This window comes from Vanellus vanellus, assembly GCF_965231255.1.
Source record: "Vanellus vanellus genome assembly, chromosome: 14".
In the NCBI taxonomy this organism is placed as follows: Eukaryota; Metazoa; Chordata; class Aves; order Charadriiformes; family Charadriidae; genus Vanellus; species Vanellus vanellus.
Window position 1 is genome coordinate 10,476,101 of NC_138919.1, and position 144,179 is coordinate 10,620,279.

Sequence of the window (144,179 nt, forward strand, 5' to 3'; positions counted from 1 at the left end):
GGAAACTCTTACAGCAGGCTGACAAAGATCCCAACCGTTCTCTGCCCCATGCAGGCACCATTTTTTTTGCCTGTTGTCTTTTGAGCACAGTATAACTTTAGATTCTTTATTGATGCAAGACTGCCATGAGAAACGCTTTCAAATGTTTTACTGCTGTTTTTATTAATGCAAAAACAGCTCGACAGGCAGAAAGCTCTGGTTAGTTATCAGGAGCAAACTCTAAACATCTAGCTTAGAAGCTAACATAACCGCTCTAATAAACTGCTTCTGGCTTACTTCCATGTGTCCTGGTTTGAGAGACACAGGACTAATTTCTCTTCTAATGCTTGGGAAAACTGCACTTTCAGAAGACTCCAGTGTCTGAATTTGTGAAAATATTTACTTTACAGCCAGCTATGGTGTGTGGGTCTCAAGGTCTCAGTGTTTTTGAGCTAGCCAGGTGCAGGGATGAGGAGGAGCGAGACCCGGGCACTTGACCCAAGCTGGCCAACAGGATTATTTCATACCATCAACGTCACACTCATTATAAATTAGAAAGTTTGCTGCGAAGTCTCTCTCTCCCTTGATGGCTGCCATCCTGAGAACTTCGTGCCCTGGTGCCGGAGCCCTGAGGCCTTCCCTTCCTCCTGAAGCTGTAGCGCTCGCAGTGTCCGACATTTGCTGTCCACTGCTGGGAGTGCACAGCTTCCTACTGATATAACTGGCTGAGTATAATCTTTGCATATTCCGTATTGGTGTCGGGATCAATATCAGTTCTTTAGTGCTGTTAATGTTAATTATCTAATCTTATTTTATTAAATCTGTTTATACTTCAGCTCTCGGGTTTTCTTGTTTTTCCCGATTTCCCTTTCCCAGGTGGGGAGGGGTCATCGGGTGATAGAATGATTGTCTAAATGACAACAAATTGTTATGGGTCTCTCAAACCATAACAAATTTGGCGCCCAACGTGGTATTGTAACAAGTTTGGCACTCAGTGTGATATTTTGTGCTTAATTTAAATAGTGCTGTGAGAACCAAAAGTTTTAATTGGAGAGTTCTGAAGGGTTGAAGTTTTAAACAGATTTGATTGGATTTGTTAAGAAGTCACTATGACTCTGTTGGAATGGTTTCAAGGGAGGAATCTGGTCCGAGTTCTCTGCTATCTTTGTGTAAACTTAGGTCAGGAGCTATGGGAGCTGTGGGGGAGGTCATTGCTGTTTGTCTCTCCTTTAAGGCAGCTTATCGTTTCTCAGTTTGGATTCCAAAACATTGCCTTGTTATTTTGTGTGGCATTATTTTGCTATGTTATCGGGTCGTTTGTAATTTTTCCGTTATTTGTCACCTATGTAATGACATCTCGAGAATCACAGCGGTCAGACCCACCTCGGGACGGTGGGAGTCCTTTGCTGACCATCGTGCATAATTATACCTTGGGTTATGTTACGGGCCATTTAGCAAAGGAGGGGATGTCTCTTGAGAATTTGTATGTACTGATGTCATCAATAGTAACGGGTTTTGAGAGTTTGGAATACCCTTGGAATATTTTGATTGTTGTGCTTGGGTTGTTAAGTTTTGAGGGTTTGATCTGTTTTGTTGTCTGGACCTGCAGTAGAGGGAAACGTCCGGCAGCAACCCCGCCGGCTCCTACCGCATACAGACGCCGCCGGCCTCTAGGGCAGGCGTTGATCCGATCCAGACTCCGCAGGCTGAGATCCTGCCGGCTCCTACGACAGTCCCCACCGGCCCCCCCTGCTGTACACCGTACCGGCACGGCCCCCGCCAGCCCCCCCGACGGACATCGTGCCTGCACAGTCCCCGTCAGCCCCCCCGACGGACATCGCGCCTGCACAGCCCCCGCAAGCCCCCCCGACGGACATCGCGCCTGCACATTCCCGGCCAGCCCCCCCGACGGGCATCCTGCCTGCACAGCCCCTGCCGGCCCCCCCGACGGACATCGCGCCTGTACAGCCCCCGCCAGCCCCCCCGACGGACATCGCGCCTGTACAGCCCCCGCCAGCCCCCCCGACGGACATCGCGCCTGTACAGCCCCCGCCAGCCCCCCCGACGGACATCGAGCCTGCACAGCCCCCGCAAGCCCCCCCGACGGACCTCGCGCCTGCACATTCCCGGCCAGCCCCCCCGACGGGCATCCTGCCTGCACAGCCCCTGCCGGCCCCCCCGACGGGCATCCTGCCTGCACAGCCCCCGCCAGCCCCCCCGACGGACATCGAGCCTGCACAGCCCCTGCCAGCCCCCCCGACGGGCATCCTGCCTGCACAGCCCCCGCCAGCCCCCCCGACGGACATCGAGCCTGTACAGCCCCCGCCAGCCCCTGCGACATACATCATACCTGTGCAGACCCTGTTGGCCCTGTGAAAGGCACTGATCCTATCCAGACCCCACCGCCTCCCACAAAAGGACCCGCAGCTGCAACAAGTACTAGACCTACTCTGACCTTGGTGATGGCTGATGCAGCTGACCTACAGACACAACCAGTGCCAGTATTAGTTAACCCTGTACATAAGAGGAAACGTGCAATAGGGCTAGATAGCACTGGTCAACCAGGGACATCATACAACGACGTAACAGAGGAGACTACTCGATCATTAACCCTTAGTGAGGTGCGTGACATACGTAAGGATTACGGCCGTCAGGAAGGCGAGCAAGTGATTCCTTGGCTACTCCGATGCTGGGATACTGGAGCTGATAGTTTGGACTTAGATGGTAGAGAAGCCAAGCGGTTGGGACCATTAGCTAGAGATTCGGGTATTGACAGGGCTCTTGGAGGACCACCACAGTCCCTCACCCTCTGGAGGCGACTCCTGTTAGGTGTGAGGAGCAGGTATCCCTATAGGGACGATATCCCATACCGCCCATCCAAGTGGACAACTATTGAGAGAGGTGTTCAGAATCTGAGGGAAATAGCTGTGAGAGAGATGATTTTTACTGATTTGGACAACCTGGAGGCATCATTAAATCCAGATGGACTCAAAATTACTGGACCCATTTGGCGCAAGTGGGTACTGAGTGCACCTGCAGCGTACGCTCATGTATTGGCATTCTTTCGTTGGAAAGAGGATGAGGCACCGACAGTGGGTGATGTGGATACTGACATGCAGCATTATGCACATAATCTTTTTTCTACCCCACGGGACGGTGTCTCAGCATTGGACAGGTTACGTGACTGGGCCGGTGTTTCAGCGTTGGACAGGTCATGTGACCAGGCTGGTGTCTCAGTTAAGGAAAAACGCTTTCCTAAAAGAACTGTTCAAGAGAAACGATGCACACCGCGACGTGTTCTGTGGGCTACTTTGCGTGATTGGGGGGAAAACATGAAGCAGTGGGATGGAAAACCTACTTCAGCATTACAGACACGCGTACGTGACTTGCGGAGTAAAACACCCCAAAGGAGGGGTTCTTTCAGAAGACATGCTGCTCCAGTTTCCAGTGGACAGTCCCCCAGACAGCACAGATGGGCTTCGGAACCTGATTTACGACATGTGGCTGTCAGGGATGGCACTGAGGGACCCTCTAGTCGAAAGTAGAGGTGCCCTGCCTCCAGCCAGGAGGAGGAGAGGGATAATCGAGTTTATTGGACTGTGTGGATTCGATGGCCTGGCGCATCAGAACCACAAAAGTATAGGGCCTTGGTGGACACTGGTGCACAGTGCACCATAATGCCGTCAAATCATAGAGGGGCAGAACCCATCACGATTGTTGGAGTGACAGGGGGTTCTCAAGAGCTGACTGTATTGGAGGCCGAAGTGAGCCTAACTGGGAATAAATGGGATAAGTTCCCCATTGTGACTGGTCCAGATGCTCCATGCATTCTTGGCATTGATTACCTCAGGAGAGGGTATTTTAAGGACCCGAGGGGCTACCGGTGGGCGTTTGGTGTAGCGGCGGTGGAGATGGAGGAAGTTATCCAACTGTCTACTTTGCCTGGGCTGTCAGAGGACCCTTCTATTGTGGGGTTATTGAGGGTTGAGGAACAAAAGGTGCCCATTGCTATTACAACGGTGCATAGGCGACAATATCGCACTAATCGAGATTCTTTGCTCCCTATACAGAAGTTGATCCGTCAGCTGGAAAGCCAAGGGGTGATCAGTAGGACTCGTTCACCCTTTAACAGTCCCATATGGCCAGTGCGAAAGCCTAATGGGGAATGGAGACTGACAGTAGACTATCGTGGCCTGAATGAAGTCACACCACCATTGAGTGCTGCCGTCCCAGATATGTTAGAACTTCATTATGAACTGGAGTCAAAGGAAGCTAAGTGGTATGCTACAATTGACATTGCTAATGCCTTTTTCTCTATTCCTTTAGCAGCAGAGTGCAGGCCACAGTTTGCTTTCACCTGGAGGGGCGTACAGTACACCTGGAATCGACTGCCCCAGGGGTGGAAACACAGCCCTACTATTTGCCATGGACTGATCCAGACTGCACTGGAGAAGGGTGGAGCTCCAGAACACCTGCAATACATTGACGACATCATTGTATGGGGTAATACGGCAGAAGAAGTTTTTGAGAAAGGGGAGAAGGTAATCCAAATCCTTCTGGAAGCTGGTTTTGCCATCAAACGAGGTAAGGTCAAGGGGCCTGCGAGAGAAATCCAGTTTTTAGGAATTAAGTGGCAAGACGGGCGTCGTCAGATCCCAATGGACGTGATTAATAAAATAACAGCTATGTCACCACCTACTAACAAAAAGGAAACACAAACCTTCTTAGGCGTTGTGGGTTTCTGGAGAATGCATATTCCTGGTTACAGTCAGATTGTGAGCCCTCTCTATGAAGTGACTAGGAAGAAGAATGATTTTAAATGGGGCCCTGAGCAGCAATCAGCCTTTGAACAAATTAAACGGGAAATTGTCCATGCAGTAGCCCTTGGGCCAGTTCGGACTGGACCAGATGTAAAAAATGTGCTCTACACTGCAGCAGGGGAGAACGGCCCTACCTGGAGTCTCTGGCAAAGAGCACCTGGAGAGACTCGAGGCCGACCCCTAGGGTTTTGGAGTCGAGCATATAGAGGATCCGAGGCTCGGTATACTACTACTGAGAAAGAGATATTGGCAGCATATGAAGGAGTCCGAGCTGCTTCGGAGGTAATTGGTACTGAAGCACAGCTCCTCCTGGCGCCTCGGTTGCCAGTGTTGAACTGGATGTTTAAAGGGAAGGCTCCTTCCACACATCACGCCACTGATGCGACGTGGAGTAAATGGATATCACTAATTACTCAGCGAGCTCGAATAGGGAATCCTAATCGTCCAGGAATTTTGGAGGTGATCACGGATTGGCCGCAAGGCACAGATTTTGGCGGGTCCCCAGAGGAGAGGGTGGTGCGTGCTGAGGAAGCCCCACCATATAATCAATTATCAGCAAATGAAAGGCAATATGCGCTATTCACAGATGGATCTTGTCGTATTGTAGGAAACCAGAGAAGGTGGAAAGCTGCTGTATGGAGTCCCACTCGACGAGTCGCAGAAGCGGCTGAGGGAGTGGGTGAGTCAAGTCAGTTTGCAGAAGTGAAAGCCATCCAGTTGGCTTTAAATATTGCCGAGCGAGAAAAGTGGCCGGTGCTTTATCTTTATACTGACTCATGGATGGTGGCACATGCCTTGTGGGGATGGTTAAAGGAGTGGAAAAAGAGTAACTGGCAGCGCAGAGGTAAACCCATTTGGGCTGCTGATTTGTGGCAAGATATTGCTGCCCGATTAGAAAAGTTGTCTGTTAAGGTACGCCATGTAGATGCCCATGTACCCAAGAGTCGGGCCACTGAGGAACAACAAAACAACCAGCAGGTGGATCAGGCTGCTAAAATTAAAGTGTCCCAAGTAGACTTGGACTGGCAACGTAAGAGTGAATTGTTTTTAGCTCGGTGGGCCCATGACACTTCAGGTCATCAAGGAAGAGATGCAACATATAGATGGGCCCGTGACCGAGGGGTGGATTTGACTATGGATAATATATCACAGGTCATTCATGAATGTGAAACATGTGCTGAAATTAAGCAAGCTAAACGGTCAAAACCTTTATGGTACGGAGAACGGTGGCTGAAATATAAGTATGGAGAGGCCTGGCAAATTGACTATATTTCCCTTCCACGAACCCACCAGGGCAAGTGCTATGTGCTTACAATGGTGGAAGCAACCACCGGATGGCTGGAAACGTATGCTGTGTCTCATGCCACTGCCCGTAACACTATTTTAGGCCTGGAAAGACAAGTGTTGTGGCGACATGGTACTCCAGAGAGAATTGAGTCAGACAATGGGACTCACTTCCGAAATAATCTCATAGATGCCTGGGCTAAAGAACATGGTATTGAATGGATATATCATATCCCCTACCACGCACCAGCTGCTGGGAAGGTCGAACGATGCAATGGATTACTGAAGACTACCTTGAAAGCAATGACTGCTGGAACATTTAAAAAGTGGGATGAGCATTTACCGAAAGCCACCTGGTTAGTCAACACCAGGGGAACTGTCAGCCGAGCTGGTCCGGCTCAGTCAGAGCTTTTACCTACTGTAGAAGGGGACAAGGTCCCTGTGGTGCATGTAAAGAATATGTTGGGGAAAACAGTCTGGGTTACCCCGGCCTCAGGTAAAGGCAGGCCCACTCGTGGGGTTGCTTTTGCTGAGGGACCAGGGCATACCTGGTGGGTGATGCAGGAAAATGGAGAAGTTCGATGTATACCGTTAGGAGATTTGATTTGGGGCGAGAATCCTTAATTTTAAAATGTGTGGTGTTAATTGTCTTATAACACTAACAGTGTTCAATAAGTGTTTTTCAGGATAACATGGTGGTAATGAAACCGGAGCTAACTCCATCGAATGGCGTCCAGCGACAGGGAACATGCTAGCCGTGAGCACAACACGTTATATTGCTGCGCCCAACTCTACACGTCTGTTGTCCTGTATGGAGGCCTGGTCCCGCTCTGACAACTAAGGAAATGCCACATCACTGGTTCCTACCCTAAAAGACTATTATGATAGATGGAACTCCTAGTTTTCAACTAAAAAACTCAACAGACCTTTTAGAGGAATAGTTTATAGGTTTAGAGGATTATATATTTGTGTGTATATATATGAGAGGACTAATACAACAGTAATTTGAGTGTGTCATATATATGGTATGAAATAAGGGGTGGAATGTCCTGGTTTGAGAGACACAGGACTAATTTCTCTTCTAATGCTTGGGAAAACTGCACTTTCAGAAGACTCCAGTGTCTGAATTTGTGAAAATATTTACTTTACAGCCAGCTATGGTGTGTGGGTCTCAAGGTCTCAGTGTTTTTGAGCTAGCCAGGTGCAGGGATGAGGAGGAGCGAGACCCGGGCACTTGACCCAAGCTGGCCAACAGGATTATTTCATACCATCAACGTCACACTCATTATAAATTAGAAAGTTTGCTGCGAAGTCTCTCTCTCCCTTGATGGCTGCCATCCTGAGAACTTCGTGCCCTGGTGCCGGAGCCCTGAGGCCTTCCCTTCCTCCTGAAGCTGTAGCGCTCGCAGTGTCCGACATTTGCTGTCCACTGCTGGGAGTGCACAGCTTCCTACTGATATAACTGGCTGAGTATAATCTTTGCATATTCCGTATTGGTGTCGGGATCAATATCAGTTCTTTAGTGCTGTTAATGTTAATTATCTAATCTTATTTTATTAAATCTGTTTATACTTCAGCTCTCGGGTTTTCTTGTTTTTCCCGATTTCCCTTTCCCAGGTGGGGAGGGGTCATCGGGTGATAGAATGATTGTCTAAATGACAACAAATTGTTATGGGTCTCTCAAACCATAACACCATGTTAGAGCAAAATTAATTTTAGTTAAAGCACTCTACTTATTATAGACCTCTTCTTTCTTCTCTATATAGCAACTATACAGGCCAGACCAAGTTTGACTGCTTGAAAAAAGCTGACAGTTTTTCCCCCAGGTCTGTGTCTTGTTTTTCAAACTACAACATGCACAATATTATCAAGAGCAAGGTGCCAAGCCATCCACAAAGCTATAGTGAAGCAACACACTGGTGTACATTATGCAATTCTATAAGGGGGGAAGGGGGGAAGAGTCCTTTATCCAAAGGCAAGGCTAGGACCGGTATCACCTTCAGCATCTTTGACAGTGGCAGTGCAAGACCAGTCACTACCCATCCAAGACTGTCTCTGCAGCAAAAAGCTGTACATGCTGTCCTTCTCCCTACCTGTTCCTTTAACACTTTTTTTTTTTTTTTTTTTTTTTTTGCCAGGCAAGTAGCTGAGGGCCTGTATTCAGCCTTTGTCTTACATCAGAAAACAGAACCTCCACTACCCAAATTTAAGTAAAGCTACAGTTGAAGCCAGTCACTGAGATTTGAGAGCACTGGTGCAAAACACACCCTGAGGTAGTGATGGCTTTAAATGACACTTCAAAGAGACAGTTTCCTCAAAGACAAGTTCAGACTCTGCAGGAGGTGGTTCAGCATCCCCTCTTCCCAGGTATGGGAATGGATTCGTGGCAACCCCTTAAGCTGGAGCCTCTGCATAATTTTCGCTTCCCCTCAGGAGTTGTCCAAAATGCATTGGAACCAACTGCTGTTTTCTTAAGTGTATTTTCTGTGGGAGGCAGCTGTTTTCAGGTAGAGCAGTCCACTGGAAAAGACTTGTGGAAAGCGAGGTTGCCTTAAAAGAGCAAGAAACGCAGTAGATCAGTTGGCATGAGCTTATCATAGGATAGGTAATTTGGCAGAAAAACAATAAGCTGGGTAAGTAGAGATACTAACCTAATTCTGGGGGGTGGGGTTCTTTGCAAGTCAGCCACTGTTACACTCCAGCAGGCATGGACATAAGAGATGGTCACCTTGTTCTGCTTACCCCACAAACACGTTATTAAGACTGCCTTGTTTTCTATAATTTAGGAAGTCTAGATCCACGTATTTGGTGCTGCTATCCAGAAAGCACTTACCTTCTTTTACAGGTAACAACTGCTGCTTGAAAATCCAACTGCCAGAGCTTAGTTAAAATACAGAGGATGTTCAATGCTATTTATTATTATAATGAAGATGCTAATATTTAAGAAACTACTGAGTTAAGCCTCCCCCACTAAAATTTGTAGGCATACCAGTAGTGTTTCTTCAAAGTAAAATGCCATCACTTTGTACCACTCGCCAAGTGTAAAAATGTGAACATTTTACAGAACACTAAAATCCTTTTGAATCACTAAGATGTAGGTAAACATAAATTAATGAAATCAGCATTTAAAAAATTACTAAGTTTCAACTCGTTGCAGGCATTGCCCACATATGTTCAGCCTTTGAAGGAGGCTGTCTCTTGCCTTGTAGAAAACATGGTAAAGGTTTCAAAAACTTACTGTTTAGCTGAAGTGGGGGCCCAGCTCCACATAATCTGGTGTATACAGTTGAAAACCTGTACTAAGAGTGCCTCATAAATCAAATTTTCTTAAACATTTTGTATTTTATTTCAAGTAAAAAGATGTGGAAAGTGAAAAGAAATTTGCCTGTTGAATTTTCATTCTTTTTATTACTTCAGAGTTTTAATCTTCAAATTTTATAGATCTAGTTGTATATTTGTCTATATATACTTTTTTGTTGGCAGCAGGTTGAAATCCAAGACCAATTCCTCTATGTTGCTTCAAGTCCATTGCTTTATCGAATTCCATTTTCAGAGCCTGCTGTAACTTCTCCTGCCCTTCCCTGTTCAGAGCCATGTTTGGTTTGTTTGTAGTCGCTGAGAGATTCTGGATAGGCACAGAGCCCTTTTTAAAGCCACCCATCAATCTAAAAAACTTCATTTCTTCCTCAGAACTTCGAAAAGCAGCTGTGCTCCACTGGCCGAACTTCGTATCCTGTGAAGCAAAATGTGGTTAACACTAAAATGAAGTAATACCAGGACCAAGGAAGACAATTTCTAGCTGTGTACTGTGAGAACAGAACCAGCTACAAAAACCTGGCAGGGCTGACAAAGCTGGGAAGCAGTCATTCCATGGGCTGTATCTCAAAGGACATGAGAAAAGAACGGCATAACCCTGCACAAGTGCATCTTCATTAGCATTTCAATTCATTTAACCTGGAGAGAGGGTTTAACGTGCTTTCAGAATCTCCTTTCCCTCTGTCTTTAGGAATCTTGACTTTTCTGCTCTCTGGATAATATTTACCTAGCTCAAAGAGCCAGACAGTGCCCAATCGTTTCTCTTATTCTAAGACAACTGTCAGACTTAATCCTCTTTCACTCTGTCACTTTGTACCGTTACCATTTTCATTTTCCTACTGCCTAGTTAAATAGCTGTTGTTTTCAGCAGTGTTTTGTTACGTTCGTTTTGGAGACAGTGTTCAATCTGGCTCACATGCTTTAAGTAATACTTGCATTCTCATCCCACTAATTACCACTAATACTGCAAGGGTGCAAAAACTGAGGGCATACCCTTATCCAACAGGTCTAAATATAGTACTTAAAGCCTCCCTCCCTCGCAGTTTGCCATTCCTTAACTCTGCCTTTCACTGTATTCTTTGAACTAGTTCACTCCAGGATTTTTGTCTGCAGATACTGGCTCCTTTCTGAGAACATAAGTAACGTCCAAGTAAAATCAGACTTCATCTGTTTGCGGATAAACCAAGATACATCATATGCTTCACAAAGTTTATGAACTTTTGGCTTACCTAAGAACAGGCTTCATTATCTATGGATCTTACTTGATTCCTGAGCTATAGCTAGGATCTGTGCAGTCATTTGTAACTATTTTTGGCAGGACTTTTACTCCCAATTTTTTCTTTAAAATGGGGGGTGATATTAAATGGAATAATGTTTGATCATTAATTAAATACGCTGAGCTGGCTACATCAAAGGAAAAAACATGAATTTAGTGGTGTTTTATGTAAGCCTGAAATCCTTCCAACTGAACAGCTGTAGCTTGCATGAAACATTCATTCTCCACTAGACAGCCAACATGACACACAGCATGCTATGCAATATTGTGGGCAAGCTGTAGCAGTTTTTCTAAGTTAAAAAAAATGCAAGGCTGGAGTATCATTTACTATCACAGGCCAGAATACCTGCCATTAAAGGAAAGTTATCCATAGTACTTTAGTATTTTTACCTTGCTCCAAGACAAGTTGCTGTATAAACCCAGCTCTGTGACACAGATGCATGCACACATACACACATATGTATGTCCCCCCTTTGGAATGGGAGACATCTGCACAGATGCAAAAATAATTATGGCTTGTCAAAACCTGTAATTTTTTTAAGTGAATTGCTGGCAGGCACTACACATAACTTTTGGTGCAGTATTTCCAGCTCAGTCTTTGTGAAGTTGATGTATTAGTTTTCATAGCTTCTGTTCTTCTGCATACGATTAAACAGAGACAGATCAGCACCAAAGAACAGATATCCCCTGCCAAGGATGTCATCTTTCTAAAGGACTCCAGAGACTATTAGATAGTTGCAGTTCCAGAGCTACTGAAGTCTGCCTCCTGCTATGTAAAAACCTACAGGATTTAATTCTGGCATTTGTTTGCAGTATATTCCAACTTTCTAGGCATCCGGCAGTCTTGCGAAACAACTAAGAATCCTGAATTACTAGCAAAATTTTCTCTCCTCCTCAGTCTTATTAACCCCGCTAAACACTACTGCAGCAGTCTCCACTATCTCACTGTAAACCTGTCAGGAGGCAGGCTGAGAAGGATGCAAAAACAAAGAATAAAGAATCATCTTTCGAAGAGGTGGAGGAAAGATGTAGAAGTTAGGAGAGGACTGACTGTAAATATCACACACATGCATTATCAGTTGTCATCCCCCTCCTACCTTCCCATGTGCGTCCCTCTTTCTGAATGTCTGCAGTCTTCCAGATAACAATTCAGATACAATTCAGTGACTGCTATATCCGTAGCCTAGAATTATTTACAGTAAGCTGAAAATGTTTCTGCAGCAATTGGTCATGGCTCATTCTCCAGAGGAACCAGAGAAAAGGTTGCTTTTGAGGACTGATGGTGGGAATTAGAGCTCTGTAAAATACCAACTGCTGTTGGAGTTTACTGGTCAGCTCCCAGACTCTTTTGGGATTGTACTAACTCGTTCTATGGCATGACCTTAAATTTACAGCCAGAAGGAAGACTCTTCTGCCAAGCCATGTACCTGAGCCACATACAAAAGGGAGTGCAGTGCTTTTTTCAGGGACTTGCTCTGGGACACAATGTTTCCATCAGATCAAGGTCTGAGTTCATACGTACCCGTTCCACTTTGGGACCGAAAACCTTAGTTTTGCCGGATGCTCTATCAATTTCTTCTTGCAGAGCCTGCCTCCTCACCTAGCACGCAGAAAAAACAGCAGTGTTAAATGACAGTTAATTTAATTCATAATGAAAAGATAAGAATAAAATAGTTATCTTCAGAATTTTGCAAGGATAATTAAAAAGTTGCATGCGATCCTTTTACACACTCAACACGAGAACTGTGATTTTTCTAGTGTTATTTTAAATCAACATTTTGCTGTATCAGATATGTTGAATCTTCTAACTGCAGGGAACAGCAACACTGAAACTGCCAACATTGACGAGAGGCAAAGAAACCTGCATTTAACCTAATAAGCTACTTCGAAGCTTCTGACATCAACTGGAACTGTACATTTGGGACTTAATCCATGGAAGGTAAAGCATGTTTTAATCACAGCGCTCTTCAGGGAAATCTTGGCATAGACAAGCAACAAAGCAGGTTTTTTGTCAAAAATTCTATGCATGCATTAAATGCTGACTTGCTTTAAATCTTACACAATAAGACAAAGCATACCTTGTCTATGTTAATTTCATCACAGTTTCCTTTTTTTTCCTGCACAATAGTTACATCATCCACATCTTCCTGTAAAACAGGAAAAAGCTTCTATGAATATTTTTATCCATTCTGGTTAATTAGAGTTTACACAGCTCTGACCATGAAAGTAGTAAAAACACTAAACAATACAGTAGTACTATTCTGGGGCAAGAAGAAATAGTCAGATCTAAGCTGGAAATGCCAATTAAACCTGTGTATTTCTATGGAGAGTCTTCCTCCCCAAGGAAGAGATCCTTTTTTAACAAAGAGGATAAGAGATTTTTTTAAATTCACACATTAAAATGGACCTACCAACATCACTGGCACATATAGTAATGTTTGCAGACAGGGTCATTTCCAATTAAACTGTTTTATAGAAGTTTAAATTTATATTTGAAATAAGGGTCAGAAAGAGTGAAACTTAAAATTAAAAAAATATTGGTAAGATAATAGCCCCTCTGAAGGCACAGGACAAGCTGGAGGCATGTTGATCCCACTAGCCACTTGAAAAACCTAAACAATTGAGAGGCAGCTGCATCATGCTCTGTCTTGTACAAATGTAGAGTAGATGATGGTCCCCAAGGAGCTTCCAGTCTGGAAAGAGCACAGGGAGAGGTGTGACACATACGTAACTCTTCCACAAAGTGCAGCCCTTCAGCAGCTTGTGCTCCCATTGACTGGTGTTTCTAGATCATTGCCCTCAGCCTTTCTTTTACAAATTTGTAATAAGGATAAGATTTTTGGCCATCCAGTGTAACAGGATAAGTAATAAGTCTGGGATAGTGGTAAATTACAGCCATAAGCTTTAGACCAGTCTGGAAAAGGTGGCCCAAGTGAAGATCTATGGATACAGCTAACATAACACTCCGAGCGTGAAATGGCCAGGGAACACTAAGACAAGGAAAAGATTTGTAACAAACTTCTGTCAGCAGAAGCTGCTGTTACTTTTTTGAGGGTTTAGTTTTATTTAAGGCCATGAATAATTTACCTCGTTTTCCGAAGATACCTTTTATACATTGATTTCACACACACAAGTACATGCACCATTAAAAATGTGAGAACACTCTGCAATAAGGACAGTTCATTCTCTTGGATGATAAGAAAAAAACAAAAACTAAAACCAAACCCCAATTTACTTCTAGATGGCCTGGTACTGTCTTTTCAGATCTCTTAAAACACGCAGGAGAACTGTTGTGACAGGATTCTGCAAACAGCTGCAACATTTATTTTTTTTTTTTTAGCTGGAAGGTCAAGTGGCAGACAAGGAAGGAGGAAGGGGGTGCACCCCCATCTCTGCTGGTTCACAACATGTCGCTGACCTGCCGACGGCTACTGTGTGGCAAAAATTACCCCTCTCTGGAGGTGTGCTAATCTTCCACCAGCTTCATGGAAGGGGAGCACATTCACACACGGCAGGAGTATGCTATCCGCAGGCAAACAACTTCAAAGAAGTAAACAGAGTCCTCGCTCCACTCGCGTTGACTGCAGTGGCATCCAATGGGAAAAATACCAATTGTCGATATCAAGTGGGTATCACTCCATATTGTCTTTAAAAACTTACTCTTTTGCTTGCTGCACAAGCCCAACAGAGAATTTTTCAAGGCATGCATCAGTGCGTGTGACACACTATAGACTAGAAAATAGTTCAGGATGATGGCACAGTAAAATGCAAGAGCAACATTATCAGCCATTTATTACAGTGGTGTCTTTTGGCCTGGCAGGAACTAGATTTCTCTAGAACTGCTTTACCCAAACTTCTCAGTCTTCAGGAGAATTTCTCTGAAGTAGTTTTTATTATTAAAGGACAGAACTGAATATGGGGAAGAAAAACAAAACATGCGTCATCCTACACCCTTCTCTTCAACTGTTTGCAAGGTATTTGCTGGGTTTTCCATTGTAATTGGTCACCACCATCATGCAAGTTTACTTGTCATTGTTAGGCTTATCTTGTCTCCACAGAATGTGAGCAGCTGTGAGAATCCAAATAATGCCTAACCGTCTCAAAAAGACAATGTCAATTTAATTAGAAAATATATCCCAGCAACAAAACCACTTTGTCCTTTGAAAGGTCAAAAGGAGAAACCTAAGTAAAAAGCCCCAAACATCTGCTCACCTAGTAAACACACACGCTCCCAGCACAAACCTTTGTGGAAAAAGCCTGTATCTGGATCTCCATGATGGCTGAAGAACTTGCTTGTATAAATCTGTATTTAATTTATTAGTACTAGACGCCAGAAAGCTGCCAGATTTCCACAGAATGGGAAGAAACCACGTATGTGAGTGCATAACAAAGCAAAATATGCCACAAAGTGTGCTTGAGAGGCAACTAGTGCTACGGCCCGCTCTGTCCCTAGTTTACAAAAATCTCCAATGATGCTTTATTAACTAGTGCTTGACTTTGAAACAAGCCAAGTATTCAAAGCTCTTGATAAAAAACAACTGGAGTGCAATTTCCCATTACCTATGAAAATAAACACAAGCTCCTAATGACTTGCAATGAGCTGTTTTCAAAGTTGCTTAAGCACCTAAAAGTAGATACCTATAGAATTCCTGAGCATCTCGCAGCTTAATTCCCAATGACAACAGAGGTTAGGCATATAGGTACTAACTTCAGGGACTTAAATAGCTTTAAAATTTGACCCTAATCAGATTAAAAAAGAAGAAAATTTAAAAAAATGTTAATAAAACCAGATCTTAATAGTCTAATTAAAAAAAAAAAAAAAATCAAAGGAGAAACCTCTGTATTTCAAATCTTTCATCAGTTCCTCTCCATGTTTGTTTCACCTCAGAAACGGCCGTCCTGCACAACTCTGGGACGGGATTTCCTTTAACAGCCAGTCTGGATCCAATTCCAGTTACCTTCAGTTATAATTTACGCAGCTCATATCATTTTATTTTCTTGCATGGATTTATTTTTTTTAATTAAGAATTTGTGTTTAGGTTATTCTCTAGTATTTTTCTATCAGAATGTATACATCAGTGCTCAAGGCCTAATCTACATTTAAGATTCTTAGGATTTTCTCTAAGGTTTTATCCAAGTTAGACAATAGGACTTGGCTAAATTTCCCCCTTGTTTCTAACACTATGCAATTTCAGGAGCAAAATCTTGAGGAAAAGTCTAACAAACACAATTAGGTGGGCTCGTGCTGCCAATGTTACCAACCTGCTCAGGTTAAATGACATGGGATTAAAATCCTATTTTATAGGAGTGTTGCCACTTTGCTAAGAGCAAGTTAGAGAGGGATAGAAGGACATTTATGACTGTACATTTCTTTTTGTGCCAATACTTGCTGTTAGTTCTAAAATGTGATTTAGACATTTTACATCTTCACAATTGAAACAGTAGATGACTATAGAAATAGGCATTACAAAATTTCCCTGTGTTTCACAACTATTTTGTGCTGAAATCAGCAGATCAGCTGATCCTGCTTCACAAAACCCAGCAGAGGCCCCTGTTGACCTAAACGTAACCTGAGGGCCTGGACAGGCAGAACAGCCTGCAAAATAGGAAACTGCCTACCTAAAAAGCTTTCAGGTCCTTAGCAGGAGGGCGCAAAGATACACTCTCCTTTGCCACTTACCAGTGCCTTATTCCCTGTGTCTTCTCTTTTGATCTTTTTCTTTTTTGTACTTGCTTTTGAATCTGGTTCTTCAGCAGAGTCCTGTGGTACTTCTTTTTTTCTTTTTTTCCTTTTTTTCTCACAGAGCATATGATTACTTGTGCATAATACCCTATCTACAACTTCCCCTGTGACACACTCAGCTTGCTTCATTTCACTCTCTTTGTTCTTTTTATTGCTTTCTAGTAGCATTATTTTTTGGCTTTTAGATGCACTGTCATTGCTTAAAGAAAATTCTGGATGTGTTGTTTCCTCCTCCTCTTTCTGAATGTTCTTTTTCTTTTTCTTCTCAATTACTGCATTATTATCCATGACATTCTTCCTGCATTTTTTTCCATAAAGCTCTTTATCTACAGACTCACCTTCTTGCTCTGCAGGCAGATGCTTATCAGGAGCTCTGTGGCTGGAGTCTTGATCAAGTGTTAAGGAAGAAACATCTTTGCATCTCTTCTTCTTCCTCTTGGTCTCTCTGATGTTTCCGGAGTTCTCAGTAGTGTCCTCTTCCTCTCTATTTGTGAATGCAGTTTCCTGGACATTTTTTCTTTGCCTTTTTCTGAAGTCAGTCAATGGAATGGGGCTCACAGGAACTCCACAGATATTGTCCTGAGTATCTGCTAGTGGTAGAAAGGAGATGGACTTATCTTTCTTTTTCTTCCTCTTCTTTCTTCTCACATAACTCTCCCCATCATTCTGGATAATATCTGTTCTATGGTTTTCACCAGTAAAAACTTTTTCTTGTGAAATATATTTGTGTTGTTTTTTATGAACTTTTTCAAACTTTTTATGTTCACTGTCCTGGATGTCCTCTAATGAAAAAGAAAAATTGTCTTTCTTCTTTTTTTTCTTATTTACTTCCTTCTTTTTTTTAGTTACTTCATCATTCAGTTCCAAATTCAAAGCAGTATTTTTTCTGCTTTTTTTAAAAGCAAATTCATTTTCTTTAGTACCATCTGCACGATGATTTGAAAGCCCTGCATCACCACTCTCATTATTCTCCAATAATGAGGAGGAATGACATTGAGCTTTTTTCTTCTTCTTCTTTTTGAAAATTTTAATTTCTTCCTCTGATTCTTCTTGAGGTTCTGAATCCAGATGGCCACCTACATTTGCAAAGTTTTCTGAATGGGCTTCTTCCAGTAATTCAGAGTCAACTTTCTTTTTCTTGTTTTTCTTCTTCTTCTTCAGTTCTAATTGCTCTAAACAGGCATCATCTTCTTTTAAATTTTCCTTTTTCTTTATCTTTGTTTTTGTCTCAAGCTGTCCGTCATCCTCAGTTTTAATAACAGTTTGAACATCTTCCTCAATTTCAATGATAGTATGGCTCCTACCACTTCTCACCTTTTTCTTTTCCTGTACACGTTCTGCATGAACTTCTTTTCTCTTTTTCATTATCATCATTCTAAAAAACAAAATGAAGATGTTAGTGCACTGTTTCAACAAGATGACGTAAGTCCTAGTCTATTTGGTCTTTCTTTATTCTGAAACCATTCTATATCTCTTATTGTCCCCGGCACTCTTTTTCCCATTTCACAATCTGCTTTCTGCGATGGGAGGGACCCAGAACTGCACTGGGAGGGAACCAGAACTGCATTCAGCACTGAAAATGTCATCTACTGGCGTGGTGAAGGGGTGATTTTTTTGTCTTGTTCTTTATTGCTGTCCTAGTTAGTAACTTTGTCTTTTTGACAGCTGCTGAGCATGACATTTTCACAGAAATAGCTACCCTCTTTCCTAAATGACAAGACACACACATCTATATACATTGGTACATACACTTAAGGTGGTCTTCCATGTATGTATGACTTTTCACTTATTTAACACTGAACTTTACTGCCCACTTAGCATTACAAGATCCTTTTAAAGCATCTGAGTCATTACCTTAAATTTTCTTCTGTTGCCATTTTGCGCCCTCGCGATCCCTTTCCTTTCTGGGGATGTTGTGCCTACGAGCAGGTGACAGCGGAGGAGCCTCTGGGACCCGCCTGGTGACACTCCCTGCCTTTGCCCAGAAACCGACTTATTCCTACTTGGTTTCCCATCTTTTTATCCATAACTAATCCACAGGATTTCCTTAAGTGCCTCTTGTGAGGTACCCTGTTAAAACCCTTTAAAAAAAGTCCGAGTGTGCCATAGCGTACGTGTATCCGTTACCCGCCGGCACGTCGAGGGTTCGAGTACCGCCAGCAGCCGTGTGCGGGCCGCCGACCGCTCCCCCCGCCCTCGCTGCCGGCCGGGGCCGGGGCCCGGGCCCGGGCCCGGGCGGCCCAGGGCCGCCCAGGCCTGCGAAGGAGCCGCACCCCCACCGTCCGATACCGATTTCGGGGCACCCACCCGGCGGGGCGAGGCGGGGGAGGGACGGCGGGCAGCGGGCCCCCGTCACCGCCTCGCACAGAGGCCGCCCGGCTGGCCTCCCCCTCCCGGGAGCGCCAAGGCCGGGCGGGCCGCGACCCGAGGCCGCCCGTCCCCGCCGCCGCTTACCTGCCGCGGCCCACGTGCAGCGCCCGCCGCCCCGCGCCGACCCGGAAGGGGATCGCGGCCGCGCCCGCCCCGCGCCGGGGACTGGCGGAGCGGTTGCCGCGGCAACGCGGCCTGGCATGGCGGCGGGCGGGAGGGCGGCGAGCCTGTGGGAGCGGGTGTGCGCAGGTGGGAGCGCCTCCCCGGCCGGGATGCTGGGGCTGCCGGCCTCCGGGGGAAGGGGGCGGCCCGGCCCGGCCCGGCCCGGCCCCGGCTCTGCACCCCCGGGGAGGGCCGCCGGAGCCGCCGCCTCGGTCACTCGGGGTTGTTGAAGGCCGCTGCTCGCTGCCGGTCCCTTGTCAGTGCTGTGAGGCCCTACGGAGGCGTCGCCTGTACCGGCCTGGAGGAGAGCACTAAAACCCGCCCTCCCCGCTGAGAGCAAGCCCAAAAGCCTCTCAGCGCCTGAGCTTTACCGTGCTTTTCATTGTTGTCACCTGCTGACAGAAACATACCTTTGAGAGTGTTTCTGCTGCCAACAGGGCCGAAAGCGTCCGTCTCATGGCCACAGTGTCACGGCCTCTAATTCATCACGCGGTAGTCTGAATCCCGCTTTGGGGTTGTCCTGGTAATGGAGATAGATTATCCTTGGGCAGGCAGAGAGGTGACAATATTATCGCTATTATGCAAATTCAATGAATACAAAATTTCTGTCATCAGAGTCAGTTTCTAATGGCAAAAGTCTCGGTCTTTTCCTAAAATCAGGAAGCTGAGAGACCAGCACCATAGGCCTGCGGTGCCCAAATAGGGTTCTCTTCATTTAGCAGTTTATGATGCCTAATAGTAGGTATTTGTGTTAAAATGGCCATGTAGAAATAAATTTGCTTCTTCTAATACAACTCAGCTGAGGCACCTGTACTACACATGGAAGTAGTGATGCCAGTAAATCTTATAATTATAATGGTAGAATGGTAAACCTGCTGAGTTTGGCTGTAGGAATATTCTGTATTGTGTAATCTGTAAGGTCTTTTTGTATCAGGTTCGCTGTCCTCCTCCTTTATTTTTCTTACTCTGGTTCACTTGGTATTCTCTGTGGGTCATGTACTGCTTTTGCTATTTTATTTTTTTTTTAAGTGGAGAGAGTAATACTTAGCAATGCCCTGGGGATTTAATTGCTTACAGGGGAGTTCAAGTTGAAAAGCACTATTATAATACTAGTAAAAACAATGGTTAATACCGTGCAGGCATCTGCATTTTACTTACGTTAAAGTATTTTAAATTATTACTTTGGTTAAAAATCCTGTTCCCAATAAAGGGTTCTTTTATCACTGAGAACCTTGAACTTGACTTAAAGCCAAGACAAGAGGCTCTAAAGTTCTCACTTGTTTCAAAATATTAGATTTCATGTTAAACAAATATTTGTTATATACTTATTTTTATTGTTTCAAGCCAGAATAAGTACCTTTAGAAAGTAATATTTGTTTAGGAGAAAAATAAATATGGTTTTAAAGTCTTCTGGATAAATAATGTACTATTTTTTGCTTTTAGAGTATGAAGCAGAGCAGCCTCAATTTCCAGATGTTCCTGAATCAAAACGTAGATCTGTAAGTATAGTTCAAGTAAAAAAAAATAAAAATCCGCATGGGGTGGTTTTAAAAGACTTTAAATAACTAAATGGGAAAATTAGGTACCCGCAGAATAGACTCATCCATAAAGTGAAAACAAAACTACATTTTGCAAACAACTTTTGTGAATCAACAAATGTAATATTCCAAATCATTGCTTTTATTTAAAGCAACTTGGGTAGTGCTATACTAAAATTAGATTACCAGCTGTGTTTGGTTTGTACGTCTCGTTGCCTTTTTGCTGCGACTGTCTCTTGTGTGTGCAAGGATCTCCCTTTGGTGGTGTTGCAAGCAGACGGAGTACTGAAATATGCAGGAGAGGGGAGCAAGCGCAGCGAGGGAGTTATGCCTCAATTTCACATATGTGACCGGTCACTTAGATGTGACTGTTGAAATTTGTGGAATTAAACCTGATCAAAGTTGTTTGAAGTCTAATATTGACCAAATAAATTCAGCCTAGGGAGATTTTGTTTTGGCAAACATAACAACTTAAGAAGGACAAACCACTTTAAATCTTTGTCCCCAGCAGTTCTAGGAGCAGTAAAATTAATTATTTTGGGCATCACATACACAGTTAACTTTCATTTAAATTAGCCATTTTTGTAGATGTTTTATCTTACAATTCTGTATTTAGGTTGTTTTGTTATTTTAAAACTATTTTAAGACATTGTAGTTTAAATTGTCTGACAGTTGGTCGGTTTAGACCTATCCTGTTTCCCAAATGAAACTGGCTTCATTACAGGCGGTTGTTAAATTTGATAGTGAACTCTGGTTGGGGCATTAGTCTGAACATAATATATTGATATATTTGAGCATCAAAATGAAATAATATAGCTTTTTATATTGATGCACTTTTTTTTTTATTTCCAAAGGATCATTTTTTGAATCTTGCATATGTTAAAAAGGAGTCTATCTGCAGTCATTGACATGCAGTGTGTTGTAAGTGTTGTGGCCTGATCCCACCACCTGCTTTTCAGTAGCTCATAAATCCAACTAAATTTTAAAGTGAAACTGTTCAGATAACAGAGTTTTCATAACATGTTTTCATAGCAAACTGTAATGGTAGTGCATTCTTGGGGATAATAGGGGGTATATGCCTTTCTATAACAGGTGTAGCTCAGTGTGTTAGGAGTATTCTGCTGGCTCACTGTAACAGTTCATGCACTCCTAAAAACCATCTGTTAAATTGCAAACTCTCTTTTTTCCTGGTATCCATTAATTGTTTCTGTATGGGGAACCTTAAGACTTGGGTTTGTATCTGCTCTGAATTTGTCTGTTTGTACTTTGTTTAGAAGGAAAGTTTATTTTCTTGAAAAGGTGAGTGTCAGGACTTCTGAACAATACAAAAAAATATTGAGTGGAAAAATACTTATTCAGAAAATGTTGCTAATTTTACTTTTCAAATAATTACTGTTTCTTACAATGGCTAGAATATTTTTTAAATTGTGATATCATAGTATCTTAAAAGAAGATATATGTATTCTGTTAGGTTTGGATGTTTTTATAGTGCTGGAAACTGCAGAATTTTTTCAATTGTAATTCTTCTGTTTAAAGTACTCAGAAAATACTGAAATAATATTTAAATTAGAAATTATAGTTCCATATTTTTTAAACTGACCTTATAATTTTTCCTGTTGAATTGGCTTCTATGTTTTTTTACAGTCTGATTGGGATATTTATATAGGGTACATTTATCTTGAACAGGTGTCTTTGGAAGCAGGAATATTGCAGCCATTACGTAGGGAACAATTTTATTCAGCCCCTGCAGCTGATACTGCTGTCCAACAGTTGCTTCCCATAGCTGAGGCAGCCCCCTTTCCAGAACCACCTGATCCAAAAACATGTAAGTAGGAGTATATTATCTTGAACCCTGCTGTGATTATTTTTCTTGCATTTGGCAAGGGTTTGTCACGTGTTGAATTTGAAGTGTTAACAGGTACAACACCTTTTCTTAAGTGGAATTTGCATGATTAGTCCCCTGGTCTGTATACAGGGAACCAGCTTGGCTGCTTGGTCAGTGGCAGAAAGCTCAAATAGTGCATTACAAATCAGTAGCATTTTCTAGCTGTTAAGGTAGTTCTGTTCTCTTCTGAATAAGTGACTTTTTATTTAGCCACTTAAATCAGAGAAAAGCAAGCGTTTCTTCCTCTAACTCAATAATGCAAAAATAGGATCAATAGACTAAATAGACAATTGAGTTTGAAAGCTGCTTTCAAGATATTATCTTTGCCCATCTGATTACAAATTAAATGGAAACAGCTCTAATTTTTTTCTTCTGGTTTTATAAATTTCTATACTTTATAAAATTTACCAAGTAGCAATGTATTTTTATTACGCTTTTTAGGCCTCCTTTGTGTCTTTTCTTCTCTTCCATTTGTTTTTGCTCATTAGGAATTCCTGTTGCTAGTCAGAAGCAGTGTTACCCTTGGCTTTTATATATATAATGTCCTTCCAATTATGAATGTTTTTTGGCAGTATATGAATCAGTTAAAGGTATAAAGCAGAGAATAAATTCAGTGTTTGAGCTGTGTTGTCAGAAGAGTATGCTTCTGTGACTTCATCTTTACTGACTACACCAAAACCTGAATATTTGCTGAATAGCAGGCAGTCTGGGTTTAAATCGAGGCCAGCACTTCAGCCGATAAGCCACCCCTGCTTGTCTAGGATCCTAACAGGTTTTGTTTTGCTCACCTTTCTGTAGGAAGTGCTCTTACAGCTTCACACAGGGTCATGCTCCCTGTTCTCTCTGGCCCAGTGAACCTGAGTTCCTCCATGTGCAGTCCCTTCATTGGAGGAGTAGAAGGCTCCTCCACATAATCCAGTTTATAAGTTGATGGTGAAAGGTCCCATTAGGGAAGGTGGAGATGTGAGGAAAAGCTGGGAAGGAGACAGAGCTTGTGTGTCTCAGTTGAGGAAGTGTGTAAATTATGTAGAGCATGGGGAATAGCACTGCTGGTTTTTGGCGATGCTGACTGCAGCTGCTTTCTTCTGCATGGAACTTGGTGATGCCAATGTGTGTGAGCACATGGAAAGTATGGTAAGTAGACCTCATGTAAAGGCAGTGCAGTCAAACATAAAAGAGAGATGCCAACCCAGACAGCTGTCTTAAGGTGGAAAAATTGGGTATATGCAGTCACGTTCAAATTTCTGAAGGATCTGGCAAGTAGGAAGTAATTACGAGGAAGAAATCACACCACGACTGAAATGTAACCTTTGTTTTTTCCTGTGTCTAGAAATTCAATTTTATGACCAACTCCATTACTGCAGATTGTAAAGGGCATGAGGATAGATACCAAAAGTGGTCTAGCTGTAACAGCACGGAGTTCAGCACAGGCTAATTTACTTTTCTTTCCGTCAGGGTAAATTAGTTCACATATTGCTTTTCATTTCCATGGCTAAACTGTTTCTGGTGTCTGAGTTTACTTGTTTAAAACTAAGTCTGACATCTCTGAGGCACACTATAGTTTGTAGTGTTGATGCACCTTTAGTTTGAAATTTACTCAAGTTTATGTTATCTTGGCTGAAGAGAAGCAAAGACAGGTCCTTGGCTGTACCTGAACTGAATGAATCTGTTCACTTCAGGCTGTGATGGTATTGATAAAAAGACTGATACTTAGTTTATGATGTCTAATGTTTGTCTTTTTGTGTAATCTGTGGTACCTGTAAGTAAAGGCTGTACTGTTTTGCTCAGGTTCTCCTCGAGAATACTTAGAGTATTACATATTTCCAGTACTCTTACCTGGAATGGCTGAACTTCTGCACCAAGCGAAGAAGGAAAAGTGTTTTGAGGTTAGTTCTTAGTTTGCAGTTCAAATAATTGGCAGGAAGTTGCAGCCTTTTATTTCACGGGCAGTATTTCTTTATTTGGTCTTTTGCAAGAAAACCAACCACAATAATATGAAATAACATATCATGAGTTGTTTTGGATCTGATCTTGAGTGTTGTGTTCTCCAGTAATTCAGAGCAGATTGCACACTACACACAGTCGATCATTATGACAATGTCTAACTGACAATAAGTCCTGAAATATCCAGTTGTATCTAGCCTAAATAGCGTTGTATTTTAAAGAAACAGGCTTCCTTTCAGATTAATACACATCACTCATTTGAGGGTGACATAAAGAACTTGAATTTTACATCATTGCTCAATTATTTTTGCTGGTCTGGTATCCTAATAGAGGTACATTTTGTATTTTAGCTTTTTAACATTCCATGTAAATTCCATTTAATTGGAAAGTGGGGTATTCAGCATAAATGAGCTTATAAAATTTGTACATTTTTAAAATCATTGTTTGCTACATATATTTTTATAAATTTGTTTTCAGTGTATGCGTACATATCTAGAGACACACTCCTCATTGTATATAGAGAATGCTTAAAAAAGCATTAGAAGTGATGCAAATTAAAGCTCACCACAGTCTAACTCACAGACCCCCAGCAATAGGTACTGGGACTTGTGGTGTCTTCCATCATTTCTGCTATTTTCTCCAACCATGGAAGTAATTTTTTTTCTATTTCTTTCCAGCTTTTTGCCTGTCATCCATACTTTCCAATGTAAAACTTCTCTGTATTTTTATGCCTGTAACTGATCCTCCTCTTACTTGCAGCTTCATAATATAAAGAGCAATTAATATAAATGACAATGAAAATATAACCCTTTTTCTACATCATACACATCTGAAGAATACTGTCTGCACTTTTGGAGTTATGGATTAAAATGATAGTGAAGTGAGGAGGACTTTGTGTTACTAGTGGGTTATTAATCAACTTAGGGCTTGATCTACCTCCTCTCCGACTACTGACATTGACTTCCTCTTATAGGCGTGTGTCTATATGATAACAGACATTGTGGAACAATGTAAAAATCACATTTACTATTTGCCACTGCCCTATACATGCCTGGCACAGCTAAAAATACACAAAGCTTACCGTGCTTAAAGGGCACCCCAAACTTGCATTTCAAATCCAAATCTGTACATTTAATAACAGTAAGTTACTTCAGTTTTTGCTGTCTTCACAAGATTTGTGTGTGCGTCTATAAACTGATTGATTTATAGATGTGTGTATATGTATTTATAATTTGTGATTAATACAGGTGGAATAGGAAAATGGTTCATTTACATGTCGTTATGGCATGACATCTTTGTACATCATTCCTGCCATCACATTTACATTACCTAGCCAAGAACAGATTGAACATATATATTATTCATCATACTTTTAATGAAATCTGTATTGATTCATTTTTTTTTTAAAGGAAGCACATATCCTTTAACAGGAAAAAGGCATATATTACAGCTAGCTTAAAATACAGTCCTTGATAGATGTTACATATTTCTGAAGGCAATAAAACAGCACTTAATACAAAAATATGAGAATTTTCAGAAATACTTAAGTTTCAAACTCAGGACAAAGCTAAGGTTACTTTGTCTTTTTAATTTGAGAAATTCTGCAGAGCTTCAATAGTATCTAGGTTAGAAAGTGTCTGTTCTGAAAATGGATTTTGCATGGGCCTGTGTGTTGCTTTATAGTAAACTTACTTACAAAAACAATTATTTTCTGATGTATAGAAGCTTCATGAAAATAAGCACATCTTATGAAAAAGACACAAAGTGATTTTTGTTGTTATGTGAAGAGATGTCCTGCTATGGGGGAACCAAGTTTAGGAAAGCAAGTTTATGTCAGATGATCGTTTACCACTGTGACATCATTTCTTCCTCCTTTTTGAACAATAACTAGTAAAACAATAGCTCTTTATGCTTGCCATATAACTGAATATTTGTGTTCTTTTCCATTGCTGTCCAGGTGCTTGTACTTGGAAATTCTGTTTCCGTATTTGACTTAAATACGTAATTTCTAATTATGCTTTTGTTTCATAAGAAGTATGTTGTTCCATATGGATTTGGAGAAAAAAAAAACATGCTACAATTTGTATTAGAATGGTTAGCGCAATAACTGGAACTGATATTTAGGATCAAGAAGACCAGAGCCCTTAGAAATCCAGAGGAAATTAGGGACAGGGAGAAAGCAGGGAGAAAGGCTCTTGTGATAAACACACCAGAAGATAACTTCAAAAAATAGAAGGAGAACAAAGAGTAGAAACATTTGTGGAATTCGTGAGAGAACAGGAGAGGAACATGATTGATTGTGATTAAGCTAACTGAAATCATGAAGGATGAGAACAGAATATTGGGTTTGAATTTTGGCTAGACATGAGTCATTAAAGCCTGTAAAGGGCAGCTGTATAGAATAAACCAGTGGAAGATAAATGGAAGAAGTGCTGGAAGAAAGGGAGGAATAATCAAACTGACTGCAGTCAACGTTGAATGAGCCTGGGAAAAGAGAGAGGGAATTGTGAGGGAGAATGAAGAGTGGTTTTTTTGACGAGAGGGACTAAAGGTTTTCATGTTTTGAAGGGGAATAAAAATGAATGAGAAGGTAATGAAAAATTAAGTAGGAGAGTTGTTTAGCAATTGAAATTGTGGTGAGGGAAAGCAGATCATGGGACCAACAGACGAATTCAAGGAAGAGATAGAAAAGACACATCCATGTCTGGAACAGAAGAACTGTAGAATCAGATAGGAAAGTCAGGAAGGGGAGACGGTTATGCTGAAAGTAGACATTTGTTTAGGAAATAAATTTGCAAGATCTTATTTGTGAAGTGATATAGAAACATAACAACTTAAACATTTCATTTAAAGTAGGCTCTCTTGCATTATGTAGCAAGTATTAAAAATCCGAAAAGCAAAAACCTAGAAAACCCACCAGACTTCAAACTCACATAAATATAACAGTCTGCAGAAGCTTCGTTTTTAAATTAGAGATGAAAGAAACCTATTAGGTTGCCCAGTGTATTCCCTTGTTGATTCTTTTTTTTCCCTACCATAAGTTCTCCTGTGCTTTATCCTATCTGCTGTCAAATGTCTCCAGAGGAAAGACTGTTTTCTTAAATCTTTTCTCTCTTGAGCACTGACTAATGCATTCATTTTTCAGCATTAAAACTGAGCAATGTTTAAATGTATTTATTAGCATAAGTCTGATTTTTTCTTTCTGGTTAGCAATTACAGAAAGAGGATGCTGTGTCAGACTCTGTAATGGGATATATTATATTTAAAAGTATGATAGATCAGGGAAAGTGAATAGAAGAATGTTTCCTAATGACTTTGCCATCTCCTGATCACCAGTATTTTTGCATTATTACCAAGCACATCACACTTAAACTAAAAAATGGAAAATAAATTGTGAGTATTACTAGTTTATAAACACATCTGCAGGTTAACAATGCACATTGTGCAGATATTTCCTGTGTTTTTCCTGATTCACGTAGCATAGGAGGAATGTGTCAAAGGCAGGTCAATTTACGTAATTTTTTCCCTTCTATAAATGTTGACTGCTGTGCAACTAATGATTTAATTCCCTAGTAAAGGGAACTGTTTCCTGGCAAAAAAATGACAAAATAAAAAAATATTCAGCTTGACTGAATTCCTCCCTACATTCACTGGATCTAACAAGGATAAAGCGAGATAAATTTGATTCTTTTGGTGATGACTGTTTTGACAACACTGTTCTGATCATTTTTTCCCATTGCAAAGAAAAAGCAATTTACTTAACCAGATTAAATTACAACTGCTACATTAAATTGAATTTTGTTGTCAAAGTATAGAATTTATTCTCTGAAACAATTCACTAAGTAATGGAACCCAGTTTCATACTCTGATTGAGAATAGCTGTACAAAGATGATCAGACTCTGCTCTTTGTTTTCAGATTCTGTTCAAGTAAAAATTTGTCCATTTAACATTTAACATGACCTGTAGAGAGCTCTCCAGTGAAGGTGTTGTTTTATTAAAGCTTAGGTGTTTGGCTTCTCGGAACAGTATCTGGTATTAGCATGACAAGTGTGAAAATTCCTTAAGGAGATGTGGTTCTTGCCAGCCAAGCACTCTAATGGAGCTCTACATGAACCCCAAAGCTTTTGTTGTCATTACCTGGATCATAAAGGCACATGGGGTTCAGCACCGATAATTGTTTTGTGATGTTCTCTTTTTCTGTTCTGCTTTTTTAAAAAAAAGTTCTCTTTCTTTTCTGTGGAAGTCAGACAGGCTGTCTACCAAGGATAAGATTCACTTAGAAAAGTAAAAGCTTTCATGGCTATCATCTAGGAATTCCATGCAGCCTAGCTCTAAACTTCACATTTGTCGTCCCCTAGCTACATGACTACCCAGTATTCTTCACTGTGCAGTCAGCACCTCACATAATGTTCCTCTTCCGCTTCACCTGTGGCCAAAGTAATACACTGACCCCCAAATTATGCCGTGTGCTAATACCCCATACTGAAAGAATTATGCCGTGTAGGGCACTTTTTTTTCTGCCTCTCTGTTCACATCCCCCAGTCCTTTTTGCATCATATTCTTGTAGCACAAGGAGAAACACACATCATGAAGATAATGCATAGACTAAGGTCATTCGTCGTGCATTAGATTTCCAGCTAAATGGCTGCTATTTTGATAAAGCACTCTGTGTCTCTGGTCTGCAGGGGCTTAATGGCTTTTAGTGTTCGTTCTCTGGCTGTGTACATCCATAACACGTCTCATGTAAGAGTGGTTCAGAAGATACTAGTCAAGCTCTCCTGTTATTTTGACCAGAAGTCTACGTTATATTCTCCACATCATGGTTACTCTGGTTTGTGATAAGCAGAATTAGCACCTGTACTCATTTATACATTCAGTCTGCAAAGATGTAATGTGGAGAGGAAATCTCTAAGAAAGGGATGGCCCTAATCAATTCTGTATTGATCAAAATTCATGCTTTTAATTTTGAACTCAAAATGTATTTTACGGCATGCAGTGCTGTCCAGCAAAACAGGTACTGGCAGCATGAGTCACTAATGATAAGCTGCGGCAAAGTATTTTGCAAAATTCTCTTTGGTGGTAAAGAAGTCTTAGAACTGGGAGCAAAGGGCACAAATATTTTGCTCCAAAGCTCCAGGTTTTGAACTTTTCAATTGATTCTCTGTAATGTCCATGGTATCTGTGTTTGTGGGTACACATATACCTTGTTTCTGCCTTCCTTTCTGGACTACCAAACAGACAATTTTGTCTGAGCAGCTGTACAATACTCTGCTGTATGTGTGTGTCTTAAGTATTCATGCCTTCAAGCTGGTCCCATGCAGGAGGAAGCAATATTCCATCAATGTTCCTTCTGTGCCTTGGCAGCAATGAAGTATTTTAAGTATGATAATAGAACTTTGAACAAAATAGCAAGTAATTTACAACATATTTTCATAAATGAGTTCTGTTAATTTCTTTGCAATGAGATTCCCACTTACAACATCATTCAGAAGTATTTGTTATAGCTATACTGCAGCAAATATCGATAGCATATGTAGAATTTTCTCACTCATTTTTTTACTTGAAAGCATTCCACAAAATTTCTAAAATTTTGGCTGAGCCACTGACTGTTGCAATAGCAATATTAAAGTAGACAGATTAATGTAGTGTATATTTTATTTAATAAAAGCAGTCAATTTAGCTTCTGTTCCTCTCCAGTAGTAAAAACATGTAACCAATCCAAAGATAATAAATAATTTGAACCTATCTTCTATCTTTAGAGAAAAAGGACCAAATTTATTGCCTGTGATTTCCTAACTGAGTGGTTATACAAGTAAGTTAATCGTGGCTTTTACTATTAATTATGCTCAATGATTCAAAGGCATTAATTTGCAAATAGAATAGCTGCAATTTAAATTAATATGAGTTGTTTTCTTTTTTTTTTTTTGTTATCAGCAAGAACCCAAAGAGGAAAGATGAGTCATTCACAGAATTCTTTTCCATTCCTTTTGTTAACGACTGGCTAAAGGACCAGTAAGTTATTGCAGTACTCAGAGTAACCTTTTCATCTTTTATTCTTTTTCCCCTCCTATTCCAAAAAAGTAATAGAGCTTCGATGCTTTACAATTGTGCCCTCTAAATGCCCTTTACTGCCTACAACCAAGAACCGTGTGATGCTTTCTAACTTGGTAGTGTATTAGTTACAAGGTATTTTATACCAGAATTGTTCACAGAGAAATTTGTTTAGAATTCTGAAACATTTTAATTGTAGAGTGCAGTGCATTCAAATAGTCTGGTGGTATTATGAGTATCTTTGTACTAAGGAGCTTAGTACAAACCTTAGTACTAAGGTGTTTTCAGTGCTGCTTCCTACTATGGAAATCTTTGAGGATATGTATACAATCTAGAAATACTTCCTCTAACTGTAAGCAGCTGTTTTAAGAATACCTGTGATAATCCTTGGCATCAGGATGCATTTCTGCAGACATGTATGACTTTGCATCTGAGAAATGAACACTTGCTTTTGCAGCCTCAATCATATATTCTTCATTATTCCTGTAGAACCAAGCTACACAGTAGTTTTGAAAGAAATGTTACTGTTCTTGAGGCTGCATTTTGTTTTAAAATACAGCTGTTGTACGAGAAAAGAAGAAAAGTCAAGTAATAGTCCACAGTGAGAGAATAAGAAAATTACAGAGGTCAGATTTTGAAGAAAATTTTCAATTTGAAAACTTAATTGGAGTCTAGGTTGGTGGTCTGTGAAAACTTAGAGATTAATATCTTTGTAGATATGTTTATTTCATTACATTATGTAAGTGGAAATGGAGCTTTCTTTAACTCTTGTCATGTGAAACTTAGAACCTTGAGTCACTGATCCAGCAAGAGGAAAGCTCCTTGACATTTGCAGGTCTTTGGAGACAAGCTGGTGATTGTGGCATGAACAGCTTACTTTGACTATCTGAGTAGTCATGTGGTCAGAGTTCTGTAGGAAGTTTCTACAGTAAAAGATGGACATCTTTGGAGAGTGACCCTTTTCATCTCACCTCCGATATCTTCAGGTACCTGCTACTGCATCATACTGTCCAGTCACTGTTGTTCAAACCTGCCACTGGTGGGATACTTCTAACAGTTTCCTTCTGTAGATCACTAGGTCTTGACAACAAGATTCCTGTTTAAGGCAGTGAACTTTGTAGTTTGGAAACTGATTATGAACTGCAGTGAGGTTGTCGTACTCATTTCTTAAGCATACTGAATAGCCATTGTTTGGTAAGGCAGTTTTGATACCACTGAATTGTAAGGGTGGATATTTGTACCTAGAGGTAAATATTTAAGATCACAGTTTTACAAACGTTTCTCTTGGAAGTAAAGCTGACTTAAATGGTTCCCTGCTCTCTCCCGTTCTTCATTCCAGCCTGCCTGTGGGCACTCTAACATCACCCTGTCTGGTAGGATGCTTGGTCATTCTGATCAGGGACATACTCTGAGTTAGAAATCTCTCTACCAAAATGTGTGAGGAGGGTTTGTATACCTAGTTAAAATATAGATAATTTCTCCAACCTGGTTTACCTGGGAGCCTGACAAACCTTTGTACTGGCAGAAACGAAGGATTATAATGAAGGGCTCAGGGCAAGGTGAAGAAAACAAATGAGCTGGTAAGATATAGAGGTGGTGGCAGGAACTGCTTAAGTCAGCTTTGCCAACAAGAGAAATACACTGTGGAATCACAGCCTGAATGACTCATAGCTTCTGTTAGTACTTGTGCTCCTAAATAATGTAGTGACAGCTCCACAAGGACACTGAAGTGTCAAAGTCCTACTTAAATTGATACACGCTTGATCTTAAATCCTCTAAACAAGTAGGCCTTTAAAAATAATAATTACTAGAATTATTATTAAACACCAACTTTTTGTGAGCTTATCTTAAAATGACAGATTTCTTAACAAATAATGCTTTTGAAGTAAGCATTATTAGAGCAAAGTGAAAGACTGCAATATTAAATAAGAATGAAAATGAGAGAATGTATTATTATGTCTGTCTGGATATGTCATAAAGAGTTTATTATTATATCCTTCCAGGTATCACATTTACATTGTAATTGATTCTATACTTTTAATTGTCATTTCCATTTTTTAATATGTAAGAGGCAATATGCTAAAAGGCGCTGGTCAGATTTTGATGGCAAACATCCTTATCCCAACTGTTTAGGTGGTATAATAAAGAAAAAGAAGTTGCTGCAAATTTAAGGGGTAAACTCTTGTGTTGTTTTTTAAGTTACTGGTCTAAATTTGGAAAGCATTCCGAAAGGTCTGTTAAATAGAAATACATTTCTATGCTGTGTTAAAATGGGGTTTATCAGTGCAAAGCAGTCTTTAGGCTTAAAAAAAAAAAAAGCCAAAACCAAAAAAACCCCATAGGGATAAATTTTTGTTCTATCAGAGATCCAGCTTGTTTTAATATATTCCATACCTGAGTATGACTTCTTTGGCTCTCCTCCAGTGCCTCGTTTTTCCTTTGAAGCTCAATTTTTTTTTAAGAATAGTCAAGGCCACAGTCTTATGAGCCTCACGCTGTGTATGATGTGTTTCTAAATGAGATCTTGCAGCCTACTTTTCCTTTATAAGGAGACCCAAATGCTGCATTGGTTTCCAGAATTTTAAATGCAAACATTGTACCTTCAAAAGCTGGTTACTGTAGGTGAAGGAGCTTGTAAAATTTGAATTTGTCTCCAGCTTTAGTATTTATAGTAATTGCTATGACATCAGTAAATAAAAGCCTCAGTATAGTTACCTTATATATTAACAGTAGCACTGTCAAAATATTATATCCCTTGGGAATCCTTGATTCCTGATGCAGATTTCAAAAGCAATAGAAGAAGCAGCCCCAGCACTGACTGGTAATCTACATTTCACCTCCAGAAGAACACAAAACGTTTCTGTTGTCTTAAAGGACAGCTGTACCTTTCAGAGGACAGGAAACTGGAATTTTATCAAGAAACTAACAAAAGTTTTTTGAAACTTGATGAGATACATACTGATGTCCCTATTCCTACATTCAAGACTGCTGATATAGCCAAGTAAATAGAATTAGAGTCTTGAATGTTTTGTACGCCTATAAATATGCTAATGAGCAACACAGTTGCCTTTTGTCAGCATTTTCCAGTGGTGTTTCTGGTTGAATAGCAGTGAAGCTCAATCCCAAGTAGCCAAGCTCCATGTACTGAATCAGGGACAGGGGAAGAGAGCGATCTGTGTTTATGCCCTGATCCCCCTTAAATTTTACTTTTCTGGCATAGGTAGGCTGAGTCTTTATTCTGAGTATTGTGGGAGTATCATTATCCAACTTCCTGTAGCATATTAATGAAAGAAATACGAAGATAAAAATAAAAAACAGTTCCACTGCTCTGAAAATACTTATGTCCTAAAAGTCTACTGTCACATGAATTTAACAATATGACAGCATTGCTCAAGTTCACCTTCAACCCTTACATTCAGTGAAAGAGGATGGTATATGGATCATGGTTAGGAATAAGCATAAGTATTTTCCTGGCTGTTGAAGATCCATCTTTGTATGTGTATTTCACAGGGAGTACAGGAACTGAATGTGTATTTCATAAATAAACCTTTCATTCACAATATTTATCTGCATTTTCTTATTTTCTATAGAGGTGTTTACTTGATACTCAATTCAGAAGGACACATTTCCTGGTTTAATCTATCACTGTGTACCAAAACAAATGTGCAGATACAAAGAAAATAAATTTATCATGGCTTTAATGAAGTGGATAGCTAAGATGAATATATATGTATGTCTATAAATGATTACTAAATCTGAAGTAGTGGCTTTTTGCCAAATGTCTGTATATGAATATATATACACATTGATTTTTTTTTTCTCCCTCCCCCCAATATTTTAATTAGGGAAAGTCTGCTGGTCTCAGCTGCCTTTACAGTTGACTTCATTGTCAGTTCTCAGATGGCCAATAGGGGTAATTTTGCATGGCTGACTGATTTCTTTCCTTCCATAATGCATCCAGTTCTACAGGCTTTGCTTTTTGCACACTGCTGTATTTCACTGGTTTGTCTCTAAACCAGCCATGTTTAGTGTATATTTGATCTGCATTATGTTTTTTCTTTCATTTTCTTTAGTAATTTGAGCTTTACATCTTTTGAAGGGGGTATGATGAAGAGCACATTTAATTAGAATAACAGAAAATTCCAACAAATATGTCTGTCTGGATGTTACTCTATGTGGATCCAAGTCAAGAATTGCCATTCCAGTAATGTGGCAGAATTCAAGTTAATGAAGGAGAAAATACTGGCTTAAAAATCTACAACTGTGTGTTGGAAAATTGCATAAAGTTTCTGTACAAAGTATTTATATTGTGTAATGGTGTTTTATGAGGTTGAGGTTTCATGGCTACAAATCCTGATGCAAGTGTCAAAACTTGCCTTAATTTACGTAAAGATTGTCAAAATGGCAATAAGAAAATGGAAAACGTATTAGTGGCTTGTGGCATCTTCCTAATGTTGCTGTTAAAGCCCTAATTGGAAATCGGTTTTGCTGCTGTTAGTTTTTCATGTTTACAGGATATCGTCTGATGTAAAGTACACAAACATAGATGGAAATTTCCTCCTTGACATGAGTGGACTTTGGAATAGGTCTGTGTTTGGTTTCCTTCAGTCCAGGACCACAAACACTCTTACAGACTACATAAATATTGGTCTGAGGCAACACATTGTGACTTGCAAAATATGTAGCAAGGATGCAAGCACAGGAGGAGGACTGAGTTTTATCATTGAAATGGTTATGTCCTCCCCAGGTAGAGAGCATACTAGGGGGAAGGTAGCCACAATATTTTTTCAGACAGAACTTCGGACAAAAGATAGTTGGTCTTTTATTGTTTTGGCAGGCTCTCACTACTAGGACTTCTTGCTGTTCTTCCTCTAATTCCTCTCACATTCTTGTTTCCATTCACCTGTTCTGCCTCGTTCTCCTGGCCGTTACATGACTCTGCCTCCCCACTGACCAACTTCATCATATTAGTTCCACACTATCTTTTTTTTTTTACCATGTTTTTTCTTCATTATAAATAGGTAAATAAGTATATAAATAGTTTGTATGTGTTAGCAGTTGTATGCATATTATGACTATAACCACTTTGATAATACTTCCGAGTGTATTTTCAGTTTTATTACACTGTAATTTTTTGCATTTGTGTGTGTGTGTGTGTGTGTGTGTTTTATTGGAATTGTGGCTGAGACAGAAATGAAACAGGAAATTTAAAAATGAATTATTTTTTGTTTGTTCGCAACCTATAGCCTTTACATTCGAGGATGTTCAAAATAAAAAAGTGTATTCAAGAGACCAGCAAAGCAGTGGAAGATGCAGAGAAGGGAGGGGGCGAAAGGGGTCAAAGTACATTTTTTTTATTCTTTATTTAGCTGTTGACAGCATCAAGGAGCTTTTATTTGGAGAAGGTGATAGAGAAGAAGAGTTCAGACAGTTAGCAGGAGTCACACTTCAAAATGTCTGCTCGTTTGCACTTCCTTTCTTCAGAAGATTAAATCCGGTTATTCCCACATTCACAGTCCTTGAAAAATGTACCCTCCATATAACGCACAAAAATATTTTCTTATGTATTTTTTCTCCAAATACTTTTCTCTTATTCTAGTGCATTTAGATTACTGCAAAAGAAAACCAGTAGTTAGTAATTTCTTTTTGACTGTGAAATAGTTGTATTAATATTTACAATGTTACAAAGAAAGGTCTCAGTTCACACTCAGTTTGACCTGTGAAAAAGTTCCAGGCTATTTTTGTCAAGTGTCTGTGGGAATAGTTCCCTCTAAACCCGTGAGGCTCATGCAGTGATAGTGTAGTATGTGATTAATCTATATCTAATTGGTTTTAATACCAGGTCAGATAAATCAGGACTTGAATGTCTGATTTTTGGGTAAATGATCTTAATAATATCTACAAGCAAAGATATTTGAGAAGTTTATTTTGAATCAAAACAATACTTTTTAGTTGTTGCACACTTTTGCAACTCTGAATAGGCACGTAAGAAGAAGGACTTAATGAATGCAGGTGCTGCTACCATTTCTAGATTCTCTGAGCAGGAATAAGAAATACTGAAAATATAAAAGAAAGCTACTTTGAAAAATTTCCAGAACAATTTTTTTGGTTGTTCAGACCAGCATTTGAATTTTTGGAGTACTTTCCAGACCAAAGACTTTCTCAGAATCCTTTTTTTAAGATCACCGTGGTCATTTGCTTGCATGTCTTGTATTTATCCCTGTTCTTTGCTCTGTTCTTTTGTCTTTTAGATTATGAATTTTGTAGTAACTCGCTCGTTGCCTGTGTTCATACATGATATAAATATCCAAGAACAATAATCATCCCAGTCAAATTAAAGGTGAAGTGGTTGTGGCTGTTTAATATGGCAGTGGCTGTTGTGTTGAACTTTACAGGCCTCCAGAAGACCTGACTCTTGTTGTTCGGGTTGCTTCAATATTTCTAGAGATGAGCTTTCTAAAACCAGAGAGAAACCCTGACCACACGTGGATATTCCACTGTCACCTGCAGACCATCCGCCCCAAGCACTGATGCTCGCTGTAGCTTGCACGGTGGTCCTGCAGGAAGCCAGCTGCAAGGCTGGTGGTTAAATTTGATGGTTGTGTGTTACTGTTAGGAAACAGATTTGAATAAAAAAAGCAATTAAAAATCCTGGATTATACATAGTGAAAATTTTGCTTGATTAATTTTTTTCTTGTATTTCTTTTTCAAGGAAGGAATCAGATCTTCTGTTTGTAGGACAGATTGGGAACTTAATGACTGTTGGGGTTTCTAGACATTACTGTGTAAAAACTCTGACTGTATACAGCGTCCATCAGCATGACTACGAACCCCTATAGGTTAGCTTATCTATTTTGGTGACAGGATAACAGAGGGCCTTTTCCCCCCATTCTTGAGATTTCATTGAGAAACCCAGCTTCTGTCCATGAGGAAATGAGATACACATCTTCAACACCTCATACATTTATTTAATGTAAGTCTGGTTTATATCTTCTGGGTGCCAAATTCCACCTGCATAATGTAATATAATTAGTAAGTATCTCACATAATCAGGATCTGTACAAGTTTGCTCAGAAAGCAAGAAACGCGTTTCTGGAATTTAACTTTCCTCTCGTCAGTATCTGCTTTACGCAGCCTTGGTAAAATACAATACTTAAGAAAAATCATTTTACTGATGCACTTTTACAGGTGCAACTTACGTTAATATATCTGACAAATATATCAAAATAGATATCAATATGTTTAATGCATGTGCTTTTAAGATTGTGTATAGTCAAAGACTAAATAAGCAGAATATAGTTAGTTTACATTTTACTGTCAGTTTTAATCTTCTTGGAGGCATACAGCTGTCTCCTGCCACAAATGACATATTCCCTCTTTCCCTAGCTCACTGCGGAGCGGTGATTGCCTCTGCTCAGATTCTATTTTTATTTGACCTGAAGCCAAATGCATATATTCTCTTAGACCAAACCGGACCTGGCATGGCTTCTGTTCTTTATAGCTGCCCTGCTGTAATGACTGATATTTGCCAGTGACTATCGTGCTGAAAATTAAGTCCCATTTCTTGCTTCATTTTATATTGGTTTCTCACATTTAGTGTTGGATTGCAAACTAGACATTTTTATCATTTGAAAATGAAAGCAAATTAATGCTAGAGTCAGCCTTGCAGTTTAGGAGAAATCTGTTTGTTCTTTGGAGAAAGTTCAATGTCTTTGATATCACTGCTGTAAAATATGTAGGTCTTTCTGTGATTTTCCCGCTCTAAGTTTTGGTTTTCAAAAAGATCAAAAATAGAACAGTGGATGAAACCCTATCAGCCAAACCAGCACAGTCCAACTTCAGATTTTTAAATCTGATGATAAGAAGCAGTTAGCTCAGGAAGCCTTGCTTGTCCAGCACTTATGATTTCCCTTGAGCAGTACAAATGCTAATTAACGTTCACAGCGCTAAAACTGTTTAGCTTAATGGAGAGCCTTCTTTTTCTTTTTGTGTTATTTCTACTCCTCCAAACAGACCAAGGTTTTCTTTCACATTAAAATAAATGTAGGCCAAAACGCAGCTGACATGACGATGAGACCAATTTAGTTGAATACACAGACTCAAATGGTGTAGGCAGTGTAGCATTAGATAATAGTAAAGATTAACTTGAAATGCTCCTCCAGACAAGCCCTAAGAGAAGGACGTCAGAGAGCATAGGAAGCTCACTAGGGCAGAGACTAATATGAATGAAATTAAGTGAAAGGAAAATGTAACCTGTCAAGCCTGTAATATACTGTAAAATAAATTTGCAAAAGAAATGGCAGAAGTAATGTTTTAGCCCAAAAATCTAAGACTGCATAAATAGTTTGTTAATTGATGGTCTTTGCTTTATATGTGTCTTTATAGTATAAATACTCTAAACAACGTTCCTGCAGGGGTTGCATGTGTCTGTAGATGATTGCTGCATCCAAATTCATGGCGCTGTGGTCTTCCAAGTCAAAGCTGTGTTCAGTCCATGTCCCATGCAGGGAGAGGGGCTCTTAGCAGCCATTCTACCACTGTGCCAAGTCTACTGTTTATAACTGGTATTTGCATGAGTTGCAACATTATTGCCCGTAGTTCATGAGCTTTAAATTACATTTATTATAAAAGAAACTATATAAATTAATTTTGTCTTGTCTTTTCCAATGGATGCTTTCTGATCTTGTGTGTGAGAAATAAATCAACATCCACGGAAAACTGCTTTTGGGAGGCAAGATTTGATATAGGGATTTGAATTTTTGTTAGCGATGGCTGAATTGTAATTATAGTTTAGAGTGTTTCCCATTAAAATTGCTAGCAACAGAATCACCGAACATGCTTTCAAATTACTGTATATTTTGGCTGAAAATGACAATTTTGGCTGACTTGACATATGTATTACTTTTGTTTATCACCAAACATAATGTTTGATACATATATGTATATGCTATCGAAAGTAAAATTTTGGTGGTTTAAGAACTTGTTTAGACATTCTAAACATGGATCTATGCTTATGCAGATATGATAATCATTACTTTTTTCAGTACAATTTAATTTTAAGTGAAATCATAATGTAAATTAATGTACTAAAATATTTTTACATGCTATGTATTTAATGATTGTTATAAACATTTAGGTCATAAGTCTGTTCATTGTTGCATGCACACTAAAAGCTCCTCTGCTTTACAAATGGCATACCCACTTCTCTTACCCCTCTCCCACCTCAAAACTTACCATAATAGTAATTTGAAATCTGTGTAGAAAAATCAGAAAGATTAGTGCGCTTGATGAGCCATTTGTATATTATTGCTTAAAGAAGAAATGATTGTACTGTACATAACAGAATGTATTTTTAAAGGAGATACTCTTTGCACGTTTTATCCTTGGAGCAATAAGAAATTGTATCTTTCAAGCTCCTGAACAACCTTTCTCTTTTTTATAGAATATATGAAGTATGTTAGGGAATAAAGTATTTTACATTTATAGGCTGTCTGTTTACAAAACTTTTTTTTTTTTTAAGTCCTAGGCCACCAATTCCTCTCTCTCTCCTTCTGTCAGAAGAAGAAGCAAGCATAGTAATTCAGTCCTTCTGGAGAGGTTATCGGGTAAGAGTAATCTATAATTATTTCCCTTGATGTTGAAAACCGTAGGACTGTGAAGGCCTCGGGGAAAATCCTTACATAAATTTTAAGTAGGAGATACTATAAATAGCTGCTGAGACCTCCATGGTTCATTGGGTTTGGATGTTGCTCTGCCTTATGCCTAGTGACTACAATTATTTCACGGGCATTTACACTGATGTAATCTCACTGTTTTGCTCAACAACAGAAAATCTGCAGAAATGTTATCTTCTAAAGTACAATTAACACTGAACAATTTTATTTTTTTACTTGTTCTTTGGCTAGTTGCTAAAGGATGAAGTTTTATTTTGCTTCATGCAGGGATATGTCAGTGAGTGTGGAGGTGCACAAGGAGGACTGGTGAGGTCTGTTAAAGAATAAATGCATACAGAAACAAAATAAAAACTGAGACCAAGATTGAGAAAGGAGATGTAGGAGAGGCATGAAGGCTGTTATCAAGGAAAGGGGAAAAAAATGGCAGGCAGATGTTGCAAGCCACCCTAGTAATACAACAGTAATACAATCCCCAATTTAATGGGGAAAAGCCAGGTGCATAAAATAAATACAAAGAAAATTGGCTTATACTATTATTTTGGAGCGTAACAGCCATGCTAAGCTTAGGGTATGAAATAAATTATTTTGAAAATCCCAAATAGATTCTGTGAAATATTTCTTTGAAAGTCTCTAACACCTTCACGCCTTGGAAAGAAACGGACTTGAAATTCAGGTGACTTTGGTGAAAAAGAAATGTCTTTGACTGACAGAGCACTGGCAGAGGCTGCCCAGGGAGGTTGTGGAGTCCCCTTCTCTGGAGATTTTCAAGACCCGCCTGGATGCAGTCCTGAGTAATGTGCTCTAGGCAGTCCTGCTTTGGCAGGGGAGTTGGGCTGGGTGATCTCTAGAGGTCCCTTCCAACTCTGAAAACTCCGTGATTCCGTGACTGCCTTTATCAAAATTCAAGCTCGTAAATAGCCTCCAGGTATAGCAGTAATTTCATTGTGATGGACAGTGAGACATCTCTGTCTGTACGTCAGGTGTTTAAATAACAATCAGCATAAAACACTCTCTGTTAAGTTCTTCTTTACTACTTTTAACAAGTGTGAATATATGAGTGGCTACTATAATGTGCAGTGCAAAGATTATGAAATACCTTGAAATTATCTTCCTGCCTGATAGATTTTTATGACACTTTCTGCTTGTTTGTTTTTCTTTTTCTTTTTTTTAAAGAGAGATGGCATTGACACTAACATTAATTAGCACTGACAGTATCACTGCAGGCATCCTTACAGTAGAGCACTGCAAAGACAACCGTTATCGAATAACAGTTTGCCAAACAGTGCAAGATTGCTCAGATACCTTGTGCTTCCACCAAACCTTCCGAAGGGCACTATCCTTCCTTGCTATATATATTAACTTTAAAAATTTCCCAGTAGTATTTATCATTCTAAACCAGTTCCCAGAAATGCGAGAGAAACTGTAGCTATAAAAAATAGGAGACATCAGAAATAATTCAGTCTATAAAATTAGCTGTTAGATGTTTTAGTTTACTTTGAGGGTGGCAGCGCACTGGCACAGGCTGCCCAGAGAGGTGGGGGAGTCTCCCACTCTGGAGACATTTAAAACCCGCCTGGACGCCGTCCTGTGCAACTGCTGTAGGTGACACTGCACTGGCAGGGGGGTTGGACTAGATGATCTCCAGAGGTCCCTTCCAACCCTCACCATTCTGTGATTAGAGCTGAAAGAACTTGGGTTTTTAAAAATTAAAATTTAAATTAAAATGAGAATATAAAGTAAAATCATTAGTAACAAGTTACTCTGTAGGGCAATGTGTTACCCTTGGGCTTGCAAATTAAGAGAACTCTAAGCTTAAGTGGGATTTCATCACATTAATGATAAAGTATGTTATAAAAATTTACCAAAGAACTCAGATATTTTGCTTTTAAAATAAATAGCTCCGTCAGCTAACACTGATTTATTGTGGCAATAACTGAACACTTACAAATAATGCCCTTTTGCATTCTAAGGATATTATTGTGTCAGTATTTTAAAATCTTTTCTGATGTTTTCATTAAACCTTGTTTTATAATTCACAGAATTTGGAACACTATTATTGATATAAAAATTTACACATTGTGATAACACTGAATAACTAAACACAAGCGCACATACATATTTTACATGGCACTGTGATAACGGAACAGTGTACTTCATCATTGGTCTTCTCAAGATACACTTTAAAGGACATAAAATCACGTGCCATAGTTACTTGTTTGAAAGATGGATGGAGGAGGATTCTGGACACACTGTTGAATTTCGGAAAAATTAAAAGGCTCAGAAATCTGGGCAGGATAGTTTTAACAACGCTATCCAAAATGTGAACCTTGTAAGTTTTTTACTCACAAACAACGTCATATAAAGTGTAAGAAACCACAGCAAATTATTTTTCTCAGACACGTCTTCTATGGACTCAGAGCATGTTTGAGATGGTTTGTTAACCATATTGATCTAGGCAGTAGAGTTTATCTAGTCATATAACTGACTGAGCATCGTGTCTTCTCATGATACGTCACTTGTTTTCTGCCACATCTAGCTGTCCAAGTGTGCCAGTATCAAAAACACATGGCAATCAGCAAAAACAGATCAGGCAGTAAAGGTTTTTCTATGTAAAGGGGAAAAAAACAGCTATAGGTACAGAATATTGAGAACTTTTTGACAATAAAGCATGATCAAAGCAGTACGTTATCTGAAGCAAATTTCAGGAAAATACTTGTTTTGGTAGTAATAATTAACTGCTGCCATCAACAAAGTCCTTACTACGATCTTTCATACAAAGACATTGATGAGTACTCTGAAAATTATTTCAAGTTTAATCAAGAATTAATTTCCAGAACAAACAGCAGTGGAAGCTACAACTGGTGAGTACTCTAAGGAGATTGGAAAGGAAGATGTCCTCTTGAGGGGTCTCTTTGAGGGCAAGGAGGAGCATCCAAGTAAAGTTCGAGACCATTCTGCCATCAGAATTCTTTCTCTTCACTTCTTACCTTCCTCATTTATTGATGTTCCATTCATCTGTCGTGGTCCGAGGCAGTATTCAGTATCAGATGAAAACCCTTGATTGGTAGGCATTAATTTTCCAGGCACTTTTCCAATAAAAGAAGATATGTTTCTTCACCCCTCTGCTGCAAAATCTGTGCTTAGTGCCATTTGTTTTATGTTGTTTTTTTTTTTTAACGTTTACAGTTTGCATTACTTTTCTAGACTGAAGGGATTTTTCATTACTGCAATTTCCTCTAATGTCTCTGGTCAGAGTTTTAGTGTGGTCCTCCCGCTGTTGTGCAACACGTTCTCACCTAGCATTGAAAGCAGTTTATTTTGTCTGGACCTTGTAGTATCATGGAGTTTAAATTGGACAGCATTATGGAAATATTCAGTGCTATTTTATACATAAATATTGTTTGAGCAAAAGTTAAATCAGAATTGAATCAGGTTTATCTTTATCTCTCACAAAGTGTTCTGGTTTTGCTATCACAATTTATATTCCTTTTCAGCAAGTTGTGGCTACTAGGAAAGGCTCAAACCCAGAAGGTCACACAAATATTCACTGTTCTTTACAGCAAGTGGAGATTCAATCCAAGTGACTTGGGTAGTAGTGGGCTCTCGCGACAAAGTTAAGGCTCCTTCAGTGCTTCATGCATTGCTAGTCTGCAGGAGACACACATCAGTTGTTTGGACGAGAATCTTGACCCGTTGATTATTTGCCTGGAGATCTTCCTGCTGAGTCATGGCTTTTTAATCATGGTAGAATTGTACTCTGATTACAAAATACAGACTACTTTCTGAGAAATTATCACGGCTATGCTAAATTATAATCTTTTAAGCATATTTAGAATATGTTGATAGTATTTTGTTAGGTTCCTGTTACCTGTTTTACTGCAGGCGATGTATCTGTGTTCCTTTTTCTTTAATTTCACTTCTCTAAAACATCACTTTGTTCTAGGAGCTCATTTTCACTGCTTGGATTTAATGTTGGACTTCGGAGTATTTGAGTTGATCTGACTATGCCTTTATCTCACAGCCCTGTATTTTGATATGTCCTGCCCTGTCACTGGGCACCACCGAATATATGTATTTCACTATACTTTCACTGTTTTATCTAGGGAGAGTAAACAGAATCTACTATACTTGCCTTTTATCTTTTAACTATGAGGAGTTATTGCCTTCATTTTCAGTATATAGTGATCACTATGTCCTTGTCATGGGCCAAAATACAGGTCTTGCATAGCTGCAGTTATAAATGGACACATTTTTTCTCAAAAATTTTATAGTTAGAAATAGAGGTGGTAATTTCTCTATCTTCCTGCCTCTTTTTTTGCTACTGTCATTTAAATGTCCCATAACCATTCCCTTAACCCTTTCCTGTGCAGTTAAACTGACTTCATGTGATAGAGAATTATGGATTCTATAGAAGCATACATGACTGTATAAAAGAAATAATGTCTTTTGCAAGCCTAAAGAAGCTATCCCATGTTTGGAATTATATTGTATTTTTGGAAATACTATTTGATGGATTTTATAGAAAATGGTTTTGATTTTTTTCTTTTATATAGCTGAAAAGAAGATCACTAGTAACAGTAATTTCATTTTTTTTTCATTTTAAAAATTTCATATTAACCTTGTAAGGACTTAATATAACTTGTATATAAGATAACACAGAACTATATTAATGTAATGGGGTATTGTTAGAGGCCTAAGAGGTATCTGATGTCAAGTCACTGAGTAAAAGTCTTGCCTGTCTTTATTGATCAGGTAACCTTGTATTGTATTTCTGCTTTGCCAGAATATTTGAAACATAGCAAGTTATCTTCTCCTAAGTGGACTGAGATGTGCTGTGGGAGTTCAGCTCCTGTCTATTGTATTCTTGGCTGAACCACAAAGGAGAAATTCTGGGTGGAAAGGATACTCTTGATAAATAATTTATTTTGTTTTCTTTAAGTTGTTGGGCTTTTTTTGTTTGTTTGTTTTGTTTTGTTTTGTTTTGTTTTTAATTATTATTATTTTTTAACTAGTGGAAAACTAAGTCCTGCTCTTTTGCTCTGTATGTATCTCAGGAAAGTGGGAGAAAACCAGAGTGTAATGGAGTAGAGTATTAGAGTTCAAATCACAGAGCAAACTCACTACCATATCATGTAAGAATAAAATAAATATAAGAAATTTTCTAGAAAACTAAGTAGTCAGCTTCCTGAAAGAAAAAATGTGCCAGGAGAAAACAAGCTTATTGCTGCTTGATTCTACCATGTTATTCAACTTCAGCCTGAATTATGAGGACGTTAAGTCCTAAAACATAATGGCATTTTATATACGTAACATTGAGAAAAAACAGAAACTGCATTTTTAATAATTCTATTATAAATTGATTATGACTCTAAGAGAACAATCACTTACCAATGTCTAAGCTGATACGAGCATGTCCCCTTGCCAATATTGTCAGGACAGTATCTATTCTGGATTTTTGCTTTAGCATTGGAGGTAGTAATTGTGTGAATATCGAGGTAGACAACTGGCAACGCACTGCTAATTCATCCAGTCCTGCTCAGAACAAGTTTAAGCAGCAGAGTGGTAAAAGCTATTGATGCAAAGCTAGCTCTTTCTTATATTAGTAGGATGTACACCAGTACCAAAGCAATAACAGAAGAATTCAACTTAAATCTTAACAGAGTCAAGGCCTGCGACGACTGTTGTTTCATGTGGAAGCAGAATTACGCCTTTCATAGGGGTGAATGACTGACAAAGAATAGATATCATGTAATGCATTTGAATTACTTTAAATAACAGATTAATGGCTCTTCTGTTTGTGAAAATTGTATGGCTGGGATTGTCAGTAAGCCTATTTGTAGCTGGTAGCAGGTGTGAATCAGTTTGCTGGAATAAATTTCCTGCTGTATGACCCTTCATGCTCTCTTCTGCTCTATTATGTTGGTGAATAGGTTGGTTTTGTAGTGTTGTGGTTTTCTAAAGGCACTAATACCCTTCAGCGTAAAGCTTTAAATTTTAATTAACTCAAAGACTAAGTGTCTCACTGCAATCACATCCTCAGGAGTCCTTGGTAATCAAAATGATCCCCTAATTGGCATATTTATGTTTTCAATTGGGTTTGTCAATTATGTGAGTTTTATTTCTGTATAAGTGGAAAACTGTAAACCTCTGGGATTGGGCTTTTATATCAGGCCCTGCAAAAAGGATGGATGTCGCCTCTTTGCACAGCCACGGCCCCACAAAAAAAATTGTGTCATCGTCTTGGGTAACATGGATGTATATAATTTTAGTTGCATTTTCTGTTTTCCCTTTCCCAGGTCCGCTGCGATAGTGAAATACAAGAGCTACGTCAGTGGCAAAAGCAGTTGAGAGAGGAGAAAAACATTATTAAAAGAGTGAAAGAATTCTGGACTAAGCAGGAAGCCAAAGGTAGGTGAATTAAATTGTATATTTTAATTATTTTTCTTTTACATTAAGTGTTTAATTTTTATATTTCAACTTGTATTAAGAAATAGGACACACAGTAAGACACGAATCACGAGTGAGAAGGCAATGGCTGCTGGAAATGCCTGGCTGTTTCTTTACAGTTTCTTTACAGTCACTACTTACTCTCAGTCAAGTGGCAATAAAAATACAGTACAGGGCCAAAGTTCAATAATTTTGCGGGACTATGATAATATGCTGGCACAGTATTTCTTAGGGCAGGATCGGACCGCTACCAGCTACACCACATGACAGACTGATTTTTACCAGACGGGTTGTTGTACAGTTTTTTTGAACTGTGGGATTTCTTTCTGGTAAATGTTCTACTGGCATTTTCCTGCAGTTATTTATAGCAGAAGTTGGCCTGTACAGTTCTAAAAAAAGAAAACAAACCCAAACGACCCAATATAATTGCCAAGGGAAATGAGGCCAGATTGCTTTAAGAACCGACACTGTAATACATTTCCTTTTTGCCCTGGTTGTGGACAAGGCTTTACTGACAGGGCCAAAGTTATCATTCACTTACTCAGACACAGTGGTATAATTATGATTATTCGCCCAGCCCCTTTGTCTGCTAACACAGGAGGATTCACTAGCTCCTCAACCAGGCCCCATTTTGTCAGTCTCCATGGGCTGGACTTAAATGCGATACACATAGAGATGTGAACTAAACGCTGATAGATGGAGGTGAGAAGAGGTCGTTCAGCTATGTTGTTCAGGTGTTGAAGGAAGGAAAATTCTGTTGTACCAGCACCATTGTGTGCTCCTTCAGTCTGATGGCACCGTCACAGATGTGTTCTCAGATGGATGATCTTTGCCCTGAACTACGTAAGAGCATTCAGGGTGAGGTTTCACACAGTCAATTGGATCAAACTTAGGCAGAACATGAGATGGTATTCTCATACCTGGTTACTATACACTGCTAAGGAAGTGCCAGTCTCCAGGTGACTGGCAGGAGTTAAAAGCCAGGGGCAAGTCATGGCTTAGACCTCTTCAGCTCAGTACACAAAAGCACATCTGTCGATGCCCTTATTCTGAGCCTGGTTTTTGTGGAACTTTGCTGGGAAAGGAAAGACTTACATTTGAATCCCTGCAGGATGAGGGAGTTTAGAATCAGGTTGCTGTGAAAGGTTTTAAAATGCTGAGTCCTGGTCAGTTAGATACCTACTATCCAGAAAAACCTACAACTCTGGATCTCAAGTGACAGAAAATTGCTGCTGTGCAATCTGGAATTAGGCAGCTTCATCATAATGGGAGGCCTCTGTCCTGCATTGCCTATTGACCTAGGCAGCTTTTCACTCAGTAGCGAATATTTGTGGGTCACCATTTGGAGCTGTTTTTCTTTGTTGCCTCTATAGACCATGTCATTGTTTCATTAGTTCACCTTCAGGTGCCAAATTTCTACACAATTAAAGTCTAAGCTGACACATTGAATATGTCCTGCTGTGTCTTCACTCAAATGTTTTTTTCCTACCTTATTCTCTATGCAAATTAACCATTCTTTTTAATTAAATGGAGTTACTGCACTCATGCATGGACATGAAATAGAGTATTTGGAATTAAGTGTTTGACATCCTCACAGGATGCTTTATTTTAGAAACTACAGTAAGAACATCCATATATAAATAGTACTTACTAGCATCAGAGCAATCGGAGCTTTTTGTAAGTGACTAGAGCCTTACAATTCTTCAGTAACGCTAGTCATCAAATCTGTTGTGGCTATTGTTAGTTTCCAAACTGTCCTGCTTTTTAATAGATGATACAACTGAAACTTCCCTATGAAGCATTTTAATTATAAAATAGCCCATGCTCTGTAAATGCCAAAGGAATTAACAGCAGTCAGGTCATTAACCTGATGCGCTGCAATTTTTTTTTCACTTTTTATTGTGCGTCCATTCTGTCTATCATTAGTTACAAGTAGATCGGGCTTAAAGGTTGGCATGAAAGTTCCACACATTTCCCTTTCTGCTTGCAATCATCTTTTGAAAATTTTCCCTAAAGATGAAAGGAGTTTCTCCTTTCACATATGTGAAAGGAGAAATCTGTTAGTAGTAACGATCATTATAACAACTGGGATTACAAAATAGCCCCTTGTTTTCAGTTTTCCTTACTTTGATGTTTTTTCCTTCACACAAAATAAATGTAATAGGCACTTGGGGCTAATAATAACATTTTAAACAAATGCTAGACTCTTTCTTGTGTGAAATCGCAGCACTTCCAGACGGGCTACTTTTTATAATACCAGCAAATACCAAGTTATATATTGGTAAGTTCCCCGTGTTTTCAAGCTCCCCCTCTGGCAAACCTTTGGCTCCCTAAACTTCTTTTCTTTTATTTCCTATTTGTACTTGCATATCTGTTGGATAGCATTAGTTTTTAGGACATCTAGTCAGGGTAGTGTTGCAGTTATACTGTGATAAGTTTCCTGTCAAATCTTCTGAAGTATATGCAGACACCAACTAATTCTGCAGTCAGAATTGGATAAGTAGGTATTTCCACTGGGTATTTTCTAATGAACACAGGGTTCGGAAGTCATAGTATAAATCTTTCCAATAAATAGCTTAATCCATGGTGCTATTGTAACACAATTTCTCCTCTGTTGTGTGAACTGGACCAGTATTTAAAGCCACTGTCACACAACAGCTGTGCAGTAAACTGCAGGCAGCACTGGGAGCGAACGTTCTAAATTGTTGCTCTGGATTTCTGAAGTAATCTATATTTTGTCACATAACATGAAGTGAATCAGTGGCAACTCTCATCCTCTCGAACAGGGTACAGTGTTAAAAAGCTGCCTCTGCGTGCCTCCTCCTTTAATGCTCTGCAGTGCTCACCTCCCAGTCACATGCGCAAGCTGGTACCACAGGGTAATTTAATGTTTGCAATGGAGAGAATCACGTTCAAGTACTGCATCCACCATGTTCCCCAGGGCCTGGACAACTTCAGCAACTCCTCCTGGCTTCCCTACGCTAGACAAAGCTCTTGCACAGAGGGAGGTCTTGTCTCCAGTTTTGCTGCTTTCCCTACGATGAGAGATGGTGACTGCAGCAGCAGCAGCTACTGGTTCTGTGTTTTGCATGTTTGCAAGTACAAGGCAAAGCGTTTTCCTGTTGGAGGTACTTTTCCTGCCCGAACAGCTACTCTTCGTGATCTCCAGGGAAAATGTGTGAGCTGGGTTGAAGCAGGGTAGCTTCAGCTGCATCATGCTATTTAATAAAAAGGTGTGCAGCAAAATCTGCTTCCATTGTAACATTGCAAGATTTATACTGTGTTACACCCTGAGTTCATTAGAAAATGTCCAGTGGAGAAATCTACTTTTCCAGTTCCGACTGCAGAATTAGCTGGTGTTCTGCATACACTTCAAAATGCTTGATGTTATTCCAGTATTCCTTCCCAGTGTTAAGAGTTCTTACCATAAGGAGGAGTCTGCATTGATACCGGTACTGATACCAATACAAATAGCAACAGATTTCTTTGAGTAGATATTTAGATCCATTGAGAGGCAGGCTTATAATTAACAAAAACAGTAGCGATTGACAACCTCAAAGGCAGTTCTGCATGTCTACACCACCAGCAGGACCACAATGAAGGCTGTTCCTGCAGGTTATCTTTCAGCTCTGAAGGCTTAAGCGTGAACTCAGTCTGCAGAAGTCTCAGGGTAGAATTTTTTAAATCATAAAGACGGTTAAGTATCAGCTGATATCAAAGCTATCATAAAAGGGTAATTTTTCAAAAGACATTTTTTTCAAAGCCTTCCTTTATGTATCACGGCCGCCTCAGTTGCCTTGCTATTACAGTATTATATTGCAAGGTGTTACGAGCTGACACACTTTTCTGTGTCTGCACGGTGCTATGTGCTATGTGCAGGACCTTTTGATCGCTGCTTCGCTTCATTAAGAAATGTTCATAATGAGAAGAATTTTCTTCAGTGCAGTATATGTTTTAACACAAATACTGAAACCAGAAGACCGTCGTGATTTTTTTTCCTGATAGCAGTTTGTTAAAAGGGCTGCATAGATTTTCCAAACATTTATTCATATTTATAGTGCAGTTTTAATTCGCAAAAGGTCAGGTTTTATTTACCAACCCATAGAGTTCCCTAAGGGATATTTTATAGCTGAAAAGAATTCATTCTGAGGAGCAAAATCATACATCACAGCAGGGAAAAACTGCATTTATACATGTGTGTATATATATGGGGTGTTCATGTGCAGTAAGTGAAGTAGAATTATTGGCTTGAGCAGCTTAGAGCTAGAAGATTAAACAAAATAGTAACTAGTGACAGTGTATAAAAATGGTGAAAAATAAAATCCATGAGCATAAGTTGTCTTCCAGCAGACCTGACTGAAATGTAAAGAAAACTTTCGCTGAGCAACCAAGGTTTTCTTCAAGTCTTTGTGGGATTTCATAGCCTATTTACTATGGTTTATTAAGAGTTTACTTTGGAAAAAAAAAATGTAGGCTTTTTTTTTAAAAAAAAAAAATAGATCTGGTTTTGAAGATCTGAAACCAGTGGATTCAAATTTACTATGATAAAATTAATCTAATTATAAATTTAAAAAATAAAAGACAAAGTCTTCTCTTTGTAATACATGTTTAATTCTGTCAGTGTTAATTGTTGAAAATTGCATTCCTGAAGGTGACGATAGAATTTGACCTAGTAGGCTTGCTAATTCATTTTAAATGATTGCAGTTTGATGTTTGGTTTTGGACTCTCTGTTTGCAGTTTGTTAGCATTTACATCATCTCATCAAGGCATGTTTTTTTTTCATACATTCCATTGCCCACAATACCAGTAAAAGTTGCAAATGTATACATTTCCCACTTGTTTCCAAGAAATAAACCTATATGCTTACAACATACCACTGTGTAAAAGGATGTATATGATACTAGATGATCAAACAATCATAGTTTTCAGTCTTCATGTGTGTAAAATCTTAAAGGTGAAAATTACAAGTGCATTTTCAGAGGACGAGATGAAACCATTTTAAAATGTTGCAACTAAGAAAAGTAGGGGCTAAGGGTGGAGTGGACTGTGTCATTTGGCAGTTGAAGCGATTAAAACAACTCCTGTCTCTGAAGAAATGTAATCTTTCCATAAACTATATTTATGGTGTTTTGGAGAGTAATGTGGTGATAAGATTTCCTTTGCCTGCTTTGCCGATTGTTTCAAAAGGAAAAACAAATTTCCTTTTAATCACTCTCATAGAGCTTTCCTGTCATCAAATCAATAATTTTAGGACTCTAGGACACACAGCTGTTTCACCACTTCAAAGAAAGTTGTAAAATTGCTCCTTTTCAATTTTTTTTCTTTAACCAGTGCAAGTTCGTATTGCTTATATCACTTTAGCTTTCAATATTATCACATTTTTCCTGTAATTCCTTAACTGAGCCCTGCTAAGTTAATTTAAGAGTATCCATACATAAAATAGCCTTGGGGCCCAGACAGATGGCTATTTGGAAACAGCTGTACTAGTTTGAGAAGTTACTGTCCAGGGGTTTTCATTATCAATCTCAGCTGTGATGCCATAATTAATTTTGTTAGTGCTCCAGCTGCTCTTATTTCTGCTGTTATTATTCTGCTGTTTATTAATGTCGTTAAACCCTATTTCATTGTAAAATCAGCAAGGTTAGTTTAAACTGCTGTTACCAGTGTTTCAATCTAACACGGCTGACTTTGCGCTGAAGTGGATTGTGAGCACTCATATAATAATGACTAGCATAATGCAACTACTTCTTAACCTTGTCTTTGTGTGCATTTGGTTTAACTGAATTAATTCATCCAGTTAATTCAATTAATCCCCTTTAATTAAACCACTGAGCTCTTCACATCAAGCAGGACAAAGCATTTATTGTTACTAAAAACTCAGATGTCACAAAAAAAGCACTAAGATCCTTGATCAAAAGAAAAAGAAGAAAAACATTTTTAAGTAGATACAGCAATTTATTACAAAGTTAACTACATTAAGAATAACAATGAAGTATCTCTTAAATTTGTGTGTGACTCTAACCCTGTTTATTAGATGCTGTAAACAGTGTTGAATCTAACTGTAGGGGATGAATGGTGAGCTGCCAAATAGCTCTTAGAAAATGCTGACTCGAGCAGTAATGTGATTCTACTGACACTACTAGAAAGATCAGCATACCTTCCATGAAAATATCAGCCAAAGACTCAGTTAATGTGAGCTAACAGTCAGATTCTGCTTTGTTGTGGCTCTCAGCACAATGCTATGTGTACCTTGTTTCATGGGTATGTTTTAGGCAAAGATGTATAATTTTAGGAAAGTAGGTTTGTATAATCTTGAACAGTGTGATACTTAAAAAGGATATTAAGAGCAAGTTAGAAATGTAAACTGATTGTAATTAAAAACTCCAAAGGCATTCTTGATTTATTTTTCTGGTTTCAGCAAGTGTGTTAAAATATGTTCATTATTACTGAAACAAATAGTGAAGTGTTAGTTTTCATTAGAACATAACCAGAACAAAACTTTTTTTTTTCAAATAGGGACTTGAAAGAATTTGAAAATATTTGACCTTTTTTATGAAAATACCTAAATATTCATTCATCACATACATGAACAAAACACCCTACTGACACCATCTGTTACAATGGTTATTTCTCTGCTGGTGTGCTGTTGGAAAGACAATTGGTTCTGTATACACTGTCTAGTACTTTCAGCTATATTATTTCCTAAGGGCTTCCTTTTCATCTTCTTACCTGTGTAAAATTTGTAAAATTTTAAGTTTAAAAAGCATTGTTCTGAGGGAAAATAGTAAAAGAAATACATATTCCTGGTTTTATGGCAAAAACTATTGTGACCCTATTAGCTAGCAATTCTTACATATCAACCATAGCCTTGGCTTTGGAAGGTACTTCTGTAACAGTGAATGTACAGAGTGTGTGGAAAATCTAGTTAAACCAAACTGAGACAGAAAGTAATCTTCACAGCAGGTGAGGGGGTTGATTTCCAGATGCAGAAGGGAATATTCTTTTACATTCCATTCAATTTTCAAGCTGTATTTCTCCTTTGGCAGTAGAAGTTATTACTCACCTATACTGAGAGACTTTAAAAACACTTCTCTCATAGAAAGAATCTTTTCCCTTGGGAAGATGCAACCAGCAACACGCTGAAGAACTCAAAATGTAGGTGTTCTGTCACTGGAAAGTCCTTGAAAATATGAATGAGATTGCAGATAAAGGGGAGAACAGGCTGCATATTTTAGAAGCGCTAGAGCAGGAACAGATGCGTACTGTCAAGAAGCAAGGGAATGCAGTCAGTCGCTCCTTACACAGCTGTGATGTGTCTCCACCTGAATTATGAGCAAGGATTTGAAAGCTAAATATGCTTACCAAGTTAAGTTGAACAGGGGAAGTCTAGTCTGCATACTTTTGATGGATGGCTGTATGTAATTGTATCAAAGTAAATAATCGTATCACATCAAAGCAGAATGAATTGAGGAAGGGAAAAATGTTAAATTCAGTACCCAGAAAAAAATGGCTACGCTGTGGAACTTCTTGGAATTCATTCCATAAACAAGTAAACGTATGAGTATAGTCATGTGCTCTAATGGATCCTTATTAATGGGGCCATAAATGAAGCTACAATTACACGCATGTTTGCAGAACTGAGTAGTTTCCCAAGGAAAATACTGAAAATGGTATATATATAAATGGGATATCTTACACTGAGCTTAAAAATATATTTAAAATGCACTATAGGTAATAATGCTGCGTTAGGAAAAGACACGGTCTGAATAGCGAATGGATTTCTTAAAGACTGCACCTCTGTGGTTTATTTAGGAAAATTCAGCTTAGTAAACTGTAAGGAATTCATCACTTTATGTGAGAGTTTCTTTTTTTTTCCACTTTCACCGAAGAGGGTTGAAATGTAGTCATGTTTGAGGAAGGTTTTAAATGAAAGAATTTGTTTCTAATTTCATCTGCCCTCCTTTTACTGTAGCTGTAATTCTTTGATTAATCTCATTATGGAGCTCTGGTAGATGGTTACCTCCCCATATTCCATGGTTTTACACTTTTAATATAGCTGTTATATTATATAACACATATATACACATATATGTTAAGATCTGACATGCTGAAGGTATTTACTAAAATAGTTTCAAACTGAGCCATATAAACAGGTTTAAAATGGAAGGCTGCTTGCTGTCAGTAGGACACTGCAATTAAAAGAGTTTGACTCTGCTTCTTTTTTAAATGTTACTGTATTTACAGGTAGTCGGTTCTTTCTTTCTGAAAACAAAAGTGCTGCGGTCGAAATGGTTTAAAATTTATTCATATATGTGTTTGCTTTTGATTTAAAAGCACTTGTATAAGGTTTCATTTACACAAAAGACCTTACCATTTATTTAAAAAAAAAATAATAAAAATCCAAGAACAAAGCAGTGCCGATAGCTGAGTATGTGGTGGTTTTCATCAAGCCTAATTCAGGATGCTTGAGATGTTTCTGAAAGTTTAATCTTGGCACTAACAGCTGAGAATGTAGTGATAAAAGTCATAAGACTCATGATGCAGATTCCGCTTTATTGGTCCACACCCCAGACTCAGACGTCTTTGAAAAGTTACAAGATAACAGTAACATTTAATTTCTGAAACTACGTTGGGAATGTTTGGGGAAAAAAAAGAAAAGGGAAAGATGATCATTTAGATAAGCTACAAAATACGTGATCTTCTGAACTGTGCTTAGACAGGCACAGCAGTGTATCTGCTAGCACAAGTCTGAACTAATCCTCCAGTACCAAAGCTGTATTTTTACCCATCACTCTGCAGTTGTTAATAATGATTTGTAATGGAAAAAAGACAATTGCAATTTGGTGTTTTTTCTGTGATTATATAAGCATACCTTTTTTTTGTTTGTTTTTCTGTTTTAAAGGAGAGGAGAAATTCTTCATGGGTTTTGCAATCTTTCTAGTTTTCTTGTTTTAAGCTTTTTCAAGATAACAGTGAAAAAATGGGAGCATTTTTATTGAAAATTCTGTTGGTGTTTTTTCTTAGTCATTTAGATGTGCAAAACCAAGATTTCTAAAACCACGACACTATTTATAACTGTGAGATGCATTAAAAGCCTGGAGAAAAGGCTGTCACCAGTTAAAAAGCAAAACTTCCAAATAGTCCTGCAGCAAAACTACACTTGAGACTCTTTTGGTTAAAAAAGACAAAGGGGCGGGGTGAAGGCAGGGAAAGAAGGACCACAAGCTGTTGATGGAGTTTTAAAATATGACGCAGAGATCAGCAACGAAGTAGGTGACAGATTGCAGAACACACAAGCTACTTGCCCCAAACTTCCCTTTAAACCCAGACTGCGGTACTAGTCACTTGGATGTCTTTTTCAGTGTAACTGTACTTTTCTTTTTTTTTCCCCTGATCATTTGTTTTAGTCTGTGTAAGAATTTAAATTTGGTGACTTCACAGAACCTATCATATTTTGCAAGGAGGAAATATTTCAGAAATAAGAGGGGCTAATGGGTGTAAATGCAGTTTTCATGAAGCTGCCCAGCAAATCTGGCATTCGGGTTTTCTGCCTATGTTGGCTTCTGTCTATAAATCCCAAAATGCTTTTTGCTGTAGACCTGCCACTCTGAAATGATTTCTCTCCATTTCTGGTCCGTTCTTTCTATTTTTGCCATTCTCTTTTTCTATCTTGACTATTTACATGGGAAAAATGGCAATAATCAAATGAATTGAAGATGCACTCGTTGCCTTCAGTCTGGATTTTTCTCCCAGTCCAGTGCCTTCTTCCCTGAACTGCTGTGTTTCTGTGGCTGTCTTCATCTCAGGTCACCAAATGATTTGGAGGACACTTGGATAATTAGTAGCAATACAGTCTCCAGTATATCTAATTCTGTGAAGTTTCTAAACTCAGGTGTTCATGTCAGTTGTTTATCTAGGCTAATGCTTATATCTTCCAATATTTCGTTTCTCTTTGTACACCTTGAATTGTAAAAATGCCATCCAGATATATCCAAACGAATTCTTAATCTTTCTGTCAAAATGCTAGGAAAGCATGGTGCATTGCACAAACAAATCCTGCTAGAGATCTTTCAGTCCTGTTTTCCCATCTCCAGTACCGGACGTTGGTGTTTGGGAGTCTCCTGTATGTCAGCTCTTACTTCCCTAACCTAATCCTTAGTGAATTTAAAAAATGCCCTGAAATCAATTGTTTTCTAAAGTCATGGAAGCAAGACTAAGCATTTTACAAACTCTGATGTTGATTTGGAGAATTAGGTTTGTCCTGTCACTTTTATATATCCGTTTTGCAGAAGCCTCTTCTGATGAATGATCCTCTGACAGTTCCATTTCAGATTCATGAGTAGCAGGCATGTCTATGGGCATAATTTCTGGTTGATTTTTTGTTTGTTTGTTTAACTTATCTTTTTTCAATATATCATTTTCCTATTGCTAGTGACTGAAGATTTCCTGAAGTGAAAAGATTCACTAATAATTGCGTACATGTTGACTTCCAATAGTAAGAGGCTAAAATTATACACACTTTATAAAGAACTGTCTCTTTAAAAGTCAGGTCTTATTTCAGAGAGATTGCTGGTGGCTCCAATTTCATGTTCAGGCTTCTTTGGCATTTCATTGGGAGGCTAGGGTGAAACTCCTTTCTATATATATATATTTTACTCTAAGCCCCTGCTAATAAGTTATTCCAATAGATTTTCTTTAATGGATTTTCTTATAGTCTGAGTCTATGGTATTTTTCATTACTGTTTTCAACTGTTTAAATTACTAAATGTAATTCTCGTAGTTCTTATGATTTAAACAAAATAGTGTGGGTATATAAACCTTTCATAAGCTACTGTCACAAACTGTATTATACAGTGGTGTATAAAGTAGGTCATAGTTTGTTCACTGTAATGCTGAAACAACCAAGTCTCAAACCAGAACGTCAGTCCTGATTCTGTATTAGTGCATTAAGATGACAGAAAATTGCCTGTTATCCAAAAGAGATGGTAAAGATGTTTGAACTTAATGCATATATAAATAGGACAAAGGCTAATCCTCAGATGTCTAACAGGAGTGTTACAGATTTTTGAGTATTCCACTCCCAGGAGCTGACCAAAACAGTAAATCCAAATACATTCAAAACCAGTGCTTCTTTTAGCCATCATCTGTGCCTCGACATTGCAACACATACATGATAAACTATGTCAAATGAGCCACATTTCCAAAGAACGTGGCAGACAAACTGAGAGTTAACTTTATTATAGTAGGAGTCAAGTCAAAAATAACAGTTGTACTAATCTCTTCAGAGCAACCCCCACCTCACTTCCAAGGAAATTAATATCAGTCTCCACTAGTGCTTATTATTGCAGTGATGGTTATCATAGAATCATAGAAGGGTTTGGGTTGGAAGGGACCTTCAAGATCATCTAGTTCCAGCCCCTCTGCCATGGGCAGGGACATGGTGTGCTAGACCAGGTTGCTCAAAATCCCATCCAGCCTGGCTTTGAACACCTCCAGGGATGGGACAGCCACAGCTTCTCTGGGCAACCTGTGCCCGTGTCTCACCACCCTCATAGTGAAAAATTTCTTCCTGATATCTAATCTAAATCTCCCCTCTTCCAGTTTAAAGCCATTACCCCTCATCCCATCACTACATGCCCTTGTAAAAAGTACCTCTCCAGCTCTTCTGCAGGCCCCCTTCAGATACTGGAAGGGGCTATAAGGTCTCCCAGGACCCTTCTCTTCTCAAGGCTGAACAACCTCAGCTCTCTCAGCCTGTCTTCGTAGGAGAGGTGCTCCCGCCCTCTGACCATCTTCGTGCCCTGCCTCTGGACCTGCTCCAACAAGTCCTATCTGTTTAGTGTCCTATGATTTAGAACATGCATGTGACTAAAGCATAGCTTAATCAGGTTCGCTCTGTATTAAAAAATAAGAGTCATGAGACTGAAACATACTGCTAACAAATTCAACTGTCCTGGCAGTGGAAATTATATGACCTATATGGATAGAAACCGTAATACTGGAAATAAGTGAGATGTGAGATTTCTTTTTTTTAACTTAACACTGTCATAGTGCTTAAGGGCCTCAGTTGCTGTATGTTTTAGGACTTAAAACAGGAGCTGAAGTTTTAAAACGGTATGAAATACTGTGATCATGCTACCAATGATCATGATTGTTTTACTTTTATTTAAATCTTATGTTGCACCTCCTTAAATTAGTGATTATGCATTCTCTGTAGATAATTTTCACACATTCCGTTACACAAACATCTTGGGAGTTAAGGTGTTTGTAATTTTCATGGGAGCTGAATCCAGCCTCCTGTGAGAATGGTTTTCTTGGCACTGCCCTGAGGCTGGCAGCAGTGCACAGTTGCAATTGCCACTGTGTAACTGGCATCCTCAGGCAGTTTGTTCTGCCCAGTTATGTCCATACGCCTTTCCCCAGCATGCAGGAAATCTCTGTAAAAACAAAGAGATGGTCTCCATTGCAGTAGAATCACAGTTCTGCAATGGTAGGAATCTGCCAGAGGGATAAAATGGGAACTGTGGTGTTATAGTTCAACTTTTTATTATTTTTTTTTAAATGCAACTGAAAATAGAAAGGAGTCTTTCTGTTGCTCTGTTGAACAAATTTTAGGACTCCCAAGACCGAAGTGGTTAAAAATCAGCATATGAATGGCATGGACTGTAAGCTGGTTGTTCATACTGACATTTACGCTATTCATTGCTTTTAGATATATGTTGTCTGAAAGAAATGGGCTGGGTTATCAGCTAGTGTAAGTTCTTACAAATGTCATGGGAGCTATGCTAATATATGAACTAAACATCTTCCTTAGGCATTTCACAATATTTTAAGGAAGTTAGTTCAGTTTGAGGTGTCACAGCCTGAAAACTACATGTTTTCCAATGGAAATTTCTAGTGGAAGGACTTAGCCAGGCAGCTTCTTTCCCCATCTTTCCAGCTTATCTGAATCCCGAGGACATCGTACTTTTGTATCTGCACAGGAAGCAAGTATGTGTCGAGAGCTATTTAAATAACTGCCTGAAATCCAGATTCATGCTGACAACCTGTGCTTCCTGGTTAGTGTGATGTGATTTGAAATTGTTAGGCTTAAGAAATACAGGTTATGATAAGACATGGACGCCGCTGACTAAAAGCACTGCTAGCAGCTACCTAAAACACCTGCTTATTTTAATGTGAAACAGCGCGTGTGAGCTCTGGGGTTTTTGAACTCGTTGCAATTTTTATGAAATATTTGCAAAGGCCACCCTTATCACTTCAAGGAATATTAGGTTAAATTCAACACAATAGTATTTTGTGTAGTCACATGGGACATTTAATCCACTCCGATTTTTCTCCTTACCAGCTGTACAAACAAAACGCCTAAAATCCGGAAGGGTCTTCTGCCAGCAAGGCACTGGGCAAATACTGCCTTGACCGTTGCAGAACATAGGGTGTATCCCGCCACTGCAGTCATATTTTGGGTTTCTAAAGTATTGTCTGTGTTCCTCATCATCATACATCCCTTTTCCTGTATGTTTTTTACGAGCTGACATCTTCCAGATTGGTAGCACATTGAGCACCTTAAATTAGCACATGGGCCTATTACAGCCCGGTATTCGGGGTACGTACCAAGAGGATTTTGTTTGGTGGTTTTCAGTTGCATGCGTTGGAAGGGTAACTAAGCTCTCCTGAAACTGTTTGTACTTAAGGGGATTTTTGGGGGTTTATTTGGCCTTCTTTGCCTCCAGCATAACTTTTATATATAAATCTCCCAACAAACTCGCTTCATGTGAAAGGTGTATAGTACAGGTGTATCTTCTGAAGTGTAGGGAGTAGCAAAACAGATTTTTATCTTTATAAGTTGAAAGGCAGTTTGTAAAATATGAAAATACTAAGAACAGAATATGACAGCTGAAATCACAGAAGTAGACTGAGGAACCAGACTGTTGTATCAGCAGAAGAAAAACATTAGGTTAATCTGTATTACAGCACGCTGAAAGAATACAGAGCTTTGAAAACAGCTTTCACTAGGGGGTGGGACATTTTACTTTTATGTAGAGCTTTTGTTCATTTAGAATTGTTTACTCCAGCAAGCAACCCTGTGCTCTTTGTTTGACTGATTTTTTCCATTTGGCAGACCCTTTGCTATCACATGGATAACATTCTTCTTTCCACTGAGACATAGAAAAACTATTCTTTATTGACCTTGCTTGTTGTCCTAAATGACAAAAATATATTTATATACTAGGTAAACTGTATGACTTCATCACTGACTTTTAATTGAAAATCCTTCAAAGCAAAAATCTCAAAGAACTGCTTTCATTTTTTTTTAACAACCCAGTAACTTCTTATTAGCAAACAACTCTGCCCTCAGCTACACATGCACAACTCCCACAGATGGCACTGGGAACTGTGTACAACCAGCTGAGTGCTGAAGCTGCGTCAAAACAAAAAAATGCCATGCATAGAAGAAATATGTCTTTTGGGTTGGGTGGGGATTTTTATTTATTTTTTGAACAACAGAGTATTTGCTGTGGAAGTATGGATGTTTACTTTTTTTCATTTCTGTGGATTTTTTGGAAAGTAAAGTATTTAATGTTTTATTTTGTATGGTTGCAGTGGGAAGCAAATCAGAAGACTCAGAAGAACGTATACAAAATCATTCAACATCTCAATTTTAGTTTTCTCGCCAGTATCACAAAACACAGAGCTCATGGACCAAACTTTGCAGTACTGGTTTAGAAACACTCTTAGCATTACAGTTTTACTTTTACATGTGAGGTGTTGTCAATCAAAGGGAGGTTACATAAGGACCCAGCATGCCAAGACAAAATTCAGTCCTGCAGTGAGCACAATTCTGTTAAAACAGATGGAATTGTGCACATTTAACCACAATTTTTAACTCCATGTTTATCTTGTGTTTCTGAATGCTCACTTGCAAGCTTTTCTGATAGGGACAAAACTCTGGATGAAATAAATGGGGTTACACCCACATGTAGACAAGTGTTAAAACTAAGGCAAAAATCTTCATTTAGTATAAACTGGAGTAGCTTCACTGACTTACGCAGAGCTGTGACAATTTACGCAAATCCAGGCTCTGTTCATAATGGTGTAATTTTCAGAAACTCTGTGCCTCTGCAATTCCAACTGAAGGTCATGAGAGCTAGGGTTGCTCTGCATTTCTGCAGGGGAAAAAAGTGAAAGGCCCTTTTGTTATCACTTAACACATGTGCTGAGAAAGTGTAAAATTAAGATCACAGTGATATCATTTTCAGCGATCTTGTGTATGTGTACTTACTTACTTAAGGTGCAAGCAGAATAAAAATCAGATTGGGCCCCCTGCTAGAGAGTCCTCAGTATTTTTTTAGTTCACTCTTGTCAAGCATAGTCTTATTTAGGCCTTTATAATTTCACAATTAGAGAAGATATTTGCAGTTCTACTACTAATTCCACGCAAGTCAAACAACTAGACCTTTGTTTTGAATGAAAGCACGATAAAACATGGATAGTCCCTAGCTCTTGCTGTGGTTCAATGTGGATTTCTCCCATCATTTACACAGACTTTGTCTTCACTGTTATAGCAGTACCCACCGCTCTTTTTTTTTTTTTTTTTTTCCTGGTTGGTGATGCTGGTTGTCACGCCAGAGGAGGAAAAACAAACCATTTGAAGAAAAAACCCTCAACCTGCATTCTTCAACCCCAGCTGTATGATCCCATGCCCTCCTTTTCACAAGCACTAGCATTGGAGCCAGTACAGGAAGCTGCTGAGCCAACGGGGAAAAAAAGAAGTATCAGTGGTAGTGTTAAGAGTTTGGCTGCTCAGCATCTTGACTGGCTCACCGTGGGTTTGATAGATGTCAGAGCTAAGGGTAAATGTGGGACCGTGGGCAAAGGTGGAAGAATGTGGCCCTAAACTCAAGACGCCGGTTTCCTTTAGTTCAACTTAGCTTATATCGCAGAATTGCACCCACAGTATCACCACAGGACAATGCTGTCTGTAGCACCATTAGTTTACCGTAATGGAAAAATTTCAGGTGGATTTTAACACCAAGTTAACACAAACATTGTAAGTAAATAGTAAAGCCTTTATTCTCGTTAAGAACAGCATTTTGAAAATAAAACATTTGCCCATGCTTTACAACCTTTGTAGTTTTGTATACTTATGTACAGTCATCATGGTACACATTGATTGTCTTGAAAATCCTTTAAAGATGTACTTAATAAGATACCAGTATGCAACAATCAGCAGAAAAAAGGGTACGTTATAAAACACACATTAATACATTTAATAAATATATATTATCTATCAAAAGTGAGCTTTAGCTCTCATCAATTAATAAAAAGCACCTGCTTTGTAATCCTGTAAGTTGGTAGAATAGTCCAATTGTTTTATTATAAAAGCTACAATGCTCCCTTTTCCATGGCCTTTGGTTAGACCCAAGGCATCAAGCTCAAACAAAGCCAACCAAGATGCCTGCGTTTAGCCTAAAACCAGAAACACCTAGTTCTATAGTATTTCATGTACCTTGTTTATCAAAACAACTGTATGTATTGAGAGTGTTCTTCTGAAGATGCTACATATTTTCTGGCAAGTGTCAAACACCCTCAACTCATCTGAAAGCAGGACAGGATCTGTAAAGTATGGCTTTGAACTTTTTTCCAGCCATTGATCAAAAGCCAGTTTTTATAAATCTCGTTTTGGTAATAGTTTTTTCAGATGCTTTACGATTTCATTTTTCTGCATGGAAACACGTAAACATCAAGGGACAACACAGTAGCTTTTATAGTATAAAAGCTAATTATAATTAACTGAACTGTGAAAGGCTTGTGCTTACTTACTTATTACATTGTTCACAGATGCTCTACATTCTAGGTAACTTTCATAAAAGGCAAAAGTAAACAATTTTTTTACTGTAACAAAAATATAAGTTAACATAAAGGCGCCTTTCTTCAATTACAGGTTTTTGGGGGGCATTTTACATCACAGACTAGTGACTTACAAAAAAAAAAAAAAGAGCTGCTTATTAGTAATTGTATAAAGTTGGAAAATAAAGACCCTCCTAATCTATTGCCACACCTTCACCACCACAAATTAAACCCAATCCTGCTATTTTTTAGTTTTGTGAATAGTCCACATGACTAACCCGATGAGGCTAGTCATGTGGGTAGCAGTTTGTAGGATCTGGCCATATCTTTGCATACGGCCTCAAATTCCAAACAACTTCATCAGGAGCAGGATTGGGAACTCTATTTATCAATTCAGTCACATCTAGAAAAAGAAAAAAATGTCTCCTTAAGATAACTATATCTCATACAGATTTTTTCCAAGGTCTGTAAAATGTGTATTATAATTCATAAATCTTGGTTGTAGCACGATAAACTTTGTAAAAGAAAGCTGTCCTACCATTCATGCCATGGTCATCTTACATGTTTTTACAATAGAGTTTTATGAGGGTTTTTTTAAATTGTTTTTTAAAAGCAAAATTCCGCAGGCAAGAGATTAAATAGTTTTCTTATTGTTCCAAATGATGCATTTTCTGGGTAACTATCATTATCTTAAATGCTATCTTATTTGATCAAAATTTTGCTTAAAACAAGCAAAATGTATTTCGAAGTTGCTGGATAGCATGCGATATCCCCCCCTACCCTACTTGGTTGCTAAGGCCATCCTAGTTACTTATAAAATAAAATAAGCAATCCCTAAAACAAGCACATGCTTTCTTTGCCTCGAGAAGGAAAGGGCAGGGGGGAGCTAACATGCTCCTTTACTCATGCATGACAGAAAAACGTCGCTTCTGGAAGAGAAGGGCTTTGAAATAAACCCTATAAGATGATCATGGCAAGAATGGCAACATATATTTTTTCCATATATATATGCATATATATCTGTGTGCAACACTTAGGGACTGGTCTTGCAGCCTCTGTACCTGTATGTAGACCTGCTGGTGTCGATGGGACTACTCGTGGGAGTACAGGTCTGCAGGACTAGGTTCCTAATTCAGTAGAAATGGAGGTACATGAAGAATCAGGAAGACTCTTGAAAAATAAAAAGCTTGTCTTTCTTTTGCAGTATACAGCAAGTAACTTCCTTCTGTGAAGCTACTAAGCTATTCAGTTATTTGTACATTATATTTTTTTAGTTTGAAAATATATATTTTTATTACAGCATATGCAAAGTTTAATTGTTATAAGTTTCCTATGCCCTCAAGTAAAAATGATTAGCTTTTAGTATCGAGGAAAGCTGAGATTAACATTGGCCAAACAGTGAGGATACAATGATGTTTTCAATGTCCGATATGTATTAAATGTTAAATAAAGGAATGATTGCTTAAACATAACAAAAAACCATGGCACAAACAATGGGCAATGGGAACCTTTTAAATAACCCGGAGAAAACAAAGATAAAAAGCCTTGAGAAAGTCTGCCTTATATGAACTCAAAAAAGTGGAGGGGAGGAGGAGGAGTAGGGAAGAAACCACCTTAAAAAAGAAACAAAAACAACAACAAACCACCTCCAGCACGGAGATTCTACTAGCTAGGCACTAAAATGCACAACCACATTTAAATGCACAAACAACTGCAGTCAAGGGGACTACTCATATGAACAGGGATTAGAAAGGGAGATCTTCGCCCTATCTGCTGCTGCCTTTCTCCTGAGAGCTGGTCAGTGCCGCCCAGCTGCCACCGCTTTCCTGCTTGGCCAGGTCAGCCCATCAGAAGGGGCGCGCTGGGGCCGTACAGCGGGCTGCCCTTCATCCACCGTCACAACAAACTCCTTCTGGCAAACTTGAGGCACGTTCTCTCCCCAGCTAAGTCTTTGCAAAAGTATTTCCCTCCAAAGTTCCACTTAACGGCTTCGTCTGTAGGAGAGGGGAGAGCACACACCTCTTCGCTCGCACCCGGCGTTGAGGCTGGAATAACGGGGAATCGATCCCACGCGGCCAAGGAGAACCGCCTCTGTGCTGGACCTAAGCTTTTTCTCTCTGCCTCAAGAAGCTCCATAACTCGCACAAAACATACATAGACCTTTCATCCCTCCTCCAGAACGGCATGTCCTACACCAGCTTGTTAAAGAGAAGAGTATCAACCTACAGTGTCATGGTAATCTCGTTGCCACAGAGTGAGGATGCTTGACTACACACCACGCTAGGTGACTTTACAGTACAGCTAGACAATGAAGCAAACGGTACTTTTCATGATGTTCGAAATGAAGGGAAAAGGAGCAAAATGGAAAGAAACCGGGCATGTTTTCACACTTTAGTGGCAATCTCTTGTGGCAACGTGAATTAAGTTTAGGTGAGAGGAGGGTATTTTGCAAGCAACTGGCAACCAGCAAAAACAGGCTTGCCTCGCACACTGGTTACAGACAAGAGAGTATCTTACGTTTCAGAATACAGTCTCCCCCTCTTCCAATTTAAGGTGTGCCTACTTCTATTTTAGATTAGATTCAGCTTCAATTTTACAATTTCATTTTTGCAATTATCAGTTCAAAGGTGTTCATATTTAGACAAAATCCTCGGTAGGATTTCGAAAGCTCCTGGATGTTTTGTTGCTTTGTTCTGGTACTGTTACGGATTCCTCCCTCAACGACACACTGCCAGGGAACAACATCTGCAACAAGGATTCTTATTCTCTACAGCCTACAGCCTTTCACCAGAGGTGTCGTCCAGTGTAACTTGGCGGAGCAGTTGGTATCTGGAAACAAGGATAATAAACCCATAACTGAGAGATCTAGTCTGTTCAGAAATCAGTGTTATCATGCTACGTGTACATGACAGCTTGCCAGACAGTACTTCCACAGCAAAGTGATACAAAGAAACTCATCTTCCACCCATTTACCTCTCTGTAAAAACCATGACTATATATACACACATTAATCTCTCATTTTACTATCTGATGTTCCCCATTAAGCTTTGCGTCTACCTCAAAACAAAGCAAAACAAACAAACAAAAAAAAACCCAAACAAATTCTGTAGCTTCTCATCCTTAAACTGCCTTTTCCCGAGCTGTGTATTCTGGTATCAGAAAACATAGGCATAGATGAATCCAAGCATCAGACCCAGGTGAATCCAAACATCAGGAGGATGCTATTCATTACTGACAGCAAAGCACAAACCTTTTCATTTTATTCAGATTGATACATTTCCCACTGTCTTACCCACGCAGGAGAACCCTTGTATCTAGTCCCTCTTGTTCACTAAAGTCAACCAAAACTTTACTTATTCAAAGACAAGAGAGACTTGCAATCAGTTCACATTATTTGGTTTTAAATGTAGAGGTCGAGTTATGGAATCAGCTCATGATTCAAAATAAAGCAAACCCAACTCACATGAGTATAAACTGGCTCATGGGTAGACTTTTAAAAAGCATGTAGGTGTGCATGGAAAATATGGGGATGAAAATTCTTCTTTTTCAACAGTACGCCTGCTACACGGCATGTCTTCACGTGCAAATTGCACATCATGTGAAAAACATTTAGAAAGTCTGTTTGGCATCAGATCGCTGAGCAATTCTTACGACAACCAGGCTGCAGAAAAACAGGTCTTTCAAAGAATGGCATGCCAAACTGTTGTCTAAGAAAGAAAAATCAATGCTATTCATGTTAAAATATTCTATATGCCTCTCTTATGAATGCCTTTCCCAGAGAGCTACACATCTGTAACTTAGAATTACATACATTGTACAAGAAAATGGAAGATATGCGAGAGACCACTGCTATCTGCAACAATGATTCTTACTTAAAGTAATGTACTGTCCTGTAAACATTTGTGTGACTTGCATCATCTTGAAAAAAAAAAATCGGGTTAGAAATTGTGTCACTTAATAGTTATGCTAAATACCTTAACACAAATTGAATTTGAAAGGGCCACTGAACATGTAGAGTCACCAAAGAACTTGGTTCACTCAAGCTACACTGCAAAATGTGAACAGCCAAGTAAAGAAATGCAAAATACTTTGTAATTACATCTTTTCTAGAGGGAAGGGAAGCATTACATGCATACTTGCTGCCCGAATTTTCATTTATGGCTTTCCCCCCTGCTGTGAATAAGCTAAAAGCAGGTTTTTCAATTAGCAGTGGTTGTATATATCCGTGCATATCAAAGATTTCTTAAATCATCACATTTTGATACTTACAGTCCCACCATTTAGCACAACTGCCATCTCAGTTGGCTGATAAACATTGCTTCTAAAAGGAGCACTAGGTCGGCTTCCCAAACTGCCGTTTCGAAATCCTGCCGTTCTTAGCGCTGTGTTTAGAAAAGAGAGATCGTTCTTAGGAACACAATTAATGCTGTGCATCTCCTTTGAAATCATAAAAGTATCTTGTTTCCAGTTTAGTTCTTGGCAACTTTGCCATTAATTTTAACTTTCGTGCTGCCATACCAGTTTTCACGTTGATTTTGAACAGCAGTTTTTCTTATATAGTTGGGACACATCTCTGAAGAATCAGTTTATATAAAATTAACTGTTTGCTGTGGAATGGAAAAAAAATTATCGGAACCAAATGTCTGAAGTTTGCTTAGTCTCATTTCAATAGGAGCTCAATGTCTCCCATCACCAAACCTTTGATGTGTCTTGCACAACGTATTTTGCAACGTACTTACTGTATTGGGCTGGATACTGTGGGGTTAAGGAAAACGTTATTACACTTTGCTTTCTATCAAATTCAGAGGACAGGGATCCAAAACATTGCTCGAGCCAGTAAGCAAGCTCACAACCCCCCTGAGCATTACTTCAGCGTGACTAGCTTATAAGGATTTTCCAGATGTTTCAGATTACATTTACTCTGAGAAACTAGAAATATGAAGTAAATACTGCTTTTGAATAGCTTAAACATGGCTAGTGACTGAAGCAAAAGAGAAGATACTGATTGTCCTTAATGTTTATACCAGAAATACATCAGTCTCCCCATTAATTTTAGCACAAGCTTTGATTCAAGATGTATATTCGGACTGAGAGATATGCATAATTAGGGATATGCTTCTTCCTCGCTAAGCCAGCCTGGGGATCGGCACATACAAACTCTCTTTTTACTTCGGGGGGTAAATAGCGGCTTCGCTGAGTTCAGACCTGGCCAGGGAACAGAGCTCGTTAATCCATGCAACTTGCGTGGTTACAACGGGCAATACTCATCTGTGAGCTGGTACATAGAAACACGCCTAGTTCAGGCACCTGGGGCAAGAATCGCTCTTAGATTGCATTCAAATTACAATTCTACACTCTCCGGCTGAAGTCGTGAATGAGCTGAAATTTACAAGAATTTCAGCATAGCCTGTAAGGAGGCCAGGATTTAACGTAGTTGCACTGTGCGGAACAAGATTTAAATGGATCCCGCTACCATATGCTGTCCTCTATCCACTGCTGCTCCCCTCCTTGGGAGTTGTGCGCAGAGATGAAGAACAGTATTGATTTAGCACAGAAATTTCAAAATCCAGCCCTGCAAACGCTCAGCTGTTAACTTCAGATACACACAGACCCTCACTTGCTCTATATTTTAAAGTTAGGTATTTTTGCAGAACAAAAGATCAAAATGCCTAAACTAGAATTATGTATTTTTCCTTTTATATTTAACTATCTCAGGGTCAGTAGTATTCTTTCTTTGTAGTTTGGCTTCTTATTGTGTGTTAAACACAAATGATTGCACTGGTGTTTGCTAGTACACATAAAGAAAAAAAATCTCTTGAGAGTGTATACTGTTATTAAAATATTTACACAAAATATTTGCACAAAATTTCCACGGTCATTTCAAAGTTATCTTAAAGAACCAGTGAATTAAATTTCATATTGCCAAGTCTTCCTTCCCTATTATTGCAGCGAGTCTAAAAATTCTTTTAACATGAGAATCAGAGACAAAGCTTGTGGATAAAAGACTCATTTTGGATTTGTTTTTCTCCTAATAGTTTTACCATTTTTCCTTGTACTTTCTCCACTACTACTAAATACATCTACTTGCGTGGAGGATGTACAGGTAAAAAAACCAACATAGTGCCAGGAAGATTTGAGCAAATCTCACGTCAAAGTCTCCTTTTAACACATATTTTAAAGTTTGTTAATTTTGGTTTCAGGCATTGGCTCTGAGAGTGACTTGTAGCACTAAAACTTATTAAATGCAATTCAGTGAGTACCAGAGCTGCTTAGGTTTCAGTTTCTTGACAGCTGTAGCACTCCACAGTTCACATCCACATTTTTCACGTACAAGGCAAATTCTCTTTGCCTTACAGGAGTTGCCCTCCCAGAGAGCACTGAGAGCTCATTCAAGTTGCCTTTTTCCAGGGGTTTCTAAATACTTTATTAGCATTTTTACAAGACATAGGTATGAAAGTAACTCTTTTAAGTACTTAGTTCAACTTATCTATCATATGAATACTAAAATCCCAGATTAGTATGTTGTTTAAATGCTGTTTAAACAACTGACTTTAAAATATTGTCGCTTTATTAAGGCTTAATGATATTCCTGGAATAGAAGAGCTCTTGTTGTGTGGAACTTGGAGCTACGTTTTGCTAAGAAAGAGAGAAACTAGGAGGACATATGCTCATTTGAACCTATAGTTTAAAGGTTGTTCAGATTCTTAAAATGCTGCTTAAAATCTTTTTAAAAATAAAAACAAAAAGAAAAAAGAGCAAAATTACTAAATCACTTTATACAAGTATTAGTGGAAGTAACAAGAATTAATGGAAAATATGTTTCTCCAAGCTTGTTTTCTATTTAAAGCTGACTACTTACTAAACCAAATATTACAGTCAGGGAACTAAGAGGTGTTTTCTGGTTATCATGTCTTTCAAAATTTTACAACTAGTAGATCTTATATTCTTAAACATCATTCTTAAGTATAATTAAAGAAAGTACCCTTCCTTTAATTTCTAAACTGTTAACGATGAATTCTTGAATTGAGGTTAATTAAATGAATAAAAGAAGAGAAATACTCTACATACCTGCAGAGAGCCAATTGCTAACAGATTCCAGGTGCTCAGCCACTGACAACCACCAGTGCAGCGATCTGACTTAAATTAACACTTCAGCAGCCATAATACGTGAGCTGACTGTTATTACCTGTATTTACTTTAAGTGTCTACCACACTGGGAAGTTTTGTCTGCAAACTCTGTTGTCAGAAGTCTGCACTTAAAGAACTGCTGCAAAGGAATAATGAGTCTGTTTTGATTTATTAAAAATGTATGTATCCTTCTCCCACATGCCATAGGAATAGGAATGACGTGCATTTATTACGATAAATATTAATGAGGGCATCAGATAAGGAAATCTATTTTGTATTGTACTGCATGAGATTCAGATAGATTAAAACAGGACATAAATTGCATTATAACAGATACTGTAATGATTTTATAGCTATCACGTGTCTATCCATTTCACTAAAAAAACTTAATCACTGAATGATCAGATCAAAAAGGAGCTTCCAGTTCTTTTTTTAAAATGTATCTATGAATGGAAATAATACAGAGTGAGAGATCCAGTTTTGTTCTTAGATCTGCCTTAGTCAGAAATAGCTCCACCGAAGCCATCGCAGTTACCTTATTATGAAATTCATTTAATGAGGGATGAAGGACAGAAAAAAACCCCACAGCAAACAAACAAACAAAAAAACACAAACCAAAGGCACAGGCACTTTTACAGTTCATCATGAAGCTGCCTCTGCTGCTCTGGAACATTAGTAATACATGACCATTCTTTTATCCATGTGATTTTTTGTTTGTTTTACCACTGTGCTTGGTAGACACTCACAGGATCTTAACTCCTTTCTGTTCAAAGTCTTCATAGTAGGAGCCCTTCAAAGTTCCTGCTAAAAGACTCAGAGGGAAATGCCTTCCTGACCCAGCGCTGTGCCAAATAAGATTATTGTCATGCATTGTCTATATCCAGAAGAAATCACAGATACATAAAGATGAATAGGAAGGTGAAGTGCCTGGACAACGTGCCCCAAGCCACCTTATGGGGGCTGTCAAAGCAATGTGGCAACTATTGGCTGGGATACCAAAGTCCTCTTCTCAATTCCAGCGAATAAAAAGCAGTTTGACTAGTACTGAAATCTTTTACCCAACTGGGGGACAGCACCGGACCACAACCTGCACTACCGAACACCATTGGGCTCGTGCTTCCCATCGCCAATCAGATAAGCATCCCTGTGTATTTTCCTGTATGTATGAGTTAAATGTTCAGCAATGATTTGGATCTCTCAAGCCAACAGTTGTTGACGGCCCTTTCAGTAATCACTCAAACACATTTTCATTGCAGATTTTAATGATGTATCATCACACGTTGTTCTATGTCACCTAACAGCTATGACAAGGAAAGCAACCATTACTTTGAAGCCTCTATCTGTGCATACTCTCTTCAGATGTTAAAGCCATCAGAACAAAGACCGTCTGAACTTGTCTGTATGCCACTCTGCATTTCCCCCCCCCCCCCAGTGTCACAAAGTGGGACTAAATTCCATTTTAATGGAAATATAATTCTTAATAATTATTTTTCTGCTCAAGAGGCTGACCATTTTGTAACATAGAACACTTACTTGATTTTTTTCTTGAGTTTTTGGAAAATATTTCATATTAAATGTTGTTAACTTGTTAAATGACAAAAAAAAAACGTAATCTAAACTATTTTAAAGTAGAGGCTATTTTTTCCACAGTGATTTTTTTTTTTTTTTGCTTTCAGTGTTGGTTTTGCATTTGAAATTGTTCAGTTTTTCAATGAAAAAACAACATGCAGAATAATAATTTTCACCAAAGACATATTTTCTCTATTGCATTTTTTTCACGCTCCCCCCAGGTCATACCTTAATGAAAACTGTAAAAGGGAACAATACGTAGTGTGAAAAATATGGCATTTGTAATGACCCTTGTTTTGAGTACCTGAAAAATGTCTCATGCGGATCATTTTCCTGGCTACTACAGAAAAATGTAGTCCTCTACAGTAAATTCTTACCTGCGTTATGCTCATCCATTGAAAAGGCTTTATTTTCCATGTAGCTCCGAGGAAGCTGTATATCTTCCTCAAAAGCAGTTTCACGCATCCTCGGCTGTGAAGTATCAAAATAATTGGGAGTGTTTTCCTGCTGCGATGGAAGGATAGTACAGTGGACCTCTGGGATGGCATGAAAAATAACAAACACCCAACCACTGGACACCAGTGCAATAGCAAGAGTGGGATCACTCCATTTGTCTCTTCTCTTTAGCTCAGCATTACCAAAGAGGTACATAGTCATCCAGGCTACCCAAATCAGAATGGAAAAAAAGAGTGTTATAATGAGGCATACTCCGTTTTTCTTCCATTTCTTAAACTTTCCACAGAGAGTGAAGAGAGAAAATCCCATGGTAAAAACCATCAGGAACATAACGTAAATCAAAGCCATAGCAAAATCCATTGGTTCGTAGCTGCAGGCCAACTTGTTATCTCTGACGATGGTCAGTACTAACCACTCGGTTGCAATAATGACCTGCACGAGCATCAGGCAGATTGCCACACCGGCTAGATGCCAGCCAGATGGACTCTTCCCATGTCGAACTAGTCTACGAAGTCTCCAGGCTTGAGCTAGCAAGCACGAGAAGCACAAAGCAAAGATAACTCCCCAGAGGAATCTTCGGGTAGAGCACACCGTTTCGTCTTCTTGTATGATGAAAGCAAACGTCAGCCCAAACAGTCCGAGAGTCCCAAAGAGGAAGAGGAAGTGCATTCCCAAGGGGCTCTTCTTCTCCTTGTCCTTGATGAAGGGCAGCCTCACCAGCAAAATCAGCATCAGCAATAACGTGGTCAGCACACCTGCCCCCGCAACTGCCTCCACAACTATTCCCCAAATGGCATCCAGGTCGCACAGGTAAACGTACTGAGGGAGAAGATCCAGTCCACACCCTCTAGACGTACTGGAGTTTTCAGAAGAGCCATAGCTGATCACGAAGAGGAGGAAGAAACCGATGGCTGGGTGGGTTTTCATTGTTCTGTCTGAGACAACAAAATATTTGTTTATTTAGCTACAGTTCACTCCGGAGGATTTCACAGCAATTGGAAGTACAGCTTGTTTCCATAGCCCGTGTTTACTGGTTTTTTGCCCTGGATTTGCAGCTGGCATAGCCCACCCCTAGTCCCCTCTGCTGCCCTCCCAGAAAGCTGCTTCTGCCTGTTGTACTCAGAATGCAAACTGACTCATTTCTGTGTTTGCACAGATTGAAAACAACATTTCCAAACACTGCCCCCGCAAATATCCTAAAACACAACCAGAAGAAATTATGTATCCTGTTGCAAAATAATACATTATCTACAGTACCTTATTGTTCAAATTCAGGTGCTTAAAGAACGTGTGAATTGCACTGGGCCTGCTGCGAGTAAGTTTTACCAGAATTAGACTGTTTCACAGCCTTGCTTCTTTTACTGGAATGAAAGCAGAGTCAACCCCCCACCCCTCTTTTTTTTTTTTTTTTTTTTTTTAAGGATAGAGCAGTTTCAGGAAAATAAACATTGTGCTTTTTTTAAAAAAGGAAAATCTTGTTTTCATGCTCAGTCAATAGGCAGTTAGAACATTCACTCCTTTCATCCTCTTCCAAAGCCCAGGTATTAGATTGCATTTGCAAAGGGGAATGGTTGGCTAGAGAAATCCCATATTCTGTGACAATGGTGCACACATGCAGTGTCATCAATCAACGAATCAAAAATGAATGACTCATTGTGCTTCTTAGCGAGTCGAAAGCCATTCAAAGGAAACAAACAACAAGAAACAGAGCATCACTTTCCCCCATCCAGACAGCGAACGATGGTAAACTCTCCAGGAACACAACACATCCCACTCCACCATCAGGGCCAAAAGCCTGGACGAATCCCAGCTTCAGTTTTAGGAAGAACACGGGTTAGGCGCTTTACGAAGATATATGTTATGGCTTTTGCTTTATGAAGCAAAACAAGGCAAAGGAGATTGTTAAAAACATAACCTTTAAATGAACAGTCTGCCCCAGCGATAGCTGCCCTGTAAGGGCAGCCTGAAGTAAACACTACACGTACCAGCTCTGAAACCCGATGCTGTTAACCTTCACTTGCATGAAAATGTCCAGAGTAAGACTTGCATTTGTACGCTATGACCATACGGAAGAAAAGCACCGTACAAACAGGCAATAATATTAGTCATATAGCTCACAGGACGTGTTTAAGATACAAAGCGAGAAGCAAAGAAACTACCAGTAGCTCTTTTGCAAGTTAGCCAAACAGCTCTAAACGACTACCCATCTCAAGATAATTCATAAACCAGAAATGCATTTAATGAAAATGTCAAAAAGTTTAATGAGAGTTGAAAATGGTTTAAAGTAAGGGTGCAATGTTGTTGTATTGGATATGATCAGTCACAACCAATACAAAACCTATTTACTTAGGCTGTCCAAAACAGTACAGAGTCTCTTACAGCTGAGAACTGCGGGTTTTCTTCTTCTGTATTACAGTCCTGTAACGGTCAAAGTCAAATATTGAGGATCTCAATCTTCAAACTAATGTTTGTTCCCCTTTCACTGAATAATGACCAATGCCAATTTTCAGCCTCTGCCAGGACGCAGATGATGGAAATTATGCTGTTTCCTATTAGAGGCACCAAGACAGCAAATGTGCTAATATAAACGCATAATGACTTTACGGTCTTCATTTGTACAACAGACAAAAAAGCTTATTACAAAACTTCCTCTCAGAAGTGGAAGCTGTGACAAATAATGTGATCTGGGACTGGACAAACAGGAAAAGTGTAATTGATGATCTCTGCCTGCCCATAGAAACTACAGTATCCTTGCTCTGTTGAAAGGGCTACAATGTCCTAACGATGCAATGACCTGCAGCTAATGACTAATGATTTTTTTTTCTACCTAGCTGTAATTTACTTTATGGTAAATTGGTAGAATATTTACTTGTTTATATCTGATTTGTATAACAGGTTTCGCAATGACTCTGTCACAACGCTCACGTTAAAAACACTGACTTTACGGACAGAAAACTAATCATTAGTTAAATATATTCATTTTTTTATTGAATATGTTTACGCTCAATAAAGCTCCTTGCCCTATGAGCACATAATTAACTAGAAGGAAACATTCTGAAGGTAATTTTGCAATTCCTTCTATGCACAGGCGGTTCCTCCTTCAATTAGCGCATTTACTCTTCAGAATAGCCAAAATGTCCTAAAAAGTGTGAAATGGTCGGTGCCTGCTGATACAAGGGGAGGAAATCCACTAGGATCTACTAAGGCAATGCTGCAATCCACTGGTACCAATTTCAAGCAGCAGGAGGTCATGTGGAAAATTATTCAAAATTCATTCTAAATGTCTCCCAAACTGGAAATAATAAACAGCCCTTAAGTGAGGATCATGTTAATTTTCCACTATCCTATCCCTTACAAATTATGATATGCATGTACTAAATTGGTTTCAATGCTAGCTTTGTTTATTAGCCACTATCCGAAGACCTGGGGGGTAATGAATTAAGTGCAAGTATCTCCAGTTCTAAGGTTTTTTTTCCAGTTTTCTGGTTACTTTATTCATGTCATGTAACCCTCATGTGATTGAGCTATTCTAGGACAGTCTGTTTCCATGGAGATTGTGCTGCATGGGTAAGCAGTCATATTGTCAGCCCATCATTTGTTTCCTCTTCCTATTTGGAAGTGTTTGGGAGGGGGGAAGGGAGGGTTAATAAATTTTGAGTATTTCCCCCTCCACAAAGAAGTAGTTTCTTTTGGAAAGGGGGAATTAAGCTGTGACAAAATATATTGAGAATTCAGACAAAATATATACTCAGAAATGCAGAGATGTTCAACTCAAGAGGAGTTTTCCCAAGTTACTTCCATTTGTGAAATCAGTTTGGGGAGAGCTGATGGAGGTAAACAGTGGTTCTCTGAGAAAGCTCCTAGACAGCCATAGTATTGACCAAGAAATCTCTAGGACTGCTGACAGGTATTCTTGCTGTGAAATCAGATTCCCACCAAACATCAGTAGGTCTCACTAAACAGTAGATCCTCTCCACACCTAAGCTTGCAAGGAGGGCTCGAAATCTCGAAACGAAGAATCTTTTTCCCCACCGCTGCTATCAATATAGCTATGTTTACAACCTGTTTACTATGTATTTTTGCCTGACTAGGTAAAAACTGGCAACGTTAATAATCAACCTCTGTGACGCTCCCAGCCAAAATCCTCTTCCTAGCACTGGTACTCAGCACTGAACTCAGACAGCTGTAGAGACGAGGGAAAATACTGCATTACAACATACAAGTTTGGCAAGGGAATACCACAACTTTAACTGAAACCATATATTCAATAAATTTAAGGGAAAAGTAGAAAGTCTTTTTGCCAGAAAAGTTGTTTTGGAAAGCAGAAGTATGTCAATATGTTTTTTTTTTTTTATTAAAATAGTGTCTTCCTCACGCCTGTGCTATGGGTAGAATGACAGAGTTCTGCGTCTCTCGAGATCCTGTAGTAAAATCTTCTGTCTGCATATTCTCTCCAGTAGCTGCCTAAATCAGTAACTGTAGAGGAATAGTATTTTTACCTCTTTATGTCTAGATTAGCTCTTAGCAAAGTTATGCAACCTCATGGTAGTAACAATAACACTCTCTTTGACTGGCATTTCACTTCTACTACCGGAGAGCTACAGCAATAGTAATACCGAAATGGCACAGAAACACTCCAGCACAGAGACAGTATCCCCTACACAGCTGAATGGAACTGTTCATACAGAAAGAAATCAACTTGAGATTTTTTTTTTTCCCCAGACCCTCCTCCAAAATGATTTTTCATTAAAACTATTAAGCCAACACACCTGAGCCCAGAGCAATCCCGAGCACTTGAAATGAATCAATAAGCCTTACACGTTTCAGGCAAAAGCAGCAAAAAACTTACAGGACAGCTTGCAAATCCAGTCCTCAATTTTTGGTCCAAAATCTGCTCTCAATGACAACAGTAGTAACTCCACTCTTTTCAGAGTGAGGTCCCCTATGTTATCTGGTGTAGAATCACTACAGAAATGGCAGACACAAAGCTGCCCCAGCAGGTACAAAGTACAATTACAAGCAACTAAGCAGAAGCAGAAAATATCACAGTTGTCATCAAAAAGTTGTCACGGTTAAAAATCAATGAGGCTTTCAATAACTAAAGTCTTCTGACCAAAGACTGCAAATTCTCTCTTTTCTGGCCAAAAAGATACTGCTGTATGCTACTAGAGAATATGTATAAAGAATAAATCTGTAACCATGCAAAGATTTAAGGTTAGGCTATTCACAGTTAGATGTATTATCTGTTCCCCTTTTCAGAGTTCTAGTGTTAATCAACTGATACAGGAAGATGCATCCAATCACAGCAAAGGAAAACAATCTAGTAAATAAAAGCAATAGCAGCACAAATAGTAACCTGCTCTGCCACACAGGCAGAAGACTGGTTCACTGTACAATTTCCGAAAGAAAACCGCCCCCACCACCAAGTGTTGTGGAGAGATGCTAGTGAGTGAGGAATTAATCACAGCACGGGATCTCTGCCAGCTCCTTTTGATCAGATCTGAAGGATAAGCTTCAGGACTGATAACAGAGCAGCAACGGCCAAGCCGAGATCTGACTACTGAAGAGATGTATTTCCAGAATAATAATTAATAGTGCAATTGTGCTTTGTATGCAAAAATACAGCAGTGATGTAGACATCCTCTGCATTAGAATAGCACATACACAGCCTCACGGTTACAGAAAGCAAGACCCCACTCCAAAAAGGGCACATAGAAAAAGTACTTTTGTCATTTAGGAATACTTTGCAATCCTGGATATAATATGAAATGATCTTTCTAATGTTCCGGGTGCTCACAATTCCCTTCGGTCACACTCTGTGCATCGCCTGCGCCCACTCTGTATGTCGCCTTCTGACTATAACGCCTGATGTCCATTATACAAGCGATAGCAAACAATGATGGCAATCAATGTTTTTCTCTTCTTTGCTGATTCTCGGGCTATTTCTATTCATGTCACAGCCTCGCGACAGACGGCTTTCCCTTCACCTGATTTCTTCTGATGCAGCGAGAGCGCACCTCGACGCCGATACCCGCTGTCCGTAAGTACCGAGCGCGTCCCCGGCAAACGGACGCGCGGTGCGGTAGCGATGATAACCGCCCGGGCAGGAAATCCTGTTAGCCTCGGGATAAACATTAGGTCAGGTGTAAACAAAGGGTTCACCTAAGTGCTAAATCCTATCGCTGCTGGGCGTTGGGGAGAGGTGATACACAGACGGGGCTTTTTACCGACTGCCGAGAAAACCGCTGAGGCCGCGCAGCCCTTCCGCGGGGCGGCACCGCGCACCCACAGCCCCGCCGGGGGTTCCCCCGGGCCCGGGGCCGGCGGGCAGCGGCGAGGGGCCAACACGCGGCTCTTCCCCGATCCCGCCACCGCCGCCCTTCGGCTCCCGCGCAGGAGTGAACCGCGGAACGGCGCGAAGGCGCCCGGCGGTGCTGCCGCTGCCCCGCGCCCGCGGAGCTGCGCGGCCGCGGAGCTCAGCAGCCCCCTCCTTGCAGGCCGGTACGCAGCTGCCTTCTCTCCGGTCTCCGCTTAATCCGCCCGCAACCTCCTCCTCCCGCCGTACGAGGTCTATCCCGCTCCAGCCTCCTCTCTTTTGTCCCTTCGTTTCTCTCTTCGGTTTCTTTCTCCGGTCTCTCCGTCCGTCCCCGCTCCTTCCCCATCCTCTCTCTCCGAACTCCTCTACCCTCCTGGGCAGCCCTCTCCCCCGCTCCAGCCCCTCCCCCCACCCCGTCTTGCCCTATATCCCGTCTAATCCCCCTCCCGGACTCCTCATGCAGCCTGTTGTCTGCCCGCGGCCACCGGGCTAATTCAGCCCGCAGAGCCGGGCGAGCGGCTCCATTGCATACGCACCCTCTCTCCTTCACTCTCCCCCTTCCTCCGCCCGCAGCGCTGCCCCGGGAGCACCGCGGTTCCGGGGCAGCCCCGCGGAGCCGGGACCGGGCACCGGCGGCCGGTTCCCCCTCCACGCTCGCTCGCTCACTCACTCACTCACTCACTCACTCACTCACTCACCCTCTGTCTGCCGGGGGCGGCGGGGCAGCTCTGTCCGCCAGCCCGCCGTGACTCCTTACATCCCGGCACCGGCGGGGAGCGAGCGCAGCGCCGAGCCCCCCCGCGGCGGCGGCGGCTCATGGAGCGCCAGTCCCCGCTGCGGCGCGGCGCGGTGCGGTACGGTACGGTACAGTGCGGTGCTCTGCCCCCCGCCGCCCCGCTGCAGCTACGGCCCCGCGGCCAGCCCCCTCCCACCGCCCCGCCCCGGCACGGCGGGGCCGGGCTCGGCACGGAGCGGAGCGGAACGGCACGGAACGGGGCGGGCAGCGCACCCCCCCACCCCCCCTGCCGCCACCGGGGCGTCCCGGCTCCGCACCCCCGGGGAGAGGGGGCACCCGGCCGTGCGGGCGCAGAGCCGGCAGTGCCGCCTGGCGCGGGTGCGCCTCTGTACGCCCCGAGTTGCACAGCGGTTGTGTGGTCGCAGCTGTACGTGCTCCTACACGGGGATGGGGAGGCAGGACACGGGGAAAGGCGGGAGCACGGGCACACGGGCAGTCCTGCGTGCTCCCGTGCGGGGGAAATGCAGACGGTGCGGGTTAGGGAAACGCCTCCCAGGCACCCTAGCTGGATACACACAGCTATGGCCAATTTGGGGCGGTTTCAGATGTGGGAAGTTCTGCAGCCCTGTGAAAGTGGGGATTTTGCAATGGGCCGGATGCTGTTCACCAAATCTGTGCTGAATGCGTGCGTCCAACCTGCTGCTGCAGGCAGCAGCTAAACATTTGGAAGAGAAAAATGTTAAGTGCCTCTTTATTGTGTGAGTGACATGTTACAGTCTGCTTATGCAGCAAAATTTGGGAGCAGGCCCTGTGAGCACATGAGGCCCTGCAAGGGCGGTGCTGGGAACCGTTTGGTGTCTGCCTCCTACCTCCCAACGTGCAGCGAACCTCCCGGGGTCCAGCTTCTCCACAGTTCAGCTCTGAGACTGTGGTAACCCTTACGCACAGGACAGGGCTTCCTGCAAACTTGAGGAGGAGTTATCTGCAGCAGCTTCAGCCTATGACATTCATGAACAGCAGAAACTTGCTTGCCTTTTCAACTGGTTAGAGAACGTTTGTGTGATGCCCCTGTGACTGGCAGTGACGCTGTATTGCGCATCCATGGTTTTATGCTTTCACTTAAACCGCTAACAAGAAATTGGGCAGCTAACAGTTGACATGGCATTATTGGTGGGGAGCGACTGAGTCCCATCCTTCCTGAACGTGGGCAGCACGCCGCCCTTCTCGCCAGGTTTCCGTATCCAGAGCCTTCCAAAGGGAAATGTCTGCTCTGAAACATGCATTCCTCAGCACAGAAAAACGGTAACCTTTAAACCGACCCATCCTAACCTGCGTGGGTTTATTTAGATGTCACTTATTATGCCTTGGGGGCTTACCTGAACTTCTCAGCGTGGCTGACATGCAGTAAATTGGATGGTGCAGTTGGGCTGTAATTGCCTGTGATTAGACAGGGCGGTGGGGGGAGAACAGCTGAAGCAGAGGAACAATTTCACGTTTCTGCTCTTTTCTCTCTCAATTTCTCTGCCTTGCTGATTCTGGATTTTAGGCATTGGCTTTATTTGAGTCATACATAAGCAATAATACCTTGCCCTTGCATCAGTCGATATCTACGTGCTATTCAAAGTAAAACAGGATAATTTTACAGAAACTGAGGTGGTAAGAGGTGAAGCAGCTGTAAACTGCCCAAGGTCACTTCGCAGTCTGGCAGCAGAGCGAAAATTACTGATTCACCAGATCAGTCTGTATCCCCCCTCCGGCTCGGGAGCCTGAGCCAAGCACCCAAATACTAAAGTAACAAGCAAAGACCTTTTTGTGTATAAATAAACACACAGAGTTCTGTGTACCGTGCTGGATACAGAGAGGTAGACCAGAGGGAAGGATGAATCACAAGAATTAATGTGCTGAAGGTCTTGGCCCGCTCACAACGGAGCAATGTACTGAGCCCTTCAGCAAATGCAAATCTTGGTCATTGTTCCCTTCTTTCTGTGTGTCTCTAACACAACCCGTGGTACCAGTAAAGGAAATCGCCTCCCCCGTTTGCCTTTTACTGATAGAACAGGGAAGATAAAGCCCCTCTCAACCATCACTAGTGGATCATGAACAAATAAGGCTGATTTCTGTCCTCCCAAAGCAGTTTTTAGTGATAGCTACCGTGAAAACGTATAGTACAGAATACAAAATCATCAAGGAAATTATAGCAGGACTTAGTAGAGTAGCTGGACTAAAATACAGCTCCTGTTGCGTTACTTTTCTTAGTAGTTAACTTTGAAAATATACTCGGAAAATATGCTTTTATTAAGGGGAAAAGCATTTCCATCAGTCAGCCACTAACTCACCGGCAACTTCAGCATTTCCTCGCCTCAGGAGAGCTGGTAGAAGGATGGGGTAGGTGCTATGTCCCAGGCAGACTGTGAGAATTCCCTGATTTTACATGGTGCTCCCAGCTCCTGCAACACCTCCTGCGGCTGCAGCCAGTGACTGCCTGCACCTGAGCACTGCTCGGAGGAGACTGGGGAAGGGGCGAGGAGTGCAAGGCCAAAGTAAAGGTGACATTTAGAGAACTCTGCTCATGCCATGCAATACTTCCCAGAGCTGATGACTTCAAAAGATGTAAGATCAATGCTTTTGTTCGTCTCTGAAATAGTGAAGAATACGTTATCTATTTGCCTTTATTTTAGACTGAGCATATAGTATGCTCAACTTTAAAAACCCACCACTTTTCACTGATTTTACTCTTCCTATTTCCTACAATGCACATTTGGTCATTGAACAGATTTTTAGCTTTTTTTTCAGTATTTGGTTTCCAGCTTATGACAATAGGTAAACAAAGAGTCTGTGTGATGCTGCATGTCCTCAATTTTTTCTCTTCTGCAGCAGCGCTCCTAGCAGGATTTGACAGCAGTGCGCGAGCGTGTTACGGCAGCACTCGGTGGCTCGCACTCACCCATCAACAACTGCCAAATCCGTATTGCCACAGACTGTCATCCTCGTTTCAGAATTTCTTCTGTATCTCAACCTGAGATAAAGGCAATTTCCATCCTCTGTTCTCTTCTTTCCCTCCAGGATGCCAGGAAGGTGTCACGCTTGCTGCAGGAGCAGGCAGAAAAACTGTCAAACAGCATCTCACCGACAGCTTCCCTATTGTATGGCACGTCCTGCAGAACCTTTTCACTTGGTAGACTGATTTTGCGGCTCCTGCCAGCATGGAACTGTGCTCGTGCCAACGCAATTTAAATAGAATATTTCATTAAGAGATCAGCGGCAGGCACATGGAAATGGCAGCGGTCATTAAGTCTGCATTACAGTTGTTTGCATTAGGGAGCACGTAGAGGCGCCGGGCAGAGACAGGACTGCGCAGTGCGAGGTGCAGCCAGCCCTCTGTGTGCAGTGCAGTCCGTAAACCCATTTGCTTTCCAGCCGTCTCTGAAAGAATACCCTGAGACAAACCATGCGCCTTAATCCGAGGGTGACCAGGCTGTGGTACCTCTTCCTAGATGTTCAGACATCCCGATAATGGACACGACAGAAGAGAATAAAGAGCTACCGGATGGATTTGGCCCAACCAGTGGTGTGCGGTTGATTTACACCGTTTCTGACCCACAAGCAGAGGTACTTTTCATTACACAAATCCCCGCAGCGTGATTAGTTTGCCTAATACTTGCCCTGCTTTTTCTCAGGGCAGGATACAAATCCTGGTGCTCCCATTGGTTGGCACCATCAAGGAGGCAGCGAGATTTGTGTGACCACTGCAAGATGATTTCTCTGCGACTGCAGAGGGTTTCACACGTTGCACCCTGCCCTCCAAAGGCAGAGTCCGCTCTCCACAGTTCTCTGTTAAATGTGTCCTGAGTGGCCAAATGTGGTTAGCGAGGAGATGGGGAGGAGGGGAAATGAAAGAAGGAAAGAGTCTTGAAATCAATATAAAGCAAAAGATGGATGGCAAGAAGCAGATGGATACACAGAGGAGAGGGAAAGAAAGAATTATTGAAAGATTTAGGGGAAATGTAATCCAGAGGAACTTCCAATATCCAGGGCACACAAGAAAGGTGCTCTCAGGATGGATAGCATGGGTAAAAGGCCATAATGTCGGATGTCATATCCATGTTCAGATCCAAGTTATACCTGCTTTTTGACTTGGGTTAGACAAACCAAGGTAAGAACACACCTTTTATAGCATTGCACCTACTAATAACTCTTTGACTGTTTAGTAATAAATACAACCTGTCCGGCGGTTCACGCCATCACTTGTCTTGACATACACTGCGTGGAAAGGCAGCGAGTCTTCTCCACTTGTCAGTCACAGTGCTCAACATCAGGACAACAGAGTACCAATGCAGGGAATATTCACAATGCAGTGAATATATGCGTTTCTTTACCACACTAGTAATGCATAAATGCTTATTTTAAACAGTGGAGAAACGTGGGCAAGTTTTGAGATCTAATGTGGTTGGTTGAATTTGATTAAAACACAATTTTGATCAAGATGGTCTATAACACCAGGCATATGTCATTCAAATTCTTACAGCTGGGAATTTTCACGCCTTCAAATCCTCATTTCACAAGGAAAACTGCCAGAGAGAGAGATTTAAATCAGCATATCTCTGGTTTATTGAATTACTGTTAGACACTCTCTGAGGCTCTAGTTAGCTAGATACCTCTCAAACTGGCCAAACCAATTTGATTTAAAAAGTTTATACTTGACCTTTGCGCAGGCAACATTCCAGTTGGGTTAAAATAAATTTGATCAGACAAATGATTTGTGGCTTTCAGTTCCTGGCATGAGAACATTTCCTTAAAACTGCCTATGTTGGGGTGCTAGTGACCCTGGCCAAAACTGGTAACTTCTGCTTGAGAATGTAGAGCTTCTTTCTAGTGAGCACCTGTGGATGACGGTGGATGCAGTGAGGTTTCTCCATGAGAGCTCTACAGTAGGGAATAACATGAAATGGTTGTGGAGTAGAAAAGCTCCCCCTACCCACTATGGGTTCTCATTTTTCCTTTAAATCACGCGTCTGGGTTCCGATTGACCCACTCAGGCAGTTCTTGTATTCCTTTAGATTTTAAACGAGATGCAGCCATTCCAGTAAGTAACGTGTGTGTCTAAAAGAACAAAGGAAATGTTTTCTTAGCTTTTGCTACAAAGGTCGTCTTGGTCATCGTGAGCAGTCGTGCTGTAAGCACGTGCCTGTGTTCACAGGAGGCGATTGTGCTCCGAGCTCTGCACGCAGCCCCGTCCAGGGGAAAAGGTTGCAATCACCTAAAGTGCACACAGAGATTTTCTACATCCCGGTCCCTCCTCAAAATATTAAAGGTATGAGCCAGTGTAACTGTGTCACGCTTCAATGTACTTGTGTTTCAAATGGGCTTGATTTATAAGTGCTTTTATTTGTGTCTGCTAGTTTCACACCTACACTGAGATGTAAAGTTTTTTTTCTGAATGCTGCTGAGAACCGAGCTGGTACCTCTTGAGCACAGTATCATGAGTGCGCTCATCTGTAAGATCTCCTCTGGGGAGGTAGGAAACCACACTCAGGAACTTCGCTGGCCTTCCTCTTTATTGACGCGTTTGGTAAAAATATCGCCCCTTGTTGTGGGCGGTCTATGTGTCTAACAATAAATAAGTAACATTTACATCCTGGCAGAATATTGAACAAACGCCCTTTCTGTGAGCTGCCCAGGTTTTTTTGTTGCTGAGACTGTCACCTACTGGCCGTGGAGCAGCTCTCCAGGATCTCAGGAGCAAAGTCAGAGTCAGAATTAAGTATGCAGCTTTGCCTTTAGAAATTAAACCAGTGAGATGTTCCTCTTTTATGTAACTGTAAACAGGGTGGTAATTCTGTAAATGGATCTAGATCGAGAACCTAGAAAGCGTCTTCATTTATAAAATGCCCGGATTCATGGAGTTTTAATGCAAAGGAAACCAGGATCTCATTGCAGTGAATATGGAGTAAAATGCTAATTCCATTAAACACAATGGAAGCAAAATAAGCCATAAGCAACACTCAAGGGCAAGGCAAAATTAAAAAAAAAAGGAGAACCAGCTATTCTGTCTCCGGTGGATTTTCATTGTGTTAGACCATGGATACAAGACAAGCTTAAGAAAGGACCACGTCTTAGTATTGACCAGCAGAGATGGACAGGAATCAAAGGACCTGTACTGAAGATCTACGCTAATGTTTTACAGGAAAGGAGAAGAATTGCTCTAAAAAGCTCTTTTAGCCCTGTCCTTGTCCTGCTCTCACATCTGTCGTCACTGCTAGCTCTTTTTCTGCCAGTTTGGGGGCCAGAACCTCAACCAGTGTAAACAAGAGTATCTGAATTCATAGCTAGAATATGGAACTGTGGGGTGTTTTTATTGTCCCCATTTTAGGAGTTCCCCCCTCCCCGTTCTTCCCCGAACCTGAGAGCAGGTTAATGTACTGCCTGAAATGCACTGTTCAGCTGGGATTTTTTTTCTGTTTAAGACACAGAAATGAGTTGCTGAGCTGGACAACAGGTGCCGAACTGCAAAACTGCATCTTTACCAGTTATTCCAATGGAGCATCACCCTGTATAGCTTTTCCTAAAATCTGTATTTTTTTCTTATATATAATTGAGCAGTATTACTGGCATTCCGCAGGACTGCTGGTAGGGAAGGAAAGCTAGCGCCAGAGAGGCTGTTTCATGACAAGTATCCTCAGCTCACTTGGTGTTACACAAGGGTATTGCTGCCTGAAAGCACATCTAAAGTAACCCTCGAGCTCACTGCCGTATGTTGTACTGAAACTTTAAAGAGGAGATTTTTTTTTTCTGGATGTTTGTCATATGCCTCTTAGTTCACATCTGTAAAAAATAGATATCGTGTACTTTAGAAATACTTTTTCACCATGTCTGGAGTAAATCCCTAGCACTGAATTTGTGAAAAGTGGCCATAGTTTTATTTCTTACTAGATTCTTCTGTGAAATTGGCGCATTATTTCTCTTTATTTCCCTTCCCTTCATTCCTGTGTTTGGACACTTATAACCTTTAATTGTTGTCAGAGAACACTGGGTGCCTGGATGTCTCTCTTATCAAAGCAAGTGGCTGGTTAAAAAGAAAACCGGAGAGATTAGAGCGTGTGTGAAATTCCACTAAATTTAGTGAAAAGGGTGATTTCAAAGAATTTAGGATCAGATTTCAAATGCATTTCATGAGAGGCTTTGAACTGGTGGATTAATGTAGGATGCTGAGTCTCAGCATCCCCCCGCTGCACAGGAAGGATCATGCTATTTACTTCCCCTATAGGTTACCTCACTACTCAATTCTTGTGCCCTGTTGGAAAAGAGTAAAACACTTCAAGGCCGTTCAGTGTCAAGAGGACTTGGAAGCCTCTGGCTCGCAGCCAGGTGGACCCTGGGGCCAGCTCTCACAGACATCAATGGGGAGAAACCACAGTCTTTCCCATTTCATTGAGAACAGCAGCCTTTGCCTGAAATGATCTCTTTTCAAATTTGTGAATGCAAAACTAGAAAAAAATCCCCCTGGCTTCCTTCTCTGATATCTGCCCACGCTTCTCAGTGAGTTATTTCCTTGGAGCTGGTGGGATCTTTATTCAAGCAGAAGATGGCTGGGGAGTGTTGTCTCTGTAAGTACCGTGGAGGTTTGGGAGCGTGGGCTCTCTGGGAGCCATCACGCAGCCTCCTCAGTCCCATCTATCACTTTATTTTATCGCATGGAGATACTCTCCCACCACTGGAGAAAAATTCCTTTTAAAACTGCTCTTTTGCTGGTAGATTTACTTTGCACTGAGACATAACATAACTTAATTTTTTTTTTTTTTAGGGTAAATAAAGGACAATGAATATTCTAGCCTAAAAAATGTAGCCTATGAATTTTATCACTGCACTGCGCATTCATTTTAATGGTCCTTGCTGTGTGTTTTATTGAAGGCTGAGTCATAAGCAGATCCTACTGCTTTGGAAGGAAGGAAGTGGAGTTTGGGCAAAAGCATTATCTGTCTCAAATGGATCCAGCAAAGAGAGACTCTTCAAGCTGTGAAAATGCAATCATGTATCTCAGCAAAAGGGAGAATTGAAGGTCAAAAAGAAATTCCTTGTGCTGCGTTAAGAGTTTTCATCATCTGAAGCTTGTCTGCATTCAGTGATCTGGTGAAGGTCCACCACAGTGAGAAGGGCAGATCCTGCTCTTGCCCCTCCCCACAAAAAACAGTCCTGGAGTTAACAGGACTCCCTCCTGAGTCTCCTATTTCAGCACTATGATGATGATGATGATGATAAACATTTGCTCACTGCTCGGCGCTGACACAGTTGTTGTTGGGACTTGGTCAAGGCAAAGAATTTTTGACTGAGGCTGCTGAGGAAGGAGAGAGAAGCTCTTGTGTAATGGCAGCACCTCTGCAGGATGCAGGATGGTCCCTTTGCAGATGTCTTTAGAAGCATTCATTGCCTTGAGCTGGGGAGGAGAGGGGGCAACCACAGAAGCAGAGCTGCACAGCTTGGAAGAAGGTGCTGTCTGCTAGGCAGGATCAGCCGTGCCTAGGAATGTGCAGCAAAGCATCCAGCTCATTGTTAGAAGTCATCTCTGTCTCACATCATGAGTGGGACTGGACTGCAGTTGGTGCAGGAGAAGCCATGACATTCAAAGTGGGACCCTTCATGCCCTTTGTCACAAACAGTATCTTTTTTTTCTGTTTTTGTTGGTTTTGTTTTTGTTTTTGTTTTTTTTTTTTCCTGCAGTTACATTTGTGTTCCTTAAGGCAAGGACTGGATCAGGTGTTACTTCTGGAAGCAGAGGTAGGCTGCCCCTTCTCTGGGGTGCTACTGAGCACCTTCAGGGGGAGGATCTGAGACCTGGGCAGGGGACTGCAGACAGGGAACACAGCCCAGGGGCAGGAACAGCTTGGGCACAGAGATCAAGAAACTGCAGAGCAGTGGGCAGAAGGCAGCCGGGCCCCGGGCTCCCCAGGGATCCACTTGGACAGGCGCAGCTGGCTGCAGCTCAAAAAGTCGCTGACTTGCAGCCAAGCCTTGAAATAGGGTAGGCAGAGAGCCGCGTGTTCAGTCACTGATAGTTTGACTTTGAATGTCTTTAGAAAGTTAAGTTTCTTGATTTTTTTTTTTTCAGGTAAAGCCTGGCTGTTTGAGGTCATGAGCTTTTTGATCTTCTTGAGGAAGCACACCATGAGGGAGAGGTTCAGGCGTACCTAATTCAAAGCCCTGGACCTTCCACCCCCTTTTTTTTTGTGCAGGATGCCACTGCTGTCAGACTCTGGAAGGCAGTGAAAGGCCAGGGACATTCATTTCGCCTTTGTAGGAGCTGCGGCCCCGCTGACAAGAGGCGGCCCAAGAGTGCTCCCTCCTACCTCCTGGGCAGGACTTCATGGTCCTTCCTCTGCCTCCCCTGGAGTTATGGTAGGGCAGGCTGTCCTCTGCTGCAGCCAGTCGGTAAAGTGAAGAGTCTGAAGCCTGCCAGGGGACAGCAGCTTCTGAAGGGTCACTCGGTATCACTAGACACGGCCAGACCGTTGAGGCTATTTATTAAATAATTATTAGCAAAGCCACCTATCAAATACAGCTGTGAAAATGTGGCCTTTTTCTTTTCCTCTGCCTCGCTTTGGCCACATGGTGTTCCTCCTATGTGGTACAGAGGAATTTTCTTTTGTTAAGGTTCAGGCTCAGGCTGCAAATCTGGCTAACACTCAAAGGGGCTTTGGAGGACATCTGATGTTTCTGAGAGTCCTGGCTATAGAGGGCCACATTTCTCCAGGTTCCTTCTGGTTTCTAACCTCCTTTGGGTTTTATATTGCAGTAGAGTGGAATAAAAGGCCCATCTTTAGGACGTAAGATGATGGAACTGAGGAGGAAGAAAATTATAAACTTAGGTTTAGAAATATTAGTGGTTAAGTTTAAGTTTCATGAACTTCTTGGCCTTAAAGAATGATATCCAAATAGGTGTTGCACATGCAGAAAGTCTCTGGTTTAAATCAGAGCTGTGCACACAGACTGTCTCCATAGCATCCCAGGAAGGGGGCATTTGTTGGCCCATGTACCCCAAACTCAGACTGCTTTCAGCTGGCAGGCAGGACCGGCAGCTCTGCAGCCGGGCAGGAGTTGGGCTGCTACAAACCAGTAGGTCAGAATCTTTGTGTGTTTAAGATGTCCTGATTTTGCAAATATTTATACAAGTAGCATTGTGTTTAGTTAGCAAGTCCCTTAGGTGTCACTGCACTTCAAGTATTTTCAGCATCTGACTTTACATCCTGGTAAACTGCAGAGTCCCACTCCTGACTTTGAGCGAGGGGCCTCCAGCTGGACCCCAACTACAAACACAGCTCCAGGTGCTGCACATAGCTATGTACAGGCATAATATTTATACTTTTCTAATCTGGCAGGTGGATTTGTATACCCATCTAGAGAAAGCATCTGGGTTTAGCCATTGTTTTGTTTGGGTTTGGGAGGGTGTTTTCATTTGCCTGTTGTTTGTCATTGTAACCTCAGAAGATAAAGGTCTTCAGCCAGCAGGATGAAGCCTTGCTTTGTTTTACTATTTACAGTGTTACATTTGGCTGGAGAGCGTGATGCTGAAAAAGCATGCAAATAACTTGTTTATCCTTGGAGAGGGATGCTTTGTGCTGTACCAAGCTGTGCTGTTGGCTCGAGCCAGCTTTACTTTCCCAGAACTGGGGAAGCCGACAAAGCTTGCTGAGGAAGACTTCGAGCCAGCCGGCTTTCGATTTCACCAAAGTGCAGCTCCACAAAGCATCGCAACGCTTTGATCTAATGATATTGATTACACGAGAAAGGAAAGGAAGGTGGGAAATAAAGATATAAAAATAAAATGCCTGAGTGCAGACTCAAAGGTCCCAGAGCAACATTTAAGAGCGGGGTTGATGAAGCAGGTGGGGTTTGTGGGGTAAATGGGAAGGCTGGTGACGGTCCGCAAAATGATGGTTTGTTTGTTAAAATGTTGGGGTTCAACCCAAAGAGACTTTTTCATACTGAAACACATGAAAAAAAAAGAAAAAGCGAATTATATATTTTAACCTAAAACAAAAATTCAGTCCCTTTTTGCTTGCGGCTCAGCAAGCTCTGCGCAAGGCACTTTGCACCTCTGCTCCTTGCCTGTCCTTTGTGGAATGGGATTAATGCTGCTCCCCACCAGAGCTGTTTGTGAGCCTTCGTCTCGTCTTTATAAGGCTCAGTAGAGAGGCAGAGCTCTTAGAGCTCCCAGAGGTGGCGTCAGAAATTAATAAATGTCTTAAATAGCATCCCCTCTGCAGGGAGTCCCCTCTCCGGGAGTAAAAGAGCTTTGGTGCTTCACTGTGCTAATGTCACCAGATGTCCCCAGGAAGGACTTAGAGCTGGGTCGTCTCCATGAGCCTGTGCTGGTGGAGCTCCCCTGTGCAGGCAAGTTGTCTCCGAAGAGGGACTCAGATTTGAGAGCAGAGCTTGCAGCTCCTGCTTGGTCGGTGAGGTCGTCGTGCCTCAGGAAGGAGTGGGAGATCAACTCACTTATATGATTTTGAAACTAAATGAGCCCAGCTTTCTCTTGCATGAGCAATTCTGTGCAAAATAGGAAATATAAGTACGGCAAGGAATTTGCTCTGCCTGTGTGGTCCTACCTACCACCGCATTTCAGCACGTGCAGTCTTCATGCATTTACTGCTCTGGCAGTCCTGTGCGTTTGGGAGCAGAGATGCGGAGGACCTGTGGGAAGTCAGGAGACTTTCTGAAAGATGCGGGATTTAGTTTGTGTTGAGTTTTGCTTTGTGTGCACTCTGTTGCACTTCCTGAGCCCTGCCCAACCTTTGCTTTGCTTTAACTGACGCCTAGTGTGAGCAAATTACGTCTTTGGAAAAATGTAAAAGACAATTATGAGCAATATCTTCTCTCAGTGTTAACAGCAGAAGAAAATGCTTAGATCAGTGCTGAGCCTGCCGGTCCTTCAGAATGAGGAACTCTCTCCAGAAAGTTTAACTTTTTAAGCAAAGTAACTTTGTCAGAATTATACTATCAGACAAACTTACTGCTGGGCCTGAGCGATGAACTTCTAAAGCTTCCAGCTAATTTCTCATCTCAGACCACCGACATGTTGCAGTGGTGTCCGGCTGAAATACGTGCTGGGAATCTCAGCTGGATTAGAGAAAGCCTGCCCGCTTTTCCCAACAGGAGGACAGTACTAGGCTTATGCACAGCCTGAGCGGCTGTATCACCTGTCTCCAAATTCCCCAGCACGTACAGTTGGTTGCAGACCCACATTTTCCCGCCATTCCTGCTGGTGTGACTGCCACGGTTTCCGCGAGGTGTTTTGGGGTGCTGCAGCGGGAGCAGACGGTCGCTGACAGCCGCCTCCTGCCCGGAGCGGCTCTGCAGCTGGTGTGCAGCCACTGCGCTCCTCTCCGGAGCGCTGACCGCCTTCAGCCGTGAGCGAAGTGATCCGGAAATCTCCTACTTACCTCACAGCAAGCATTTGAAGTGTGTGAGAGGCTTAATTAATTAATACTTGTAAGACAGTGAGATCTCCCGAGAAAAAAAGCTGTGAGGGGGTGGGGAAAGGACAGCCAAGTGGGGATTCCGGAATTTTCATTAGAGCCGGCTGAAAACTTTCTGTCGAAATACTAACTGGTGTGGTTTCTCTCAGAGCCAGGGCTGGGGTTAAGCATTTCCTCCTCTTGGCCATTTACTACCCCAAAGAAGCGGATTATTGTCGTGTCTGCACGGTCAGGAGCCGGGGATCAGCTCCAGGTGCCGAGCCAGGTAGCCGTGTGTTTGAGGTAGGGCGGTGAACACATGCTTGGCTGAATTTTTCCACCAGGAACACAACAGTTTTGCTCAAATGTGGTGACTTTTCTAGCGTGGACAATCTAAATTAAATGTTTTGACTTAGTTCTACCCAAATCACATCCTCGTAGTTTAAAAAGTAAAAATAGCAAAACAAAACATCTCTGCACAGAGCAGTGCATCTCCTGTCTCCAAACTCCCCGCTGTCCTGGCCTTCCTGCTGGTGTAAGTGCCGGGTATCTCCGCTGGCCCGGGCGGCGTGACCCGCTGGGCACTGAATCTCGCTGCTGGCCGAGCAGGAGTCATGCCTCAGGGGCTGACACGGAGCTGATGTCCCGGGCTGGCCAAAGCCCAGCTCTACCCAAATCCAGGCTGGAGAAAGCCACTGTCGTTTCTGTGCCAGCTGAGCTGCTGGGCTGGAAAAGTCATTCCTGTAAGTAAATGATTAGTAAATGATTGGCCTCTATCTGATGGCTCCGTGGTCACCATCAATAACCCTAACACAATTTGTGATCATAGCCCAAGAGAAAAGTAGAACAATTTCCTTCCAAAAAGACCATCATTAGCTGGACTGATGTCAGCATGGCCTCACAACTCCAAGGCTTTGACATCATCTCATAAATTAGGAAGATTTTCAGGCCAGACAACACTTTAGTAGTCTACGTGGGCATTGAAGAGCTGTTGTAATGAGCTTTGTAAAACAAAATGCTGACTATAAAAAGGAGGAAACTGGTTGCCTTCAGCATTCGGGAGCACGTGTGAGGCCAAAATCGGCTTAACAGAGGTGATCAGATCCCAGCTCCTTTTAGCATGTACCTGGAGTTAGTAGCTTTGCAGTTGCACATGGTAGGGGTGAGAAGAGACACCAGCCCAGGACGCGTGGGAAGTGGTAGCGCAGTAAGGAGACAAAAAGAAAGTACAAAGTCTGTCTGTCAGAGGGAAGTAAGGTTGCAATGACTAATCAGGTGGAATAAGTGCCTCTTCGCTTTGCAAACAAATCATGACCGTAGTTATCTGTGCCCCGATCTTGCTTTCCCCGAAGTCAGTGCCAAAGTGTTTCCTGACTTCACCATTGCACAAGAGGCTCCAGCCTGTTCTGTCCGTGAGCGATACCCCGGCCCTTGCGAGTGACCCCTGCGAGCAGCAGGATGAGCAAGTCAGTACGCTTCCCCGTGCCAGTGACACAGCTCATCTCACGGGAAGTTACTGTGCCAGTGCTTTTAGCCAGTAAACCTTTGGGCAGCAGTCATGCAAATGTTCAGATTCATTAAGATACGCAAGTAGCCCAGGAAAATCAATGGAATCACTTAGATGATTAAAATTACTTTGTCCAAAGTGTTTCTAGCCTCTGTACAGGTCCCTGGTCTGTGGGGGTGGCTGGTACACACTTCTGTGGACTTGCAAAGATTAAAAACCCCACTTTTTCATAAAGAGAACTTGCTCTGCTGGAATGCAGAAAAGGTGACTGTGAGTAAAGCAAGTTATTATTTTCCCACTGGCATGTGCTGTTCCAGGTCTCTTTATGTTGTAGCATACAGATATTGTCTGTGAGAGACGTGAAAAACTGTTACGCCAAGCTCAGTGAGTCCCCGATGCTCGCAAGTGTGTTTTCTTTATTTTTAGTATTTCCTGGAGAAGGGCTGAATCCATCCATGTGCAAAAGATTGCAATTGACAGGGAGGGGAGGCAGGCATGTGTGTGAAGACATGTGCCTGGGGTGGCTGTGGTTATATAAGGGCTCTTTTGACATGGCCAATTACATAAAATGGTAATACTGGAAAGGAAGGCGGTAAATGAATGCAGAGAAGGAATCTGGTTGTAGCACCGCAGCCTGCATCACCGCAGGTGATGGGAATGAAGCCGAAGAAGGGTCACCAGGTTCATCGTGGGTAGGCCTGTCCAGTAATCGCCGGGTGCTGTGGCTTTGAGCAAGCGCAGCGGGAACCCTCCTGCGGCAGCCCCTGCCTTGGGTGGCCATCGGCCACCGTATGGCAACGCCTCTGCGAGCGCTGGGGAGGAATGAGGCCGTGAAGCATCCCAGTTAATAAGATGCAACCTTTGGAAAGCTGTTTCTTTTGTTACATTTTTAACAGAAAGGTCCTCCCCGAGCTGCAGGACACATGGCACGGCCAGTTCTGCAGCGGTGGCGGGGGGAGAAGTACGAGTGCTCATTTAACGATGCAGCGTGCGCACAGCCCAGAGAGGACATACGCAGGAATGCCCAGTGAAGCATATGCTCCGGCTGCGGCAGCTCAGCCCCCAGGGTAGGACCCGCAGCTCTGAAATCCCCAGAGCCGGCACATGGGATTAAGAAAGGTTTTTCTCAGTGAAAATGAAGTTCAGACTTGTCTGGGTGGGCAGTAGACGACCTGCCCAAATCCAAACGTGGGCTCCTCTCAGCACATGAGGAGGGCTTCACCGCGAGAGCATGCTCACTTTTCTCTACAGGTAACGCTCGTGCTCTGGCATCACCGCTGCCTCCCGGCTGTGATGGCACTGTGCCTGCTGGCGAGAAGGGAGAGGGGACGGAGGTTTTGTGCCGCTTGGCCTGTCCTACTGCATTGCAGGCAAGAAATCAGGGATCTCCCATGAGAAAGGCATGATGCATATATATTTTGTGTGTTTTAACCTATGTCAACCTTTCCAGGTGTACTGTCCAGCACTGTCACCAGCCAAAGGGTCACAAAGGGCTAAATTTTGTCCCTGGAGCGAATACATCGTTGTCTGCTGTGCAGTTTCCAATGAGCCATGCTGTCTGTGCAGCTTGCGGCAGGGGCTTTGGGCATAGTGACCGCCCCGTGACACAGCTCTTCCTCATTAGACTCCTCGGTTTCGCAGTTCACTGCTGAGGATCACGTTTATGTCTTCATATTGATGCAGTCACCAGGTTCAGCAGCAGGAAGGAGCACCCGGTTGTGGAGTGGACATCGGATTTGGTGGGGCTCAGGAGGTTGCCTGCCCCGGGGAAACACACATTTACCAGCTTTTGGTTGGTAACCACTGGGGTGAACTGAAGCATCGGGGCTTCTATCCCCAAACCGCCTGCTGGTGCCTGTAAGCGTGACACAGCCTGCGTCTGTCGCAGCATCAGCTGCGAAGGTGAAGTGCAGCTGGCCAATTTGAGTGCATTTCCAACAGATGGTGCTACGATGCCACTGAAAGCTAAAGGCATGCATGGAGGAGAGGCTTTAGAGACGGGTCCCTACTCCCCACGCTTTCCCCCACGGTTTCCCAGTCGAATTGCAGTGGGTTTTGTTCTCCCCACAACAATCTGCAGAGATTTTCCCTGGCTTCAGTGTTTATCGCTAACGGCCCAAAAGGACCCTGCCTAGCAGGAGCCAGCCTGCAGATCCTCCACCTTTCTGGTCGCTCCATTTAATTCACCTACTTTCACAGACAAGCTGTGGCCCACCACAGACTGATGGCGAGCTTGATGTGGACATCACTGCTGCAGTCCCCATCCAGTGATGTGGGAGCAGCTGTGCCACATGCCATCAGCACGGAGGCTTCAGCCAGCCCCGCGCCACGCTGCGTGGCTGGGTTTTGTCATTGCCACCCCTCCTTCTGTCTAAATGTTATTTATGTTGTTCAGCCTTTTCTTTCTTGAGATAGCGGCAGGGCTTTTGATGTCCTGGGGCTTTGAAGGCTCATGGGTTTTAGGGTTGACAGCAGTGGGGTCTTCATGTCAAGCTGTGATGAGCAGTTACGTTGGCGAGGGAGCCATCCTTGCCTGGATGGTTTGGCTCATGGAGGGACGTTCCTTGTGTCCTAACTTTTCTTTCCTGATGCCTTTAAATCTTCTGCCCCCCTGCTCATACTGGAGGATTGGTAAGATCCTGTTGCATGGACCTTCCCCAGGAGACATTTCTCTAGCTCTGCAACCACTAGAAAACAATAAAGGTCATGTACCACCTGTGGCCTGTGGGAAGGCTGCCTCCCCAGCTGCTTGTCAGGGCCTAAGCACGAGTCTCAATTGGCCCTAACGAGCCTCCCCTGGGGCCTCCCCTGCTTCCACCTGTGGGCTAGGACCTCTATTTAAGCTCAGCCCAGGAGGTTTAGCCCCTTCTGGAGTTGTGTTGTGAGGTTGGTGGTCTCTAGCTGAGCCACAGCCATGCTCTGCTGTGCTCTGCCCTGCCTGGCCAAGGAGCTGCTTCATCGTTGTGAACTTGCTTGGCGATCTCAACTCTCGCTGGAACCTGGCCACGGTCTCTGCGCCTGCCCTGCTCACCATGCTCAGGTACCGCCGGGTGGTCCCCCTGTCCTGCTGGCTCTCGTTGTTCTTGGTCCTGAGGGTGCAGCTGGCCCTCGCCGTGCCCTGCCGCTGCTTGTGCTCTGCTTCTGACCCCAAGAGATGCTGCAAATGCTTCAGGCGAGGGAAGAAGCTATTTACGTGGGGAGGAGGTGGTTTGATTTAATGAGCGCTTGGGGAAGGTGGGAAATGTACATCCATGCGGGTCCTGTTAGTACCTACCTGCCTGCTCCCTGCTCTCCTCATGGGAGCTGTGCTTGAGCAGCTTAGTGTCTCCTCGCGCTTGGCCTTGTTGGAGGTGCAGAGTGACCGTCTGCTGCCCCTCTCTGGACCTGCTCCTGTTTCTGCACAACTTTAGAAGCTCGGTTTCCCTCTGATGTGCTCTGACAAATTTGTGCCAGGGAGCAAAGCTCACAAAATTTGTGAGTGGTGGAGGGCTTACCCCTTGACAGTGGGGGGATTAATTTGGGGATGTGCTCTGGGCTGAGCACTCGGCATCGCACCGGGCAGCTGCTGGAGCCCCATGTGAAAGCTTTGGTGGAACATCAGCTGTTCACTATTTTGAAAGCCTGTTGGGGTCAACATGTGTAAGTTTGCTTCTTATCTTCTTAATTTAAAACTGATATCCTTCTTCTATTCCCCTTCCTCTGAAACATTTGATACCTTTAAAGCACTTCAAAACCAAATCAAGTAATCTTTAGGGGCTGCAAAAGAATGATCCTGGGAAACTGAGCTGAAACTGAGCTTTTGTGATAAGGGCTGGAAACTCTGCTCCTTGGCTTGGTCTCGGCGAGCGCACAGGTAAAATCAGCAGTGGTTTAACACTGAGATGTAACGTTTCTACAGCTCTGCCTAGCAGGGGTTTTGTGGCTGCGCTGAGGGTTACTGCTGGCTTGAGTGTAAGCAAGTAGGTGCCTGTTCATTCCCACGGTCTTGCACAGAGCCTGTGCCCTCATGCTTGCACGCGGAGACACGCAGCCGCGTGAAAGGTTATAAATGCTCCGTAGCTCACCGGCCCCGACCTCATGGCTTGGGTGGAGGAGGGTCTGGGGCGCACCAGCCCACGCGGCAGCGGGCAGAGGGGTTAGCAGCTCCCTAAAGGGGAAGGACTGCTCAAATAACAAAAGAAGTCGGTAAACTTTAAGCAACGAAGGTGGTTTTGCTGTGAAGTCTGCAGCAAGAAGTTGCTGTGGGTGCAGGGCCAGGAGGGCAGGTTGGAGAGGGCGGCGAGTGCCACCTCCTGGCACATGGCCTCGGTGGCAGAGGGGACAATGTGTCTTCAAGAGTGCGATTAAACTGCTGCATCCTGGGGAATATACAGTCGCGCTGTGCTTGACACTTTAATGCCGGGACTGCGGCATGGCCAGGTGAAGCTGGCCCTGGTCTGGGAAGGGGTGCGTGGACCGTCCTGTCCCCGCTCTCTTCATCCTGCCCTGGCGGCAAGGGGCTCCCTCGCCCGGGCTCGGAGAGGGGGGGACGCCTTTCTCCCTGCACACTGACATCGCACCTGCTTTTGGTACAGCCTCGCTCAGGAGTATCTGCAGCCTGAGGGTGCCTCAGGGAGGCGCAGAGGAAGGCGTGTGCCCAGGCAGCACACCGCAGACGTGCTGTGTGCCATTCGGGAGAAGCCTGTGTCTAGCAGGGTCAGGGGTGTGCTGTGGCACACCGTGCTGTGACATCCACTTGGCCCTGGAAGTACTCCTGGCCCTTCCCTGGGTGGGATTGACAGGTCTGTTCCCCTCACCTTTAGCCCCAAACACGTCGGGAACATCCTGGTGTCCTGTCATGCTGTGGTGTGACGGTGAGTTATGGTGACATTAACCCTGGAGAGGTGGTAGCGCAGAGACAGCAGATGTGGCAGGGGTGTTCGTGGGGTGGCTGGTGCTGGGAGCAGCAGCGGAGGGATGTTTTCTGCCTTGCTCAGGTTGCTGTTTGCCCGAGTGCAGACCTGCACAAACACTCCAGCCTGCTCACGCGCCTTCCGCGTGCTCCCTGCCTGCCCGTTTGGCCGGGCAGCACGTCCTTGCAGCCTGCCTGCGCTGCAAGATGAATTTGCTGTTGTTGAACAGTAGTAGTGCTTAAAGAATACAATAGGGAAAAATATGAAAATACATCCAAAAAAGAGACTTGAATATTCAAATCCCCTTACAGAAGTTCGTTATGTCACTACTCGGCCCCCTGCGAAGCCTGTGTGGCTCTTGTCACCAGGAAACACTGCTAGGATGAGGTGTGCTGGAGCCACGAGTCTCAAAGCATCCATCAAATCCAATTATTAAGAGATCCAAAAAGTAGCTTGGGCATTGATCTGTGAGCTGACAATGGTGTGCTGGCTGGCCAGGACTTTGATCTAAATGAGCACCCCATCTTTCAGATCCAACTTCATTCTCTCGCCAAAACTTGAAATTGCACTTTTGTATCTCAACACTATGAAACTGATTTCTTTTCAAGTCATATGTACCCCTGAAAAGCTGAGACTTGGCTGATTTTCCGGAAACCCAAGGGACCCCTTGAATAATTGCACAACCAAGTGACCTGTTCCCCTAATTAATGCTGACAGTAAAATTTGATCCCCACCTCCATGTAGAGGAAATGATGCATATATCAATTCGCCCTAACTTAGTTGAAATTATCTGGATGTATGCACGGTCGCACTTTGGAATAGTAAGAAAATTTTGGCTGTATTCTCACGTGAGTATTTTCCCAGTGGATGCAGTCTCACTGCATTCAGAGGAAAAAAAAAAAAAAAAAACAAAAAAAAAACCAAAAAAAAAACACCAAAAAACCACCAAAAAACTAACAGCTTTTTGAATACTGTATCCCTTTAAACAAATGCCTGTTAAAATTATCCTTAATTTCTTGAGCTGAAGTACCATCCTGGAGGGAGAGCCCTAGCAGTGGTGATGGTTTTATTGTACTTTTGTGTGGCAGGTGAAAAGCTCAGCAAGGCAGCCAGTCTCCTTTCTTCTGTTCTTCTGCCTTTGGCCGTTGAGCTCCAGCTTGCGGCACAATGAGACTAGAGGAAAATATCTGCTCAGCGGGGTATGGAGCAGTAACTTACGCCTAAGCCGGTCTTTGTCACGTACCGCAGCTTTCAGCAGAAGCAGACTGCCTCATCTGACCTTGTTTCTTGCATCCTGCCCTTACAGCAGCATCAGTGGGCCACGGCTCTGGTCTCGGTGGGGCTGAGGTTTCACTCTGCCTCCTGGTTTTTGGGATTTGGCCTCTGCCTGCGCAGGGAAACACTGAAATCTGGTGGGTCTCTGCACAGGCTCTCACTCATGCAAAACACCAAAGCTTTGGGCCTTGCTCACACACCTGGTGCTCTGAGTGGACTTTGGTGGTTGGGATCTTGGCTAATGCATCCAGGATTGATGTTGTTTGCAATCCTGGAGCAACTGTGTCATTATTCATGTGGCTCTGCTGCTGCAGCCATCTGAGCAGATGACTCTGTCACACACGGACCTCCCACAGATGGGCCCCTCAGAGATTTTCATCTGTGCCGGTGTCACCATGAACTCACCTCCTTTTGACCCAGCGTGTCTGCACTGGCCCTCAAATTCCAGCCCTGCAGCCCCTGTTAGAGATGGTGAACCTCTGATTCAGGGAGGTCTGACAGCTAAATTGCATTCTGCAGGTTTTCAGGCCTGTAAAGTAGGATTTTAGCCTGTTGCTTGTGTCTGATCTGATTTCTGGCTAGTCCTGAGTTGTAGTCCTCCTGGAGGGCTGAGTGGTGGCCAGCCCTCCTGGGAGTGCAGGGCTCTGTGAGGCGGAAGCTTGGCCAAGGTGTAGTGATGGGACGTGAGCCCTTTCTCCTGCCCTGGGAAAAGGATGGTGAAGGCAGGCGATGGCAAGTCAGGTTACAGTCAGCCCACGCGGTGAGCAGGAGCACCTCCACAGCTGCCCTCTCCAGAGCATGTCCCCGGACCCCAAAGCTCAGGAGGAGTTTTGCTCCTGATGGCTCCTTTGGTTGAGCGCCACCATCACCAGTGTGACAGTGGGTGACAAACCCCATCCCACTACGGGCTGTCTGCAGAAGAACCATGCTCACACCTGGCGTGGGCTGGGCCCCGGGGAGAAGCCAGTTTGCCCGAGAGGATGCAGGCGACGCATCGCTTTGCAGCGAGTCCTGTGCTGTCCCACGCCAGGGCTGGTGGCACTAGGTGGCACCATTAAATTAGGAGCGAGAAGAATGGGACATGCAGGACTCGGGAGCCAGCAATTGTCTCCTAAGGGACCCAGGGAGAGGGAGAGCTGCTCAGGGTTATCTTCTGCTGGGTTATCTTCTGCCACAGCTTCAGTGTGTGTGCCTTTTCCTGGCGCTGAGGGTATGTGCGCCCCTCATGCTCAGAAGAATTGAACACCAGAGCTGCATTTCACCCTGTCTCCCTGTGCTGCTGGCCCTTGGAGCTTCTCCTCTCTTCCCTGGTGAGAAGTGTGGGGACAGGTCCCGGCACAGTTGGAGGAGCTGTGGGTTCATCTGAGTGGGGGTAAAACACCACTGCTGAATATCACTGCTGCCTTGTCATCCCCCACCAGCACCCCTGTGGTCTTCCTGGGTAATTAGCACTTCTGCTGGCAACTTGTGGCAGTGGGAAGCAGAGGTTTTTCCTTTCACCTGTTTTACTTTGTCATCTTTCAGTTTCCACCCTTTTATCTTGTTCTTGTCCAGCGTTACAGGGTCTTTGCTATAAACCACTGCTCTGCTCAAAGCCAGCCTGTACCCGGAGAACTCGCTGTGGGCATACTGACAGTGATACAAGCAATAGCTGCAAGAAAAGCTACTCCAAAAAGATTTTTTCCTACATGATTTTTATTAAAATAAATTCTTAATCAAAGCATTCACTGGAACATCTAGTTTTTGAAATTGGAAACCAATACTTTCTGAGGGTATTTTGGTTGTAAATATTTAACATCACACTTCTGCTGTAGAACCCAAGTGTAAAGTAATGGAAAAATAGTGCTTGGAGTTGGAAGGGATAATAGACTATGTGTGGAAAATTTGAGACTAATTATCACAACTAATTCAAATAAGAAGTTGCTATAACTGAATAGTGATTGATTAAAAAAAAAATGCTATTATGTTATGAGAACAAACATGTAAAACATTTTTTTGTTGCAGGAAAAGTGACTGTTGCCCAGTTGTTCCCCCTTGCTAGCACTGCAGCAACGGGGAGCAAACCCAGCAGAGCAGGGCTGTGCCAGCCTGCCGCTGGAGGGGAAGGGGGCTCCTGTTTCTGGAGGATGCTACGGCAGCAGGTAGGACTAGTCACAGCTCCTTCAGGAAGCGCACACATCCTGCAGTGAGTCCTGGGGCTGGTGGCAGCAGCAGTGTGGGGGACAGTGTGGCCTTGCAGCTCTGCACGTGGATGAGCATCCTTATTTCAGAGTCAGCTGCAGCTTTTGTTGCTGTACACATCTTAAAAATGCGGCTCTTCAGCGCTGGCTCAAAGATTGTGCGGATGAGGGTCCTGTCAGGTGGTGGGGCTCAGCATCCTCTGGCTGGTACTGGTGGAAACTAAGAACAACTTTCTGGGCCTGGGTATAATCCCAGCCGAGGAAGGGTGGGGGAGCAGGCAGCGTGTGCAGGGCTCACAGCCGGGGAGTCTGCCCTGCTTTCGTGCTGTTTGCCTTCGAGCTTGGGAGTGCTCGCAGGCCGACTGGAAGGTAAGTGGTGGCCTCTCAGCTAGCGAGTGCTAGCTTGGGAGTGCAGAGGAGCTCTACGTTGGCAACCCAGGTGGAAATGAGCTGCAAACTTCACGGCTGAGCTTTTCCCAGTGTCTGGGTTTGTCCAAGTTGATGTTCTGGTTTGGGTTAGAACCAAATCTTTGTGCATGCGGCTGTGTTTCAACCAGGATTGCTGTTGACCTGTATGGTGGGCTCCACCTAGCAGAGCATGGTGTCTGTTATGAAGTGCTGGCGTCCAGTCTCACAGGACCTGCCAGACGGTCTCAGCTAGCAATAGTTTCCTTACGGTGGATATCTAGGGCTTCTAAACCTTGGGGAGACTGCCAGCTGCTCCCAGTGTCCTGGTGGCAGGAGGGGCTCTGGCAAAAGGGACCCGCTGAGGCCATGTGGTAGACACAGGAGCGTGGAGATGGCAGGGTTAGGTATTTCCCTGATGGATCTAGAGGTCTGTGTTTGTGCCTAGCTGCCCCCATAGATACTCTGCAGCAGCGCTGAGTGGTCATCAAGCTGGGAAACCCAAGGTGGCCCGAAGGGGGGAGACCCTAGTCATCCTCCCCTTCTACACTGCTGGCTGCAGCCTGAGCTGGACCAGCCCCAGAGCTGCCCGGGGGGACCTTGGGCTGACTCAGAGTGCAGTGTGAAAACCCTATAGTTACTGCTAATATATTACTCAAGGCTTAGGTGGTTATTATATTTATTACATAAAAACATTATCCTATTATCCATTATAGCACTGTAAGTATATACTGATAATATGTCATTATATGCTTAAGTAAGTTTTTTCTACCTCTGATTCAGATCTGTCCCTCTAAGGAAAATCACCCTGGGTCCTTCCTTCCCGGTCTGCCTGCTGTCTGCTCCCGCCTGCCCGGCACCAACCCAGCCTTGCCCAACTCCCGTCCTGGGCACCAGCTGAAATACAGTGGGGGAAAAAATATCTCATTTCCCCCTAAAATATAGAGCATGTCAGTGATTTAGAGCAGTTGCTGCTGTTGATGTCAGTGCATGATTGTTTAAGTTAAAATCTGTTTAGCATTTTGACTTCCCATTCAGAAAACATGTGACCGGGAATAACAATGGATGAGTAAGCACAAGTTTTGGCAGTTGGAGTTAAAGATGTCGCCTGAGATTTGGCATCAGGAGCTTTTTTAAAACTTATGTTATCTCTTTAATGCCATAAAGTATCAGTTAATGCCCTGAATAGACTGTCATATAGGGTATCAGGACCGTGATTTGGCAGTTTTCTCAGACGTTGCCTGTCAGCAGAAAGATATGCTCTTGGCATCTCTTCCGAAATAGTTCACTGAGGATTCATTTTGGGGAGAAACAGATAAAGTTTTCACTGGTTAGATGAGGGGGACTTGAGAAACCAAATGGCAGGACTGATAAAAAGTGATGCACGATGGTGGGGAAAAATGCTCGGAGCTGCAAGGGATGGAGCTAGAGACTCGGGTGGGGATGGAGAGAATCTGAAATGAGCTGAAAAAATAATTGGCACTATTTGTTTGTCCTTTCTTCCCATTTTGCTCTTTGCCATACCTCTAACTGATTAGACAGACTGACCCGTCCTTGTACCAAGAGGTTATTTCATCTAAAAAGCAGAGAAGAGGCACTGATGTCAGAACTCTGTTCATTTGTGTGTGCCGGTGGCAGTATTTAGCGCTGCCTGGTGTCAGTGACACGGCTGCGGAGTCTGTGATGATAATGCTGCTTTCTGTAGCTGCTGCTCTCCATGGGAATTCCAGCTTGCTGGTTGTTGCCTCCTTGTCCGAGCCCGCCCGTCTGCTGTGCGGTTCCTCCCTTTACCAATGCATTGGCATTGCTAAGTATGAACCTTACCTTCAGGGCAGCCAGCGCTCAAACGGGACCCCGAGGAAAGACTGGCTCTTGGGAGTACTTCCTCATTACTGTGTTTTTGGAGAAGCAGGGTGAGCTTATCAAAGGATGGTCTGTAGACCAAGGAAACCTATCTCCTCATCTCAGCCTTCATCACAGAGCGGAAGGTGATCTTTTAGCATGGTGAGGCATGGAGCTTGTAGAATATGCTGGTCCTGAATGTCACTCTTAAAGAGCCAGTGTATGGTGGTGGACCCCGGTTTGTTACTGGAGAGGGGCGCTCTGTACAAAAGCAGCTTGAGTTAAAGGAACTGATCCTAAGGTCCCTGGGGACTTGCTTGAGGGTGGTGGGTTTGACAGGGGGTGGTAGTTTACCAAAACCATAGAAAACACCAGGCACTTGTCCCAGTGTGGCAATGGATGCTCTGAGGAGAACACGAATGGCTCAGCTTCCCCATGGAGTGCTGATGTTGGTGTCTGGCAGCTGCATTAGCCTCAGCAGGGTGGTGCACAGCACGTATGTCCCGGTGTCTCAGGATAAAGGAAAAAGAAATAATGATCTTGTCAAGGCCACTGTCTCAAAAACATTCAGTCTTGCTCCATTTAGGTTCTGATGCACTGAAATCGAGCAGCAGCCCTGATCTACCCAGAAACAGCCTGTGCTGCTGAAAGCCTCTCCGATCTCATTTTATGCAAATGTTCCCCATTATCTGCATTAAGATGCTGTCCCCTTTTTACCTCCTTTCCTTTTGAATAGTGCCTTTTTTCAGATCAGGAAGATGGGAAATGGGTGAAAAGACCTTGAGAAGTGTAAATGCCGCACTGAGGACCTGTCAGTCTGGTCTGAACTAGGATGAATGCTCCGTGCTTGACATGAGATGGGCTGCCCCTTTTTGGGAGGATGGTACTTCATTGAGAGGCTGCACCCAATTCAGTTATTGTCTTACGATTGGCATCCCCCTCCCTTCTAATCTAACTTGGTTAGACTTTCCATTGTTACAGTGCACACCAATTTGCTAAGTATTGTTCTGTGTTGTACGGTCCATCATTAGATTAGTATTAACTGCAGTATTGTCTTCTGATATTTTATTTTTTTTTTACCAACTGAGATATTCTTTATAGGATGCCACAGTGCAAGTGATTTGATTGTGCTTTTTAAAATTCAGCCCTGACCCTCTATTCAGTAAGAAATCGGTGGCGGCTGTGTTGCCCCAAGCCGATGTTTATATGCAAGAAATACTCTGAATGAGAGCAGTTTTCGATACTGCTGGGTTTGGTCCCAGCACAGCCAGTGCCAGCCTCGGGTGTCTGTGCTCTTTTCCTGCTGTCCTGCTGGGTCAATAATTAGCAAGGGCAAATGGACTTCCCAGCTCAGCCTTCCCTGTAGCTGTGTTAACCTGCCCCGATTCTACAAATCCAGGGCCAAGTGTGATGCTTCAAGGGTTACCCTGCGCTGCTGTGAAATGCTTCCAGAGGAGGAATGGTGGCTGTTGCAGCCTGATGGGCCTTCCCTTAAGTACCTGGCAAGGGCGTTTTCCTCACGCTTCGTTCAAGGTGCGTGTTTTATTCAGGGCTAGTAACAAACTATAGACTTGTGACTAGAAGACTGGTGAGGAAATATCTAGAGGGAAGACAGCAAAGGATCCTGTTGAGGAGATGTGTGCTGGAGGGCAGTTGCTGGCCGAAACCATTAAAGGGTGATTTTGATGGCATTAAATCGTACATTAATGAAGTGGCACAATGTTATGCTGATGAAGTTTCTTGATAGAAAAAGAAACTGCTGCCTCCTGTAAAGGGAGGGACTGCCGCCTGCGCTGCCCTGATCTGACCTCCTGCAGACAGACATGTCAAAGACGGTAGGTGACCTACCTCTAGGAGTGGAGTCCCAGTCCCTCACTCTGAGCTCTTCAGGCCAGGTCTTGCTTAGGTACACGGACACATAACACTCCTGTTTTGCGTCTCTGGTCATGAATGGAAGAGCCAAAAGGGGTGTTGGCCCTGAGTGGGTGGGTGGACACATGGCAACGCAACTGCTGGCCCTGCTGCAAGTCATTGTCCCATGGATGTTGTACCGTGGAGCTGGAGGACCGAGAGGGATGTGGGAGCTGGGGTTGGCCTCCGCAAGAGGAAGGCAGAGGGAAGGTGGCCTGTACAGCCGCTCTCCACTTCACTGGAGGTGCTCAGTAGCTTTCACTATTGGGCGCACATCATGTCCTTCATGTCTTCACCTCCCTTGGCAGCCTATAAGCTGCCCTTTAGTGTGTTATCAACCCTGCTCTCTCTACCCTGGCTCAGAGTGCTGGCCACGCCTGCTCCCAGGCTGCTGGAGGGCTTTTGGCAGTGGTGCTCCTTGCTGCTGAGCCGTCTCCTCCGAGGGCTGCAGGACTGCCCTCACCAGCTCTGCCTCTTTCTCTCTTCACTTTGCCCCACCAAATCACAAAGGGACAAGGGAAGCCGAGTCCTTTGTGCGAGTGGCCCACAAAGCCAGGCCGCCTGAAGTGTTTAGAAGGGGACTAACCTTTAGACAGCAGGTTTGAGCTTTATTAAAACAGCTGGAGCTATTCTGACAGTTGGCTCCCCTGGGCACTGGAGACAGATGAAACCGATGTGTGCTGCTAATTGCAGATGCTCATCTTGCACTGAGAGCTGATATCCTTTAAGGGATCAAGCCACCCCACTGCCTTCAACGTGGGCAGGGCACGGCAGGTCACTGTAGCACGGAGATGCAATTAAGCAGAAGATTTCTGCATCCCTGTTCTCCTCGCTTAGCAAAAAGTGCTGGAGGAGCTTTGACTGTTGCTAGCTGTGATGTGGCTCGCTATTTTTTTTTTTTTTTATTATAGGAAGAGTTCGGTGTGAATGTCGAGAGGGCTCAGATGCTCCTGGGGCTGTGGCTGGGAAGTAGGCCACTTGCGGAGCCGCCAGGCAGTAGTTCAGCTCCGTGTGCCGGCAGTCCTTCTGAAACCCCGGGGAGGTGTAGAGATGGTGCCGCATCAGAGGTCTGGGTGACTGTGCAGAGGAATGGGAAAAAAAACTGCTGGAGCATTAATGAACTTTGGCATTCCCTTTGTGTTTTCCGAGTGTGCTTTTCTATGCTGAGCCTAAGTGTAAACACAAAATATAAATACTTATTTACTACTAATAATGTGTTTTCCCCACCCCTTCCCAAAGTCACACTGCTGTAGTGTGCCCCCCATCGTGTTAATTAGGAGTAGACCAGTGCACCTCTGTTAGTTAAAAGGCAAGAAGTAGGAAGCGTTTTCAATAACTACAGTGTCTTTGGGCTTGTGCCAGCTGCAGTTTTAAACCTTTGAAATAAATCTCTAACCTGTGCAGTGCAGACCATCCAATTATTGTTTTCTTTATAAACAGTAAATATCCTTTGAAAATAGATCTTTTTGTTGCTGATGAGGATGCTTCTTAAAATGAGATCCATTTTTCCTCCATATCTTGCTAGGATGAAGAATACTTAGGAGATGCACTTCCATCAGCCTTGTACTAAGTGGGTGGGGGAAAAAAGATGGTAGAAGAGCAGGTGTTTAAGACGGGCCTTCAGGCTAAATGCATCCAGGCTGGAGATTTACAGTGCGTTCAAATTAGAACAATTTATCTGGCGAGGTCGGATGCTGTGCGTTGCTTTCCTGTTACTGCATGTTGGAAATACGGTGCAGAGCGGGGTTGTGACTTTTTCAGGATGGTGTCTTTGTGAGAGCCTGATCCTGGCCGCAGGGGTCGGACATTGTGTGCCACAACATCTATGGAAACCCAGGTCTCGGCGGGGGGGGGGGGGGGGCTTACCAAACACTTGCTGCTTTATTGGGTAGGGTTTAGGTTCATTGTCATTTTATAAAAGCTGAGCCATTTCAGGTGAAATTCCCCATGTCAGCTTTGCGCTTTGGGAAAGCTAATAATTTTCTGCATGGGGGAGAAAGAACGGAGATTAAAGTAAAATCCTGCCTGTCCTGGGTGAACGCAACCATCTGATGGTATCTCGCATCACCTTAAGCATTCTTTAAACTGTAGCAGGTACTGCAGCTTTGGTTCCAAGCACAGTCTTTCAGAATGTAATTTTCTTAGCCAAAAAAGCAAGTTTTGTTCTCTTGCATTTTCTTACGTAAGCAGGTCTGTCCTCATTACTGCAGACTTGTTCTTATTTTATTCTTGGGGGTTTTGTGCCATAGCAAAACATTAGCTGGAGAGTAGATTGTACAGCTAGAGAATAGGAAAGCTTCGATGTAACCTGGAGCAAGGAGCAATGCTGACCTGTGGAAAGGTATTTTTAAGCCATTTATGGCTGTTCTTGCTTTGTAATATGTATGACTGAGAAGCAATGACCTAGCAAAACTCCTGAGACTAGAGTCACAGAAGTTCTGGTGACACTTCCCAAAACTGGTGCTGGGCCCTTTATAGGATGTGCTAAACGCATCTTCTTACCAAGCTTTGCTTGGCTTTGTTCTTCCCTCTCTGGGTGTAACATCACATCAAGAAACGGCAGTCAGTGACTGTCTGACCCATGTAAGATAAAGCTAAACCCAAGAAAATGCATTGTCATCTGTTAAATAAAACCTGTTAAGGGGAAGCCAAAGGAGGAATAATGTCCCTGCTCTTCTCTACCTGCCTCGAAACTAATGGCACTAATATGCTGTTCTCTAATTCTGCCACAGGACAGTAGCTCTGCGCTCTTACAAGGATGTCAATCAAAGTGCTCTGCTGCAATAAACAATAACTCTATCTTGACAGCTGATGGCAAGAGTTAGGAGGCTCAAAACTTTCCCAGAGGAGTAGGTAAGAAGTGAGTGTGCGAACAGCGCTAATAAATTCTCCTCTCCTACTGCCATGATGAACGGAGAGCTGACGTGATGAATCAGGGTGGTGGGTCTGAGGGTGACTAAGAAACGGTGCCATTGCGGGACCTGCTGAGGCGTGAGCGCGGGCTTGTGCTGTCCTCCCTGAGCCGGCTCTCTCTGGGCCATCTAATTTATTGCCAGCGGCACGGCTGCAGCGGCCAGACCAGCATAAGGTAACTTGTCAGGTACAGACCCTGCTCCCCAGGTGGGCTTTGCCAGCCGGGCTCCCGCCGGCTCTGCCTGGTGCGTATTAATTCCAGCTCAAGAGAATTTAAAGTTAGCTCAAGTACAATGCTTGAGTCTTACACCCGACTCTTCCCATAGCGTTTCCCTGGCTGTTAGGGAAGATGGTGAGGAGGTTAAAGTGCCATGTCTGCAATGTCACCTTAAGCGTGTGCGGTTCATTTAGCCTTCCTTATCAACACAGGTGCTCACTGATTCCTGAACCCCCAAAATACATCCTTGCTGGTGTTAACACCATGTGTAATAAACCATCAGGAGTCAGCTGTGAGGTGTTTGTTCTGCTAATCTTCACTGTGCTGTGTGGATATCCTTATAAACAGTCAAATCCCTCCCTGAAGTGAAGTCATCCTCTGCAGTGGTCATCTGAGGAAGCCAAGAAGACACAATTAACAAGGTGACTTTAGGAGACTTAAAAATAGGTCTGTGAAAATGCTTTTAAGGACCTGGAAAGACTTATGTCATCTTGCTGGGGCACTGGGGGCTGTGTAGGGGAGAAAACTATACGGAAAGGTAAAACGGAAGGTAAAATGGAGCACAGTTCTTTTTTAGCTGTTACTGGTTGTTTTAAGTGTTTTGGGGTCAGCAGAGATCCGGGCTTTTCATTTGATTGTAGCACTGAGCAGGTAGTTAATCACACAAATGAGAACCTTGTGATGCTTTTAAATAAACAATACATACAATTTAATGTTTGTGGCTTGTAAGCGCTACAAGCTTTGTTACCGTCTTTAGAGCATGGGTGTGTGGTTTATAGATTGGCGGTCAGTGGTGCTTTTAACTGAATGGGAGTTGTGCTGATGAAATCTGGATGTTCCTGTGGCATGGGGGCTGTTCTCCCCGAGAACAAATTGTTCTGATGACTTTCTGGCTCTTCAGAAGCCCTCTCTGGGTAAAGCCCTGCAGAAGTCCAGGTCCGTATTTAAAGATGTGCGTGGGGACCCAACTACTTTGAAAATGAGATGGTTTAGGTTGTTTCTGAGCATGTACTTTTGAGGGAAAGACCCTGTTTCTATAGCCTTGAAGTGCAGGTGATCAGTTGGTGTCTCTCTGGTACAGGACAATTTTTGTACAGCTTAAGATATGTAACATGCAGGTAAAAAACAAACATGTAACTGCTGTATTGTACGTACTTCATGCCCAACTTAAGAGCGCGTATGTTGTACGTGACTGCTAGTTCACTGTCACATGGAAAACATCATATATATTCAGTCTAGTGTGGTGGTGTGTGTCAGCTCGTTAGAAGTGGCAATTTTCAGGCTGGGGAGAAGCAGAGGGTGGATGTAGGTGGGTGGATCTGTAGGTGTCTCTTTGTAATACTTACTGTTCTGTGGGTTAGTTGCCCTTGAAGCTGGGGGCATCAACAAGGCGTCTGGACTCACTAAGGCTTTCTGTTGCATGATCTGTGCTCTCCTGCTCCTCCCATTCTCTCCTTTCTCCAATAGACATGTGTTTTAGTCCATCAGCAGGAACTGGTTCATGCAGAGTTAAGCTGAGACCTCCTTTGCTGAAGACCTGCTCATCTGACTTTTCCAAACTCGACTGCTGTTATCTGCAGCTTTTTACTTTCCCTTCTCTTCTGGCTTTCAGTTCAATTCCGAAGCTACTTTGTGAAGTGGTGGGCTTTTGTTGCTCTAGCAACTGGAGCCAGGGTACTTTAAGAACCGATTTTTTTTTTATCGTTATTTTTTTTTGTCCCGGGCTTGCCATAGCTCTTGTGTGGAACTGTCTTCCCGTCGGTTTCAGTGGCTCTGCAGGTTGAGACTAACTGGTGGTAGGGTCTGCGGGCAGAGGATAAGCTACGGGGGGCTTATGTGCTTCACACGGCCAGCACAAAAGAAGGAATTTATGGAGCTGAAGATGGTGTTGCACAAAGACTAGGTCCAGTTCTGTCTCTTGGTGGATCCTTGCTCTGCTGAGAACAGAAGGGGCACCTAGTCTGACCTGCGCTAAGATGCTCTGTGCTGCTCTTGCCTAGCCTGTGCTGGAACGACAGCACCTCCCCTGGGCTGCCATTACTGTTGAGCCACTGGCTCTGGATGGTGAAGGATTTCTTCTTAAGCCAGTCACTTGGTGACTTTTCTTTGCTGATAGTCAATGATACTCTGCTCTGCCTTTAGCTTGCTGAAGTAACTGCTCTTTCCTGCAGGCCAGATGCTGGTGGCAGGTCTGTGGCAGAGCAGTCTGCACGCAGACTTTCTTCCTGAGCAACGTGAGAAATACTGAGTAGGAGTGACATCACCGAATGAGTTTGGCTGGAGAGCTGGGCGGGTTGATGGTAATTTCCCAAGCCAATAACAGTTGGGCCGCTGTGGCAGAGGTCTATCAAATTAGATGAGTCTCTCCTTCTCTTTCCTTCCCCCCTCAGGCCCTTTTACGGTAGCTTTCAATTTACAGTGAAGACCAGAGCCTTTCACCTTGTGCCTCGTGAGGATGTCTCTGCCCAAGATGTATGGTACCCCATGCGCTTTGTCGTCTGGCTGCTTTTACTCTATGAAACAGACCATGAGAATGGGGAGATATTCCAGCACAACGTTCAGTTTTCCCAGAGAAGTGGAAACCAGCGAATCGGACAAGAAAACATGTTTCATACCAGCATAAAGAGAGCAAAATGAAGGGGAAAAAATAATGAATATGGGGTGGCAGGGACAAGTAGGAAAGGAAATAAAAAAGCAATTGAAACCCAACCCCTCCCTAATGATTTAAACTAATGCAGTGTTTATTTAAAGCCGTGAATGGTGCTGCTGCCTGGGTCCTCACTCCCCTGGGGACAGGCGGTGGGCGGGAAGGTACAGGGCAGGTCTCAGTAACCCCCAACAGCGGTGGTGTCAGTCACAGGTGTGCAAGCAAGACCCTGAGCTGGGACCAGAAATGCCCTATGACTTCTGTTCCCTCAGCACCGCATGGAGTAAAACCTGTGACTGCTGCCAGTGTCACAGGGGAAGCCTTTATCCGGAGGCGACAGTGCGTGTCCTAGTCCCAGTCCCACAGAGTCACCCAAGCCCCAGTTCTTCACTTTCACCTTTCTCTTGGGGTTAAACACAGCAACAGGAAACACACTTACAGCCCGTGGACCTAATCCCAAGGTCCTTCCTCCACCGTCTGGGTTTTATCCCTTCCCATTTGTTATCCTTGCTGCTGCCAGTAAAATGCGTGCTGTCAGTGCCTACCTGTGCCAGATGTAGCATTTTATTTCCAAAATTATTTTAAAACCTAGTTTGTGTTATTCTCCATTAAAGAAATTTTTTCTTGGTAAGGAGGACAAAATAAATTATGGTCTGGGGATAAAGAGGTTGTACAAAGGAAGGCAAAAGATTTGAGTTTCCTGGTGAGTAACATCCAAGAGAAGCTATCCCAGTGCTCTGTGTTCCTGCTGTGCCGTTGCGGGACTAGCAGCCAGTCTCGGCAAGTCCTATGTTCCCTTGTTCTCTTGCCTAGACGTTGGATCAACATGTCTTCTCTTGAGCTAGTTGTTGTTGATCTAGGGTATTTCCCCTGCTCTAAGCTTTGGGTTTAATGAGATGAGCCTGGAGGACTCTTAGCTGCATTCTCCATGCTGTGCTCAGCTGTCTCTGCCACATCCTTTGAGTGGGTTAACAGATGGGACAGACAATTTTGCCCTGGCCCTGCCATCCTGAAAACTCCCTAGGCTATGAGTTGGCTCCAGAAGTCTAAATGGGAGTCCCCCTGGCAGATAGCTAAAGATCTACTGCACTGCTGGGAAACATCACCATGAAGGTGGAAACCTGAGCACTTCACCCCAGGAACACTAGGACAAAAGACTTCCTTGATGTCTTTTTTTCCAAGCAACTTGCAAGCACACAACTATTTTCCATAGCTGGGAAACGGGCAGCACGTGAGTAAACCTGAAGCAACCACTGGAGTGCCAAGCTATCTTTTAGGGGGCTTCTCCCTCTTTATCAGTCAAATCTTCCATCAGTGTAGTCCTGTCTTATTCAATTAAACTTGTAAGAAATTTGACTGTGCGTTTTGTCTCCCTGGAACAGAACTGCAAATTGGGACCATATGGCTGAATTAACCTCCTGAGTAGAGTCACAGGATAACTTTTCATCGGAGAGGGTGGCTTTGGTGGCTCTTTTTTATTCATCTGTTTTTACAAGGCAAGCCCAAGTGCTGGTGTGTAAGTGAGGCTGACTTGCAGATGAAAACTAATGAGTGAAATTACTGCATTAATGAAGAAAATGCTACTAGCAAGTTGTGAAAAGTGCTTTAATCATAATTAATAGGACAAAATTAAAACTGAACTTTAACTCTTCTCTGGTGGTTGAATTAATAATTAAGTTTAATATTGGTTATGGCCCATCTTTGCATCCTCTGAAGTACCTGTGGCAGGGCCGTCAGGATAACATAGCAGTTCTAGAAACATCTACACCACCACATTCACAAACTTTAGGCCGGAGGGACTGTTCGGACCAGCTCGTGCCCTCCTGTATAAACAACCAGTCCTGTGAGCAGTGGGCTGAGATGTAGCATGGCACGCAGCGTTCAGGTGCAGGGCGTTGTTGCACAAGGTGCAGTTAGCAGTGCGATAGGGCAGATGCTTCAGCTGCTTCACAAGCTATTTCTTCTACTGTTCAGCTAATCTGTTTTGTATTCAAAGCGTGAGCTCTTTCTCATAAGTTTAATTTATCATCCCTTTAGAGCACCGCAGAGGATGCTGTCTGGTGACTTAGTTTTTTTTTTTATCCACCTTGAGCTGCAGGCTAGTTTCCACACGTATTTGATTGTAAGATAGTGTCACTGCCCGTGGAGGCTGAGTGGCGGCGGCTGTGATCCCGCATGGTTTGCTGTGGCTGTACTTTTTCTCAATGCTCAGCTCCCTGATCCCAGGCAGAGCACCTCCTTCCCCCAGCTTTCTGTTCCACGCAGATATGTTGAAAGTACTTCTCCTGGGGGTGCCTGTCTTGTCTTTAAACTTCCTTCAGAATGTACCTGGGAAATTAAGAGTATGTGAACGCGTGCCCAGAAGTTACAAGCAGATCTGTGGCACAGGGTGTTGTAATGAACAAGTTCTACAGTACAGTCTGAGGATGGACGGGAAGCCCATGGGCAAAGCCGATGGCCTGGAAGAGAGAAGCAGTTAGAAGATGGCAACTTTTATTTCTGAGGCTTCCGCTCCAAAGCCCTGATGCTGCATAGTTGGGCTGGCTGACATTAGTGACAGTGAGGTGTGTTTGATGGCTGCTCTCCCTCCGGGACTGCTGAGGGATGCTGATACCAGCACCTGGTTCTGCCCACTGTGTTTGGAGCCAGTAGGACTGCGTGATGGTGGGTGAGGGAACTGCTGCCCTGAAGTCACCCTTGGCTCCCAGCTCATCCTTCCCTTAGGGAGCACCCCTGTGCTGACCGCTCCTTGGCACGGAGCATGCCATCCCAAAAAACGTGGGTTAGGGAGTTGGTCGGATAACAAGGCACGATTCTGAAACTGCAGAAGTCTTTGCTCTCCTGACTGTGCTGACTTGAAACTCTTCCATGGGAGCCTGACTAAGAGGAAAAAAAAACAAAAACACAAGAGAAATGTCTAGAAATTTAGGAGGTGCGGGCTGTAGTTCTTGTTGCACAGGGCTGGATGGAACTGAGAGTGGGATGGAAACTGGGAGACATCTAGTGCTGCACTGGAAGGGGCTTACAGCAGAGGGGGGATGTGTTGTCTCTTTGACCCACAGTGTGACAACCCATGTCCCAAAATGAAAGCTTGGGTCTGAACAGCTGTGGGGATTGAATAAATACTGCTTCACTTTGGCCGGCTGTCTCCCATGTGGAATGAGCCTTGCATATATATGTTGTGCTTTCAAATATGTCCTCCTTCAAAATGAAACTGGTGCATGTCATGTAGGTTAAAAGATGGGAGATGTGAGGAACCTGAAGCCCTCATCCAGCGAACAGCACATACGTGTGACTGCTTACGGGATTAGTGCTCTTAACGAGGCCACTCTCACCTCTGCAGGAAGATGGCCGAGGCGAACAGTTGTTTTCAGAAGGTCTCTGCCTTTGTCTGCAAGTGCTGGTGAAGGCTCATTATGTTGATGCAGTGGTGAACACGTTGTTTGGAAGGACTGCTAGGAATAGCTACCTCCATTTCTGGCTTTACAGGAGTATTTTCAAAACCAGCAGTAATCTCGGGCAGGTCCTTCCCTCTTCCACCTTTTCCTCTGACGTGCAACTGCAAACTTCCTCAATGTTTGCACTGTTTCTGTGTTCTTTGAATGCTCTGTGAAGGTGCAGCAAACTGTAAGCAACCGTTACGAGTCGGTAGAAAGTGAGCTTTGAGTCTACAAATGCAAATATTAATCCTGAGATGGTTATTGTGTTGTCATCTAGTCAGCGAGTAAACCGCTATTGAGTTACATGTCAAATATAAACTGTGCACCAAAGATTTGAATTTCAAATCCGAAACACTTGCAACGCAGTGCTCATAAACAAGGTATAGATCAAGAATTAGTCACCAAAACCATTGTGACTAATTTTAAATAACAAGTTAGATGGGGGGGGAGAAAAATCTGCTCAGAGATCATTTGCAAGCTGAAGAAAATAGTCTAAAAATTATTCATCAAGCTTATCAAGCTTTATTCTTGAGTAATGTTGTGTCATCATTAGCAGGTGGTGGGAGAAACGGCACAGCATACCATAATTAGTAATAGCCACGTATTTTTGACACATTTATCTCTATGATTTACGCCCAGATGGTTTTGAAAATGGAATCAAGATAAAATACAACTTTCTGGACCAGAATTTGCTTTCTAGTTAATGAGTTAATTCAAAGCTCGTTATTGTTTAAAAAAATATTCCAGATTACTAAGGAATAGTATTAAACATTGGGATCCAGCTTTATCATTGGATTTCTTTAGGTTAATATTGCACAAGAGCACTGCCACTGGTATGTGTTATAATGCCGTGTGCCTGCATACAAAAATGTTTCTGCTTGGTGCCGATGCTCACCACGTAGTCTTGCCAAACTCTGACTGCTGACCCTCAGAAGTTACCAATGACTTAAAATGGAGAAGACATTTGGCACATTCTGTGATAGGAAGTGCTGTCAGCCTTGGTTTGAAGGGTGCTTAAATAGCTGTTTTCCCACGAAGGATTGCTGGGTAGCAAGGTATTGAACTGGAAACAGCAGGAACTTCCTCAGATGGGCCCAACCCTCACTTAAAGAAGTAATGCTTATTCATGAAGCATGCTTGCTGGGTCACAGTGTTCTTATTTACATGTCTGTAGCTTTTGCTTATACAATTTATCTTTCAAGTAGCCTTCAGTTCCAGCAAACATCTCTACAAGTTGGCTGAATCTCTTAACCTGGCACGTTTGGACATCTTTTACAGCAGAAGTGCTCAGTCTTCTAGGAAGTCTCCAAGCAATTTCTTCTTTCCCTTTTTGTCCCCATGGGCAAGACTACAATCTTGCTTTGCATACATCATAGGGCTATTTGCACAGCAAATGTGCGGAACTTAATCGCTGTTCTAACTGATGAACAGTGGGTTTCATATCACCCTAAGTTTAGATATCTGATAAGTTTAGGATAGCTGTCTACCGGCTATAGGAGGAGTGTAGAGAGAATCAGCTCCAGATCCATCGCATCCCAAGAGAACTATCTGAATTGCAGGTACTTGCTTACACTGTGATAACTATTTGCTATGTAGTGAGATGAGATGAATTTCACCACAGATTTCCTGGTGCCACCCGTTGGTGACTAGCTGGTACCTAAACATGGATACGTAATAACTTGTCTCTGTTTTGGTTAACACACTACAGGGGTGAGCTTGGAGTTTATACCAGAACCTAATGATGCCTTTCTTTGAGGGGGTACAGGGATGGCAACAGAAACCCTGCGTTACCTGATGTTCTCTGTTACTCTGTGCCAACCGACAAAGGTGAGGAAACCTGCTTTTGGCAGATGTGGGTGTTTGTCATGAAGTCCTTGTTACTGGGAGACAAATCCTCTCTTTATGCAGCTGAGGAATATCGTGTCTCTCCTTGCACCGGCAATAAGGAAACACGGAGAAGCACTCTAGATGGACAGGACTCTTCAGAAACTGTGCTTGAAAGCAGGCTGCTCGTTAGAGTCCGCCTTGAGAATCGGAGCTCTGTATTTGCAGAGTGACTCTGCTCATTTATTTCAGTCGTCGTCAGCTCAGCTCGTCAGGAAATCCCAACGACTGAAGTGGGCTCCTAGCATGAGAAATGTTTCAGAATTTGCAATTGGAAGCTTTTCTTCAGGTAGAGCAAGTGTTTCGGAAGGATGCTCGTATCTGTTTCCTGATATGAGTGTATTTGACTCTTAATCGTCCTTTCACGTACCAAGGCGGTTCAGTTGGCTGCGTGGGGCACACGCCTCTGGCCGAGGAGCGTGCGGCGTATTGCGTGGGGTTGGCTCCTGGTGCTGACCTCCTTTTCTGTGCCGAGACCCACTTTATGGTCAGTCTCGGTGTGCGCGGCACCTGCCTGTACTACCCAAGGCAGCTGGTTCTTTGGAGTAAAATCAGAATAGCAGCATATATAAAGAATAATATGTAGGGAGTTATAATGCAGATGTGGAGGTGATACTTTGGGCCCATTCTCCTGGAGAAAGGTCACTACGAAAAGAAATAACCTATTTACCAGAAATGCAGTTACATTTGGGGTAAGCGTGCTTAAAAACAGTTTAAGTGAGACAAAAACACCCTTTGTGTCTGGCTTAAGCTGCAAAAGAAATCCGGGTAAAAATGTTTTACAGTGAGTGGTCAGATCTGAGTGCGTTGCAAAAGTTAGCGTCCGTACTCAGTGAAGGAAGAGAAGGTTATGCCTCAATTTTGCATCCCTATACTTTTGGGCACAGGGCCACTCTGGTGCCATTGCTCAGTTCAGAGTGGAAGAGGGACGTGTGCTGGAAGATGGGGTTTTGCAGCCCTTGGGGCTTATTCTTCTGCCTCGAGCTCCAGAGAAGAGATGAAGTAACGAATGTGTGCCCTTTTCCAAATGAACTCGGTGAAGCTTGCTGTCCTGGTTTGAGGTAAAACAGAACCAATTTTGTTCACTAACTTCGTTTCTTAGCTGGGCCTCTTCTAACTACTGAAATTAACTGCATATTGTGCAGACAGTGTTCACTCTCTGAGTGATAAGACCAATGTTTACAGCTGATGCCCCGGCACGGGATGCAGAGAGGCTCCTGCTTGTACTTATTGCTATAACCCCCACGGCCAACCCACTTTGTTATTTGCCCCGGTGGAGGGTCGGAAGCGGAAAAGCATAGTGGGGTCCCACCTGCGGGGAGGAGCGCACAGGACAGGTGACCCCAAACTGACCAACAGGGTATTCCATCCCATCTGCCTCAGGCTCAGTATAAAAGCTGAGGGATCAAAGGGTCAGCGCTCTTCCTTCAATGGCCGACGTCTGAGGAGGGCTCTGTTCGTCTGCCTGTGATCCCGATCCTGAATGCAGATCCGGAATCCAGTTCCTGTCCGTCACTGAGTCCAGCCTGGGACTGCCCCAGTGCCAGCCGGTGACATGATTGTCATCTCGGGAGCTTGATACGGTTTTGTATATATTTCTTTTTATTTTATTATTGATACTTCATTAAAGTAGTTTAGTTCCTTCTAAACTCAAGTCTCTTTTTCCTCCGCTGCCTCTCTCTTTGAAAAGGGGTATAGGGGAGCATCTGTTGGTCCCATCTGGTGTCCCCCAGGTCCCCAGTAGTGGATTTTGGCCTAAACCATGACACTTGCTCACAGGAATTCAAACCTCTGGTGAATAGCTTATTCCTGGGCAGAATGAGAACAAAAGAAAAATAACCTGGGGGAGAAGGTGTCCTCCTGGGATGCAGGTGAGGGAGCAAGCCGCCTCCCTGGGAGGAGCTGCCCTTGTAGCAAAGGAGGTTGTACTCTCTGGGATTTAACAGGGCGAGCAAATGCCAGCTTGCGAGGCGCCTTAGTGGGCAGGGGGGAAAATGCCTGCATCAGATTGCACTGTGCTTGTGTAGACCTGTTTAATCAAGCTCACGTTTCTATTTCTAGATATTCTGCTGCAAGAATGTTGCTGTATTTTCTAGCAGAAGCACGGGTGGATGCGTTAAACCCGAACTTGGTAGGGAGGCCACAGACAGGAAACCAGGGACCAGTCAATGAGAGAAACTTATTGCTCGTAAAGTGGAGGGTGTGAGGGGAAATCCTCCTATCTCTGGACTGAAGTTTGAAAGCCACAACCCTCAGCTCCTCCTAAAGCTTTTTCAGCTCCCGTTACTTTCAGCTGAGCTGTTTGTCAAAGGCGGGTCTTTGGAAACAGATTAATACAAGTTAACATAGATATGCCACGAGTCTCTGTAAAACATCTGCCTTATCTCTACATAATGAATTAACAAATATGAGCTTGAAAGAAATGTAATAAATTATTCAAAAACCTCCTATGCTTTTGAAATGCTAACAAGTCAAATCCTTTGAGACCCCTTGATCAGATTATGGTGTATCATACAGCAAACCTAATTGGTTATATCCAGTCCTGAATTATCAGGTTTGCTAGTTTGGTCTAAATAATTTAAGCAGGGCATGTCACATGAACTCTGTGTATAGCTGAAATCATGCCAAATGATTTTTAATTAAAGTAAATTCGCTTTTACGAAATAAGGAACTCTACCCGAATTCTCTACAATTTTGGAGGTGGGAAGCATTTTCTCTTTGACCAGACCTCTGCTCAGCAGCAGTGCTCATGGCTTCCTTCCCACTTTTTTGAGTGCCCAGCTTGAGGCTGAGTGCCCCAATGTATGGAGTTGGTGCCTGGGACTTTGAGAACCAGACTTCTTTTAAGGCAAATATACAACCACAGTAAAGACTAAAAATTCAAGTGGAGTTTGAATTTGTATAACTTGATTGCTTCTGACTGAAGTATTAGCATGATATATGCACTAAAGCAGCTGGCTTCAGGACCAGCCGCATCAGGAGAGGCAGAAATAAGCTTGCTGTAGGACCCGCACCTTAGCACCTTCTACATACATTGGGTAGGACAGGTCCTTGAACTCAACTCGCCTTTAGGTCTGTGAATCATAGAATCGTTTTGGTTGGAAGAGACCGTCGCTTTCTTTATAACGATCTAAACGATCTGGAAAAGTATTTGGGTGCGTATCTATGTACTTTACTGAATAGAGCTAACTTTACTGAATTAAAGCCAATTAAAAAAAAAGCAGCAACAGTCCTTCTCTGCAATATGTGGGCTCTATCCTTTCTCTTCAGCAACAGTTTCAGGGTGCAGCTTCCAACCGAAGTCCCTCAGAAAGGAGAGGGCCATGCCTTATGCTGACTGGGGGAACCCACAACCACCATGGGTTTTCAAGAGAGATGTGCACGTTACATGGCGCTCACAACAACATTTGTTTTCACTGGAATATTTTTCTGGCTGAGAGGGATGTGTAAAATGTGGTGACTGTTTCCAGAGCTGTTCAGTTGCCCACCAGGCTTCCTTCAAAGGCTTTAGCTGTGTGTACGGGCTTGGGCCAGCACAGCCTGGCAAAGGGATTCCTGGCACTGCTCAGCACTTGGTTCTTTCTCAGTTAATTCTTTCTTGCTTCCCATCTCTTCCAAACCTTGGGGACAGGCTGGCACAGATGAGAGAGCACCCAGGTCTTAGTTGGGACGCAAATATTGGGTGTGTGACGCTGTGCTGGTTCTCTGTCCCCGGCGTGAGCCGAGCAGTGGGTGGGGAGGTGAGGTCCTGCTGCACGGCGCTGCCAGGGCTGCCGGGGAGGGGAATGGGGTGCTCAGCAGACCCCTGGTTTATTACAGCTCACCTTCTGAGGCTCAGAGCACCTCTGGGAGAAGCTTTAATTATCGCTTTTCCTTCTAAAGCAAATAGCAAAGAACACTGCTTAAGAGCCTCTTCTATGCTTTTGAAGCCTCTTGATGGCATCCTCTGGCTATCTCTGCGAAGAAATAATAAGGCTTGAACACTAAAAGCATTCCTCTTTGGAAATGTGTTTTCCAGTGCTTGACCTGTGCTGATTGAGAATACATTTGCCGAGTGAACAAATTCTTCTTTACTATCCTTAGCAATCCCAACGCCAACTGCATTTGTTACTCAGGAGCACTTGACACTGACCAGTGCTCTTATCTCATTGCTTGGTGAAGGGGAAGAACGAATGAGTCGATCTTGTTTATGTACAGAGGATGTTCAAAAAACTAGGGAGAAGTTGCCATCCTTTGCCCAGGCTGGCCACCCTGCAGGGCCACGCAGGTCAGGGCTTTTCTGTCTTGGGAACAGAGGGGAGCGTGCTAACCACAGCTATACCCAGAAATGCTGTCCTCCTCCTTCACCACCCTTCGTCCAGACCCTTCAGGTAAGTGGGGATGTGCCAGTGTGATTGGGCAGCAAATTGCATTGCTTTTGTCAGCTGCAGAACGTGAGAAATTAGGATTAAAAACTGAAGTACAGAGAAGCCCCTGAATGTTCAAAAGGCTTTATGTTTAAATGAGTCTTTGGTGCTAAATTCTTCACTCCTTGAAAAGGAGATGAGGAATGTGGTATTGGGAGGAAACACGGTTTCAGTGAAGAGCCAGGTCTCCGCTGATGGTGCCCATTTCTGGGGGGACGTGTGGGAATCGTCGAAATAGGCAGCTTATCTAGCTCTGCAAGTTGTGCCAGCCTTCACAAAGACAGGAGAGCCAGGCTGTCCCCCTGCCTCCAGTGGTCATCCCTCATCTGTTGATGAAGTGGGCTCACTCCAGCATCATCCTGCTGGACCCAGTTTCTGAGCTGCTGCTGTGGTGGTTCTGCCTGAAGTTAAAAAGTGGGTCTGGTGCAAACCAAGGGTGGTAAGTACTGCTGTGTTGGTGCACAGTTGGTGCGATAAGACTGTCTTGGCCTGAATAAGTCCTTTCTTGGCAGATGATAGGGCAGCGCATGATACCGAATGCAAAAAGGAGAGGCGGTATAAAGCAAAAGCAGTTCGTACGGTACGCCTCGATCCCCAGGGAAGAGGCTCTGCAAAGACAGCCCTGAGCAGCACGAAGAACTAACAGCTTGTGTGTAAACAGAATAATGTGTAACAAGACCGCTCGGCAGAGGAGGCACAGCCAGCGTGGTTTAAGACAGGCTAGGGTGCCAAAGGCAAATATTGTGATGAGCGCTAATGCAGTACAAGGAGTGCTCCGGTACAGTCTGTGCTTAGGAGCAAACAGACCTGCAGAGGGGTCTGCGATACCTCCTGGTATTTCGGAGACTGGGCAGACGAGTAACTTGGACAAATAGAGGAGAACAAACCTACTGGTGTGCTGCCCTGAGGTGGGTATGTTCTGAGTATTTGTTATGTTCAAAAGGATTGTGTAATCCTCGGAGGTCGCTGGTGCAACTGGAGTCCGGCTCTGCTGCCCAGTGCTGTGTGTGGGTTTGGTTGGGGCACTAGGTAAGTATGAAGGGGCCGCAGCCAGAACCTTTGATTCGTTCTGCTGATGCCCGCATCAGGGTGGAAGGCTTGTCCTGGGTGCAGCAGCGTGTGGTGCTTCTGGCTGCACCATGGCCAAACCTGCCACTTTGGGGGACCTCCTGCTGCTTCCTCCATGGCTGTGAGCAAGCTAAGATGGGGCCCTAGGTCTGACCTGTAACGCACTGGTGTTCAGCACACGGACAGGTTTGTTGTCCTAAAATGAGTTGTTTTTTTTTTTTTTTTTTAATGAGGCCAGGTTATTTGGGCACAGCCAGGTGACACTGTAGATCTGAGGGTGTGAGCTGGGATGGGCACCCACAGCAAAGGCGGGCATGGCTGGTGCTGCAGCTGGGTACCGCTGTCTTCTTCCAGTGTATAGCTCCATTTTACAATTAACTTCTTAAAGTATGAATGCTCATAGGGATATGTAATGATGCATAGTAGGAGAGAAAACAAGCTCGGGTGTGTTTCAGTAATGTCTTTTGAGTGTCAGCTGAAGAGACAAAGCTGATCCCCCGCCTTCCGTGCGAGTCATGGTTAAAAGCTGGCCATCTGCAGGGAATTGCAGGCAAGTGGGTGAGCACCTGGCAGATGTTTAATCATTTTGTGGATTCTGCCCTTTCCACTTAATTAAAAATCTGCCTGGTTGCAAACCTCCACTGGAGAATACAGCTCCTTCTGCACTTCTGTCGGGGAGAGGTTTGTTGTTTTTGCCATGATGAATGCTCAGACTGTAGAATAATGCTTCAGGCAGACAGGGGTGTGATAGACTATGGAAGTCTTGACTTACAGTGACTGAATATTACTTCTATACATTAAACTGACCTAGCAGGGCTGGCTGTCCCCACTCCTCTGGGTGGAGTTGTTGGCCAGGAGGGACTGCCTGTAGAGATGCTATTGAAAAAGCCTGTGAAATGTTTGTTTCTTGGGCAAAAGAGCCCTTTTGCAGAGGGTTGGAGTGGCTGGAAGAAGCTTGAGGTGAAGCAGAAGGGTGTAATGGCTGTTTAATGGTGGAAGGTATCTCTGACTTTGATAGTTTTCCTCTTCTGTGGGGTGCTTAGGCTGCCCTTAAACCCTGTGTGGGCGATGGGTGGATGGTCTCCTTTGAAGACAGACCTGGCAAGGCTGCTGGAGATCAGTAGTGAGGTGGCATGGTGTGCAGGGAAGGCGTCCCATGGTCTGACCACATGGTGTAGTCACAGGTGGAAGTGGGTGATGCACAGAGGGGGTGACAGCAGTGACTGCAGCCCAGGACTTGCGCAGGCTGGCTCTTGGCTGCCCGTTGCTAGCTCTGACAGGGGTGCTTGGCTTTCCCATAGCTGTTTTCTTTTGGACGGGAAGCAATAACTGTTCGCAGTTCCCAAAATGCTCACTCAAGTCAGCTTGACAGCCTGAAAAAAGGAATTAAATGCATCAAAGCTGCTAGCAGAAGCTCACGCGTTCTCAACCAGTCTCCACAGAGCTATAAAACCCGTGGAGAACTGCAGTGGGGAAATGATATGTGTATTCCCAGCTTAAAGCTCAAAGTGCCAAGGTCCAATTTGCTGGAAATCATCTGGCCATGACAGAGGTCTTGTGCGCTGTCTGCCAGGGTAACCACTGGAAGACAAGGCTTGCCAGAGCAAAAGGGAAATAATGTCCTTCTGCCTTTTCTATTTTTCTGCCAAAATTACCTTTAGGTCATTGTTTAACCTGTTTTTTTTTTTTATTTTATTTTTTTTATTCAACCCCACAAATGTCTGTTTTGAGTAGACGAGAGATTCTCTTTTGCACAGGTTTTAAACAAGAGTGGTTTAAACCCACAGAGTTATGTGGGTGTTTTCTGCTCTGCGTGATGGCACAGGGATGCGGGAGGCCCAGAACAGCTCAGGTACCTCCTGCTCATCCCAGGTACTGGCATGAGTGGAAATAGCTATAAAGCCACTGGCTTCCCACCCCACAGATGGAGGTGGGGAAATACTCTCCTGTCCTGTCTGCGTGACTACTACCACCACCGCTGCAGCCCCTGTGCTAAGAAGGGGCACCTACTTCTGCTCCAAAGCAGAATCTCAAAGGGGAGGCGAGGGGGGATTTGGAGGCAATATTGAGTTGACCTCTGTGGACGTGGCTGAAGTGCCAGCTGCAGCATTTCTGAATGCAACTCGCTTGATTAAGAGGTGTGTTTTACAGCCCTGTGTGGTGTGAGAACCAGATGTTAGTGGTGATTTGCTGCTGTGTGGGCCATTAACTACTTGGAGTGAATGCTGCAGATCTGCTTGGTGCAGATGTCACCAGATCTTGCTCTATAGATGACTTGAAAATAATAGAAAAGCCTCTTTAGGCTCCTGCTGGGGAAAGATGCTGGTCCGAATCTTCAGCTAGCACAAATCAGTGCAACTCCAATGAAATCCATAAATATTTATTAGCTGACTGTCAGAGGATCTGCACTACTGGCCTTCACGAAAATCCTGCTGAAGTTACCAAGCACTTCACATGGGCTTTTGCTGTGGGGAGGGACAACCGAGTGGTTTGAAGGTAGTGAAATATTGATTTGGAGAGACACCCATAAGCAGTTTGTCCTAATAATCAATCCCAGAACAAAATTTGTATAAATCAGGATTAGAGCAGGAGCATGTCATGGCAAAATATGTGCTGCAGGCTGTGCTGGCTGAGAGACTCCTAAGATGGGGTGCAGGCCTGCAGGGCAAGGAAGGAGCCTGGAGGCGAGAGAGGGATTGAGGGGTTTGAGGTTCAGTATTTGGAGAAGGGGGGGTTAGGATGCACGGGATGGTTTTGTTTTAAATTAAATCCGTGTCACCAAAGATGGTGCAGTAAGCTTGCAAGTTTGTCCCTGCAAACCTCTACCCCCTTGCTATGGGGTGGGTTGAAGGCAGAGCTCTTAGTCTGCTTCAGGAGTCTTGATTTGGGCACTGGCTTCCTACCTTCCCTAGCACTGCCCCGTACCACCCCTCCTTCAGACAGCCGGGCTGTCTGCCTCTCTGTCTCCTTTCCGTGTTATTTCTGAGACAGAAGGGGATGAATGCTGTAAACCCTCAGCCTGTCCCAGTGCCGCTCCTGCCGTCGGCGGAGCCCCGGAGCAGCAGGCTGCCTGGCAGGCCGCACCGCTGGGGAGCGCATGGCGTGGCTGTAAGGTTGAGGGGAGAGTGGATGTGACCCCAGACTACACTGGGGAACAGTGGTGCGTGTTAGAGGAGGCGTCTTCTTCATGTTGCCTTGCGCTGTCCTAGCAGAGAAGTCCTCTCCCAGGAAAGGGGAGAGGCTGACGCTGCCCTCCCTGGAAAGGCTCAGCTCGGGAGGCAGACGCTTGCTCTGCTGAGAGCAGAGGAGACTGCTGGGGACACTGCCTGAGAGGTGCTAAACGATGTCTCAGGTGCACCGCACCTTCTCCAGGGCAGGGTCTCTCTTTCAGGTAACTTCTACTAGTTTCATGCCTTATTCCTTTCTGTCTTCAGGGACTTGAATTAATCTGTATTTGTCCAAATAATTATATTGACATCATATCAGAACTAATAGGCACAAAAGAAGTTGTACTACATTGCATTTCTATGGGGGCCACTGCTCTAAAATATTTTTTTTTTTCTTTTGTCATTCTGAAATAGCATAAGCTCTTAATTCCGCCAGGAGTCTTTTTCCACCTTTGAAAGCTACACCTAGACACAAGTCCTGGTTCAAATGTTCAACTGCCTTTAATCAGCTGCATTAGCGCCTCTTCCATAGAGCTGCTGTGATTTGTGCCAGCAAATAATCTGGTGTCTCATGTCCCAGACCCACCTTTATTGCTAGTTGACTATATATTGATTAACTTATTAGTTGGTACTCTTATTTCAGAGCACCCATTAGTTCCAAATTTTACTGCATTGGGTTTTTTTTTAGCAGCAGCTTTATGCTCTAATAAATCCTGTTATATAAAAATGTTCTGAAATTTTTGAACTTTATGTAAATGGAATTAGGAACTGAGCAAATAGCTATGGACAAAACCATGCAGTCTTGCTGATGTCAGCATTTCAGTGAGCGTGTTTGAAGAAGGACTCTTGTCTCTGTGCTGACAGTACCAATGATGAATAGGCATTACCAGAATGCTCGCTAAACACGTGCCTTGTGCATGGGAATCATACTTGGTGTGGGGAAAGCATCCATTAATCCTGTTACCTCAGTGAACATGTACAGGAAAATACAAGGAGCGCACCATATGCAGCGCAGGCTGTGCCAGATGATAGCTGTTGGCTTGTAATCTGTACTCCCATGTGAACAAGGCTGTGAAGACTTGAATTTGGCATGCAGGTAATCTGGGAATTGTCTGAATGGGAAGAGATTGTTCATGGGCTTTCTTGAAGTTGCAGTCATTAGAAACCTGGCTGCGGAATGATAGCAAGATTAGTCTGGTGATTTACAAAGGATGGGGTCCTTGGCAATCTGAACTTCATAGAGGAATTATCGTTAGCAGCTGACTAATCCACAAACAGAAACTCTGGCTTTAGTCACTGGCAAAACATTAGTTTGCCAGGGTCCCTTCCAAACCATATCACAATCTTTGATAGGATACCCCGTTGCTTCAGTAAGTTTAACTCAAGAACGTGGAAAGAGCAAATGAAGCCTTTTTGTGTGTTGCTGTCACTGGAAGAGCAGGTCTCAGGTGATACCTATAGAAAAATTTCTGAACCTATTGCAGTAAGCCATAAAATGCATAATTCTTTTGTGGTCTAAACTGAACAGTGTTTAAAATGGTATTTCCCTCCCCTCTTCTCCTCTGGCATCTGAGATGTGTCATCATCAGGGGATTTGAAAGGCAAACTATTGAAATTTGATCCTGTAGACTCAAGTCCACAACAGTAGATAGCACCTCAAGCACTGTAAATCACAGCTGGGTGATTAAGGGTTTATCTTGAATGCGTGCGTGTATATCCCTGAAAATCTGTCTGGCCTCATCGTGGAGTTGCAATTTTTACTCATATCCCGTTTTTATAGGGGTTTCTATTTTGAACCATACCAAAAGTCCATCTTTTGGCAACCTGTTTCTGTCACTGGCTAGTAGGTGGTTAAGAGTCATTAGCTGCTGCTTTTGTTACCTGTTAACTGTATCTTTTTGTAAGGAATGGGTTATCAAATCCAGTATTTTGCATTTGAAGTCGACTCAGCAAACGGAGGTAGCGTTTCTCTTCAAAGCCCTGTGGGGATTGCTCAGGTTACTCATTCTGTGCTCTTCGGAAAGGTGCGTTTGCAGGAATGAACCTTCCCATCTCTTGTCATGGTTTTTACTGTTTTCCCTTTGAATCCAATGCATGTGTCCGCTTTACACATAGGTACAGCCATGGAAGGAGCTGCGTGAATGTGGAGTAGGAGTCAGTCTGACATTTACTATGTAAATAGTAAATATGTATTTTTCCCCTTGTCTACTCATTTCACACACGCACACACAGCTACTGTTTTGCTATTCCATGTTCTACTTCATTTTTCCCCAGATCCTGGCAATAATTGATTTGGGACTTCTTTCTCATTTGTTTCCTTCTTCAGACACAGTAATTTTCCCTTGTCCCAGGATCTATAGTATTGATCTTGCGTGGTCCGCTTCACTCTGGCAAATGTTTCTATTCCTACTCCAATTGGATTGACTTTGGTTTGCTGGCCAATTTGAGAGCTGGCAAGCTCCTAAGTGACTCCTGGTGTCTGTGTAATACAGCGAAAAGCAAGATTCAGCCGTAATGATTCTGAAGGGGGCTATTTATTAAGACCACTTGGTGTTCAGAGGTCTTGTGCTACTCTCTGACTTTCCAGCCCTCAGGCAAATTAAATTGTTGACTATTGTCAGTCTCCCATAGTTTCCTTTGGCTGGGCTGGGTCCTGGGGACTACTTAAGTTACACAACCTGCCTTGTGTCCTTAGAACAAGAGCTTAGCCAGAAAATCAGGAAAAACTTCCTGATGGTAACTATACAAAACCATTATGAAATTCTTACATAAGGCTCATTTCTGCCAATAAAAATTTTCCTATACAAAATTTCTGTCCTTTGCTCTTAAAAAAAAAAAAGTGCTACTGCGCTTAGTGGCTGTTGTAGTGATGATGGTGTGGTCAGCCCCTTCCCAGGTCAGCCAGCGCTTCAGAGCAGGACTGGGACAAAGCAGTTCTCAGCACGCCAGTGAGAACAGCCCTGAGGTTTGGATGAGGCGCTGAATGGCCGGTGCTTTAACTTCTGCTCTTAAGCTGCCTTTTTGGGGTTTGCACCCTGAACTTTCACTCCCTTTTAGTTTAACTGGAAGCATGTTCCCCTTACAGACTGGAAAAAAATGACTTTTCCCCCCATCCTGAAGACGTGCAGCTCGTAAGGGGAACTGCATCCAATCAACATCATCCCTAAGAAGTTGCAACTCGGGTCCATTGAACTTGTCTGTGTGTTTTTTCAAGGAGAAGCATCAAGATCAAAGTCTGAGAGAACCATTTGATCTTCCAGCTGTAAACAGTTACTAAAAGAGAACATATGCTATATTTAATTACCCTCCATTGAGGTGCTTGTATCCAAACTCGGAGGAGCTGGCTGAGTTTCTTTTCCCCTTATTTGAAGCAATGGGTAGTTAAAGGAGATGGGCGTTGCGAGAAAAGATGAATGAAGAAGGTCGAAGAGTTGAACAAGTTTCAGTCCTTTATTCCCTTTTATTTCCTGCTGGAACTACTAGAACGCAGCTGGGACGTTGGTTTTCCTTTGGGAGTGTACCCATGGGTGCTCGCTCTCCCATTCTTGTACCCACTGGCTGTTCACAGAAACATCACCCAGAAAGGTCTTGTCAACGAGTCCTTATTCTCAGAAGCTTGCTTTTATTTCTGACAGGTGGTTAATTCTGAACAGTAGTTCCCAATTTTAACGTTACTTACGAAAAAGACCTTGCTTTGCTTCCCTCCCTTTCCCCACACTCATCAAATATGAACAAGATGAAGTGGTGACCTGATTACACCAAAACTGTAGGTGTTTTGTAGCAAAGGTGAGGTCAGGCTGGTCTAGTAGAGCATTTGTGTGTTGAACTATCGGCATGTCAATCCCTAACCCTAACAGAATTATCTCTGTGCTGAAGTTCACATCTGCTTTTACTTTATAGAGCAGCACCCAGGTGTCAAAATTCAGTAGAAAGCAGTGGATTTCCTAGTCATTTGTGGAAATTATTGAGTCGTTACTTTAACAAGGAGTAATTATCTGCCTTGCCTTGGAAGGTTGATTCACTGGATAACTGATCAATCTGGAATATTTCCAATAGCTAGGAGCATTAAAAAAAAAAAAAAAAAAGGCAAGCAGATAAAGATCCAACACAAAAAATGTGCTTAGCTTTCTCATAAGGAGACCTGCTGGATTATTCACTGGGTTTATATCACCCAAATTCACAAGATTCAAGGTTTGACAAATTCTGCTCAGTGTTTGATACTCTTGAAAAGCGATAGTAAGTAGCTGGGCAAAATTACATCCCTGGAAACCTACTTTTCTTTTTCATTTCCCCTTCTCCTAAGCTTCTTAGGTATGATTTTGTTCCAAAACAATGATGCATAGCCATGAAATGGCTTCGCCCTTTATCACTCCAGCATAGGAGAAGATAAACTGAACAGACCTGTTTATTCATTTTGGAGGAAAAACAAAATTAAAAGGCTTCTGTGTATTGTGGTAATGTAATTCCTAATCAATGCCAGTGGGTTTAACAGAGATTTATGGGTTTTTAACTTGTAAGATTAATGGCTGCATACATTGATGCTGTCAAAATGACAGTATCATGGTCACGTACTTCATGGAACAGATAGCGACCTCTTGCCAGACACGTTCTTAAGGAAATGCAATTATTGCTGCCCATTTTACAGTGCTTAACTTTTTTCTCTCGGTAAGTGACAACAGAATGGGTTTTGAGCATAAATTAATCTTTCTAGATGAACTGTTAACCCTTCATGTCTAGCAGCTAGTTTTATTAACTCAATGCCTGCATACTGTTTTCTGGGGTGGCCTTGGCAAATAAAAGAAAGCGGTGCCAGAAGTACCATCTGGAGGCTCTCTGGAGCACTCGGCTCCAGCAGCCGTGTGGAGGATCAGATCTGCAATGTGACTGTCTCATATTTGACTTCATTACTGTCGCAGTCACTGCCAGTGCACTTGGCAACACAACTTTTCCAAATGTATATGGACACACAAGCATGCGCGTCTATATGCACATATACATACATAAAGCATCGCGGTAAGCTTCTGCATGTGCAACGTGCTGCAGGCAGGTAGCTAGTAAATGCAGATGTGGGGCAACATCTGCTCTAGCCGCAGCTATTCCCAGGACAGCAGAGTTATCATAACTTCTGGTTATGCGGATTACAAGATTATCTGACTGCCTGTGTCCCAAGAGCTGGGTGAGGTGCCAAGTCTGGGACATGGTCCAGGCTGAGAGCTGCCATTGGTGTCACCACTCTGCTGCTGGGTGCCTGAGAAGTCCCGTGTGTGCTTGTGGATCTCCCATGTTGTGCTGGGCTGCGAGACATGCCAGCACACTCTCTTCTTGGCACTGAAAACTGATTTTTGGTAACAATGTTTGTGAAATGTGGTGAAGGGGCATCTGGAAGTCTTAGTGGAGGCTTAAAAATCCCAATTGACGCCTTAAAGGTCAGCAGGAGGACAAGAGGCATCCAGTGCTAATCCCAGAGATCTTGGTCCCAGATGCTGGTGGGAACCACCATGGTGTCCTGTTTCTGGGCTGGTCTGACCTTCTCATGTTTCTGCTTCTCCTATTGCTGTAACTTCCGAGTATTTAAACTGCAAGTCCATTCCTTTGTTTTCAGGCTATTTATTTTTTGGGAATGGTCAGGTTCATTTCAGCAGGCGTTAAAGTTTTTCCAAATAATAGCCTGGTAGTGGTTTCAGACAGGCAACAGAAATGTAATGAAAAATAAGACTGTATTTGCCCAGAAGAAGAATTTCTAGCATGTTTGTTGAAACACCGGTAGAAGCAATTTTTGAATATCTGTATGTATCTCATCAGCAGTCAGTCAATGAGTTCCTATGTTGGGAAGCAGACTGCTCCATAGGTAGGCCATCAAAATATTGTAACTTACGGAGAAATCTGCTGAGAAAACACAGCCAGGAATGTCAGTGATATGTAACAGCACTGGGGTGCCCTAAAGGTCCTGAGAAGCCAGGAAGCAAAGTCACTGATGATTGAGAGACTTAATTCAGGCTAATTTCCTGCCTCTCTTTCATGTCTAGGGTTCTTACCTCTCAGAAGTGAAATACTTGAGTGGGTGAAGAAAACTGTAGTGTCCTGAAAGGCTTCTGTGGAGGGAAGGAGCTCAAGGGACACGTTCGCGATTAGCTGAGAAGTCAGTGGCAGAGCTGGGAACTGCGGCTGCAGACTGAAATACTCATTGGCACCTTTAAGCTGGTATTCCTTCATCATTTTACATGTAGCAATGCTAGAGGGAATTTGCTCCGGTTACTGACACCTGCCAAACTGGATGCAGAAAGCGGCTTTTCTCCATGTGAGTTGTTCACGCGGTGTAATTACAGTAAGGGGAAGCATTGGTTCTTGGAATTGAACAAACTTATGTTGTGCCCAGAAATAGAGGTTGGTGGTTTGTTGTTTGTGTTTTTTTTTTTTTTCAAAAGTAAAGTGGGAATTGAATACTCAGTCACCTTTTTTTTGATGGTAGATGGTCCCCTAAGGGCAACCGGTCCTCCTTGTTCACCTGCCATTTTTACCATTGTCACCTCTGTTGGGGTGCAGCAGCAGAGGGGGGCTACAGCTCTTGATAGGAGGCAAAGCTCAAGCACTCCTTTTTAATGTGTGAGAACTTATAATTTCCCTATTAACATTTAAAACTGCAGTTGGTTTCCTTGGCTTTCCCTGTAAGCAGAATGGTGCTTTCGGATGGCAAGCAATTGCAGACCTTATTTTTGTGCTTGAATGTTATGTTTGCTCAGGACTGCAAGGTTGTTCTCCCCCCCCCTCATCCCCAGGGATTTCAAGATGGTAGAAACTGCTAGAATGTGTTAATAGCTATCTTGGAAAAGTACACCATGTCCTGTTCTCCTGGATTTTATAGCCCCGGCTCCGTTTTCACAGTTGGTAGCCTTCTGTCCATTTGTAACTTCTCTCAGTGTTTCATATTCATCTTTCCCATGCATTCTCAGCACAAAAAGTGTAGCATGAAGTTCTTGGCCTCTCCCTGCTGATGACCTGGTTTGCGTAGTAAGGCGCTGTCCTCTGGAGGTGGCTGCTCGTTTTGGAGCAGAAGACAGCAACGTAACAAGGCCAGCACGACCTAAATTGCTGACCTGGATGTTGGTAGGTGTTCCCTGGAAATATGTAGATTTCTTGTTCCTGAATCTTTAAATTGTTGGGGGGAAAAAAAAAAAAAAAAAAAAAACAACAAACAAACCTCAGCTTTTCCTCTGCAGTTAAGTAATGAAATGTGTTTGTCACAGAAACTTGTCCCAGGTGACCAGACACGGTGCTAGCAGCATTTGGTATTGATGGAGCCACGTTCGACTTGGTCCAGCTTTGTCAGATAACACTGGCTTTAGCACAGCTGTCCCTGCGTGCGGGGCGTACGTCACGGTTTCGGGATGAAGGGCAGGGATCTTCTGGAAATCATGCATTGGCTTTAAAATGGCCGTTTAATTTCAGATCATGTATTTGCAGTAATCCTTACAGCAGGTTTCTACATCAGTACAGTTCTCAAAATGAAGTATTTATAAATCCACACAGTCCTGGAAAGCAGCTGTCTCTCCTAACCCCAGGTCTCCAAGCAAATCTCCACACCTGCTGGGAGGCCAGCCTGGCCAGCAACACCTCAGGGGTGTGCACAGTTTGTTATAAACGGTGTTCACAACCCGTTAGTGTGCCCGCAGATGTCGGCCGGTCCTTTGTCTGACTCCGTACTGACTCAGCCTTCAGCTCCTGCTTGTTTGCTTATGTGAAGGAAAGGTTGGACTTAGGAATTGTAAAATTGAGATGTCTCGGCGAGGACAATGTGATTGAAAAAAGGCTGATCCAGATGAGCTCCTTCTGAAATATCATTTTGATGGATGGATACTCTCATCATCCATTGCTTAGCTGGGAGCTCACCGGCCATTACCAGCTCACATTTCTGAGCCCCTGCGTGTTTGAGCTGCGTCATGAACTTCGTCACCGAGCATCGCATGGCCAGTGGGAATGTGCTAGTGCTGACTGAGGAGATGGGGCTTTGCAGGTGCAGGAAACGGCTTTGCCGGGAGGCGAGGTCGGGCTGGTGGCACTTATAACTGGCAAGAGGCCAGTATGCCGGTGTGAGAACCCACTGCAACGTTCACTTCTCCGCTCGCTTTCCCCATAAAGCGAGAGCAGCGTTTGAGACTGCCAAATTCTCATGGCCCGCGAGAGTTGTGTTGAGTCAGTTGAACAGTTTGCTACAAAAGGCTGGTGTGGCTCCTACTAAAGGTGGTAGCTGCTTGTGGGAGTGCTGGATGTACAAATCGGCTCTTAAGGACAAGGTCAGGATATCTGCTGTGAGAATGCAAAAGCGGGATTCTCCTTACCTAACACCTACTGCCACAAGCGATTGATTAACAAGAAAGGGGTTTGCGTTCCTCTTTGTGAACCACTGATGCATGAGAGAAATGGGTGTGGAGGAACGTGCTGCAGTCCCAGTCTGGCTGTGGGTAGGTGTGTGGCTCGTGAAGAGAGAAGGATGCCCAATGGTCTGGGGAGAAGGAATGATGGCCGCAAATATGGGGGAATATATGGTGGAAACGAGCTGCATACTGAGCTTTGCCTGTTAGACAAAGGAGGGCATAGCAAAATCTTTTAACTTGGAATTTTAGTTTGTTTTCCCCCCAAATTACTAGAAAACGTGTGCAATGTAAATTTTAAATGCTCGGTCTCTTGTGAGCATGTGAAGATGAGTTTTGTTGAATCCATTTAGTAGTTAATTCCATCTCCTGGAACATTTAAAGCTTTAAAAATGGGTATCAGACACTGTAAATGCTAGGACAGAAGCAGGAAAACGGCTTTATTTTCAAGCCCAGCTTGCAATTTCATCTTTGGAAAGGAGCAATTCACCTGCATGTATTCAACATAGAAAAGGAGAAAGATCTTTTCTTAGTGATAATTCAATACAGCCCTGGCTCCCTTCTAAGCATTGAAGCCCAGATGTTAGCAGACATGAAAATAATTGGTGTAAACACTGAGCCCTTTCACAGGGAATGTGTCCAGTAAAGGGTGGTTTGTCTAAATGTTTTATGCTGCAAGGACTTGTACTGATGTCTGTAGTTCAGTGGCAGCTACAAAATCCAGGCTGTGGTCACCTCCTTCCCGTGCTGATGCCCTCCGCAGCACCTGGGTGGGCCCTGCACCTCCGGGCTTGAGGGTCCCGTTAAAGGGAGTACCCGGAGGCTCAAAGCGGGTCTGGACCCACAGCAGTTTGTAGGTTCTGTGGGTGCATGTGCTGATTCTGAAAAGCGGGGGGTTGGCAGTCTGCCGCACAGAGAGTGCTGGTGTGTTAGGACAGGGGCATGGATTTCGGAAGCTTGTAAACCTGTGGTGAGCAACCTGTAAAGGGCAGATAAGGAGAGACAATCCATTATATGAAGTTTTTATGTACTTTTTGGCATGAAAGAAGCGTTAAAATTCTCCAGCTGCCCCTCAGTCTAGTCATTATGTGTGACTGATTTCTTAGAGGCATTGGAGCATGAGTGAGGCTGGAGAAGCAATTTCCCTTCGCAATTAGGTTTATGAACTTCTTTGGTGCAGTGGAGCACCGTCACACCCAGACTCAGAGGCAAATATTTGCTGAGTCAGCAGCATTTCCACCCTGCCTGAACCTGAGAGGTGGGAATCTCACCCAGTTTGGGGGTTTTTCTTGACAAGCCGTGGACACGTGGTGCAGATCAAACCTTCCACTGACGTTTCTGAGTAAGACTTGCTTGGGGGGGATGATGCCAAGAGTTTTCAATTTGCAGTTGGATTGGAGGGCAAACACGTCTTGTGCTGGGCTTGCCTTTGTGGTGAGCGTTAAGTGCAGTGCTTTGCCCAGTGGTGCAATTTCTTGGTGGTTTCTTAGTATTCAGAAACCTGATCCCGGGTCTCCGCAGGCTGGTCCTGCGTTGCTGAAGTGGGGGTGCTGGTGAGCAGCATCTTCCACCAGCTGGGGCTTTCTCTCTCTGATAAATATCAAAGAACTCTCTAAGTGGACATGACTAGGGATTACTTGCTGCAGAGAAAAATACCACGTCCTCATACAAATCCCAAAGACTTTAATGGACATGTAAAGCTAATGAGAAACTTAACTGTTAAAAAAAAAAAGGGGGGGGGGGAGTCAAGGGGGAAGGGAAGAGCGTGTTTGATATTTCTCCTTTGCTGCTTTATGGAGTTCAAGATAATAACTAGTGCAGAGAGGCTGAAGTGGTGAATGGTTTGTTCGTTTAACATACACTAGCAGCACTGATTAGTTGTCATCTCTGCCGTTGTCTTTGCCTGCTAGATTGTGGCTGAATCTGTGCTCCGGGGGTAGCTAGCAGCGCGTCAGCTTGGTGCGATGCAGTAATTATACTATTTGGCAGACACGAGGCGGTTACTGAGTGAGCGCCAGTTTCTCTGGCTTTATTAAGTGATGCTGTTAATGTCTTGACTATACACAGAGCCTTAATATTGCTGTGATGGCGTACTTTTCTCTTGGGAGGTGGTGTGCTCACGAGCAGCTCCCTCTGCTTTGGGAGAGGAGCAGGGGAAGGGTGGCCGTGGCCGTGGGAGGGTGCGCTGCCGGGTGGCTGTGAGCCCTGGTGGGCGCAGAAGGAGGAGATGTGTCCATTCCTCCTCTCTCGCTCCCCGTGGACGCAGGTGGTGCCGCTGGTGTGTGTGCGGGCTTGGGCTGCCTTTGCTCAGGGCTGGTTTTGTGGGCACGGAGTCCCTTAGCGGCAACATTCAGCAGCAGGGAATCGAGGCATGCCCGCATGTGCCTTTTTGCTACGTTGGTTTCCAAAACTGCCGTCCCTTCCCAAGGTTTCCTCAGGCCTAGAGAAGAGTAAAGCTGCTTCTAGCACATCTCCCCTCTGGCTGTCACTTCAGGGAGAATTATGGGTGTTTGGCCCCAACATTTTCCTTTTGGCACGTGTTTCATTTCAGATTATATCTCTTTTTATGGTTGATAAACCAGAATAGTGAAACACTGAAAATATGAGGGAATAAAGGGCTCCTTTAAGCTGTTGGCTGCAGGTTATGCTGCAATGGGGCAGGTTTTGCTGGACAGAAGTAGCAGATAACGCATCTCAACGGCTTCCCTGAGCTCCCGCTGGCTGGGCGGCTGCGGCACCGGCGTCGCTGCAGAGGTCGCAGAGCTGGGGGGAGTTTTACGCCAATTTCCCCCCTTTTGGCAGGATGCTGGGGCTGCTTGCTCGGTGTTTATTCCAGCAGGGACTGCACGCAAACACATACCTGACTGATGGTCTTGTCCCCTTGTCCAATGCCTACTGAACAGCCTTTCCTGGGCAGGACAGGTTGCATGGCAGTCACTAGAAGCTGCCGTACATTGTGCTGGTTGTGAGGCTGTTCCCAAGGGAAAGCTACCAAAAACTCAGTCCAGACAAGACTCCTATGTAGAGGACGCTGAAAGTGTTGGTCAGGTATTGAAAGGCTGTGGGTTGCGAGTATGGACTACGGCTCACTTTCCAGTGCTCCCAGTGAGGTGTTCTAACACACCTGCTCTTCTCCAGGTTTTCAGTTTTCTGGCATGTTTGTGTTGGGCCTTTGGGTCTTGGGCATTTAACGGGCTGACCCCCTGCTAGCCCAGGACGGACCAGAGGACTTTGGCCCAGGGGGGTGCAGGGAGGTGAGCGAGCGTTGGTGCCCCTTCACAGGGGCAGAGCTGTCGGGTGTGAACGGGTAAAGTGGAAGGAGCATAGTGGTGAACGTGGAGCAGGAATCCCATGGTAGCTCTGGGAGAGGCCTGTAAAACGAGAGCTTGAAATCTTGACTTGTGCAAGGATATTTATTTGGTAACTGGTGATGTGACTATTTCCAGCGTCGTCCAAACCAGAGACTGGCTATGCCCGTGGAGTCTGGGGAGCCTGGGCTGGTTCAGACAGAAGGAAAGTAAATGATGCTGAAGTCAGAATAAAGATGGAATAAATAAATAAACAGGACACCTGCTTTGCCAAGCAGCAAAAGGAACGGCAGCAGCAAATACCAGACTCCAATCTTAGGACTGTCTGGTTAACTCCAGCAGTTTTAGTCATTATAATTACAGCTATTGATTCTTCAACTCATTCATTGCTATAGCTACCAACCTGCAGTAGCGCAGGTAACTGCCTCAGAGCAGAGGCAGGGTCCAACTGAGCACGGTCGCATCCCAGGGGATTGCAGGGCGCAGCTTGTGGAGGGAGGGAAGCTGCTGAGATGCCTCCAGGTGCTGTGTGGATGCACATGGAAGCAGTGTTTTCCTTTATGGCACTTTTCTCCTACCCTCTCTGGCCCTGATTAAGAAAAGACTGTGCCAGCCCCCCTCTGGCTGAGGCAGGTTATGGGGCAGCCCCTGAAGGAGAGCTGCTCCTGCGCAGACTGCATTGCCCTCGGTCTCTGTGGGGATCTGGTAGGACTCCTCAGAGTTGGGGCTCTGGAGGAACACTGGCCTTTCTGCTCTGGGCTACAGTTGGACTCAATGATATTAAGGGTCTTTTCCAACCAACATGATTCTATGGTGGCCTAATTCTTGCCATTGTGCCTCCTGGATTCCTCCCTCCAGAGACCTACTGATGCTTTTGAGATTTTAGATTTCTTTTATTTATACTAATGTACTCCTGTATTAGGTGCAGCTTAGCAAAATGGCCACTGCCTCCTGCCTGTGGATTCCCCCGTGCTGTTTCTCTCTTCTCCTCACTTTCATAATTCCTAGTAGTATAATTAAACTCCAAATTTCATCCCTTTCCTATTCATTCTCCTCTCTGAATCACCGGTGCAGTTGCTCACGCAGAGCGTGGTGGTTTTGCATGTTAAGCAGGTCTCTTCTTCAGCTAGCCTGCAGATGTGTATCCTCATCTTCACCCCGCGAGCGCTGCTGCCCTCTCGGTGCTCGCAGACACAAACACAAAGCGCCGTTCTCCTCCTTCGGTGTACACCGGGTTCGGCTGTGAGGGGTGAATTGTCAAGCGTGAGCCTTCCCGCGGGCAGCTGCTGCGCTTTAGTGCTGTGGATGGCTGGAGTTTACACACATGTGCTCCTGGAAAAGGTCACACCAGTGCAATACCATCTTAAATGAAAATTGGTTTAATAAGCATTTGGCTCTTCCTGGAGGCAGCTGATTTAGCAGCCAGCTGTGGCCAGATGTCTGCCGGAGATCCTCCGGGATGCATGCAGCTTTAAAAGATGGTTTGGATGACTCGTAGTTGAGCCCGTTTGTTGGTTCAGTCGGACTCGTGGTACTTTATATCCCGGTCGGGCACAGTGCTTCTCACCAGTGTGCGGGGCTGCTTGTCACTCACACCACTGGTGTGCGGAGCGTCAGGAGGGGAGGAACCACCTCTGGTTCACTTGGAGAGTATGGGCTGTGCTGAGCAGAGGGGGACTCTCCTTTCAAACGCTTTTATCTATTGGGATATATCACGAGCAAAAACTATAAGTACCTTGGTTCTCTTTACTCAGTCTGTACTTTTCTAACCCTAGTCAGGTGTAATCTCTAAAGCAGCTTTCAGCTAATTTTCCCCCACATAATCTCTATTAATACTTGTGATAAATAACAGATGCTATTTTAAAGAGACTATTTGATGAGATCAGAAAGATGTAGACAGTGTGATTCGTTTGACATCTACAATTTAAAATAAAAATAGTAGCACCTTCTGGTCTTGGTTTCTGCACCCCAGGGCTCTGTGTAGTTCTCTGTGCTTTCCAGTTTAGTGATGAGGGGTTGCTCGTAGCAGCACCTCCCCAAACTCCCCCATTTTCCTTGACACGGAAACATGTCATGTAGCAAACTCGCGTCGTGGCCATATGGGGGGACGTGCTGTGGACAAACCCAGCAGCTCTGCACTAACGGAGAAGCCCTGCCTGGCTCTGAGCAGGAGGACAGGGTGGGAAGGGAAAGGAGGCGCACATGGGGGGCGTTGGGGCTGTGGAGGCGCGAGGGGAAGAGGACTGGAGAGCAGGCGGCCGTGGATGAGCCCAAGAGCCAGCCCAGGGCTGGTAGCTCCGAGAGAGTGGGAGATGCTGGGACAAGTGGAGCATTTTGCACGTTATGGTTCATCACCGACATGGACTTCTTGTCTTAAATGCAAGCGAAGCATTTATCTAACATCATTCGACCCATGTTCAGTAGGACCTGTTTAGGATTTGTAGCGTGACATGGGGGGGTTAGGATGTTTCTGTTTAAATTGAGCCCCCTGGTGACAGAGCTAACAGATGAGATAATACGAATGATGCCTCTTGTTCTGCTCCTGTGTTATTTGGCATAATTATCCCTTCCTTGAAACTGTCTGCAGTTCAATTAGGTAGCCTTTTGTGGAACTCCTAAGTAGATAAAAGAAAGAAAAAGGAGAGAAAACTCCACTGTGCGTGCTCTTTTTCTTCATCAGAGGATTTGGTGGAGGAGGGGGTCCCCTTAATGTATAGAAAAACACATATGAAAATCAGGGAAAGTGATCTCTGCTAAAGGCCATTTTAAGCAACGTTTGCTAAAATGCATGGTTTGGTTTGGCTGCATCCCTGTGTGATTTTAGTGTCCTGTGTGGTGCCAAGTACTCCAACACCCGAGATGTGTGGTAGTCAAACGCTCTGGTGGGTTTCCTCATGAACACAAAGTCTCAGATTTGGACTTCTATTTTCCTTTTTTATCCCAGAAACGTAGCAAAGCTGAAGGTCTGTACCTGCAGGACAGAAACCTGTGAGAGCTCAGTCCACCAGAATCAGTTACATTTACAAAGATGACTGTGACAAATGAGTAGGAAGGTACTGCTGGAAACCACCGCCCATCACCAGGTTTATAGTGATATATAATTCACAAGGTTGAATGTCTCCAATCCTGTTGTTGGAAAGCCTGGCTGTCCTGCAAACTCCATTATCAAATCCAGCAGGGAAAGGTCTTGACTCATGTAAATTCTGTACCATTTTTCTAAGCCTTTTTCCAAGCAGGCAGCATGGCTGGTGGAAGCAGGGCTCGTTTGCCCTCACTCGTAGAATGAAGGCAGTGACTCAGGGCCATGGCATGTGGCACTCCTCTGCTGCGCTTTGGGCACTTCTAGAGGCCGAGATGAATTTCTCCCTGCTGGCCAGGATGAGTGGCCGATGGGGACCTGTCTACATGACAGGCATCTCCGTCTTGCGAGGTGAGGCACATCTGTGGGGACAGTGAGGGGACGGGTCACTTCTCCCACGGCTGGCCTGCCTCGCTGTGCTGTGACACTGCGAAGGTGGGAGCTGCCACCAGAAGCGGATCCATCCTGTGACGCTAACCCTTTGCTTCTTTTCATTTGGGGATGTGTGAAGGCCATCGTTCGTCTGCAGTGCTGTTGCCCGCACCCGGGTTTACAGCCCCATTAGGAGCTGGGCTCTGGCAGCAGGGCCTGTCCTGCCGTGGTGAGGACAGCATCACAGGGTGCCTCTGCCTGTTCCAGGTTATTTTATTGCCTTTCCCATGACCATTTTCCAAGGCTAACCTGCACCTGATGGACCTCCTGGAGCAGCAGGCTGTCTGCCTGGACATGGTGTGTCCCTGCGACATCCTCAGGCCAGGCGCTGTTTCGTTGTGCTGCCATACAACACCAGCCAACGAGAGGTGCCAAGCTCAGCTGAAGGTCTTTGGTACTGCTGTGTTACAGCAAATTAATCTTCTGACTATAATATTCAATATAATACTTTTGCCTGTGGCTCATCTTGTCCGGTTAGTCTGCTCAAAGAAGGTGCTGAGTGAGGAATAGGTGGAGCAGGGTTTCCAGCCTGCTTAGAAGGAAGGAAGGCAGGAAAACACGAGCCTTTAATGGGTTTTTTTGGACACAATTTTGTAATTGCAATAAATATTTATGTGTCTTTGGCCCAGTGTAGCAGGCTAATAGTAAACTCATTTGTGATGCCTATTTATTACAAAAGGCTGGAGCCTTTCAACCCCCTTGTTGTGTCTGGCAACTCCTGGGGATTAATTGCATGCTGTCAGAAAGGCAGGACTGACAAATCCAGCCCCGGCCTGCTAATAGTGGGATTATTATTTAACAGTTCAAGACTGTGTGAGGCTGCTTTTTATTCTACTCTGGTTGGTGGCTTTAAAGAGGTTTTCGAAGAACTGAACGGTGGAAACAGAAGTCAGTGTGAGTTCAGCGGGGAGTGCATTAGCAGCGGTCCCCTCTCTGCAGCATTTTCGGCCAAGTGAATTGTGGCTGCATGCAGGAATCGCTTTGAACAGCTAGCGGCTCTTGTGCTGGCCATCTCCCTCGAAGCAGCCCCAGTGGGGTGAATGGGCTTGGGGGACACCTCTGCTGTCCTTTGAGATGAGCTGGGGACCTGCTGATGTGCGGGGTCCAGTGCAGGTTAGGGTTGTGGGACCGCCAGCTCCGAGGACGCGAGATCCCATCCTGCTGCCTGCCTCGTCTCATAATCCTGTTTGTCAACCTCCGAGCTCAGTTTAAAACCACAGGGGAGATCTGGGCTGCTGGAAAGGCTTTTGCTGAGCCTCCCTGCTTCGGTAGTTAGGGACTCTCTTCTAAGGGAACGTTTACCTGAGGAAAGTTCAAAACCACTTATTCAGCTCTGTTTACTTATCAATTCCTTCTCTTAACTACTGCTATTTACCCCTTGAGATGTGTATGTATATGCATATGGCACATGAAGTCTTGCAAAATGCACTTAATGTTATGCTGTATCTTTAGAAATGTCTGTGGTCAAATTCTGGGATTTTTCTCAGCTGCCTTCTGCTGGTGACTCATCATCATTCAAGCCCAGCTGGCACAACTGGGTTCTCGGTTGTTTCTGGCTACTGAGGTTTTATAGCAAGTGTATTGTTACAGGCAGACAAGTGGAGAGCCTTGTGTTTATTACTACTGAATTCATCCCATTTTTATCACTGGAATCTTCAAGGTCATCTGGTTCTTACATGAAATACCTTTCCTTCAGTCCTCCGCCGGCAGTACAATGCCTTTTTTTAATAATCTGTACGCTTCATCAGCACTTTGCGTGCTGCAGTGTTAATGAAAGTAGAGACAGGCAGATCGCAGACTCCCTCCATAAGGAACAACTCCGATAAGCTCTGTCAAATCTGACACTGGCCCTTTCAGCAGTGCCCCCTTCCCTCTTGTTTGTGTCTCTCTGATGCTGTCCTTTAAAATCTGTTTCCAAGCCTTTCGCAGCAGGCAGATCTGATGAGCGGGTCCGGCATTACCTGCATTGCCCTCTCCTCTTGTGCGTTTAATCCTAATTTCTTGATCGTTAATACACTGGACTTCACTGATCAGTTCGTTCTCTACTCCACACTGCCTGCTTTTAATATTTTTTTTTATGTCCTATTAGTTCTCCAGAGAAGCTGGGAGCTTCATCCCACAAAATTTTACATTTGGCTGTGGTATGAATTCTGCATAGCGTTAGTATTTTTCATTTGAAGAAATGTTGGGCTTCTCCCACATGCAGTCCCCTGCGGTCCTGAATCCACTCTTATCTCTGGTATTTTGTATTTTCTCATCATAGGTCGGGTTTTTCACTTTCTATTTCTGGCAACAGGTATAATCGATTTATCATGTTCAGATATTTAACAATATATAGATCTGTAAGTGTGGTGTTTCATGAGGGAGCCTTATCTCTGCAACAGACCGAAAAACCCTACAGTAACATATGAAATCAGAAATGTTTGGGACCAGCTGATGGAGCAGGGGCTCTGCGTGCTCATCTCCAGATGTGCTTTCTGTCAGAATTTTGGTCCCCTTCTGTCTTGGCAAAATGAGAGGACTCGCAATGACAGAAGGGGACAGGCCTGTAAAACACGTGGACCCTGTGCATCCACGGAGAGAGTGGATTGCAAGGATTTCCTTTTAAATGCCCCCATTTTGTTCTCAAATTTGAATCAAACTGCCATTTGTCCCATTTTCCCTGGCTCCTGTGACTGAGTAGAGCCTATTTGCAGGGAAGCTCATGCCATTAATTCTGTCATTGATTGACGGTGGGAATCAGGGTTGTGTGTTTTGCTCTCCTGGGCCCGACGGTCTGGGTAAGTCACCACTGGCAATGACCGGGGGCATCAGCCTGATTTCCTGGGATCACACCCGCTGTGGACAGGTGTAAATGGTCTCAGGTCCAACTTTCCACTGGTATTTGGGACGGGGATTCATTGACCTTAACAGCTAAACTTAACTTACAACAGCTTAGACTTTGGTTCAAAATGAAGAATCGGGCCTGTAATAATTTATAAATCTTATATTTAAGATTATTTTTTTTTTTCAACAAATGAATGAACACCCATAATCCAAGGCCATGTTTTACTGAGTCATGGTTGCCAATGAGTGGCCTTATTTGTAGTGTGTCATAAGTACCTATAAATCAAAAGTATATCATAAGAATCTATAAATCAAACAATAGCTCCAAACACAGCAGTAAGTTATGCACCATCTCATAATTTATTATAGTACAAACAAGTCTGTCAAACACAATATATTGTCTACTTATGAAAATATCA

The 144,179-nt window shown here is 43.3% G+C and overlaps 3 protein-coding genes across 6 annotated transcripts; 1 reads left to right on the top strand and 2 right to left on the bottom strand.

Annotated features, from left to right (window-relative positions):
• Nucleotides 1-9,422: 9,422 nt before the first annotated feature.
• On the bottom strand, nt 9,423-18,936 carry KNOP1 (lysine rich nucleolar protein 1). 3 transcript variants are annotated; one of them, XM_082490848.1, is made up of 5 exons: nt 18,725-18,821; nt 16,355-17,792; nt 12,753-12,821; nt 12,197-12,274; nt 9,423-9,816 (listed from the first exon to the last, which is right to left on the bottom strand). In XM_082490848.1, exons 2-5 carry the CDS (start codon nt 17,789-17,791, stop codon nt 9,505-9,507), a joined length of 1,896 nt encoding a protein of 631 aa, XP_082346974.1. In that variant the 5' UTR covers nt 17,792; nt 18,725-18,821; the 3' UTR covers nt 9,423-9,504. The 3 variants fall into 3 exon arrangements, with proteins under 3 accessions (XP_082346974.1, XP_082346972.1, XP_082346973.1); XM_082490846.1 differs by lacking the exon at nt 18,725-18,821 and adding an exon at nt 18,272-18,413; XM_082490847.1 differs by lacking the exon at nt 18,725-18,821 and adding an exon at nt 18,872-18,936 and having other exon boundaries at nt 9,424-9,816.
• Nucleotides 18,878-61,374, top strand: IQCK (IQ motif containing K; the record flags this gene model as incomplete). The annotated part of the gene is given in 10 exon segments (XM_082490728.1): nt 18,878-19,036; nt 20,393-20,448; nt 22,174-22,312; nt 24,161-24,258; nt 30,077-30,129; nt 30,252-30,329; nt 39,889-39,973; nt 46,339-46,450; nt 61,092-61,136; nt 61,139-61,374. Coding segments are annotated over 10 exon segments (951 nt in total). The 5' UTR covers nt 18,878-18,987.
• A 1,162-nt stretch (nt 61,375-62,536) lies between these two features.
• On the bottom strand, nt 62,537-79,697 carry GPRC5B (G protein-coupled receptor class C group 5 member B). 2 transcript variants are annotated; one of them, XM_082490517.1, is made up of 4 exons: nt 79,506-79,697; nt 72,413-73,426; nt 67,608-67,720; nt 62,537-66,167 (listed from the first exon to the last, which is right to left on the bottom strand). In XM_082490517.1, exons 2-4 carry the CDS (start codon nt 73,416-73,418, stop codon nt 66,123-66,125), a joined length of 1,164 nt encoding a protein of 387 aa, XP_082346643.1. In that variant the 5' UTR covers nt 73,419-73,426; nt 79,506-79,697; the 3' UTR covers nt 62,537-66,122. The 2 variants fall into 2 exon arrangements, with proteins under 2 accessions (XP_082346643.1, XP_082346644.1); XM_082490518.1 differs by lacking the exon at nt 79,506-79,697 and having other exon boundaries at nt 72,413-73,551.
• Between the last annotated feature and the right edge of the window lie 64,482 nt (nt 79,698-144,179).

Excerpts from the sequence above, each read along its gene's own strand:
- GPRC5B (XM_082490517.1), bottom strand. The coding sequence starts at position 73,418 with ATGAAAACCCACCCAGCCATCGGTTTCTTCCTCCTCTTCGTGATCAGC. Across the intron at positions 67,721-72,412 it reads AATGGATGAGCATAACGCAG|CGCTAAGAACGGCAGGATTT; the intron begins GTAAGAATTTAC and ends TTCTAAACACAG. Across the intron at positions 66,168-67,607 it reads TTGTGCTAAATGGTGGGACT|ATACCAACTGCTCCGCCAAG; the intron begins GTAAGTATCAAA and ends CCTTGTTTCCAG.
- KNOP1 (XM_082490846.1), bottom strand. The coding sequence starts at position 18,294 with ATGGCAACAGAAGAAAATTTAAG. Across the intron at positions 12,275-12,752 it reads ATGAAATTAACATAGACAAG|GTGAGGAGGCAGGCTCTGCA; the intron begins GTATGCTTTGTC and ends TCTGCGTGCTAG. Across the intron at positions 9,817-12,196 it reads TCGGTCCCAAAGTGGAACGG|GATACGAAGTTCGGCCAGTG; the intron begins GTACGTATGAAC and ends TTTGCTTCACAG.